At 41.8% G+C, this 117,289-nt stretch overlaps 3 protein-coding genes across 5 annotated transcripts; 2 read left to right on the top strand and 1 right to left on the bottom strand.

Annotated features, from left to right (window-relative positions):
• The first annotated feature begins 4,978 nt into the window (after nt 1–4,978).
• Nucleotides 4,979–18,224, top strand: faim2a (Fas apoptotic inhibitory molecule 2a). 3 transcript variants are annotated; one of them, XM_024402198.2, is made up of 12 exons: nt 4,979–5,163; nt 5,985–6,189; nt 6,954–7,078; nt 8,403–8,467; nt 9,372–9,425; nt 10,936–10,986; nt 11,302–11,341; nt 11,525–11,562; nt 11,713–11,800; nt 12,282–12,377; nt 13,223–13,272; nt 14,830–18,224. In XM_024402198.2, exons 2-12 carry the CDS (start codon nt 6,018–6,020, stop codon nt 14,855–14,857), a joined length of 807 nt encoding a protein of 268 aa, XP_024257966.2. In that variant the 5' UTR covers nt 4,979–5,163; nt 5,985–6,017; the 3' UTR covers nt 14,858–18,224. The 3 variants fall into 3 exon arrangements, with proteins under 3 accessions (XP_024257966.2, XP_024257964.2, XP_024257965.2); XM_024402196.2 differs by having other exon boundaries at nt 13,223–13,276; XM_024402197.2 differs by having other exon boundaries at nt 5,067–5,163; nt 6,001–6,189; nt 13,223–13,276.
• Nucleotides 18,225–23,856: 5,632 nt separating this feature from the next.
• LOC112246802 (E3 ubiquitin-protein ligase rnf213-alpha-like) lies at nt 23,857–84,315 on the top strand. Its single transcript, XM_042308171.1, has 67 exons — nt 23,857–23,915; nt 24,397–24,505; nt 29,584–29,729; nt 30,199–31,407; nt 31,499–31,689; nt 32,985–33,149; nt 33,363–33,580; nt 35,692–35,984; nt 37,933–38,195; nt 38,288–38,488; nt 38,675–38,867; nt 39,082–39,137; nt 39,315–39,471; nt 40,054–40,188; nt 40,337–40,435; nt 40,888–41,010; nt 41,161–41,344; nt 41,512–41,685; nt 41,821–41,973; nt 43,781–44,403; nt 44,703–44,862; nt 44,969–45,186; nt 45,545–45,682; nt 45,985–46,146; nt 49,804–51,094; nt 51,363–51,547; nt 51,639–51,794; nt 52,476–56,075; nt 56,169–56,299; nt 56,580–56,675; nt 56,797–56,918; nt 57,306–57,428; nt 57,639–57,688; nt 57,823–57,967; nt 61,405–61,540; nt 61,669–61,854; nt 62,014–62,144; nt 62,341–62,486; nt 62,643–62,852; nt 64,145–64,332; nt 66,219–66,339; nt 66,756–66,856; nt 66,987–67,166; nt 67,267–67,433; nt 67,614–67,716; nt 69,078–69,192; nt 69,338–69,545; nt 69,733–69,932; nt 70,133–70,255; nt 70,447–70,557; nt 71,372–71,614; nt 71,711–71,804; nt 72,060–72,094; nt 72,184–72,287; nt 72,683–72,839; nt 76,110–76,284; nt 76,603–76,697; nt 76,811–77,059; nt 77,269–77,398; nt 77,562–77,642; nt 77,790–77,970; nt 78,496–78,697; nt 78,844–78,921; nt 79,031–79,228; nt 79,620–79,712; nt 79,967–80,145; nt 83,471–84,315. The coding sequence occupies exons 2-67, from the start codon at nt 24,412–24,414 to the stop codon at nt 83,619–83,621; spliced, it is 16,125 nt and encodes a 5,374-aa protein (XP_042164105.1). The 5' UTR covers nt 23,857–23,915; nt 24,397–24,411; the 3' UTR covers nt 83,622–84,315.
• Nucleotides 84,316–85,793: 1,478 nt separating this feature from the next.
• LOC112234181 (AFG3-like protein 2) lies at nt 85,794–107,908 on the bottom strand. The gene is made up of 17 exons (XM_024402200.2): nt 107,640–107,908; nt 104,356–104,455; nt 104,114–104,194; nt 101,623–101,756; nt 100,686–100,838; nt 100,423–100,497; nt 100,181–100,305; nt 99,601–99,877; nt 99,177–99,314; nt 97,247–97,400; nt 95,910–96,017; nt 95,442–95,567; nt 92,842–92,952; nt 91,657–91,772; nt 90,329–90,529; nt 89,295–89,489; nt 85,794–89,174 (listed from the first exon to the last, which is right to left on the bottom strand). The coding sequence occupies exons 1-17, from the start codon at nt 107,739–107,741 to the stop codon at nt 88,938–88,940; spliced, it is 2,433 nt and encodes an 810-aa protein (XP_024257968.1). The 5' UTR covers nt 107,742–107,908; the 3' UTR covers nt 85,794–88,937.
• Nucleotides 107,909–117,289: the final 9,381 nt, after the last annotated feature.

Genomic DNA, 117,289 nt, shown 5'->3' with positions numbered 1-117,289 from the left:
CTCAAAATAGTTAACTAGGATAAATCAAAAAATATCAAATTGACGTTTTTGCCAAATAGGTCTGTCATGCAATTTTACATCTAAGGTGTTTGGTACAGTATTTGTCAAGTGAAATGAAAACTAGTTTCTTGTTGAATGAAACACTTCATTGAAGAATCCTGTCTACTTGCCACTCCTATTAGTAGTACTGTTGACCTTCACACATTTAGGGCTAGAGGGATCTATCTTTTGTCAAATATGGGCAGAGATTTCCTCAGTTATATGATTCCAATGTACGGCCATTGTGTACGTTGCCTGTGTGTCAATTGCATTCTGGGGAAAAAAGCACTCCCAAGTAGTGAATGGGAATCAATTGGGCACAACAAATTAATTTTGCGAACTACAGATTTTGTGATCTTTTACTTGTTCTCTGTAATAACTTGTTTTTAACTTTCAATTAAGACCTAAGCTGTGTTCGAATACTCATACTAACCGTACTATTTGATGTAAATTGAGTATGTAGTATGCCTATTGACTTTTCAAATTAAGTAACTTATTTGAAAAGTCACGACTTACATTGCTCAACATTTGTCATATATGCAATTTTTATTTATTTAACCGTTATTTAACTAGGCAAGTCAGTTAAGAACAAATTCTTATTTTCAATGACAGCCTAGGAACAGTGGGTTAACTGCCTGTTCAGGGGCAGAACGACAGATTTGTACCTTGTCAGCTCGGGGGTTTGAACTTGCAACCTGAATTTGTATCCGCTCTTGTCGGACTTCGGCTGCATATTTTCTGCCATTTTCTTCAAATCTTAATGTTGTGGAAGCTACGCCCATTTTCTAAAGAATTGAATTATGGGCCCTAAAACCATGGAAATAGTGTCCACTGCTTGTATACTTCGTATTTTGGCAAATGTTGTACGACATCCGGGAACTTTTGGCATACTAACAGTATGGACCAATAAGCATACTACATACTCAATTTATGTCACAAATAGTGCAGTTTAGTATGAGTATTCAAACACAGCTTAGGTCTTAATTGAAAGGCAAAAACAAAACCCCACAGAAGCTAGGGTAGGCCCTACGTGGAATGAGTTTGACACCCCTGGCCTATGGCCAATCAGGGGTGTCAAACTCAATCCATGGAGGGCCAAGGGGCTGCGGGTTTTGTTTGTTCCCTTTCCAATTAAGACCTAGACAACCAGGTGAAGGGAGTACGTTACTAATTACAGTGGTGGGAAAAGTACCCAATTGTCATACTTGAGTAAAAGTAAAGATACCTTTAATAGGAAATGACTCAAATGAAAGTCACCCAGTAAAATACTACTTGAGTAAAAGTCAAAGTATTTGGTTTTAAATATACTTATTTATCAAAAGTAAATCCAAAATGCAAAAATGTACTTGTTAAGTATCAAAAGTAAAAATATAAATAATTTTAAATTCTTTGTATTAAGATAACCATACGGCTCAATTGTTTGTTTCTTTAATTTATGGATAGCCAGGGACACACTCCAACACTCAGACGTCATTCAGAAACAAAGCATTTGTGTTTAGTGGGTCCGCCAGGTCAGAGGCAGGAGCTATGACCAGGGATGTTCTCTTGATAAGTGTCTGAATTGGACCATTTCTGTCCTGCTTTCATTCAAAATGTAACAAGTACTATTGGGTGTCAGGGAATGTATAGAGCAAAAGTGTTTTTTCTTTTTAATAGAAATGTAGTGAAGTGAATGTAAAAGTTGTCAAAATATAAATAGTAAAGTACAGATACCCCAAAAAACGACTTAAGTAAAAATACTTTTAAGTACTATTTAAGTACTTTACACCACTGACTAAATAGTGACCTTAATGCATCAAGTACAGAGTGTACGCTACGTGGAATGAGTTTGATACTTGTGCCATCATAGGCTTTCCCCAACCAACGGACCATGTCGGAATTGGTGCCTACAAAAAGACATTACTATCGCTTGCTATTTCAAAACGGGATTCCCATCTCCTTTCTCTGTCTCTGGTGTAGGGGCTTTTATTTTGAAGGCAGAAGCCGGAAAATACTTGTATGTGTTTTCTATTAACGTCCTTGCTACTTGGCATCCTTGGGACGTCCCAACCCCGACGTTACCCCATTGGAGTTGACATTTAACATGGTTACGGTAGGGGATTAATGCCGCGTTCGGAACAACTGGGAACTCGGAAAAAATACGAGGTCAAAACATGACGTCAGATATCTTCAGGTCCGAAAGGAAGAGCTCTAGAAAAAAAAACTAGAAAGAGGCCCGAGTTCTTAAATTGGATGACCGTTCAAAACAATTATTCCAGTCGCTGCTGATATACTGTGTGTGTGTGTGTATGTATGTATATATATATATATATATCTTAGTGGGACAAAAAAAACAACTGTGGGATGCATGCCAGCAAAGCCACTACAAATCACATCACTAAACCAGTTGGGACAGCTTTATATAGGCCCTAACAGTTTGTGGGTACCGTTAGTCACCATTATAGGATAATTAATGTATTGTTTAGTGTTGTGTAGTGGCTTTGCTGGCATGCGTCCCACTTTTTTTTTAAATCCACCAAGATTTACATGCTAAAATCACCAGTGCACTAAACAATACATTAATTGCACTATAATGGTGACAAACGGTGCCCACAAACTGTTAAGGCCTACATAAAGCTGTCCCAACAGCAGTCCCAACATTACCCATTGCTACACCTGGCTATCAGTGGAGCCTTGTCTGGCAGCGAAACAGTTCATTCAGCCTCATTTACTGCTTTAAAAAAAAAAAACATGGCTGACTTGCGAAAACAAATGTGGTTTCCTAATGACAATTGAGATTTAAAAACTATGGCATAAGGGGACAACAAGTGGATAAGAGGCAATCTGAAATGTTTTGCGTTCGAATTGTCTACAGACAGGTCGATAGACAAAGATTTCCAAACTATGGAACAAGGGAGCAACAAGCAGACAAGAGACAATCTGCAATTTCGATTAAGACAATAATGAGGGAGCTAGGATGGACGTAGACAATATAACTATGTGTTCAGCACTTTTGAAATGTACAGCGACATAATTCAGAATATGGGCCGTTCTTACAATATTCTCCCTGTACACAAAGTCAGAATCATAGGATAAATAAAGGGGGCATATAAGCAGACAATGAAAGCTCTTACAATATTCAATGATTATATTTCTCTAAAACAGGTTAAAGGCTTCATGTGCACCACTAAGTCAGAACAGTAGGGGAAATTAAGAGGGGTAAATAGACCAAAGTATTATGGTGAGGCACATTGGCTACTAACATCTTACTACACAACATACACTTCATTTTACTTTCTTAGCTACAGTATACATATCTCCCTGGCATATTACATAATTTATGGAGCAGCATGTAATACATTTTTGGACTCACCTTGTTGTGCTGTGCTCACTTGAACAGGAAGGTGGCACGGTGGTCCTTCGTGGGCAAATTTTGTCACAAGTCTGGCATTCTCTGGAATTATGATGCTTTCAAAACAACTGGGAACTCGGACAAAAACAAGGTTGAATCACGATGGCGTCATTGATCTTCAGGTCATGGCTCTAGAAAGAGGCCAGATTTAAAATTCAGAGTTGGATGACCGTTCAAAACGTATTTTCCCAGTCGGAGCTCATTTATTCCCGACTTCCCAGTTGTCTTGAACTCACTAAAGTCAAGTTTTCGCAGTTCCGAGTTAACAGTTGTTTTGAGCACACCACAAATCATGCTTCATTGACAGCATGGCCAATGTTGAATGTTTTTCATGTTAAACTTGGAAAAGAGCCCCTTAATCCCAGATTTGGGACCACACAGCCACTCCACTGAATAACAGGCTAGTGATTGCTGTGCAATTCTTGCAGTTAGCCACTGTCACCAATTACTTCCAAACCACTTATTGTTGTATTTGCGATTTCCAACTTGTTGTGTAATGTTTATGTCCAATGGCCGATGAGCACTGATACTTTTTATCTATAATTTCTCTTCATTATTTCTCTTCACATGACAAGGATTAAAAAGGATTTGCCAGTATATTGTCAACTTGATTCATGATGATGACTACTAGCTAAGATTTTGAAAGTATGATGTTGACATGATCAGTCCAATCAAAGCTTCTGTACATATCACGTGATTTGACTTAATTTTATATGTGGCCAATAACCTCGATCCTTCTTGGATGGGCACATCTAATGTAACTCTATGGCAGCACCCAAGGGGACATAATTTTCTAGCTCTACCCTTAAGACTTGGCGGTGACGTAGTGTCCCCGTGAGTGACAGAACACTGAGCCAATCACGGCGCAATATGCTGGTTTGCCCCACAGAAAGCACTTAGCTAGGCTGAAACAACTGCATTTTGGAACTGCCTTACTCAAGAAAACAAAAAAGAGACCATGTTTGTATGCAGCTTTATTAACTCAATTATATATATTTTTTTACATGGTTTATAAACTGATATGTGACACGTATTAATGCCACATATCATGCTGCTCTGAATGACGGGTAGCCACTGTTAATGCCAATAAACTCATCCTTTTAAAAACAAATCTAGTAAAGCCAGGCAACTACAATCAACTTTCTAAACAATATTTTGGTTCGTTTCCATCTTGTTAGCTAGCTAGCGGCCTAGCCAGTTCAAATAATGACCAGAGCATAACTGACAACTTCTTAATTAACTTTATATTATTTTTTTAAAAATTATTATAGAAAATAAACTCACAACAAGATAATTGAGAACTTGTCCTGAATGGGAAAAATGGATTTGAATGGTCATCCAACTCGTAATTCCAATTAGGGAACTCGGGCCTCTCTGTAGAGTTCCAAAGCTCCCATTTGTCTTGAACGCAATAATTTTAACCAGGCAGGTAACCACGACAACGGACGCAGCGACAGGGTCAAAGTTGAATTATTATTATTATTATTATTATTATTTTAATCTGTCTGTTTCCCAGGGAAACCGACAGGTCTATAGATATTCTACAGGGGTATAAATTAAAATGTAGTTTTGATCAGCGACACTTGTCCCTTTCGAATCGTCTACAGATATGTCGATAGACAAAGTCTAAACCGGCCTTTATGGTTTAGGGACGTCTCAAGGATCCCGCATTGCATAAGCTTTCTATGCCCGTTATTATTTGGGTCATTGATCGATTGGCAACTGTGTAACAGGTAAAAATCATTGTTTCATTGGCATTTAACTAGTGTACACGACAACTTGATATTATTGGATATCCGCAGTCCAGCAATAACATGTAAAAATAACAGACATAATGTTACCTGGCTAATAGTACAAAAGTGAATGGGATACTCGTTAGCTAGCAAGCTTACAGCTAGCTACAGTAACTAGCTAGCTAATTTAGCTGTTCCTTCTCGTTTTTAGCAACGATGGCAAATAGTGTCAATTGTAACATTACAGATGATGCGTTTTAATGCATTTTTTTTTGTAATGCTAGCTAATATGTTAGACTTCTATAGAGCATCGGCTAATAGCTTGCTAGCTAGAGTTGAGTTAGCCACCTGTTGTGTTGTTACGCGCAGAATCAATATTTTCACATTGTGAGAGCTAGTAAACACTAACGTTAGTAGCTAGCTAACTAGCCAACACATTTTCTCTAAGAACAGCTACCTCTCATGCCATGGTCTCTCATGCAGGATTTTGTACCAGCCCCAGTCTAACATACCCGACTAATCAACTTCTCCTCGATGTTGAATTAAGTGTGTTTATGCAGGGCTGGACCAAAAGCCTGCAGATCCCGCAGTTCTCTGAGAGGAGGATTGGCACCCCTGCCCTAAGTTTACCCCTTCAATGTTTACAGTTCTGAACAGACAGCCAGGAGATGTGTAGCCTTCTAATGGCTATGGAGAGTTTGGTTTCTGACACACTACTCAGGTCTATCCGGTTCCTTCAGATTTGCAAACGTCGAAAGAGTGGAGTTGAGGGGATAGAAGTTAAAGATTGTTTAAGTCTCAACATCCTTTGTCATCCTCAGCTTTTTCCCCACACAGACTGCCTCACCTCACCCATGAGTCTACCGGCCGCCCCGCCCAGTTACGCTGAAGCCATGGCAGGGGACAAGGAGCAGACGTACGGTGGAGTGATGGTGGCAATGCCCCCCTACAGTGACAACCTGCCCCCCATGCCCCCTCCACCGGTGCCCATCCACACCAGCTGGGCCTACGTGCACCCCAGTCCCAGTGAGTCAAGGGGAAACATGGTCTACCTCCTTATCTTATAGAAATGGAATTGCTATGTCCAAACTAACCCCCCCTTTTTTATGCTGTTTTATAATGTTCTCCCTAATCTCCCTGACCTAGATAGTCTGTGTGCATGCATTGATATGCATGTGTGCCTTTATTTTTAAAAAATGTAGTTCTGTCCTTGAGCTGTTCTTGTCTATTGATGTTCTTTATTATGTAATGTTTCATGTTTTGTGTTGGACCCCAGGAAGAGTATCTGCTGCTTTTGTAACAGCTAATGGGGATCCTAAAAAAATACCTAATCTTCTTTTATAACATTCTCCCTCATCCCGTTTTATAACCTTCTACCTAATCCTGTTTTATGGACACAGAGTTTAGCCTTGCTTGTTCATCATAACTGTCTTGGTGTGGTCATTGCGTGACTGCTGTTATTCCCAAGAGTATTGTCCTTTCACCCCCCCCATCCTCTGGGCCCAATTGTATCGCTGCAAAATGATCACGTTAAAAGAGACCAGGTCACTAACTTCAAGTACTTCATTGTACAATGTCCAGAAAATAGATTTTTAGTCTGTACATGTAAAAACGAGTGTGGATTTGCAATACATTCTCCAGATCTGTTGCATCCCAACCTTTTTGTTGTTGCAATAAGTTCTGAGTTGAGTTTTTAATTAGACGGTCTGTTCTGAAATGAGATGAGCGCCACACTTTATTTTGCCCAGTTTTCAACTTCTTTTCTAATTCTCTTTTTCTGCCTCTGTTAGGCCCGGGCTACACCAACCCCTACGCTTCTGACATGTCCTCTCCCTTCTCTGACCCCAGCACCAGCGACAGCTTGGATGGAAGCAACTGGGAGGACAAGAACATCCGACGTATGTTCATTCGCAAAGTGAGAGGCTCTAGTGTCCCTTTTTTTTTGTTTGTTTGTTTTTTTGTCAACATATTTTTATTGACAAAGGCTCACCACCATACCACGTTCAAGAGGTGTTGATGAGGTTTTGGTTCGGTTCATGTAAAAAAATTCTCTGCTGTATGCCAGGTGCACGGTGTTTCCTCCGACACATTGGTGCGGCTGGCTTCCGGGTTGGATGTGCGCTGTGTTAAGAAGCAGTGCGGCTTGGTTGGGTTGTGTATCGGAGGACGCATGACTTTCAACCTTCGTCTCTCCCAAGCCCGTACGTACGGGAGTTGTAGCGATGAGACAAGATAGTAGCTACTAAAACAATTGGATACCATGAAATTGGGGAGAAAACGGGGTAAAAAAAGTAGTCCAAACCCCCATGTCTCTGAATACAAAACTAAATGGGGACTAAATACTGCTCAAAAAAATAAAGGGAATCTGAATGAATGAAATATTCTTATTAACTACTTTTTTCTTTACATAGAATGTGCTGACAACAAAATCACACAAAAATTATCAATGGAAATCAAATTTATCAACCAAAAATGTTACGTTGTTGTCTTAGGTGCTCTTTGTGTAGTGTTGTGTCTCTCGTTGTGATGTGTGTTTTGTCCTATATCTATATTGTATTTCTTAAAAAAAAAAAGTTCTAATCCCAGGCCCGCATCCCCGCAGGAGGCCTTTTGGTAGGCCGTCATTGTAAATAAGAATTTGTTCTTAACTGACTTGCCTTGTTTAAATAAAATAAAAAATAACATTTTGATATGGAATGACCCATTTAGTCTTTCATTAACTCTGATCCTCTCAACCGTCCTCTTCTGACACTGTCCTATCGTTTTTTTTTAACTCTCTTTACATCACTGTCAAAAGACTACCGTCAGAACGTGAAATCATGTGCCCACAGTGAGTGGTATTTCATCAGTACAGCACTAGACGTAACCATAGAAACGTAGATCAATCTTATCTGGTAGATAGTATAGTGTGAAACAATCTTCTATCGTGCCGACCTGAACTAAACTGCGCTGTCACTTTTACATGATTTTCTTCGGCAACTATGTTGGATGGTTACCAGGCCAGTTCAGTGCAGCTTGGTTTGGCTCGGCTCGATTCGCCTCAGTACTGTGTTAAGCTTAATAGTGTCTTCTGTCTCAGTACTGTGTAGTAATCTCAGCTAGCCTCTCAGTACTGTGTAGTTCTCTCAGCTAGCCTCTCAGTACTGTGTAGTAATCTCAGCTAGCCTCTCAGTACTGTGTAGTCCTCTCAGCTGGTCTCTTGTGAGAGACTCTCTAACATGTCTTATTTCTATCCTCAGGTTTTCTCCATCCTCATGGTCCAACTGTTGGTGACCTTTGGTATCGTGGCTCTCTTCACGTTTTGGTGAGGGCCACTAACATGAATCCACACTCCAGAAAACATTTGAGAGCCCAATTTACAAAGTGTTTTTTAAATTTAACATTTTTTTATTTTATTTTTTTGCACTTGCAAACTCTGGTTATTTTCCAAATTGAATAAACCCCAAACACCTTAACATGTGCAAACTTTGCACTTGTACAAACACTTTGTTAGATAATGCTGTCTACATATTGTGATCAAAAATGTATTCTCACCTTCTAATATATACTTAGTGTACAAAACATTAAGAACAGATTCCTAATATTGCATTGCCACCACCTTTGCCTTAAGAAAAGCCTCAATTTGTCTGGGCACGGACTCTACAAAGCGTTCCACAGGGATGCTGGCCCATGTTGACTCCAATGCTTCCCACAGTTGTGTCAAGTGGGCTGGATGTCCTTTGGTTGGTGGACCATTCTCGATACACACGGGAAACTGTTGAGTGTGAAAAAACTCAGCGGCGTTGCAGTTCTTGACACAAACCGGTGCGCCTGGCACCTACTACCATACCCCGCTCAAAGACATAAATGTTTTGTATTGCCCATTCACCCCCTGAATGGCACATATTCTCAATTGTCTCAAGGCTTAAAAATCCTTCTTTAACCTGTCTCCTCCCATTCCTTCATCTACACCGATTTGAAGTGGATTTAACAAGTTACATCAATAAGGGATCATAGCTTTCACCTGGATTCACCTGGTCAGCCTGTCATGGAAAGAGCAGGTGTTCATAATGTTTTGTACACTCAGTACATGCTTTGTGCTTCTCACTGGAATGGTTTGATAAAGATGAGGCTAAGCTATAAAAAATCTGTATATCTGAAGCTGAAAAATGGGTTCCCATCCATTCATAAGTTGTTGAAAACTAATGTATTTTCGCTCAACTTTACAGTGAACCAGTCCGGCAGTTTGTGCAGTACAATCGAATCCTCTACCTTGCCTCATAGTGAGTATCTTCAACTTTATGTGCTGTCTTCCAATGCCAAACTGGTAAAATAGACAATGCATATCATAAAATGACTTAACGGTAAAGGATGATTCATCCCAATGTTCACCTAAGACATTTTCTTACCTTGAAAGCAGCAACTTGTCCATTTATTGTGTAGATCATTGGTCACCAACCGGTCAGTTTTGATCGACGGGTCGATCTTCAAGGCATTCCTACTTGATCTCCAAACATTTCTGTAAACAAAAAAACACAAAAAAATGATAAAGCCTTGAGTTCTTATTTTTTTGTATTCATTTCACTCTGTTGGCAGTAGGTGCACTTGATTCAGCAGCCCTAGCGCCGGGATGCAAAGTGTTTCCATTTTGAACCCTTTCATATGTCTGAAGGTAGAACTCCGCCTACCTGGCAGACTCGGAGAGCAAATCAAGTGCACCTATAGGACTACCGCTGGCCAATCAGATAGCTCAGAGCACCGTGTCTGTACAGTTTCCTAGCGCCATAGACTGTAAAAAAGAAGAATCGGACGCTCAGCAAAGTTGACACTTTGAGATGTAAAAACTATTGAAACCATGACTAGAGAGAGACTCAACGAATACAACAAAGAGCTGCTGTTTTTATGAGTTAGTTCATGTTTAAGTTGTTATTCAGCACTGTCAATACATTGTTCAACACTTTTATGAGACATAAAATACATACAAAATCTCCCTACTTCCACTCATACTACAACCAGCACTGTAGCTGCAATGAATGGATGTAACAAATTGTTCTGTTACACTTGTGTTGTTGTTATTAGTGTTTTGTCTCTTTTTCTTTTTTCTTTTTCTTTTTTTATAAATATCAAGGAATATTTCACTTTCTCTGGTCATTGGAGTAAATATGAATTGGTGCATGAGGCAGAAGTAATGCGACTTAAGTTTCGCCATCAGCTGTAAGACCGTGTCCCCTCTTCTTTAGCGAGGGATGGTGAGATGGGTGAGAGGCAGCCTTTACCACTGCTCCCTCCCCACAGACTGACCATCAGATGCAGACCATCAGTCCAGTAAAAAAAGCTAATTATTACACTCACTCAGCTGTGCCTCACAAGTAATTCAACAAATTATCTATTACCTGAGTGTAAATATAATTTCAAAATGGTCTCAGAAGAACAACATTGGCAGGGCAATTCAAGTATAGCCAATTTGCAGTGATAATGTATTGGGCCTATAGCCTACTGCACAAACCTCATTGCTACAGATCTGTTTTTAATTGGTTAATGTTGCATAGGACGTAATGTTCATGTTTAAAAGAAATCTGAGCAGTAGATCTTGGCTTGCGTTTTGACTCAAAGTAATCTTGACTCAGAAAAGGTTGGCGACCACTGGTGTAGATCCTTCAGGGGAATGTTGTTATTTCGGTAGTTATTCCCCAGCATTTTAGATGTGGTGTTGTCGTCATTGGATTTAGGCGCACTGATATGGCACTCTGAGCCAACCTTCCTATCTGGTGACCACATAACTTCCTGTTCCAGCATCATCTTCATGGGGGCATACCTGGTGCTAGTCTGCAGCACAAGTGCCCGGTAAGAAGACAACTCTTTAGTCAATACTACCAGCTTTACTTTGACTATTATTTTGTATTTCTACCACTTTCTTTGTCTTTTATTCTTCTTCTTTACAACATTCTCAATTTATACTTTCATAACTAAGAGATGGGGGCACTTGACTTTAACATGATCCATTTTTCTTTGATGTCTATTAGATTCTTTTTTTTTAAAGATTTTTTTTAAATTAAAGTTTTGTGAAAAGGTTTTATCTGGCTATGCTTCCCAAGTTTTAACTCCTGGTGCTCTCTTCATACTAAAATGTTGTCATTGTATCCCGTTGTCTTTTTACAGGCGACAGTATCCCACCAACCTCATTCTCTTGGGGATATTTGTAAGTATCAGCCAGAGGTACAGCATCTCTTCTTGACAGTTAGTGATATGCTTAGTTAGTGCCTCGCTGATATTATGACCATTCTATTGACGTTGTGGTACTCCAAATGATGTGAGGTGCAATTCATACTATACATACTACTCTGTAATATTTGTGTGTTTGTGATCCTCTTCTTGTCTCCAGACTTTGGCAATGTCTTACATGGCAGGAATGCTGGCTAGGTAAATTGTGTGTGTGAATGTAGACTGTCCACTCCTTTTCTATATGTGAGGCAATGCTGTCTAACGACTATTTTTGACCGTCTGTGACGGTCACTTTGTGTGTGTATCAGAGGTGGTAGTAACTTGATTATCCTTCCTCTGTGTCCATAGCTACCACAACACTAAAGTGGTGATGCTGTGTGTGGGCATTACCGCCATGGTGTGTCTGTTCATCACACTCTTCTGTTTCCAGACCAAGGTGAGCTTTTACAAGCAGATGGCCAACAGCACAGTCTGTGTTTCTCTTGTCAAGTTAAATCATTCTGTTTTGTGAAAGCAGTGGCATTGCGATTATTTAGCTCGGTTGACTTGACGTCATTTTGATCATTTAACTAGGTTGACTTGACGTCATTTTGATCATTTAACTAGGTTGACTTGATGTCATTTTGATCATTTAACTAGGTTGACTTGACGTCATTTTGATCATTTAACTAGGTTGACTTGATGTCATTTTGATCATTTAACTAGGTTGACTTGACGTCATTTTGATCATTTAACTAGGTTGACTTGACGTCATGTCATGCTTAGTCATGTTCAGCAGAGCAAAAACGTTCAGATGCCTCTCTGACATGTAAAATAATGAATAATTTCTGTTCTCTTTCAGTACATTTCTATTTGCTATGTTTCCCTGCTGAACGTGGCCCCCTGGTTTTCGGTCTTGTCTTGACGTTGTGTTCCAGGTGGATTTTACGTCGTGTCACGGTCTGCTCTTCTCTCTCATGATGGTGCTGATGGTGACGGGACTGTTGCTCCTCTTCACCGCACCCTTCGGATATGTAAGCAACATGCCTCTTAAAGCTACAGTCTGTGATTGGTATATTCATTTTTTTTAAACTTTAAATTAATGATATATATATATATATATATATATATATTGATTGATTTGTATTTGTCAATAAAATAAAATAAACATTTAAAAGGAAATGGATTGCACAGTATAGTCAGAGACTTCTACTCATTGAACATTCTAAATTGAACATCATTGAACATCATTGAACATTCTAAATTGAACATCATTGAACATCATTGAACATCATTGAACATTCTAAATTGAACATCATTGAACATCATTGAACATTCCAAGTCCTAAATGCTTGATGAGCTTCCTTCAGGGTAGACACGTTCATTAAAGGAAGCACGAGGGTAAAGAACTTTACTGTTTGACCAAATCATGTTTGACCAAATTGACATTCTGGGGTGGGGTGACGATGTAGAAGGTGCTCTTTTCTAAGTTTATCGACTCCCAACTTTCCGTTTTTTACGATCTATGATCTTGGCTGTGTCTATCTGATGACAGAGTCGGGGCAAGTCAATTTGCTGATGCCTTGTTTGACTTTGAACGCGAGTTTAAATGACCTCGGCTCAGCCTATCAGACAACCGTGCCGGCCCATCTTGGTGGGGGGGGGGGGCTCATACGTCTCTGTGTGTCCACAGCCTATCCGGAGTAATAATCACGAACCTGGAACTTTCTCACAACTCTACCACTGACCTTTTTGTGATTTTACCTGAAAGGTCGACTAGAGTTTGTACCTTGTTGGACAGGACCGTCTCCTCTCATTTGTGACTGGCTGTCCTGTCTCTCTTTATGCTGCGTTTTCTGAACTCGTTTGTCTTTCACAGATACCTTGGTTGCAGACAGCGTACGCTGGACTGGGTGCCCTTGTCTTCACGTTGGTACTTAATCATCTATCATTGAAAATCACCACTTAATGAGTGTATGATTGCTGCGGTGTTGGGACAGGTGTCTCTTCTCTTGTAAAATAGATTTCTGATCTAAATGCAATGAATCACCTGTATAAATAGAAGGCTGAATGTGTGTATGTATATATATATATATATACACACACACACACACAAAAACACATACACACACACACACACACACACACACACACACACACACACACATACACACACACACACAAAAAGTATGTGGACACCCCTTCAAATGAGTGGGTTAGGCCATTTCAGCCACACCCGTTGCCAACAGGTGTATAAAATCGAGCACACAGCCATGCAATCTCCATAAATCAAATCAAATTGTATTGGTCACATACACATGGTTAACAGATGTTAATGCGAGTGTAGCGAAAATGCTTGTGCTTCTAGTTCCGACAGTGCAGTAATATCTAACAAGTAATCGAACAAATTCACAACAACTACCTTAAACACACAATGTAAGGGGATGTAATAATAATATGTATATATTTAGAAAAACATTGGCAGTAGAATGGCCTTACTGAAGAGATCAGTGACTTTCAACGTGGCACCATCATAGGATGCCACCTTTCCAACAAGCCAGTTCATCAAATTTCTTCCCTGCTAGAGCTGCCCCGGTCAACTGTAAATGCTGGAAAACGTCTAGGTGCAACAACGGCTCAGCCGTGAAGTGGTATAGACCCCAAACGAGCTCACAGAACAGGAACTTAGAGTGCTGAAGTGTGCAGTGCGTAAAAAAAATCATCTGTCCTCGGTTGCAAAACTCACTACCGAGTTCCAAACTGCCTCTAGAAGCAACGTCAGCACAAGAACTGTCCGTCGGGAGCTTCATGAAATGGGTTACCATGGCCGAGCAGCCTATGATCACCATGCGCAATGCCAAGCTTCGACTGGTGTGGTGTAAAGCTCGCCGCCATTGGACTCTGGAGCAGTGGAAACGTGTTCTCTGGAGTGATGAATCACGATTCATCATCTGGGTTTGGCAGATGCCAGGATAACGCTACCTGCCCCAATGCATAATACCAACTGTAAAGTTTGGTGAAGGATAAATAATGGTCTGGGGCTGTTTTTTAATGGTTCGGTCTAGGTCCCTTAGTTCCAACTCCATATTCCCCCTTTGTTTTCTACTGTGTTATTGACTTGTTAATTTGTTTATTCCATGTGTAACTCTGTGTTGTCTGCTCACACTGCTATGCTTTATCTTGGCCAGGTCGCAGTTGTAAATGAGAACTTGTTCTCAACTAGCCTACCTGGTTAAATAAAGGTGAAATAAAAAATAAATAAATAAAAATATTAATGCCCATGATTTTGGAATGAGATGTTTGACGAGAAAGGTGTCTACATACTTTTGGTCATGTGGTGTATTTCTAAAAAGCCCCAAATGTTAATGTTAGTGACGACTTAGTTTTCTAGGACCTTGAGTAATGGTCTCTTCTCCTTTCTCCCCCATCCCTTGTTCTTTCTCTCTCCTTCTCGCTCTCCCTCTCTACTCCCCCTCTCTTCTGTAGTTCTTGGCCTTTGACGTGCAGCTACTGATGGGCAACCGGCGGTACTCCCTGAGTCCTGAGGAGCACGTGTTCGGAGCGATGTGCCTTTACATGGACGTGGTCTACATCTTCTTCTTCCTCCTACAGCTGTTTGGGAGTCAGGAGTGAAGTCACACCACCTTGTAGTCACGTTCAATAGCCCTCCCACCCTCTCCCCCTCGCTGAGTTTACTTTATTAGGATCTCGTTTAGCGACTGCACATGCAGCAGCTACTATTCCTGGGGTCCACATAAAACGTACAAATACATTACAAAGTACAGAGCAGTAATAGACAAGAATATAAGATATTACATTAAATTCAAAATAACAATGAAGTAAGTGTGTGTGTGTGAGAAAGACAACAGATGTACACACGCACGTCATATATTCATATTCTTATATACAGTAAAGTTAGATTAGCTCTATAGAAAGAGGAGAGGTGATGTTTTTTGCCTGAGAAACCTCTGGTGGCAGAGTATTCCGCAATGCCATGGCTCTTTACAGAACAGGATAGCCACACCACCTTGTCACGTTCAATAGCTCCCCCTGACTCTCTCTGCCTCCTCAAGTGTATACATCTACTCTGATATCCTTATGCACGTACTTCTGTTTGATTACGCTCGTACAAGCGCACGCACATTTGAGAATGGATACAAATACATACCGGCACATATTTGTAATCTGACGCAAATACACACCCACACACCCGCAGTACACTAGCACACCCGCAGTACACTCAGCACACCTGCAGTACACTCACACACCCGCAGTACACTCACACACCCGCAGTACACTATCACACCCGCAGTACACTCGCACACCCGCAGTACACTATCACACCCGCAGTATACTATCACACCCGCAGTACTCTCGCACACCCGCAGTACACTATCACACCCGCAGTACACTCGCACACCCGCAGTACACTATCACACCCGCAGTACACTATCACACCCACCATAAACTAACACATCCACTCTATCTTATAAAAGCATAGTTTGCGTATATTTTTCCTCTCCCTGAATGTTGACACACAACTTAATTCAGTTTAAAAAATATATATATAACATTTGAAGTGTGTGCGTGTGTGTGCAACTGCTGGGATTTCAGTTCTGTCTGCACAGGCAAGCTCCTACCTCTAGGGGGCACTTCAGCCCTTGCCAATCTCTGGAGTGTTGCTAGCTGTGGGCCTGTGTAAGGGTTAGAACCAATCTAGGGGAGTGTTGTTGTTCGGCAGTTTAAGGTAAACTGATCTTCAGGGCTGGGGTCAATTTGAATTGAAGGCGGGTCAATTCAGAAAGTAAAGTTGAATAATAATTTTAAACATTTTTCTATTTATTTCCTGAATTGACTGCCTTCAATTAAAATTGACCACAGCCCTGTTGGATGTTAGATCAGCACAGAGGCAGTGTTGGAAGGTAAGCTGATCTCAGATCTGCCCTACGTCTCCCAATTTACTCTTAGGACGTGACCAGGCAGTTGACGAATCACAATGAGACTGCAAAAGAATAAGCTGACAGTGTGCTGTTGGTGGACAATCAGTTTGCTGGGACAGATATGAGAACGGGTTAATTGCAACCACATTTATTCGGGGTGACTTGTGGTTGACCAGTTAAATGGACACTGGCTGATTCCCCTGGTAGTACTTCAACTTTTCTTGTCTTTGTTATATTGGAATATATATATATATATTACAGTTGACAAATCAGAGTCATTGCTTTTGTTTAAACAATTACTTTAAACAGTTTCAGTCACTGTCTGGTGAGTCGAAAAGTATTTCAAGATTACATTTATGCCCTTAAAATCACATTTATAGACATTGACTTAACCAAGCCAAAATTTGACCCCGATTTTGGCACATCTGGATTTTCTCATCTGGGTCTGTGAAATGTCATCAAGCCAAATGAAGTTGATGGATAAAAGTGACGCTTGCAAGTCCTTGGTGCAATCATTTGTCTTTGGCTAGGTTGCGATTCTCTAGCCTCGTATTACCAAGCTGATTACTGCCGCGGAATTCGTGAAGCGAAACAGAATGTAAGCTTGCGAGACTTCTGGATGGTTGTACGAGGTTACCGATTCTCTACCCTTCTGTTGTACAACCTTCTGGTGTTCGAGGTTACCCTTTTCCAGAATTTTGCACTCGTTCATCCCGCCTCATACAATTTAAGAGTATTGGATTGGTGCAACAAAGCTGGAGGGTGTTTTCACCGTATTTCTAACACCAGTCCATCCTTTTAAAATAGGGGGGGTTGCACACTTTGGAAGAAGGTTAAAGAAAAATAATGTAGCTCTTGACTAAGGAATGCTTTTTAGGGGGCACGTTTCGTTTCTTACATTTAACTCACTTCCTCTACTTTGAAGTTACGTGCCTGTGTTACGAGGTTGTCAAGGCAGATTTCAAGTTATACTATGCCTTGGACTGAACTGACAGGTATTTTTTTTGCTATCAAAGGTGTTTTTAATTAGAGTAGTCGTGTGTCTCTTCAAATATGTATGAACCGAACTCTGATGTAGAACTTGTATAGAGGCATGTTTTGAGGTTGTTTTAGTTCAATTGTGAAGTAAGAGATCTTCGGGAGGTGGGGTCAGTGTGACGTCAGTTGTCATTAGCTGACATTTGACATGTTATACATATGTCAGGGGTGTTCGACATAGGCTTAAACCGAGTTAGACACGCTTAGAACATTCCACTTTTGAATATATATTTTTTTTATTGTTGTTGTTGCATTTATTACCTAGAATAAACAAACATTTCCTTTTTTAGATGCCCTGTAAGTACACTTTAATTATGGCAAAGGCTGGGCTCGTTCTGTTAGGCTGTATAGGTGCACTGTTTAGTGTGGTCTCTTTTTCACAATGAAACTGCCTAGTGCATACAATATAATTTGCACGAAGTGATCGCTATAGAATCTCCATAACATTTGTTAGCACTTTGTGTATTTTAAAAGCCAATTATTTTTGGTGAAAAGTGAAAATCTGGCACATTAACTTTGTAATACTGAACAAAAATATAAACCGGTCCATTTCTATGATTTTACTGATTGTACAGTTCAAATAACTAAATCAGTCAATTGTAATAAATAAATTAGGCCCTAATCTATGGATTTCACATGACTGGGCAGGGGTGGGCCTGGGAGGGCATAGACTCACCCACTTGGGAGCCAGGCCCAGCCAATCAGAAATTAGTTTTTCCCCATAAGGGATTTATTATAGACAGAAATAGCCCTCAATTTCATCAACTGTCCGGGTGGCTGATCTCAGACGATCCCGCTGGTGAAGAAGCTGGATGTGGAGGTCCTGGGCTGGCATGGTTACACGAGGTCTGCGTTTGGCAGGCCGGTTAGACGTACTGCCAAATTGTCTTATGGTAGGGAAATGTACATAACATTTTCTGTCAACAGCTCTGGTGGACATTACTGCAGTCAGCATGCCAATTGCACACTCCCTCAACTTGAGACATCTGTGGCATTGTGTTGTTTGACTAAACTGCACATCTTAGAGTGGCCTTTTATTGTCCCCAGCACAAGTTGCACCTGTGTAATGATTATGCTGTTTAATCAGCTTCTTGATATGTCAGGTGGATGGAATATCTTAGCAAAGGAGAAATGCTCACTAACAGGGATGTAATCACATTTGTGCACACAATTTGAGAGAAATAAGCTTTTTGTGTGTATGGAAAATGTCTGGGATCTTTTATTTCAGCTCATGAAACATGGGACCAACACTTTACATGTTGTGTTTATATTTCCGTTCAGTATAATTAAAGTTGGATCACACCTTAAATTAATTGCACGTCAAAAAGCCTGCCGGATCATTCGATAAAGCCTTCACAAACATGGCACACATACACATACAGGTTTATAAATGATTTACGAACTTGTTTAAAACGTGTGTGTGTGTGTGTGACTGAAACTCTTCACAAGGTGTAATGCCACCTAATAGTAGTTTATGAATGATTCATAAAGCCTTCATGTCTTCTGACCAAAACGGTGTGACTAGACTTTTGGGTGATCCAAACTTGTAACATTCAGGTTTAAGCTTTTTTTTTTAATTTTTTTTTTAGCAAACATTTCTGGGTGGTTGATACCTACAACAATAAATCCTTGATTTTTTTGTTGTTGTTAATATTGACAAAATAAGGAAAGTGTTTTCTAAAAAAAAAAAATGTGTAAATACTTTCTTAATTATGTGAAATAGATATTTATGTGAGTAGTTAAAAGTAATTTATTATTTAGCCTACCCTTGTTAAAGAGGAGTTGTATTATCTTATCCTTGTTCACCAGCCAGTCTAGAGGCCTGGTAAGCATGCCTTTTTAAAACGTCATAGGTAAATGTTTATGTACATGTCTAAGTACTACTCCTGTTCCTACTTATTCTTGTACATTACTTGGATTTTTTTTTTTTTTCCGTAGATGTCACCAGATTGAGGAAACAAGTTTGAACCATTAATCAAGAGAATGGCGGTAGACTCTCTGTCTGAGTCAATGCTCCTGTAAGTTGCTCTGCATCGGAAGCATCTGCTAAATGACTAAAATCTAAATCTATGTATTCTGTATGGTAATAGCCGTTTGACGCTTTTGATATAATTTTGAATTTTACTTCATTCACTCTGGGTCATAACTCTGATAGATCAATGCTGTTCTTACTACATTCCCCCTCTAAATCAGTATTATTTTATAAAGAAAATGAAGGACAATGTTTGACATTAGTGTAATGCACCAATACTCAATTAGAGTGGGCTGAAATGAACCAACAGAACAATGTTGATACATTGTAAAATACTCAACATACTACAACTATTGTTATTATTATGTCCACCAATAGTTAGATTCTGTATGGTACATTTAACCTTTTGACCTTATATTACACTTAAATCATGCACATTTCTAGCCTACCTATTAAACTGACCACTGCTTTCACGTGCAAGGACGGATAATATTGTGGATTTTTCTGTTCCTGTTCACGGAACAAATCTTCTCAATGGTGTATGCTCCTCCCTTTTCTACTGTAACTAGAAATATGGTTCGACCCACAATGTCTTCGGGATCATCATCTTCTATTAAAACTTAAGTGGTGTGATGTACTTGATGTGTGTGTGTAATTTGGTCCCATATTTTGTTTGCTTCTTGAGTTCGAACCCGAACTCTTGACTAGCCTGCATGCAGTGACAGTGGTTAAGTAGAGCATGACTCTCTTAAATACCTACCGTAAGTTGAAACTAAACCATTTTGATGACAGCTCAATTAGTTTGGAAACCTTCCCTGTTTGTTGAAGTAAAATATGTTGTTTGAAAGATTTGTGTTGTGGGTTTTTTTCTTGCTCATGTCCATTATTAATTTTTTTAACAAACTATATCTTGAATTTTCTGTGGACCATTTATGCTAATTAGAATTTATATGGACACTTACACAATTTTAAAAGTTTGCATGGTACCTGAGCAGCTAGCTAGCTAAAGTTAAATTTGAATGAGCTTCATATAGCCAATATAGTAGCCTTTATAGGTCTGTTTAAGAACCACCAGATTCTCTGCGATAACAAGCACGATCAACGATGCTGCTTCAACTGAATCTGGCCAGCCACTTACTGGAAACTAGCCCGGGCTCTACCTCAAAGCTGTCACCACTGCAAGCTAGTTTACATGCTACTGCTTGCACCACCAGCTAGCTGTACGTTTGGACCCGGCGCATCAACCAACCAACACGGTACCGGAGGATCTTGGCTGTGATAAACCCAATCGGATGATACTGGACAAATACCCATGTCGCCTTTACAATGGGGGAGATAAAAACCCGACTTGTTTTCTTAAGAGTGATGTTCGAATACTCAAAGGCTGATGTGGCTTTTTGTTTCCCCTAGTAGGACGTTTCCTTCGTCATCTGCCACTGTTCACTCATTCTATGATGAAGCAGTATTGCAATTGGAAACATGCCATTGCGGTGAAACAAGGGCTTAATTTTCTTTAAAAGTCTAATGCAGCTGTTTTTTTGTGTCAATATCAAATCATTTATGGGTAATGTAGAGAAATGCTATTTCTTATGCAGGTGACCAACCTATTACTAATACAGGGATACAACTTAAAGTAAAGCCTGTGGGGTCCCCTACAGGATAGCTCCCGCATTACACTAATTGCCAAAACCAGCGCACACACACATAATCTCCTTTGTAGCTGAACATTGTGTGCCCGAAGAGGATTCTACGATGACGGGCAGACAACTGAGCCAATGGCGGAAGACTACAGACTACACCCCAGCTGAACCAATCCAAAGATCCGATCTTCCAGAATCAACCTACTTTCTGTTCTATATATAAGTGGTGTATTGATTGTAACGGTCTCTTTGCCTGCAGTTCCGTACGAACCAGCGCAGGAGCCGTAATTACGCTGTTCTAGATATCTTCACTCTGAATAAACTGTCGCTTGTCATACAATTTACCACCTTGTCTGAATCGATCCTTGACCGACTCGCCCGTCTACATATCTAATTTCTAACAGTAACAATTTAGTGGTCAAATAAAAATAAAAATGGCTTCGTAGCAAAAGAGGAATTTCTCAAGCAAGAATTTTGCTAGGACTGTCTGGGACTGAATGAATGAGTAACATTTTATTTTCGTGTCGTCAGTTGGCAACCCATCCCTTACAGGATTAATTTACACATTACACTGTGATAATTCAGTAATAATTCTTCCTGTGTTCTGAGCAGTGCGCACCGCGTAAAGAGTGAAACATAAATCAATACATTATAATAAATGTTATCCAAGCAATAATTATAACCCTAGAGGCATAAAAATAATAAATACAGAAAATGGAAGGAAAGGCGTTTGAACCCAGTCTGGCACAAAGAGAAGGGGTTTAAGTGGGGAGGGAAACATTGAAAACTAGCTTTTATTGGCAGAGAGGTTAATAACCATTTCTTATTGATCCATTGACTAATTTAACGTCTGGTGGTGTCACCAGTTCGCCTCGTACGAACCAATGATAGTGGCCAAAAGGTCGTATTTGCATGGGCGGCATCATTGAGGGCGTCCACCATTTTAATGTAGTCAACTGGGTGGTACTTCCAACTTCATTGGCTAGCATGTTCTCGCCTGCCTTCAGCCCTTGTGGACATGTATGTCACGTGTGCCAATGGTTCTTTTTGAGTCCTTTTCCTTTAGTGTTTTATTTTGAATCGATTTACTTACTTAGAAGTGCTTTAATATCTATTTATTCCTCTGCTCTGTGTTTTAGTTTACATCTTATTTCTTATTTAAGTGACGTCCTTTCCTTTGAATTGGGTAACCCCTTTTGAGTGCTTGTCTCCCTGTGTGAATGAGGGAATGAGTGTGTTCATTAGGGACCTGAGCCACTACCCCCACACCTGAGGCGTTTTTGGGGATAATGAGCTGCCCCTGCACCAAGGCAGCTCTCAGACATGTTCAGCAGATTCAAGCAACGGGAGAGGCCAGGTGCCGTAGGCTATGCTCGGCCACACCACTACCTCCGTGTCTGGGGAGAGGAGACCGGATGAGTGTGATGAGCTGACCGGAAACAACCCTATTTGGGATGAAGAGCCGAACAAAGTTTTAGTGTGTATCGATGGTTTCCAATATGATGACCTTACTGATGATGCTTTCTCCAGATGTGGTCTGTGACGACGAGACTGCAGAGGCCGTGTCAACAGCATCGGAACCCCGTGATGCCGGCAACGAATGTTCCATGCCAAACAACTATGGCCTCTAGCGTGTATGTGGTGTGGGACTGTCCTTGTCCTGTTGCTTTTCGCCTGTAACACCCTTTTTTCTACATATTAAAGAACCTTAAACACTGTCTGTGGTATTGGGATTGAAATAACTTTGTTTTTGGACATGTATTTCCCATTGTTAGAGCTGTCAGTTGACTATATTGTCAACATAATACATCTTAATACATCATTTGAACACTAATTGGGCATTCCACGTGCTAGTCAGAAGTGGAATAACTTCCCCATAAGTCCAACATGATTGTGTTAAAGTGCTTTAGAAGTCTGAGCAGTACTTCAACCAGTACTACTTGAGGTGGCTAACAGGTTAGCTTGCTTAACATTGACAATATGGTGAAACTAGCTACATTATCCACAATAAGTTTGTAATTGTAAAAAAAAAAAACAGACCTTATGGTTCAAAGGTCAGTGGTGAAACTGTCAACCGCCATAACATTTTCTCAGTTTCCAACTTGAAGGTTCGTTAAAGTGAAACTTCCCAGTCGGTCACTACAAACTGCCATTAATGTAAATGCATCTGAGAAGTTGAATATCATTTTGGTCATTTTGAACTGAAGGTTTGTAGACAATGACTCCAATATCTACCATATTGAAACTAAATATAACATTTGAATATTCAAATTAATATTGAACTCAATGAAATACATAGTCAATTTGTGCATGACAAATTCAAGGTTATGGAATTCAAATTCAATTTCTGTTGGCACTGAAATCACTCCTATGCAACCGCCTGCCAACCACAAACATGCATCAAATGATGGCTATCAGTAAATCTGTCAAATAAAATTGGATGGTGCCTTAAAGTAGGCAGAGTCAGTGGTTCCCAACCTGTTCCATTCCTGGCACCACCAAATCACTGACAAAACCTCTTGACAGCTTTTCGCGGAGTCGCGGAATGTTTTTAGCAGGAAAACTTGGCGATCAAATTTGGTCAATTTTAGCAGTGAATATAAGACATAAAAGGCGTATTATTAATAATAATTTGTACTGTGCAACGTAATGTAAAATGTATTTAATACCATTAATTAAAATCCCCAACTGTTATTAATTTTGGAAGAAAAAAAAAAGCGGACGGTCCACAGGTTGAAAACCATTAATTAGGCAAACGTGAAAAGTTAAATGACAAAACATGTTTATAAGTAGGCCTACCAGCCTATTATTCCACTTTGTCAAAAAAATAATGCACCGTGTGGATAATCTATATTTATACAAGGGAAGGAACGTTTCCACCCTTTCTCAGGAAAACGAAAGTTATCAGAATGTACAATCTTCGATAGACTTTCAGTATTGACAGACAGAGATTTGACTGCGCGAAGAAGAGTCGACAAAACGGTAAGACGATGCTTATTGGGTAACAATCGATCAAATTAACATGTAAAAGGTTGAATGTATGTTTCAATATTATTGGGCAAAATATTTAAATTGTTTTGTCGAAATTATGTTAAAGTTGTGGCGCAGCAGGTGTTAACATGACTCGTTGATTATTATCTTGGGGGTAAAACTGATGATCAAAAACAAATCCTTGTTCACAAGTAGTCTAGTTTGGTCAAATCCTCGTTGTCTCGATAGAAAAGTGAGAAACTGTTTTATACAGTTTTGCAGGTCATAGAAATGAATTCCAAATCAGTTACCTCAATATTCATTGTAAGTAGTTTTTCATAGGCTAACTAGAGCGGTAGCCTACTTTGGAAAGCCATGAGCCCAACCATAACTTTCGATGAGGCGTTGGCTAATTGAAAGTGAAAGTATGCTGATCAGGCTGCTGAATCATATGAATGGTTTGTAATGATGGCGTGTTTTTGATTGCAAACAGATCGGCTACATCAAGATGAAGTGTCCTGGCTGTGGTCACCAAGTGGAAAAATCGTCAAAATTTTGCAGTGAATGCGGGTTGAGGTTAGCTGCTCAAATTTGCACCACAGGTAATATGATATATTTGATTTATTTATTACTATTTTCAAGTATGTAATATATGAATAAAGCTATCATATTTGGATGCTTACACTTAGCCCAAGATGTCCGTTGCTCATTAAGGTCCAAGGACTATATGTTATTTTCAGGGGTAGACTGGCTCTGGCAGCCAAATAGAGCACCACAGTATGAGTCATAATACCCATAAAACCTAGCGGTCAAACAGGGAAATGGCTCCAATCATTTTCCACCATTCATTTTTCCCAAGAGGGATTTTAGAAACACCAAACATAAGGGCTGTTTTTCATGAAGGCATACCCTGGTGTGACTATTTGATAAGATGACTTTTATCAATATATTTGCCTGTATTTAGCCCCAACAAATGAAATGCTAATTAGCTGCTAATGTGGCTATCATAAAGAACTACAAATGCCATGATGATCTGGACGAGACTGTCAAATTGAGGTAAAGGTAAGAATGTCTGGATTAACTATCTAATGTTTGCTAAATGTAATAATGAAGAAATTGGCTACATTTATTTACATTTACAATTCTGTGAACTGTCTTGGGATATATTGATAAACGTCACTGTTTCCGAAAGAGATTTACATGTTTATCAAAACGTCATGCCAATGTTAGCCTACATGAAACAGAGCCCTTTTAAGTGTTATCAAAATCCAACATGGGGAAAAGTGAATGGTGTAAAAAACGATTGGAACCATTTCGCTGTTTATATGCTCACTGTTTGCGTCTGCATTTTTTTTCCTATGACAACTGAGAAATGAGAGATGAGAAACATTATTCCTTAGTTGTTCATTTTCTCAAAATCTTAAGGTCTTATTTTAAGTAGTCGAACATGTTATTACTCCAACCTCATGAAAGTGACAAAATGACACATTTTAATTTGAGTCAAAAACTAATTTATATCGAGTGCCTTTGATTTGACGGCATGTACAATTTCTCTGCCAAATGACACAACCTAAAGAATTGCAGGAAATTAGCTTGAAAACTACCTAATTTTCTCTCCAATGCCAAGAGGCGGGGCTTTAAAATGTTCTTTCCCAAATCCCTGAGACATGGTTCATCCGGCTAAGCACTGCAGAAGTCATAGTAAAACTCCTTGTAGGCAATATTTATCTCACTTGAGTTTTGTTCCTATTATGAGAGGGAGTTAATTTCCTATCACAAAAAAAGGGTCCCGGCCCCACAAGTTTGAGCAGGTCCTGCGCCAGAGCAAATCAGTTGGTCAGGCATTTAAACTCCATGGTCGGGCCCCAGCCTCCTTTAAGGAGATGTAAAAATACAATTCATACAAATGGGTGGGGTTGGAATTCAAATTTCAATTGTTATAGAGCATTTAAAACATGTAATCACATAATACATAACCAGGACCATGTTTCACGTGTTGACGATCACTAGGCTTCCTCATTAACCCTACATTGATCTCTTAACTCCAGCGCCGTGATATTTGTATCATGCATGGCCTACTGCATGAAATAGCGAAATACAGAAAGATTTCAATTAAATTTGAATGCTTTTTACTAACAACACTCCTCTAAGCTGTTCATATTGATATCTCTTTATAATAGGCTAATGCACATCTTTGTTCGCATTTGCAGACCAAGGCTAGATCAAATCAAATCAAATCAAATTTATTTATATAGCCCTTCGTACATCAGCTGATATCTCAAAGTGCTGTACAGAAACCCAGCCTTAAACCCCAAACAGCAAGCAATGCAGGTGTAGAAGCACGGTGGCTAGGAAAAACTCCCTAGAAAAGCCAGAACCTAGGAAGAAACCTAGAGAGGAACCAGGCTATGTGGGGTGGCCAGTCCTCTTCTGGCTGTGCCGGGTGGAGATTATAACAGAACATGGCCAAGATGTTCAAATGTTCATAAATGACCAGCATGGTCGTATAATAATAAGGCAGAACAGTTGAAACTGGAGCAGCAGCACGGTCAGGTGGACTGGGGACAGCAAGGAGTCATCATGTCAGGTAGTCCTGGGGCATGGTCCTAGGGCTCAGGTCCTCCGAGAGAGAGAGAGAAAGAGAGAATTAGAGAGAGCATATGTGGGGTGGCCAGTCCTCTTCTGGCTATGCCGGGTGGAGATTATAACAGAACCTGGCCAAGATGTTCAAATGTTCATAAATGACCAGCATGGTCGAATAATAATAATAAGGCAGAACAGTTGAAACTGGAGCAGCAGCACGGTCAGGTGGACTGGGAACAGCAAGGAGTCATCATGTCAGGTAGTCCTGGGGCATGGTCCTAGGGCTCAGGTCCTCCGAGAGAGAGAGAAAGAGAGAATTAGAGAACGCACACTTAGATTCACACAGGACACCGAATAGGACAGGAGAGGTACTCCAGATATAACAAACTGACCCTAGCCCCCCGACACATAAACTACTGCAGCATAAATACTGGAGGCTGAGACAGGAGGGGTCAGGAGACACTGTGGCCCCATCCGAGGACACCCCCAGACAGGGCCAAACAGGAAGGATATAACCCCACCCACTTTGCCAAAGCACAGCCCCCACACCACTAGATTAATTCAGACAGTAATTAAATAGATTGGGTTTCCCGTCCAATATAGAATTGCCTCTATACATCTTCCTACTTCACAAAATGTAAAAAAAAAAAAATAACAGGCCCGTTTTTACCACATTCTTGCTGACTGTCGAGTCTACTTCCTCTCCCCCTCTGGCGCTTGTTATCACCAGTTTACTTATTATTACACCCATTATTAGTTCAGTTTGTGTTTCATGTTTATACGCTACTCATGTTTGTTATATTGTTCGATGTTCCGTTTATTATTGAACTCAACACCTGCACTTGCTTTCCAACTCCCAGCGGATACATTATAGAATACTGCCTCAACAAATGGAAGCAACAGGGATTTATTTGAATTTCATAATTTTTTTCTGGTGACGTCGGGTCCAAGGGCCACTATCGCAGCACCGGGGATGCCTCAGCTGGCTCGTCAGGCTTCCCGTACCTCAGCTGGCTCGTCAGACTTCCCGTACCTCAGCAGGCTCGTCAGACTTCCCGTACCTCAGCTGGCTCGTCAGACTTTCCGTACCTCAGCAGGCTCGTCAGACTTTCCGTACCTCAGCTGGCTCGTCAGACTTTCCCATACCTCAGCAGGCTCCCGCGCCTCAGCCGGCTCGTCAGGTTCTCAGGCCTTGGTTGGCTCATCAGGCTTCCATTGTCGAAGCTACCGGAAATGCCTCAGCAGGCTTCCGCGCCTCAGCCGACTCAACAGGCTCCCACGTCTCTGCCTGCTCGACAGGCTCCCGCGTCTCTGCCTGCTCGACAGGCTCCCGCGTCTCTGCCTGCTCGAGGCGACCTGCCTGGTCCTCGGGACTGTTCCCCTGGTCGGCGCCCTGCGGCTGGAGCCGTGCGTCAGAGAGGGGGTACTGTCACGTCTACTCCCTACTCCCGCTCCCCCTCTCCGCTGGTCGACGTCACCAGTTTAATCATTATTACGCACTCCTGCCACCATCGTTACGCGCACCTGCGCCACATGAGACTCACCTGGACTCTAATCACTTCTATGATTACCTCTCCTATATCTGTCACTCCTTTTGGTTCCTTCCCCAGGCAGTATTAGTTCAGTTTTATGTTTCATGTTTATACTCTACTCGTGTTTTGTTATATTGTTCGATGTTCCCTTTATTAAACTCACCATCTGCACTCGCTTTCCGACTCCCAGTGTATACGTTACACCGACATGAGCCTTTTATACCTCCCATGTGCATGTGTGCGATGTAGATGGGCGTCTATTTTAATAAATCCATATATATATTTTTACACACTATATCACAAAGAAACCTATTCTTTAGTTTAGGCAGGTCCTAAGAAACATAAGACTTAATATAAAATAAAAATGGGGAATATTTTGAGTTCAACTATGTTGCTTGTCTGTGCAGCCTAGGCTGCGCCATGGAAATTAAATCAAAAGTTCTTATTTTGTTCATTAAACTGACTATACACACTTACATTCCCCTGCGCTGATCACAGGCAACACACCCATATAGTTATAGTAATATTTAATATAATGTAATACAATCATATAGCGGAATAACAACAGAATAACATAGAAATAACTTGTGGAACCGCTGTCAAAAAAGTGTTATTTATCACACCGTGCGCTTACCAGTTATTTTAATAAATCCATTGAATATACGCAATCACAAAGAAATCCGTTATTAATTTGTCCTAAGAAACATTATAGTACTAATAAAATGAACTCTGAGGGCTAGCCGCATTGCCATGATCAGCAGCAACTAAGTATTGTTTTTGACGAGTGGAGTTTCAGCGCCCCTCGTTGCAGAAGATGAGGCATTCTTTTTAAACCAATGTCTAATATCCATTTTGAAGGTAGCCATGGTTACTGATCACCGAGGCACACTGTTGTGTTTAACTAACCCACCCGCTGCTAATTTGAACTGGCAGTAAAAAGAGACGTGACTTCATGATGGATATCATAGATCTCAAACCCTGTCAGTCATAATTACCTGAGCCATATTTAATTTAACAATACAATAATTTTTTTGAGGTAATTTAAACATTAAATGTCCTATACCATACATAAATCCGTGTTATGGTTAAACATATATCTCATTACTATTATTATACATTTTTTGGGATGGGCCAGGAGGTAGATAGGGCAGGGCAGGCCCCCTAAGGCCCACCCATAATGCCGGCCACTGCTGCCAGGAGTATGCATCCCGTATCCTTGGGATGTCCCTACCCTAAACCCTAACCTTAACCCCTACCCTTAACCTTACCCTAAACTTGTTTTTAAATTACTCACAAATGCTGCCATTAAGTCAGAATATCACCTTAACCTTTTTGCATTTCAACTTTAATGGGGTGATGTCCGAATTGGAAGCCACCAAGGATCCCGTTTCAGCATGCACACCCATGCAGGAGCTGCTTCTGATCACGTGACCTTACCCAGAAAGGCCCTATGTATACAGCATTGTCCAGAACAAGGAAGCAAATCAGTAAAAGGTCAGAATGGTTTGCATGTCTCTATCACAGGTAGTTAATGTGGATCTAAATGACTTTACCCTCCATGTCAGGTGGGACCACTTCAGAGCATCAAACATCTGTGGTCCGTGAAGCAGAGCCCCAGAAGGAGGCTGCGCCACTGACGTGGGCAGGGAACAAGACCGACGCGCCTACGAAACACTCCAGTGAAGAACCAGGGGGCAATGTCAAGAAAAAGGTCCCAAATCTCCACTAGAATATAGAGCATATGCAGAGTCAGGATTGTTTTACACACCGGTAGTTCAAAATTCGGTAACACTTTACTTAAAGCAGATGGGTAATGTTGTTTCATTTCCTGTTATGAGCATTCATACGCCTTTTTATAATGTCATCTTATTAAAAAGGCTTCTAATATTTAGGTTTTTTGTAAACACTTTTTAAATGACTCAACATCTGTCGTTAAAGTCAGAGTATCATTATTATGAGACGATAAGAGATTTACAATTATATATTTGTTTAAACAGAACCAGTCACACTTTCAATTTGTGACGTTAGGATGTGACCAGACGTGGGTTTTAAGTCAAGGGAACCCAGTGAAATTAGCATGGAATGGGAACGCTTTAATGGGCAGGGCTTATGAATCAGAAATGCTGATCCTTAATGATTTATGTGTTAAAAGGCCTCATTTTTGTATACATTGTTCATAGAGTGGAGGCTCTTCCAGCGCTATTGAGCTGAGCACTGACACACGTCAAGAGAAAGATGAGTTGTCTGTCAGTGAGAGCTCTACTTCAGTGGTGGATGACCCTCCTGTCAACACCACTACACCTACTGGCCCTCCTGTTAACACTGCCACACGTACTGGCCCTCCTGTCAACACTGCCACACCTACTGGTCCTCCTGTCAACACCACCACACCTACTGGCCCTCCTGTCAACACCGCCACACCTGCTGGCCCTCCTGTCAACACTGCCACACCTACTGGCCCTCCTGTCAACACCGCCACACCTACTGGCCCTCCTGTCAACACTGCCACACCTACTGGCCCTCCTGTCAACACCACCACACCTGCTGGCCCTCCTGTCAACACCACCACACCTACTGGCCCTCCTGTCAACACCACCACACCTACTGGCCCTCCTGTCAACATTGCCACACCTACTGGCCCTCCTGTCATCACCGCCACACCTACTGGCCCTCCAACCATACCTATAGCCTCTCCAAACCCATCCCCACACCAGACACTGCCAGAAGACCAGGCCAAGGGTCCATCGAAGGCAAACGTAGACGCACCAGTGAATGAGCCAAACCAACCTAGTCCTACATCAGTCACACAGGCCTCATCCACACCCGAGACAGCTGATCAGAACACAGGAGGACGTGCCTCAGACCCAACTCAACCAGCCAGTAAACTCTTGGATGAGGAAGACCTGAAGGGGACGTCACACGGGTCAACGGAGCCATCAAAAAGCCTTGATGGTGAAGGCAACACAGAGGTTAGAGTTCTGAATGAACTGAAGACCTCTAGTAACCAGACCGACGAGAATATAACAAATGAAGCAAACTCAAAGAAGTGTGTTGACCAATCCCAAGTATCCCTTGGTGATCAGAGGGGTTCTGACCCAACAGATGAGCCAAACACTAGTCAAAAACAATCTACTAGTCCAGCTCCCTCAGTAACACAGGAGGTGCCTGAGAAGACATCTAAGAGAAAAGATCAGAACAGAACAGAACCTGCCTCAGGTCCAAGTCAATCAGTAGGGCAGTTGTCATATAAAGACGTTCTGGTGGGGACCTCTCAGGAGACGGGAGATCTGTCCAGGAGGCAAGGGGTTGGCGACAGTAACTACAGAGACCAGAGCAGGAAAAATGAAGCAAACTCACAGAACTTTGTTTTTGGATCCCACAAGGCAGAGGTAATACATATATTTATATTCTGTTATTATTCAGCATGTGGAATGAACTGTGTTTTTGTTGTACTGTAACATTCTTGAACTTAATAATTAGGCTGGTGACAAGCCTCAAGAATCAAGGCAAGCGACTTCCAAGCCAAACAAGGAACCAGAGAAGCTGAGTTATATGGGTGGTGGAGATGCATCCAAGTCATCTACTATTGACGCCACAGTTGCAGGGAAAGATCTGCCTCTGAACCAACGTAATGAAGACTGCTTCCAACATCAGCCACTGCCACCTCAGCTGTAAGTTCAGTATAGTGAATCAGTTCCTTCTTATGTTTAAGTGTATGTTTCCTGTTACATTTTAATCTTCACCAACCAGTAGTCCCAGTGCCAATTGTAACATGTTTGCATTTGAAGAATTTTGTCATTTTATGTCTTCTTTGGCCATGGGTTATGCAACATTGGGAAGGACAAGTGCAACTTTCCTGGACCCAGTGTTGGGAGGGAACAACCATCTAAGACTAGTGTAACTATCTTGGACCCAGTGTTGGGAGGGAACAACCATCTAAGACTAGTGTAACTATCTTGGACCCAGTGTTGGGAGGGAACAACCATCTAAGACTAGTGTAACTATCTTGGACCCAGTGTTGGGAGGGAACAACCATCTAAGACTAGTGTAACTATCTTGGACCCAGTGTTGGGAGGGAACAACCATCTAAGACTAGTGTAACTGTCTTGGACCCAGTGTTGGGAGGGAACAACCATCTAAGACGAGTGTAACTGTCTTGGACCCAGTGTTGGGAGGGAACAACCATCTAAGACTAGTGTAACTATCTTGGACCCAGTGTTGGGAGGGAACAACCATCTAAGACTAGTGTAACTATCTTGGACCCAGTGTTGGGAGGGAACAACCATCTAAGACTAGTGTAACTATCTTGGACCCAGTGTTGGGAGGGAACAACCATCTAAGACTAGTGTAACTATCTTGGACCCAGGGTTGGGAGGGAACAACCATCTAAGACTAGTGTAACTATCTTGGACCCAGTGTTGAGAGGGAACAACCATCTAACACTAGTGTAACTATCTTGGACCCAGTGTTGGGAGTGAACAACCATCTAACACTAGTGTAACTATCTTGGACCCAGTGTTGGGAGGGAACAACCATCTAACACTAGTGTAACTATCTTGGACCCAGTGTTGGGAGGGAACAACCATCTAACACTAGTGTAACTATCTTGGACCCAGTGTTGGGAGGGAACAACCATCTAACACTAGTGTAACTATCTTGGACCCAGTGTTGGGAGGGAACAACCATCTAACACTAGTGTAACTATCTTGGACCCAGTGTTGGGAGTGAACAACCATCTAACACTAGTGTAACTATCTTGGACCCAGTGTTGGGAGGGAACAACCATCTAACACTAGTGTAACTATCTTGGACCCAGTATGTTTTGGGTGCCAGAATATCATAACATTTAACAGCAGAAAAAGTTGATCATGTAAATTGAAATAATTTAATGTTGAATGTTATCATGATCAATTAGATTTTGGAAATGAAATTAAACGTTTTCTCTTGTTACTTTTCTTCCAAAAAGTCCACCAAGAACACAACATGTCCCTAGGAGTGATGACCTCACCGTCTATTTCCATGCTGTCATTTCCAAAGACTTCAAACTGAACTCAACTGACCGGATATTCTTAAGATCTGGAAGTCTTTTTGGATCTTGGGACATAGATGGCCCAGAAATGTTTGTCACCCGGTATGGTCTTTAATTCAAATAATGTAATTGTGTGTAGAAGGATATTAGTATACCCTGGATACATTACTGAAATACCTCACTGTCATTGATCAAAATTATAATCTTTTTAACTGATAACAATTTCAAGATGGATGTTTAGACCAGTTGTACATTATCTTCATTCAACTTATATCAACATGATATTTAGTCACATATTTTCTGTTGTTTACACAGAGTTTTGGGGAAAGATAGCGTCCTTGTGGCAGGACGAATGGTGATTCCCGACAGGAGTAAGATTGAAATTCGCTCCATACCCTATAAATATTTTGTTTATAGTAAGTGGAATGGGAAGCACTATGATCACGGTACATATGAGCACATCTACCAGACAAACTCCAGGTATATTGTCAACAGGTGCCTGTCCATCAATCAAGATCTTTTGACACATGAAGGTACAGTTGAGTGTCTAATTCCAAATACTGCACTTGCAATTCCAACACATTTTGTTGAGATAAGGTTAGACCAGGGGTGGGCAACTGCTGGCCTGCGGCCCCTTTTGAAGTCCCTTGGATACATATCCTAAACTTATTTGGGGGGGAATTCAGTCGGGGTCTCAATTTACTGTTGCAAGTGAAAATAGTAGAATACACAAGGTGCAATTTTGAAATGTGGTTGTGTATCAGCAGTTTTTCTCTTATGGCCGTCACTGATAGTCAGTCAATTAGCCAATGTCAGCAAAAACAAATGTCTTGCTAAGTTAGTTTAGCGTCCATCTATCATGGTCGAATTGATTTAGTGGCAAAATGAGTAGAATTGCATGAAATTTGTTAGAAAATTGCAAAATCTGTTATTTTCTACAGGGTTTTTCTTGACTATTTTCTACATTGTAGAATAATAGTGAAGACATCAAAACTATGAAATAACACATATCGGATCATGTAGTAACCAAAAAAGTGTTCAAAGTAGCCACCCTTTGCCTTGATGACAGCTTTGCACACTCTTGGCATTCTCTCAACCAGCTTCATGAGATAGTCACCTGGAATGCATTTCAATTAACAGTTTTGCCTTGTTTAAAAGTTCATTTGTGGAATTTCTTTCCTCAATGCGTTTGAGCAAATCTGTTGAGAAAAGGTAGGGTTGGTACACAGAAGATAGTCCTATTTGGTAAAATACCAAGTCCATATTATGGCAAGAACAGCTCAATAGTTTTTTAATTTAACCTTTATTTAACTAGGCAAGTCAGTTAAGAACAAATTCTTATTTACAATGACGGCCTAACCCGGACGACGCTGGGCCAATTGTACGCCGCCCTATGGGACTCCCAATCTCGGCCGGTTGTGATACAGCCTGGAATCGAACCAGGGTCGTTAGTGACAACTCTAGCACTGAGATGCAGTGCCTTAGAACGCCTCGCCACTCGGGATCAAAGAGAAACGACTGTCCATCATTTTTTTAATGACATGAATGTCAGTCAATCCGGAGAATTCATGTGCAGTCGCTCTCATGAGGCCTGCCACAGGAACTGCACCTCAGATTGCAGCCCAAATAAATGCTTCACAGAGTTCAAGTAACAGACACACCTCAACATCAACTGTTCAGAGGAGGCTGCTTGAATCAGGCCTTTATGGTCGATTTGCTACAATGAAACCACTACTAGAGGACACCAATAGGAAGATACTTTCTTGGGCCAAGAAACACGAGCAATGGACATTAGATCGGTGGAAATCTGTCCTTTGGTCTGATGAGTTTCCAACACGTGTGGTTCCCACCGTGAAGCATGGGTAGGAAGTGTGGAGTGGAGTGCTTTGCTGGTGACACTGTGATTTATTTAGAATTCAAGGCACACTTTTAACCAGCATGGCTACCACAGCATTCTGCAGCGATACACCATCCCATCTGGTTTGTGCTTAGTGGGACTATTATTTGTTTTTCAACAGGACAATGACCCAACACACCTCCAGGCTGTGTAAAGGCTATTTGACCAAGAAGGAGAGTGATGGAGTGCTGCATCAAATGACCTGGCCTCCACAATCACCCAACCTCAATCCAATTGAGATGGTTTGGGGTGAGTTCAACAGCAGAGTGAAGGAAAAGCAGCCAACATGTGCTCAGCATATGTGGGAACTCCTTCAAGACTGTTGGAAAAGTATTCCTCATGAAGCTGGTTGAGAGAATGCAAAGCTGTCATCAAGGCAAAGTGTAGCTATTTTGAAGAATCTAAAATATATTTTGATTTTGTTAACTTTTTTGGTTACTACATGATTCGATATGTGTTATTTCATAGTTTTGATGTCTTCACTATTATTCTACAATGTAGAAAATAGTAAAAATAAATATATATAATAATAAAGAAAAACCCTTGAATTAGTAGGTGTGTCCAATCTTTTGACTGGTACTGGTAAATAAATAAAGGTGACATTCTGTACTGTCGCCTCATATATAAAACATTTGGCCTCATATCCAAAATGCTGGAATATAGAGCCAAATTCAACTTTTTAGCTAGTGTCCAAATAAAATAAGTTGGTGTATATTTTAACAAAACTGTGATATTCTTTCTCTTAAGGGGAATGGCACCAGTATGACGATGTCATATATCCAGAACCAAAACAAGACGTTTTGTCACGTGTTACAAACTTGTTTCAGTGGTGGGATAACATCAATAGCAACTTAGTAAAGGGAAGACAGCTGGCTGGAAAGGTGATGTTGGAAGGCATATTTGATCTTCTGAGAACCTGGACTGAAGTGAATGTGAGGAGTTTCTTTTCCCAGCTTCAGCAATTCTTCACCACATACAGCTATCCCTGTGTCTATGACGGTGGAAAGACACCATGGCAATTATCGTTTGGAGAAGAACAGGTATATTTAAATTGGACATCGATAGAATGCTGCATTGCATGTATAGTGCTTATAGAAAGTCTATACTCCCTGAACTTTTTTCACATTTTGTTGCGTTACAAAGTGGGATTGAAATAGATTGAATTGTATTTTTTTTTATTGATCTACACAAAATACTTGATAATGTCAAAGTGAAAATAACATTTTACATATTCATTTAACTACACTATCTGGTGTGAGCCCTATTTGCCTCGTGCAGCGTGACATCTCCTTCGCATAGAGTTGATCAGGCTGTTGATTGTGGCCTGTGGAATGTTGTCCCACTCCCCTTCAATGTATGTGCAAAGTTGCTGGATATTGGCGGGAACTGGAGCACGCTGTTGTACATGTCGATCCAGAGCATCGGAAAAATGCTCAAAGAGTGACATGTCTGGTGAGTACGCAGGCCATGGAAGAACGGGGACATTTTCAGCTTCCAGAAATTGGTAGATCCTTGCGACATGGGGCCGTGCATTATCATGCTGAAACATGAGGCGATGGCGGTATCTCTGCATCGAAATGGCCATCGATAAAATGCAATTGTGTTCGTTGCCCGTTGCTTATGCCTGCCCTTAACATAACCCCACCGCCACTCTGTTCACAACAGCAAACTGTTGAAATCGGGAAGAGCACACTTCTCCAGCGTGGCCATTGAAGGGCAGCATTTGTCCACTGAAGTCGGTTATGACACCAAACTGCAGTTACGTCAAGACCCTGGTGAGGACAAAGAGTATGCAGATGAGCTTCGCTGAGACCGTTTCTGGCAGTTTGTGCAGAAATTCTTTATTTGTGCAACATCAACATGAACTCCACTCTGGTGGACATTCCTGGAGTCAGCATGCCAATTGCATGCTCTTAAAACTTAAGACATCTGTGGCGTTGTTCTGTGACATTGTGTTGTGACACAACTGCACATTTTATAGTGGCCTTTTATTGTCCCCAGCACAAGGTGCACCTGTGTAATGGTCATGCTGTTTAATCAGCTTCTTGATATGCCACACCTGTCAGGTGGATGGATAATCTTGGCAAAGGAGAAATGCTCACTAACAGAGATGTAACCAAATTTGTGCCATTTTTTGGGGGGGTTGATAAACAAGATTTTTGAGCATATGGAATATTTCCGGGATAATTTATTTCAGCTCATGAAAAATGGGACCAACACTTCACATTTTTGTTCAGTGTAGAGCATAGAGCGTTGGACTAGTAACCGGAAGGTTGCAAGTTCAAATCCCCTAGCTGACAAGGTACAAATCTGTCGTTCTGCCCCTGAACAAGCAGTTTAACCCCCTGTTCCTAGGCTGTCATTGAAAAATAAGAATTTGTTCTTAACTGACTTGCCTAGTTAAATAAAGGTAAAATAAAATATAAATAAAATGTAAATCTGCTTGAAAATGTAATGCAATTGACTTGAAAATTGCTGGCTAGCCACGATCCCCAACACCTTGACAAAGCAATACAGGTGTGAGACTTAGCTAATAAGGTGTTTCTAACGTGTTGACTTGGGGGGGAAGAATACTTATCTAATCAAGGTATATTAGTGTTTTATTTTCATTAATTCTTTAAAAGATGTAAGAATTTTTCTTCCAGTTTGAAATTACAAAGTGTTTTGTGTAGATCGTTAACTGAAATAATTAAGTCAATTTGAATCGGGGGGGGTGGGTGGGACTAGTAGACTTTCTATAGGCATTGTAGATATACATGTAATTGAATTAATGAAACCGCCCAGGACTTTAAATCTATAGTTGTCATATTCGTGTGTACAGTCAACTAAATGAAACATGCGTACGCACACACAAACACAAAATAGTTTCCCCGTTGTAAAATGTAAGTCTGTCTTTTTTTTTTTTTAAATGTGAGGCCATAGAAAGTAATTATGTTTCAACTGCGAAGTAATATGTTGAGGGATTTCTATTTCCACTTATTCCCTCAGGTGAGAAAACTCATGAAAGACTTCATGGAGGAGAACCTAGATCCTCAGTCCCAAAAGGGCAGAGAAAAGCATGAGGTTTTTCTCTCAGACCCACTGAAAGCAGGAATTATTATCCTGATTGTGTACAACAAGTACCGATTAAAAGAGGACAACGGAAGTCAACTCTCTCATCTTTGTCAGCTGCTATGCCTGCCAAAAAAGCCAAGAGACGATTTCCTTGCTTACTGGACAGACTTCACCCAAGGCCTACCCAAGCATATTAGGTATATGTTCATTGTCTTTTAGTCAGTTAACCTTGAAATCCGGAGGTTATTATGAATGTCAAGCTAATATGTGGTTATTTGTATACACATAGTGTTGCAGAGGAAGTTAAGTCGCTATGCAACGTTGCAAGAGAGGGGAGTGTTGTGAGCTGGATCTTGGTCATCCCTCTCCTGCATCTGCTTCGAGGGGACAGCAAGCCCTTTGAGCCCGTTCCACCCACCATGGATCCACCGTTTGCCACCTGGGCAGGGCTTAAAGAGATCCGAACAAAAGACTCCTACAGAGACACAAGGTATGAATCTGTGAAATGTCGACTGAGATTGGTTCCAAAGCTGGAGTTTAAATGGAACTTAAAACTACAACAGTTTTTTGATAAGCTGCATTTCAAACTTGTATCAGAAAACCATTTCCTTCCCACTGTAGAATATTTTATTGGTCATGTTTAATATCTTAATGAGACTCTTGACTGTGAATCCAGGGGCCTGATGAAGGTCATGACAGAACACAAACACCTGGTGGAGGTGGATCATCTACTTGTGCGCTCCTGGATGTGTCTGCTACAGTTGGAAAACTTGATGAGCTTTATATCAGCCATCCATGTGGGTGTCTTGGACACTCTTCAGCAACTCCAGTTCAGTCTCAAGTCTGTAACGTCTTACTACACCTATGGGGTATGTGTCCTTGGTTGAAAAGTTATTTCTTGCAACAGTGAGGCAAAATTATGATGTTATGGACTGAGATTGAATTCTGGATGCAGTCCATAACTTTGTGAGTTCATAGTCTGCTTTGATTGAGAATTGCAGCATGTAATCATATCAAGGTAGTACAATGTCCAGGATTTAGTGGCGATATACTGTACTAAACAACGATATGTCATTTATCTAGCAACCAGTGAAAGCGATTTTGTCATATCTTATTGAAATTACTGGACAACACTTCAGGTATGATAAATATGTATACATGATATTTTTACTATGTTATATCTAGAGAAAATATCCAACAATTAAAAGTGACATTCCTTTAAAATATTGTATTATAAATAATTTGAGCTTCATGCAGTTACAGAACATCCTGTAGTGTTCCTTGACCCTCAAGTTATTTGTTGTTGTTGTTATCAGTGATAACAGATATGGAGAATGTTGCTTGAAAACAGCTGTGAGTGTTCTGGGGACAATCTGTAAAGATACTGCTGATTCAGACCGCTGTGAGCTTCCACTGGACTGCCTGCATCTGGTCAGTCTGATTGCAGAAACTGCCGGAAGCTCTCATCCACAGGTACGCCATATGTGAAGGGAAAGTATTTTGTATTTTGTATTGGTCACATACACGTGTTTAGCAGATGTTATTGCGGGTGTAGCTAAATGCTTGTGCTTATAGCTCCCGGCGGTGCAGTAATATCTAACAGTTTCACAACGTATACCCGAAAATACACGTAAATCTAAGTAAGGAATGGATTAAGAATATATATGCATATATCAGAGCAGCATTGGACTAAGATACAGTGACATAGTACAGAACACAGTATATACATATGAGATGGGTGATGCAATATTTACACATGGCGGTTGTGAATGTCTTTTGCTGTTCAATTCCATGCAACGTAATAGTTCTGACAGACTAAGTCAAATGCCATAATGGGAGATATTTCGGTACTTCTCAACATGTTCATTTTCTAATATTTTTGTATTGCTTTATTTGAGCACAATTCTTGGTAAAAGTGATTTGAAAGCAAACTCATTTTAAATGAGGAATCTGATAAAAAAAAATGAGTGTTATTCTTCATAATTATAATATGATCATTATAGTATAATATTATTAATAATAATATCTCAATGTGATCAATGGCTTGGTTCCCAGTCTGTGAAAAGTAAGGAAAACGAAGTTCTGGAGGAGACACTTCGAACAATGAGGGACTGGCGGCGAAAAGCATTCCCAAGCAAATCGGTTAACCATGGGTCCCATTTTACCTCAAAGATTGAGCCTGAAATGAAGGTAGGAATGTTAGACTTAAAGTCAAAGCAATGATAACTGTGCAGTTTTAAATCCTTATCAGAAGAATCAGTCAAAATAATTGTACATTAGCATAGCATTTTGATGTGTACAGTGATTGTTTCACATTCACAGAGATTATTTTCTCTAGGTCTGGAAAAGGTTGATCCCAGTCACTTTTGGGAATGAAGAATTCACTGAACTATGGAGAAGTACTTTCTTGAATGATTTTGAAGGAAAACTAAAAAAGGTATTTATTATGCTTTAAATCAATTGTAAAATATATTTAAATTCACTGTAAACATATAATACATTTAACGGGGCAATCTGGAATTGGTACATATATTTTTTTTTTACTTTTAAAAGAATCAATGTCTAATCATATGCTTAGTTGAACTGTCATTCCCCATCAGAAACAAAAAGCTTGTTTGTAAACAAGGTCATTGTAAATAATTGTATAGATTCACAACATAGTTAAAACTATCATTTTGATCTCATTGATGGCCCTTGCATTCATAGCTCTGTCTATGAAATTTAAAGTGGTTACATTTCTCTAGCCCCATACCCTCAGCTGTTTATCAAAACACGTGGCGGGTTGACCGCTTTGCAGTTTTTGATTTCCGGATTGCCCATCTAACAAAAAAAAAATAGCCATTTGTACTACTGTGAAACTAAAAACTGTTGATCGTGTGTGTCCTTCAGGAGAAGCCCATGCATCAGATTCAAATCTACTGTGACAAGATCGAGGAAGTGGGCAAGACAAGTCCCTATTTGTGTAACTCTCTGGAGAAATGTGCCTTGGAGGCAGTCACTGCCATTTGCCAGGCAAGATGACATTTTTTTATGATACTGTATGTACCTCGAATGATAAAATGTATTTGAAGTGCGTATGTATGACAGTAAATGCTTCATCCTATTTTAAAAAGTTGGAATGGTTTCGATGTTGGATTGTGTCTTACCACTTTTCATTATCAGGACAAATCTAATCTTCGTGAGCTGTTGAAGAAACATGACTTCAGCAAGTTTGAGAAGCTGATGTCTGTGATAGTCCTGAAGTCCTGGCCCAAAAATGGCGATGGACAGTACGTCGAGGGCGAGGAGTTGGTTATGAAGCACCTTCTCAGCTGGCCTATGGCCATAAGCATATTCCAAGTACAAGGTGCATATAGTATACATGCATTGCATTGCAACATATACAAAAAATTAAAAAACACATACCTTTATTGCATTCAGAGCCTTTGCATCCAGAGCCTTGTGTTTGTGTAAGATCATATTTCCCCCCCCATTTTCTTTCTACCCACAATTGACACTTTTGTCTACTTTCAGGTGCAAATGGAGCGTTGATTAACCGGTTGACAGATGAAGCTAAAGAGCGGATGGGAGTGGCAAGCTCTGCGTTCTGTTCTGTCGCAAAGAAATTCATCAATGGGAAAATCCAGATCCAGACTCTCAATCAAATCCTTGAAAGAAAAACAGAATTCACTCAGTTGCTGAAGATAGGTGATTGTTCTGGGAAATAGTCAACAATAAAACAAATATATATATATATATAGTTAATATTGTTTCACTCCAGATGGAAAAAGAACATCTCAAACTGTAGGATGTGTGTTGACGTCAGTATTTTTTCAAAAACAGATGACCTGTGTGATGACGGTCGTTGTCAGGACGGGGACGCCATGAAACGATTACTGAGATGGAGAGAGGAGGAAGTGGAGGCTATCGTCAATGACAAGAAGATGGTTGAAGGCCTTCTCATATTTTGCCACAAACTCCAGGAACATCTCAAAAGTGAGTTCAATGTTTTCAACCCTATATATTTCTTATTAAGAGCTTATAATATTTGTTTAAGTATTTGCAACATTTTCCTCACGCAAAACATTCTTGAAAAATTCTTGAAAAACTTTCTTTCCACAAATATTTGTCTTAATTAATATGAACAACATTTGAAATATATATTTGATAGGCCAAAGTATCAACTAATACACCATGTAAAGGAACAACCTATTTATATACTGTATATTTATTTCATAAAATGCAGCTAAACTGGATTTATGTCAACTATTGTCAGGCATTACATTTTTATAATTATTGTCCAGCAAGTGTTTAAAGGCCTTGATTGTTTAATTCTAACATTAGATGTAAAAAAAATTCAATACAAATCTCCAAACTTATTTTGGTTTTGTTTTATAGCACTATATAATGCTCCAGGGCTCGTTTTGTTAGCATTTTGTCATGTTTTTTAATTTAGAACATAAAGCAAACATTTCCCTTTACGTCTAGCACAGCAAATACTTCAATTGTTTCAGCATATGTTGCAGAACAGTGATTACAATGGTTTATTTTTCAGAATATTGACAAAGAAATCTTTAGGGGAGTTGACAACAGATGCTCTAAATCGACATATTCTTGCCTCTAAAAAGAAAAGTTCAATACAAATCATTTGTAAAATATGGAAAAACCATTCTATCAGATCTTTCAGCACCGAGTTGAAGTTAGACCAAAATCTGACTGAGTTAATGTTTCATGGAGTTGACAAATGTTAAATTTTTCTTTTTCATTCACAGTAAAAAAAAAAAAAAGCCTCCGGAGGCACGCAGAGGCCAAATTGCATGCCCTGACTTTATACAGAGGACATAACCGTAAATGCTGCACGGCCAACACAGATGTCGCATTGACCATGCAGTGACTTTTTAAGAAGCGGTAGATCTGTTCTATGTACGCTATTTCTATGCTTCCCGTTCTTAACTTTAGTTTTTGCGTGTTTTACTTCTGGTTTTCTACACCAGCTTCAAACAGATGAAAATATAATATTTTTGGTTATGGAGAAGATATCTCAAAGCGGTTTAGATGGTATAATGATTCTCTACACCAGGGGTTCCCAAACTTTTTCACTCTGGGCCCCCCTGCAGCTGTTTTTATTTGATTTCAAACACTGTTTTTAGAGAGTTTGAAATTGGGATCCTTTGCTTCGGATCAGGGCATTTCCAGGCATAGAGCTGACATGGAAATGTAATAAATAATATTGAAAATATTTTGAATATTCCCCCAAATAAATATTTTCCCTTACATAATTTCCCCAAGATGTAAAGCTCAAATAATGCAACAAAGCATTTTTTTTTCAACAATAAAAATAAGGATTGACCTCGACCTCGACTTTCAAGAATCCCTGAGCTAATTTCCTGCCAATCTACACATTTTGCCATGAGGTTGAGAAAATTATGCAATTTTAAAAGCTTATTTCTTGTAATATATATATTTTTTTAATGTCATGACTTATGACGTGTTCATATGCTATCTGGGCAACCTCCGGGGCCCCCCAAAGCTCGTGGCCCCCCCTGCCTTGTGGGGGCTGTGTGCTACGCCAGTGACCGATATGTGCAAATTATTTCCCTGAGAAGGAGACGATTATATTTAACCACAGTTTAAGAAAACTGTGTGATTCAGTTATAGAATGCACAACTCACCATTAATTTTGGATTGTTATAGTTATTTTGTTCATTGCGTGCATTTCTTTTGCTTGAGGAAATTGTAGCCCTATGACTTGACATAACACTCATGGTTAAGGTTCTCAATAAATGCCATATTAAATCCACAGTCGATGTGAGAGAGCTGCAGAGCAAAAACCAAGAGAACATAGATCAGATGACGCTGGATGATTTCATGGAAGTTCACAGACTTGACCATGACTCCTCTAATGTAACTGGGGTGGTCACATACTTCAACCTGTGTGATGACACCAGGCAGATGGCATCTAGCCTACGTGCTATCAGGGACAGCTACATTTTCACTATGTGTTGGGAGAAACAAGCCAAAGAGCTTTCACAAAACCAACTTGACACAGATGAGACAGAACCAAAGCCTGAGAGGGAGACAGAAGTGTACACTCTCGATCTGATCCACAGCGAAATATTCCAGAGTTGCAACGATAATTACAGGGGCATCTATGAGAGTTTAAGATCTGGTACGATATCATTGGAGGAGGTGGATAGTATCTTTGAAGCCTACAAAGACAAGTACAAAGACATGGAAAAAGATCTGAAGATAATGTGCAGGATCAACTCAGCTGATGATGGAAGATGGATCAAGAGCAGGGTCCAGCAAATCCAACAATACCATGACCTTCATCTAGCATTGGAATCGGCCAAGGTCATTATGGATGTCAGAGAGACTATCTGTCCTCAAGGGGACTTCAATGTACTACAGACACTGCTAGATATGGTGAGTTGGAAAAATGATCACTTCACAAAAGTGATCTTGGTTCAATATATTAAGCATTTCTACACTCTTAGAAAAAAAATAGCTATCTAGAACCTTAAAGGGTTATTCGGCTTTTCCCATATGATAACCCTTTACAGAACCCTTTTGGGTTTAATGTAGAACCCTTTCCACAGAGGGTTCTACCTGGAACCCAAAAATGGTTCTCCTATGGGGACAGCGAAGAACCATTTTGGAAGCCTGTTTTCTAAGAGTGTAGCATTGCTATAGTCTATTCATATAAATTATTATGATGTTTCCAGAACACGGAGGACTTTAAGGAAGAAAGTCTGAATCGCATTGATAACAATTTGCTGGAGATCAAAAAGGATCTTGAGGACATCACAGAACCTCGCAGACGGTGTCTTCGAGAGCTCGGACTGAGGATAAACTTTGTCAAATGGGTCAAAGAAGCTCTTGAAGGTGAGGTCATACCAGAAGACAAGGCAGAAAAAGAGCATCACCAGTAGTAGCCAACTAGTTAGGGTTTCCCATAACGAACTTAAACAGTTTTTGTTTGCTGTTGCAGATATCAACGAGCTGAAAGTGTTTGTTGACCTGGCCTCCATCTCCGCCGGAGAGAACGACTTGGATGTGGACCGTGTAGCCTGTTTCCATGATGCTGTTCTTGGTTATTCCTCCATGCTCTATGGCCTTCCACCAGATGCCGACTTTCATGCCTTCAAGGAGGCTTTGACAAAACTGTGGAAGGCGCTTGGAAATGACAGCAACATACCAAATAAGCTGGTTAGATGTTATGATAATTATGACATATTTAACATTCTGGGAAAAGCTTGTCAAACCTGAAGGACTGAGGCCTGTATTTCAACATTGTAAATAATGGCTCTTCAGCACTACACTTTCAGAATTGTGTTTTTTTTTGCAGAGCACCATTTACTGGACATGATATAATATGTAATGTAATATAGCAGATAGCTTTTATCCAAAGCGACTCAGTCGTGCGTCCATTCATTTTTTTACTTACGGGTGGACCACGGGAATCAAACCCACAAATCCCGTTATTGCAAGCGCCATGCTCTACAGACTGAGCTACAGAAATAATGCTTGAAAACGATATTCACAATTATTTCCTCCCTGATTGCAGCGGGACACTGCACGTCATTTGGAGTGGCTGAAAACTGTGAAGGACAGCCATGGTTCTGTGGAACTCTCTTCTCTATCATTGGCCACATCCATCAACACAAGAGGCATCTACATTATCAGTGCACAAAACCAGAAGAAGGTATGTTCAATAAAATTAGGAAGGTTACTGTGTTTATTAACAATTGAAAGATTTGTTTATATTAGTTTGTTGGAAGATTTATCTTCGTTATTAAGGAGTTACTGTCTAGTAGTGTTGAGCGATTACCGACCTCAGAAGGCACTAATCGCTCAGCACTGCTGTCTATGTTTGTACTCGTACAAGGTTTTCAATTTCTTTCTGCTATTGTTTAACAAGTATCTGTAAGCTCTTTCCTGAATACCCGCATAAGTAGATTGATGCTTCTTATATTGGATCTTGCCCATGGTTGTTTTCTTCAATAGCTGTGTTTAGACACTGCTCTGAAGCTGCAGATCCCAGAGCACCAGGAGGAAGATCAGATGCGCAACTACTCCTTAGAAGACCTGAGAGATCTGCAGAACAAGCTAATGCTGATGTCTGGAAAGGGGGAACCAAGCCAGATTGAGGTGGATCACTTTACTGAGGTAATGTGATTGGGGACCTTGAGGATCATCACACACCTGAAATAATAATGACTGAAAATATCATGCTATCACAGGATCTTTAAATGAATTTACCTGAGATTATATATTTTATTTGTAATATATGGTTTTATGTACAGAAACTGAAGTTTTAAACAATAACTTGGCTTTATCTTCTCAGGTTTTTGACAGTGTCCAGAGGCTAGCTGTAGCCTTTGTAGATCTTTATGCTGCTGGGAACCCACTTTTTAGGTGTTGGGAGGCCAAGATTCACTGTAATACTCAAAGTGATACTGGTATCGTAATGGAATTCAACCTTGGCAACATTCTACAAAACATAATGGTGGAGGGCAATGCAATGGACCATCTTACAGACCTGTGCAGGAAGATAGAGGTGTGTTTGGATGACTGGAACAGATTCATGGACAAACAGAGCAAATCTGTTGAGAAAAGGTAGGGTTGGTACACAGAAGATAGTCCTATTTGGTAAAATACCAAGTCCATATTATGGCAAGAACAGCTCAATAGTTTTTAATTTAACCTTTATTTAACTAGGCAAGTCAGTTAAGAACAAATTCTTATTTACAATGACGGCCTAACCCGGACGACGCTGGGCCAATTGTACGCCGCCCTATGGGACTCCCAATCTCGGCCGGTTGTGATACAGCCTGGAATCGAACCAGGGTCGTTAGTGACAACTCTAGCACTGAGATGCAGTGCCTTAGAACGCCTCGCCACTCGGGATCAAAGAGAAACGACTGTCCATCATTTTTTTAATGACATGAATGTCAGTCAATCCGGAGAATTCATGTGCAGTCGCTCTCATGAGGCCTGCCACAGGAACTGCACCTCAGATTGCAGCCCAAATAAATGCTTCACAGAGTTCAAGTAACAGACACACCTCAACATCAACTGTTCAGAGGAGGCTGCTTGAATCAGGCCTTTATGGTCGATTTGCTACAATGAAACCACTACTAGAGGACACCAATAGGAAGATACTTTCTTGGGCCAAGAAACACGAGCAATGGACATTAGATCGGTGGAAATCTGTCCTTTGGTCTGATGAGTTTCAACACGTGTGGTTCCCACCGTGAAGCATGGGTAGGAAGTGTGGAGTGGAGTGCTTTGCTGGTGACACTGTGATTTATTTAGAATTCAAGGCACACTTTTAACCAGCATGGCTACCACAGCATTCTGCAGCGATACACCATCCCATCTGGTTTGTGCTTAGTGGGACTATTATTTGTTTTTCAACAGGACAATGACCCAACACACCTCCAGGCTGTGTAAAGGCTATTTGACCAAGAAGGAGAGTGATGGAGTGCTGCATCAAATGACCTGGCCTCCACAATCACCCAACCTCAATCCAATTGAGATGGTTTGGGGTGAGTTCAACAGCAGAGTGAAGGAAAAGCAGCCAACATGTGCTCAGCATATGTGGGAACTCCTTCAAGACTGTTGGAAAAGTATTCCTCATGAAGCTGGTTGAGAGAATGCAAAGCTGTCATCAAGGCAAAGTGTAGCTATTTTGAAGAATCTAAAATATATTTTGATTTTGTTAACTTTTTGGTTACTACATGATTCGATATGTGTTATTTCATAGTTTTGATGTCTTCACTATTATTCTACAATGTAGAAAATAGTAAAAATAAATATATATAATAATAAAGAAAAACCCTTGAATTAGTAGGTGTGTCCAATCTTTTGACTGGTACTGGTAAATAAATAAAGGTGACATTCTGTACTGTCGCCTCATATATAAAACATTTGGCCTCATATCCAAAATGCTGGAATATAGAGCCAAATTCAACTTTTTAGCTAGTGTCCAAATAAAATAAGTTGGTGTATATTTTAACAAAACTGTGATATTCTTTCTCTTAAGGGGAATGGCACCAGTATGACGATGTCATATATCCAGAACCAAAACAAGACGTTTTGTCACGTGTTACAAACTTGTTTCAGTGGTGGGATAACATCAATAGCAACTTAGTAAAGGGAAGACAGCTGGCTGGAAAGGTGATGTTGGAAGGCATATTTGATCTTCTGAGAACCTGGACTGAAGTGAATGTGAGGAGTTTCTTTTCCCAGCTTCAGCAATTCTTCACCACATACAGCTATCCCTGTGTCTATGACGGTGGAAAGACACCATGGCAATTATCGTTTGGAGAAGAACAGGTATATTTAAATTGGACATCGATAGAATGCTGCATTGCATGTATAGTGCTTATAGAAAGTCTATACTCCCTGAACTTTTTCACATTTTGTTGCGTTACAAAGTGGGATTGAAATAGATTGAATTGTATTTTTTTTATTGATCTACACAAAATACTTGATAATGTCAAAGTGAAAATAACATTTTACATATTCATTTAACTACACTATCTGGTGTGAGCCCTATTTGCCTCGTGCAGCGTGACATCTCCTTCGCATAGAGTTGATCAGGCTGTTGATTGTGGCCTGTGGAATGTTGTCCCACTCCCCTTCAATGTATGTGCAAAGTTGCTGGATATTGGCGGGAACTGGAGCACGCTGTTGTACATGTCGATCCAGAGCATCGGAAAAATGCTCAAAGAGTGACATGTCTGGTGAGTACGCAGGCCATGGAAGAACGGGGACATTTTCAGCTTCCAGAAATTGGTAGATCCTTGCGACATGGGGCCGTGCATTATCATGCTGAAACATGAGGCGATGGCGGTATCTCTGCATCGAAATGGCCATCGATAAAATGCAATTGTGTTCGTTGCCCGTTGCTTATGCCTGCCCTTAACATAACCCCACCGCCACTCTGTTCACAACAGCAAACTGTTGAAATCGGGAAGAGCACACTTCTCCAGCGTGGCCATTGAAGGGCAGCATTTGTCCACTGAAGTCGGTTATGACACCAAACTGCAGTTACGTCAAGACCCTGGTGAGGACAAAGAGTATGCAGATGAGCTTCGCTGAGACCGTTTCTGGCAGTTTGTGCAGAAATTCTTTATTTGTGCAACATCAACATGAACTCCACTCTGGTGGACATTCCTGGAGTCAGCATGCCAATTGCATGCTCTTAAAACTTAAGACATCTGTGGCGTTGTTCTGTGACATTGTGTTGTGACACAACTGCACATTTTATAGTGGCCTTTTATTGTCCCCAGCACAAGGTGCACCTGTGTAATGGTCATGCTGTTTAATCAGCTTCTTGATATGCCACACCTGTCAGGTGGATGGATAATCTTGGCAAAGGAGAAATGCTCACTAACAGAGATGTAACCAAATTTGTGCCATTTTTTGGGGGGTTGATAAACAAGATTTTTGAGCATATGGAATATTTGCTGTGTTTAGCTGTGTTTAGACACTGCTCTGAAGCTGCAGATCCCAGAGCACCAGGAGGAAGATCAGATGCGCAACTACTCCTTAGAAGACCTGAGAGATCTGCAGAACAAGCTAATGCTGATGTCTGGAAAGGGGAACCAAGCCAGATTGAGGTGGATCACTTTACTGAGGTAATGTGATTGGGGACCTTGAGGATCATCACACACCTGAAATAATAATGACTGAAAATATCATGCTATCACAGGATCTTTAAATGAATTTACCTGAGATTATATATTTTATTTGTAATATATGGTTTTATGTACAGAAACTGAAGTTTTAAACAATAACTTGGCTTTATCTTCTCAGGTTTTTGACAGTGTCCAGAGGCTAGCTGTAGCCTTTGTAGATCTTTATGCTGCTGGGAACCCACTTTTTAGGTGTTGGGAGGCCAAGATTCACTGTAATACTCAAAGTGATACTGGTATCGTAATGGAATTCAACCTTGGCAACATTCTACAAAACATAATGGTGGAGGGCAATGCAATGGACCATCTTACAGACCTGTGCAGGAAGATAGAGGTGTGTTTGGATGACTGGAACAGATTCATGGACAAACAGAGATCTCAGCACTATTACCTCAACTATTACACCGCAGAGCAGATAGTCTACCTTTGTAATGTTTTGACAGAGAAGAATTTGGACACTAAGTTGGATGAAAAGGTGTTGATGATGCTCTCTTTCATCAAACCTGACTGCTCCGTGTCAGATGTGTGGGAGACATGGATGACTTTTCAGAACAACATGTCAGAAACTGAGCAAGATGAAGACCCCAGATTTCAGACATTCATTGACCTTCATAATGACTTGGGAGACTTTGATTCTTCTTTTGCTGATGAGGACAAATGTGCCATTGATGTTCTGCAGAGCCTTCTGGATCAGTCTGTTGGTTTACGAAAACTGGATCTGGTCTGGGATGCTTACATGAAAGATATGAGGAGCATTCTCCAGGACTCCTTAGACACCAGAAGCTTTGGTAGATTGCTAGAGATGTTGGCCAACAAAGAGAACCAGGAAGAAGATGATGAAGAACCCATGCTTTTAGAACCAAGTGAGAATACAGTCTGGAGAAAGCTCCCAAAAGGCCTCTTCAATTGTCAACCTAATCTCATAATCTGCCCACAAGATGAAATCTTGACTTCAAGCATCTGCTTGTATATGACCAGTGACTATGAGCAGCTGCCTACCTATGATGAAGTCCTCCTGTGTACCCCTGCCACGTCCTATGAGCAGGTGGAGCTTTTCTTCCGGCGATGTCTCACACCAGGCTACTTGGGTGAGAAGATCTATACCCTGCTCTTCGCAGACCAGCTGAGCTATGAGGTGAGCTACGCAGTGGAGAAGTTATTTCAGAAACTGAGTTCATATTCCAGGAGCAACTACAGGCTGGTGATCATCTGCAGCGCAGAAGGAGAGCACACCTACATCCCCACTGCCTTCAATCAGTTCAAACGGAACATGGTGCCACAGGAGTCTCTTGAGAGGATTCAGAGATACCTGTCCAGGCATTACACTGTCCCCTCACACCAGACCAGTGCGGCATCTGTTTTCAAAGGTCGACACTTTGTTGGGATTGTGTCTTCCCAGAGGGCTGGAGTTGGTAAGTCACACCATACGGAATGTGTTTCACTTCGTATAGTCCCACAGAGCCAAACATGGGTTTTCAAATGTAACCCTGGTATATTTAATATTATGAAGGTGTTTTTTTTTAAACGTGCGTTTTTAATTTCAGTTGCAAGTCTTGAGTTTCAGAAATACTAATAGTTTATACTCTCAACACATGAGTTATTTAAGTAGAAATGATTCAAAGCCCATACATTTGACCTAGGACTTTGTAGAGCTGAATCAAATGTGTTATTTATTTGTAGGAAAATCTCTGTACATACAGAGGTTGTATGAAAAACTGGAGGGGACTGTGACAATGGGAACCACATTCCGTAAATGCATTCGCTTAATTGAGCCCAAGGTCGATGAGCATATCATTCTTCAGTCCTTGTTTGAAACGCCAGAGAGCAAGGAACACAAAGTATTTCATTTTGATGTCACATCCTCGGTAAATATTCCTAGTATTAATAAGATATTGAAAATAGTTGATGTTTTTCTGTGACAGGAGATTTTACATACGTGCTTTTGATGTGCTCCAGGTACAGAAAGGCCTGCATGAATTTCTATTCAAACTGTTCTTCCTGCGTTACCTGACGGATTCCGACGGACTGATGTGGAAATGCAGCAACAAGCACTTGTATGTGATTGAGACACTACAATCCACCAATGAACCGCTCAGACATGCTTCAAGATCTGTAAGTGTCAATCTTTTTCCTTTTTTTTTTTTTGGTCATGTGACGTGAAACGGTTTGAAGTATTCTGTTAAATAGCCCTACCAAACGCAGACCAGTGGCTAGCTGCTAGCCTGTTCAATTAGCGTATTAGCGTGTTAAAAAGATAGAGGAAGATCAATGTTCTCCGATGTCATTATCTGAAAACACTGATGAAATCATCTCGTGTGCATCATGTAATTTTAACCAACTATGAGCAGGAAAAGGTTTCTTTACTACATTTTAGGATAACTATATATATATATATATTTATATTATATTATATTATATTATATTATTAAAGGGGATAGACCTTTTCACATGAAAAACATGACCTTTTCTTTACCTTGAAAGTAGTCCGTGGGGTGGAGTCAGCAACCCAAGATTTGACTTTGTTTACTAGGCTACAGTGATTTACGGTTAGCATTGCGTTTAGCTTCATATGATGCATTTTTCATCATCACACTTTTTGCTTTGTCCAGAAAATGCTTTTATCTTGTTGACATGCATACTTTTTTGGGATCATATGAACAGTGGACTAATGAACAAAATACAACAATATTTAATAAATATATCTTTAAATACTTTTTCTGTTAGACAACCCATTTTAGTCATGGAGGTAGTGTTTGTCAAAATACTTAATATGACATGTATTTGTCTGTTTAGGATCCAAAGGGACACTTTCCTCTCTTTGAGGTCTTTCCTAAGGTCTTCTGCCGTCCACCAAAAGAGGTTATGGGGTTGGAAGCGAGAATTGGAGACGATCCAGTACTGGACACTGAGGACCCACTCATGGATGACCAGTGTTTCAGGAGTGAGACCTTTCAAAGACCATACCAGTATCTAACACGGTTCCATAGGGGTGAAAATCTCGACAGCTTCCACTACCAAAGAGTTGAAGGAACTCATGCAGAGTGTCTTCAAATGCTCTTCATCTACTGTGGTATAATGGATCCATCCTGGGCAGAGTTGAAGAACTTTGCTGGATTTCTCAATCTTCAGTTGCTAGACTGTGAGACATCGGATTTCTGCAACTTTGAGTTTGTTGGAGACACTCTTAGGGGATTCAGAAACTTTGTGGTTGACTTCATGATCTTGATGGCCAAGGACTTTGCCACTCCGTCTCTCTGCATCGCCGACCAGAGCCATGGGAGGCAGCCGATGGACACTGGACTCGACGAAAGAGATCTAGCCCCGTTCCTCATCAGGAAGAGATGGGAATCAGAACCGCATCCATACATCTTCTTCAATGATGACCATGTGTCCATGACCTTCATTGGATTTCACCTACGGCTGAACGAGCAAAATGGGGTTGACGCCATCAATCCATCAACAAATGCGGTAATCAAGAGAAACATTATGACCAAAAACCTGTACAATGGCCTCAGACATCAAAGAGTTCCCTTTAACATCGACTTTGACCAACTTTCTCGAGCAGATAAGATTGAGCGTCTATGTAGTGTGCTGGGGAACAAGTGGCCAACAGACCCTGATGAAACGTATGAGCTCACCACCGACAACATACTTAAAATGATGGCCATTCACATGAGGTTCAGGTGTGGCATTCCAGTCATCATAATGGGGGAGACTGGCTGTGGGAAGACACGGCTCATCAAGTTCCTGTGCGAGTTGAGAAGGAGTGGGGCGCCCACGGAGAACATGAAACTCGTCAAAGTTCACGGTGGAACTACATCTGACATGATCTACAACAAGGTGCGGGAGGCAGAGAAGATTGCGGTTGCCAATAAAGAGAAACACGATTTTGATTCTGTTCTTTTCTTCGATGAAGCTAATACCACTGAAGCAATAAGCAGCATTAAGGAGATCTTATGTGACAACACTGTGCAAGGACAACAACTCAGCTCCCAAACTGGCCTGCAAATCATTGCTGCGTGCAATCCTTACAGGAAACACACAGATGACATGATCAAGAGGCTGGAGGCAGCTGGTTTAGGGTACAGGGTCCGAGCTGAAGAGACTGAAGAAAGACTTGGATCAATCCCTCTTCGTCAGCTGGTGTATAGGGTCCAAGTGTTGCCCCCGAGCATGATCCCTCTGGTGTGGGACTTTGGGCAACTCAGTGATCACACAGAGAAAATGTACATCCAGCAGATTGTACAGAGAGTTGTGGAAACAAATTCAATCAACAGAGAATCCATCAGGATGATCACTGATGTGCTGTCGTCATCGCAGGGATTTATGAGAGAGAGGAAAGACGAATGCAGCTTTGTCAGTCTCAGGGATGTGGAGCGCTGCATGCAAGTGTTTGTGTGGTTCTACAACAACCACTCACTGTTTCAGAATGAGTTAAAAGCATTCCTCCAGAAACAACCCCAGGAGGAAAGGAGCAGGAGTGACCAACTACACTCACCTGCCAGTGATCCAGTTGTTTGGTCACTGTTGATGGCTGTTGGTGTATGTTATCAAGCCTGTCTAGAAAAAAAAGGTGAATACCAGACCACAATCTGCAAATTCCTTCCCCAAGTCACCCCAAAGCAGATGAAGCAGGAAATCTCAGTCATGCAGGACCTTCTCCTAAGCGGTGTCCCAATGGGAGAGACAATAGCAAGAAACAAGGCTTTGAAAGAGAATGTCTTCATGATGGTGATCTGTATCGAGTTACGAATCCCCCTGTTTTTGGTTGGAAAGCCTGGGAGCTCCAAATCTCTGTCTAAAACTCTGGTTGCAGATGCCATGCAGGGCCAAGCTGCACATTCTGAACTGTACAAAAGGCTGAAACAGGTTCACCTGGTGTCCTTCCAGTGCAGCCCTCATTCCACGCCAGAGGGAATCATCAACACATTCAGACAATGTGCCCGCTTCCAAGAGAGCAAGAATTTGGAGGAGTACATCTCTGTTGTTGTGCTAGATGAGATTGGATTGGCAGAGGACTCTCCAAAAATGCCTCTGAAAACACTGCACCCCTTACTGGAGGAAGGCTGCATTGATGACGAGCCACTGCCTCATAAGAGAGTTGGATTCATTGGCATCTCCAATTGGGCCTTGGACCCTGCCAAGATGAACAGAGGCCTCTTTGTGTCCCGTGGTGACCCAGACCAAAATGAGCTACTTGAGAGTGCGAAAGGCATATGCTCATCTGACAAGATGATTCTGGAGAAGGTTAAGCACCTCTTCACACCTTTCTCCCAAGCATATATGACGACTTGCAAGAAAGGCAAAGGGTTTTTCGGTCTACGAGATTACTATAGTCTGGTGAAGATGATGTTCGCCATCACCAAGGCCTCTAAGCAGAGCCCCAGTACAGGTAAAATCATTGAAGCAGTCCTAAGGAACTTCAGTGGAAGGGATGATGTGGACGCAGTGCGTATATTCACCAAAGAGCTGCCCGGCCAATTCATTCAACCTGATTTGGATGGCATCAGCACTATTGATCTGGTGAAACAAAACATTGTTTCCATTTACCAAGATGAGGAGTGCCGATATCTCCTTGTCCTCACCAAAAACTATGCAGCCCTCCAGATTCTCCAGCAGACATTTTTCTCAGACCACAACCATCCAGAGATCATCTTTGGATCCAGCTTCCCAAAGGATCAAGAGTACACTCAGATCTGCAGAAATATCAACCGAGTGAAGATCTGCATGGAAACTGGCCAGACTGTTGTGCTTCTGAACCTTCAGAATCTGTACGAAAGTCTCTACGACGCTCTCAACCAGTACTATGTTTCACTTGGGGGCCAGAAGTATGTCGATCTTGGATTGGGAACCCATCGTGTGAAGTGCAGAGTTCACAAAGACTTCCGGCTAATTGTCATTGAAGAGAAAGAGGTGGTCTACAAGCAGTTCCCAATTCCCCTGATAAACCGTCTGGAAAAGCACTACCTGGACATCAACACTGTTCTCAAGAAGGACCAGACGGTGATTGTCGAACAACTAAAGGAATGGGTCAAACACTTTGTCTCCTTGAAAAGTCAGCAGTCCAAGACAGACCGCTACAAGCCACATGATGTCTTCATTGGCTATCACTCAGACACATGCTCCTCTGTGGTCCTGCAAGTGACTGAGAAGATGAAAACTGAGTCTGACGAATCTGACACTCAGAGGAGAGTCCTGGATGAAGCCAAGCTTATCATGCTGAACTGTGCAACTCCAGATTCTGTCATTCGACTTGACGGGACTAAATTATCTGCTGATGAGACCGAGTCCCTGACGCAAATCTATTTTGAGGAGCAGAATCATCATTCCCTGGCAGACTTCATTGCCTCTCACACACAAGAGGAGGAATGGTTGCATTACCACTTTACAGAGGTAATTCACTTGAATCTTATTTTTTTAAGAATATACCTTTTGAATAGAATGCATCTTATATTGGTCATAAATCGTTTTTTGCTCTTTTTGAAGGTCACAACATTTTCCCGGCTATTGACAGCAGCAGATATCTATCAGCTGCAGAACATCACAGAGCTTTGCAACGTCAAGCTTCTCTCGCTGCAACAGTTTGACACAGAGCATTCCTTCCTCAAAGAAATCAGGTCTGCTTAAAAGTTTGAAGAGAAGCTCAGTATATAGGGTTGTACAATTCCAATTACTTTCCCAAAATGTTTTCCAGAATTCCTGGTTGGAAGATTCCTGGATTTCCTGCTTATTCCGTTCTGATTCCAGGCGTTTTCCAATCAGGATTTCTGAAAAACCTGGGAATTCTGGGAAAGTTACCAGAATTTTGCAACCCTAATTGTATCAGTTGTGTGTGTAACCTTGTAGATCATTCATAAGAATGGTACAGGATTAGGAACATAACTGTGTTCTCTCTAGGCAATTTCTTGACTCCACATCTGCCGACAAAGTCCTCATCATCCAAACAGACTATGATGAGGACTCCCAGAGCATGAACATTCTGGCATCTGCCAAGTGAGTGATTGTCATTTAGATTTTGTCGTCACAACTATTGGAGAGAACTAAACTGAAGTATTAGGTGACACTTGTTGTATTTTTTTTTCCATTTAAATGTTTGATCTTTGAATCTCCTCAGATATTCATCCATAAATGAAATAAACAAATCAAAGGAAGATGACAATGGAAGGGTGTTTGTTTACTTTGTAACCAAACTGCCCCGAATTAAAGGTGGAACCTCCTATGTTGGATTTCATGGAGGTGAGTTCGTGTTAAAAGCTATACAACAGGCTTTATTTAATAGTATGATCTAGCATCCCACCAAAGAAATGATCTGTTCTGAAATGCTTTCAATATTTACGGGAATTCAAAAGACAAAAAAAGACACTTGCACATGTGAGCGATCTTTCTTTTTTTGTAGGTGCACGGTAACAATTGGATAACGTGAAAGAAAAGATAGAGCTGCATACAGCTCTTGCTAGCGTCACTGTTCTTTATCAAGCTTTACGTATCGTCAGAGCTTTGACAAAGGCCTTGAGGCCGATGCGCAAAGTTTAATAAAGAACAGCGATACTAGCAAGAGCAGTATGCCGGTTTCTCTTTAATATTTACCTTTATGCAATTTCCATCCTCTTTTTCTTCGCAAAGGACCCTGGAAATCAGTTCACATTGACGACCTTAGAAAATCCAAGGAGTTTGTATCAGACGTCCAGTCCTTGAGAAAGCTACCCATCAGCCAACTTTTTGAGAAAATTGAAGAGCTGTCCGAGGGTACATTTTACTTGAATTATAAATGATAAATATCCCAAATTACTTAAATACAATTTATTTTATGGGCAGCCCCAGTGGGAAGAGAACCCATGACCCTTTCATTGCAAGTGCCATGCTTTACCAACTGTTATTATGCACAGTAGCACAAATGCCATAGTTGGGAATTGACTGTAAATAATCCTAGATAATTTGTTTTCTTTCTTGTTCCAGCAATGCAAACAGATGACACATACATCGAGGCACATGGGCTAGAGCACTCTGTAAGTATTGTATACTACATATTGTATACAAGTTTGTATTGCAGTTCTTAATTATAATATGCATGTGCTTCTGGTTTCTGTAAACCTAACAAGGTCAGGGTGTCTTATTCATGTGAGCATGTTGTTGTTTTTAGGCTGAGTTTGATGCCACAGATCTGATGCGAAGCTGTGTGCAGAGTGCAGTGAGCATGCTCAGAGATCAGGAGGACAGTGGAGCTCTCAGCACCAGGAGGGTCGAGATCCTGCTGACACTTCTGGACGATAGCGAGGACCTGAAAGGTTACTGACCCACAATATTTCCAGTGTTTTACCGTAATTTCAGTGATAACGAGGACATGAAAGGTTAATAACCCACAATATTTCCAGTGTGATACCGTAATTTCAGTGATAACGAGGACATGAAAGGTTAATAACCCACAATATTTCCAGTGTGATACCGTAATTTCAGTGATAACGAGGACATGAAAAGTTAATAACCAACAATATTTCCTGTTTTTTACCGTAATTTCAGTGATAACGAGGACATGAAAGTTACGGAACCACAATATTCCCAGTGTTTTAGCGTAATTTCAGTGATAACGAGGACATGAAAGGTTACGGAACCACAATATTTCCAGTGTGTTACTGTAGTTGCAGTGGTTAAAGACAAGACCTAGAACCTTCTCACTTGAAAAAAAAAGATACTTGAAAAAAAAAGATACTACAGTTCACTAAAATATTACAGTACTTGCTGTAGAATTCTGTAATAAACTAGAACAGTACACTACACACTGTAGTATCCCTCGATCGTGTAGTGCTTACTATAGAATGTTGTATTATGTGTAAGGGATAAACGCCAACGTTCTGTACATTACCTTGGAAATAATGGACGAGGCAGCGGCAATGGAGCGGCACAAGGCAGCGGCACAAGGCAGCGGCACAAGGCAGAGGCACAAGGCAGCGGCACTCTTGGCACAAGGCAGCGGCACAAGGCAGCGGCACAAGGCAGAGCCGAGTTCTCTTGCGGAGTTCGTTTTTCCAATGTAATGCACAGAAGGGAAGCGTTTATCCCGCTAATACCACAGTTGCCAAAGAAAATAATATTAAAGCACACATTTAACGGTAGAACAAAAAAAAGTTGATATTTAAATGTTTATAAAAACAAATTCGTACTTTCTCATCTTTTGGTTGCTTAGCGACGCGACCAAGTCGTTTGTTCGATTAGTTTGATATTGATGGTTCTATGTGTGTTTCTTCTATATTTTCACTGGCAACGTTCTTATCCTTTTTTTGCTAACTAGCCAAATAGCTAGGGCTAACACAGTTACGAACTCTGCAGCCAGAATAACAGCGAAGTAGCTGCGTTTGCGTTTGTTTAAGCTGTTTTCTGTTGACATTCATTTGGATACATCCATAACGATCTGATGATGCCTGATTTTGCCTGGCATAGCTAAAAATGTTTGCCTTCTTGTCTGGACACTTGACACTGTTCTTTATAAGGAGATTGCATTACATATCAAACACTAGGCTAGAACCTAGCTAAATCATTTGTTCAACCTGTAAATAAAAAATATATAAATTGCTGAAAACAGCTGGTCAAACTACAGGATTTGACAGCATAGCACCACTAAACTAGAAACATGGGAGGATTTGACAGCATAGCACCACTAAACTAGAAACGTGGGAGGATTTGACAGCATAGCACCACTAAACTAAACTAGAAACATGAGAGGATTTGACAGCATAGCACCACTAAACTAAACTAGAAACATGAGAGGATTTGACAGCATAGCACCACTAAACTAAACTAGAAACATGAGAGGATTTGACAGCATAGCACCACTAAACTAAAACTAGAAACATGACCACTAAACTAGAAACATGAGAGGATTTGACAGCATAGCACCACTAAACTAAACTAGAAACATGAGAGGATTCATCAGCATAGCACCACTAAACTAGAAACATGAAACATAGCGCCACTAAACTAGAAACATGGAGGATTCATCAGCATAGCACCACTAAACTAGAAACATATGGGAGGATTCATCAGCATAGCACCACTAAACTAGAAACATATGGGAGGATTTGACAGCATAGCACCACTAAACTAGAAACATATGGGAGGATTTGACAGCATAGCACCACTAAACTAGAAACATGGGAGGATTTGACAGCATAGTGCCACTAAACTAGAAACATGAGAGGATTTGACAGCATAGCACCACTAAACTAGAAACATGAGAGGATTTGACAGCATAGCACCACTAAACTAGAAACATGAGAGGATTCATCAGCATAGCACCACTAAACTAGAAACATATGGGAGGATTCATCAGCATAGCACCACTAAACTAGAAACATATGGGAGGATTCATCAGCATAGCACCACTAAACTAGAAACATATGGGAGGATTTGACAGCATAGCACCACTAAACTAGAAACATATGGGAGGATTTGACAGCATAGCACCACTAAACTAGAAACATGGGAGGATTTGACAGCATAGTGCCACTTGCGTCATGACTGCAACAGTAGGGACGAGATAAATAAATGTTCATCACTCATCATGTTTGGTCATCAGATGCTCCAAAAAAAGTAGCTAACTAGGTGAGTTTTTCCTTGTTGGACCTGTGTTTACAATGTATCCTATTTTGGTTTGTGTGGTGGTTAGTTTAGCTTTCTGTAACTTTGTAGCAAGTACGGTCTGCATGTGTAGGTGTCCGGATGTATATTTTACCGTTACTACTATTTTACTGTATATATAACTGTCCGTTATCTGGTTTTAATGCCCATTCTAGAATGCCCTTCTAGCCAATCAGAAACAAGTATTCAACAATGCTGTAGTATAATGTAGAATAACTGTACTGCACACTGTAGTATCCCTCGATCATGTGTAGTACTAACTATCAAATGTTGTAGTATACTGTAGAAAACTATAGTTAATACTACAGTATTTTCCACACAAACACTGTAGTAAAATAGTACAGTCATGTCTGCAAAAACACAACACTTTAAAAAAAATCTATAGTAAATACTACTGTATTTCATTTGCATATTACCCTGCCCATTCCCCTCCCCATATCCCAATTTGTGCCACCCATAAGTTGGAAACCTGCATGCCAAGTATAGACCATATATGGTGTTCCTTACAGGTTATACAAAAGAGCAGAAACTCTGAACTATCCGTTCAGACCCCAGTCCTACTTACCTACAGGTTATGGAAAATGTAGTCTTTTAGTATTTCTCCAGTAGGTTTCCTCAAGGAGAAAGCCTGCACCTCTATGTCAATAGATAGTAAAACAAAAACACTATTGTAAATACTACCGTAATATTTGCAAAAAACACTACAGAATATTAGTCTGCAAAAGCACTACAGTAAATACTACAGTATACTACAATCCACAAAAATGCTACATTCATTACTATAGTATTTACTACAGTTTTTCTTTTACTACAGTAATGTATACTATAGTTAGCTGAAAATACTGCGGTATACTACAGTCAAATCTGTAAAAACACTACAGTGAATACTATAGTATTTATACCATATAGTACTATACTATAGTATTTATACCACTATAGTACTTTTCATTATAAATGGGCCCAAAATCTAAATATAGAACGTCTGAGAGGAACAATTATCTCAGATCGTAACAGCAAACAAATACTGTAACTAAAGGTAACTGGCTTTACCATGAATGTTTATGCTTGATCTCTGTATTGTGCCCTAAAGCTATGTTCCTGACAACCCTGAGAAGCCGCCTTCACTCTCTACTGGAGAACCGTGAGCGAAATATCCCTTCCCCCAAGTTCTGGGTGTTAACGGAGGCATCCAACATCGATGCTCTTCAGGAGGGGGGAACCTTCACGTATGTTAATCAATGATACTGCACTACTCTGCAAATGAAAAGTCGATAATTTCATTCATTTTCAAATGGTTATTTTGTCTTGTCATTGTTCAGAAGTATAGTCAGTTCATACTGTATTTGTTCCACAGACAAACTCTATGGAAGAGAATCCAAGCAGTGGTCACACCCCTCTTGGCACAGTTGGTCTCAGTCATCGACCGGGACCGTAATCTTGACCTCCTGGTGGACAGCAACAGTGGGGAGGAAGTCCGGAACCTGTGGCTGAAGATATTCGGCAGTAACGAGATGCTTGATATTCCTAATGTTGATCTCAAGTGAGTGATTTATGTGTGATGATACACAGACCGGATTAAGAAACCGACTGGACTGCCTGGAGTCCTTGTATGACAGTGTAAAGTTTTATGTAGCCTGTGTTGTGTCTCAGTGGAACAGGTAGATCAGGTCACTGCTCACAAACTCCCCATTTCCCACAGTTCTGAGTCTAAGACCATCCTGGTGCAGAGCCATGTCACAGCTGAGAGGACCATGTGCTGCACAATGCCCTTTAGCTGGAGGATCAGAGATATCCTGGACGAACTATTGATTCAAACTCAGCAGACCAGAGGTAAATAATTGAATGCCTTAATTCAGACTTAAAAAAAAAAAAAATACATTTGAACGATACATTTAGATAACAATTGTATAGCTTATGCAAATGTAATACATTATTCTTAAAGGTGTATTTCTTATCTCTCATGTGCACTACTTACACTATTTGGTTGTATAAACTCAATCTTTTACAAATGTTTTTTTCTTGGGAGGACGTGTCGAGGTGTTCTTTGAGAAAATCCCCCTTGGTCAGTATCTGGCTACATTGGGTGAGAAACTGCAGAGGGAATTTTTCCAAAGGTACCTGCAGGACTTCATTGCCATGACGATGAAAGTGGCTTCGGAGGCGGAGTTAAAGGTATGCCTTTGCAACATCATCATGTTTTCAATACATACAAATAGTAAAACAATAGGTTCCATTTATAGAAAGGTCCTTTCTATTTACTGTCAAATATGATAATAATATGGCTACCCATCAATTAGGTGATCCTAATGAATATATGTATTTTCCCAGCATCTGTGTGAAGCCCTAAGCTGCTGTGTGAATGAGCTCCAGAGGCGACGAAAAGCTCCAAGTGAAGAGATTCCCTCCCTGCCCCTGATCCACACTGCCTACAAAATGTACCGTACCCGTCTGCACAACCTCACCAGGATGATGTCGTTGCAACCACAGGTGGTTCCTCACCTGCAGAGAATCCCACTAATGAAGGATAGCCCAGAGATGGTAAGAATCACACTAGTGAAGGACAGCCCAGAGATGGTAAGAATCAAACTAGTGAAGGACAGCCCAGAGATGGTAAGAATCACGCTAGTGAAGTACAGACCAGAGTAAGAATCACGCTAGTGAAGTACAGACCAGAGTAAGAATCACACTAGTGAAGAACAGCCCAGAGATAGTAAGAATCACACTAATGAAGGACAGCCCAGAGATAGTAAGAATCACGCTAGTGAAGGACAGCCCAGAGTAAGAATCAAACTAGTGAAAGACAGCCCAGAGATGGTAAGAATCAAACTAGTGAAGGACAGCCCAGAGATGGTAAGAATCAAACTAGTGAAGGACAGCCCCAGAGATGGTAAGAATCACACTAGTGAAGGACAGCCCAGAGATGGTAAGAATCACACTAGTGAAGGACAGCCCAGAGATGGTTAGAATCAAACTAGTGAAGGACAGCCCCAGAGATGGTAAGAATCACACTAGTGAAGGACAGCCCAGAGATGGTAAGAATCACACTAGTGAAGAACAGCCCAGAGATGGTAAGAATCACACTAGTGAAGGACAGCCCAGAGATGGTAAGAATCACACTAGTGAAGGACAGCCCAGAGATGGTAAGAATCAAACTAGTGAAGGACAGCCCAGAGATGCTAAGTGCATATATTTTCCACACACTGCCACATTTAGTTTTGAGAAATCAGGTTTTTTATGTGCCAAATGTTTGTATAGAGTATATATGAATGTATGATAGTAGTTGAACACACAGTATATAGTAGTAGGTTATCTACAGTATGTACTGTCAAAAAAGGGAGTACCCCCGTGACGGAGGCCTTGCAGCCGAAACGCATCAGATTTTTAAAACCTTGTTTCTATTGAACATGCCATACAAATTAAGCCATTTTCATTAATTATATGAAGAGCACCGTGGTCCTCCTTTCTTTTTGATGAACAATTCACCCCTTTTACCAAAGAGCACCTTCTGTACCAAAATGTACTCTACCTTAGTAGAGCTTCCCTTCTTCCTCTTCCTACTAGTACAGTATATACTGTACTGCCAACATACTGATAGAAATGTCATAGTAAACATGTCAGTAACTATACCACTCCTCTGCCAGGTTTTTAATATTTTTTGTACCTTTATTTAAAGTCAGTTAAGAACAAATTCTTATTTTCAATGATGTCTTAGGAACAGTGTAACTGCCTGTTCAGGAGCAGAACAACCCTTGTCAGCTTGGGGATTTGAGCTTGTAACCTTCCGGTTGCTAGTCCACCGCTCTAACCACTAGGCTACCCTGCCCCCACAGGTTCTGGATGTCTATGCAGCAGTTGCCTGTGTTGAGCTCCTGGAACCCCCTGCATTGGACTCTGATGCCCAGTGCCAGGACTGGCTGAAGCAGGTGAAAAGACTGAAGGGGTCTATGGAGCTGGTCTGCTCCCAGAGAAGCCTGAAGCAGTATGGAGAGAGGAGCCGGGAACTGTTTGACTACATCTGGTGAGGGAAATGTCTCTTTGAAAGACTACAGAGGGCCATTTGACTTTCTTTATTCCATTTTTTTTTTTAAGAAAGTCAATATGCGAAAGAGGTGAAGACCTTCACTGTATAAAGTTCTGAATTCAAGGTGCTAGTCCATCCACACATGTTGGAATGAAGTAGTAAAGCAAGCATATCCATGATATTCAAAAAGCAATAACAAAAAATATACAGTATCAGTCAAAAATTTGGACACCTACTCATTGAAGGGTTTTTCTTTTCTTTTTACTATTTTCTACATTGTAGAATAGTAGTGAAGACATCAAAACTATGAAATAACACATATGGAATAATTTAGTAACCAAATGAGTGTTAAACAAATCAAAATATATTTTAGATTCTTCAAAGTAGCCACCCTTTGCCTTGATGACAGCTTTGTACACTCTTGGCATTCCCTCAACCAGCTTCACCTGGAATGCTTTTCCAACAATCTTGAAGGAGTTCCCATATATGCTGAGCACTTGTTGGCTGCTTTTCCTTCACTCTGCGGTCCAACTCATCCCAAACCATCTCAATTGGGTTGAGGTCGGGTGATTGTGGAGGCCAAGTCATTTGATAAAGTACTCCATCACTCTCCTTCTTGGTCAAATAACCCTTACACAGCCTGGAGGTGTGTTGGTTCATTGTCATGTTGAAAAACAAATGATAGTCCCACTAAGCACAAACCAGATGGGATGGCATATTGCTGCAGAATGCTGTGGTAGCCATGCTGGTTAAGTGTGCCTTGAATTCTAAATAAATCACTGACAGTGTTACCAGAAATGCACCCCCACACCTTCACACCTCCTCCTCCATGCTTCACAGTGGGAACCATACACCCGGAGATCATCTGTTCACCTACTCTGCGTCAAACAAAGACAAGGACAGATTTCCACCTGTCTAATGAACATTGCTCATGTTTCTTGGTCCAAGCAAGTCTCTTCATCTTGTTGGTGTCTTCCTGTAGTGGTTTCTTTGCAGAAAGTCAACCATAAAGGCCTGATTCACGCTGTATCCTCTGAACAGTTGATGTTGAGATGTGTCTCTTGAACTCTGTGAAGCATTTATTTGGGCTGCAATCTGAAGTGTGGTTAACTATAATGAACGTATCCTCTGTAACGAGGTAACTCTGGGTCTTCCTTTCCTGTGGCGGTCCTCATGAGAGCCAGTTTCATCATAGCGCTTGATGGTTTTTGCGACTGCACTTGAAGAAACCTTAATGTCTTAAAGTAATGCTGGACTCTCGCTTCTCTTTGCTTATTTGAGCTGTTCTTGCCATAATATGGACTTGGTCTTTTACCAAATAGGGCTAACTTCTGTATACCCCCCTACCTTGTCACAACACAACTGGTTGGCTCAAACACATTAAGAAAGAAAGAAATTACACAAATTAACTTTTAACAAGGCACACATGTTAAATGAAATACATTCCAGGTGACTACCTCATTAAGTTGGTTGAGGGAATGCCAAGAGTGTGCAAAGCTGTCATCAAGGCAAAGGGTGGCTACTTTGAAGAATCTCAAATATAAAATATATTTTGAATTAACACTTTTTTTTGGTTACTACATGATTCCATATGTGTTGTTTCATAGTTTTGATGTCTGTGTTTTTGTTTGTGTTTTTTGATATCTGTGTTTTTGTGTTTTGATACAATGTAGAAAATAGTCAAACAAATATATATGTATGTATGTGTGTGTGTGTGTGTGTGTGTGTGTGTGTGTGAGTGTGTGTGTGTGTGTGTGTGTGTGTGTGTGTGTGTGAGTGTGTGAGTGAGTGAGTAATTGTTTGTCTGAATTAACTTTCTCCCAGATATGGCTAATTCTTCCAGAATAAGTAAAGATTTGTCCTTGTTTGTTTTGTGTTTCTAGTAATCATTGGAACCGTATCTGCATCGTCTTTCTGTTTGTGGAACACATGCTGCTAGGCTTTGAGTCTGAGGAGAGGGCGCTCAAGTCTCTGGTCCTTGATCACACTCATACCTTAGGCAAAGTGAGTTCACATAATATATTTTTTGTTATTTAAGTCAACATGCCACCGTTTTACATTTGGTGCTTTGTTTATACTTATATATTTATTTCCATCCCATATTTCAGGTTTAGCACCCATCACTTAAACTATGTCTATGTGAACCTGAGCTCTTGAACTATGTTAACGTATTGCAATTTTCTCATTACATTGAACGTTGTGCTTAAAGGATAAATTCAGTATTTTACAAGTGAATGTTTAAACTGTTCCTAACTCTGGAACTTCAGCTAACTTTTGACACCACTAGCTAAAAACCAATGGGAGTCATGGGCGACAACTGTGTAATTTACATTTTAAAAAAATTTAAAAAACTGAAATCAACTCAATTGGTTGGATGTCATTTTAACTAATATGTGACTGCTAATTATCTCGTGTGGCAGATTCTGGCAAAAAACTCAGACGTAAAGTCGGAGGAACCATTTGCGGCCATCATTACAATACTGAAGACTTGCAAGCAAAAAGCAAGTGATCTGATTTGCAAGTAAGTCTATTTGATATAATTTATTTAGTGTAAAAAGCTATTCAAATTATATGTCTACATTATTCGCTGTGGCTGATAAGCTGTATACAGAATTTGATGTTTAATGACGCCAGCTATTTTTTTTCCTTAGGTTTGGTTTCCAGTGCCGTGTGTGCATGGGGGAACCACAAGACCCGGTGGATCTGCCCTGTCACCACATCTTCTGTCTGACCTGTGTCAGAGGATGTCTCAACACAGGCCAAATGTACTGCCCCATGTGCAAACACGAACTCCCAGATGACTTCCAGGTCAAAGTGTCTGAGGACATAAGGTGGGTGTGTTTTACCCTTAAAAAGAAAAAACTGGATAGCCAATGATAAAGGACATGTCTTTCCCTGTAACCGTCTTATCTGTCTATTATGGTTTTGCAGAGCTTGCATCACCCTAAACGCCCAGTTCAGGCAGAGTTGCAATGCGTTTTTCATAGACCTGGTCACTACTGTGTGCTTCAAGGACAACATCCCCCCATCAAAAGGTGTCATCCTGCACCTGTTGTCCTTCCTCATGGTCGAGACAGAACCCATCCCACTCATCAGAGGTACCCTCAACACACACATGCAATAACACACAAACACACTAGTCAAAAATATAGAGTTTAGATTCCGTTTGTTCCTGTATTCTTTTTGACATTTTAAGCATTTAAACAGACCGGAGGGAAGATTGTGGCTCAGTAAAATGTTTTTAATCTTTGTTCTGATTTGTATTATATTTGTTCCAGCACAAAGTCAGATACACACCAAAGATTTCTCACCATTTGATGAGTCTATGGACAAGAATCCTGTGGTGCGATCAGTGATACTCAAGCTTCTGCTCAAGTACACGTGAGTGAACCAGAAAATAAAGTGTTGTTTAAACACTATATATTTCCACAAAAGTATGTGGACACCCATTCAAATGAGTGTATTTGGCTATTTCAGCCACACCCGTTGCTGACAGGTATATAAAATCGAGCACACAGCAATGCGATCTCCATAGACAAACATTGACAGTAGAATGGCCTTACTGAAGAGCTCAGTGACTTTCAACGTGGCACCGTAATAGGATACCACCTTTCCAACAAGTGAGTTCGTAAAATGTTTGCCTTGCTGGAGCTGCCCCGGTCAACTGTAAGTGCTATCATTGTGTAGTGGAAACGTCTAGGAGCAACAACGGCTCAGCTGCGAAGTGGTACGCCACAAAAGCTAACAGAACGGGACCGTTGAGTGCTGAAGCGCGTACCATGTAAAAATCATTTGTCCTTGTTTGCAACACTCCACTACCGAGTTCCAAACTGCCTCTGGAAGCAACGTCAGCACAAGGACTGTTTGTCGGGAGCTTCATGAAATGGGTTTCCATGGCCGAGCATTCCGCACACAAGCCTAAGATCACCATGCACAATGCCAAGCGTCGGCTGGAGTGGTGTAAAACTTGGACTCTGGAGCAGTGGAAACGTGTTCTCTGGAGTGATGAATCATGCTTCATCATCTGGCAGTCTGACCGACGAATCTGGGTTTGGCGGATGCCAAGAGAACGCTACCTGCCCCAATGTTTAGTGCCAACTGTAAAGTTTGGTGGAAGCGGAATAATGGTCTGGGGCTGTTTTTCATGGTTCGGGCTTGGCTCCTTAGTTCCAGTGAAGGGAAATCGTAACGCTATAGCATACAATGACATTATAGACGATTCTGTGCTTCCAACTTTGTGGCAACAGTTTAGGGAAGGCCCTTTCCTGTTTCAGCATGACAATGCCTCTGTGCACAAAACGATGTCCATACAGAAATTATTTGTCTATCGGTGTGGAAGAACTTGACTGGCCTGCACAGAGCCCTGACCTCAACCCCATCGAACACCTTTGGGATGAATTTGAATGCCGACTGCGAGCCAAGCCTCATCGCCCAACATCAGTACCCAATCTCACTAATGCTCTTCTGGCTGAATGGAAGTCCCCGCAGCAATGTTCTGACATTTTGTGGAAATCCTTCCCAGAAGAGTGGAGGCTGTTATAGCAGCAAAGGGGGGACCAACTCCATATTAATGCCCATGATTTTGGAATGAGATGTTTGACGAGCAGGTGTCCACATACTTTTCATCATGTAGTGTATCACTGCAATGCTGCTGTAACCAGCAACGCAATTCAGTTTGTTTCAGATGTTATCAAACGTTTGACTGAAAATTAACATTTTTTTTTGTTGTTTTGTGTTTTTAGCTTTGATGAAGTCAAAGAATATCTGCAGCAGTATTTGACATTGATAGAAGAGAGCAACATTCTAGAGGCTGAGGATAAAAATGAACTTTATGCGCTCTACATCAACTGCCTTGAGGTAGGATCTGACAGGATTTCACCCTAAATCAATGGAGTGCTATCACTATTCTATTTGTAAAAGAGGTCTTCTAACCTCAACGGAACTTTCTGGATAAATAAAGGTTAAATAAATAGAATAGATGTTTAAAACGGTTTTTCTGCAGGACTCCATGTTCGACAGAAAGCCACATGAATGCCAGAAGCCTGCAGACCAGCAGGCCTACCTGCAGAAAGAGGCTGAGTTCTTGAGTCACTTCCTGGACTCTGTCACTGCGTCGGCTGAGACTGTCACAATAGAGTACCTGCAACAGATCGCGAGGGTCCGTCTATGCCTGGACACGGCTGCACACTTGCTCCATAGCACACAGTCTGGTAAAAACACTCAGTCAATATGGCGTCACAAATTCTGATCCTTGTTGCTTTACAAATTGTGCTTGTTGGTGTGAATTAATTATAGTTAAAAAAAAAAATATTAGACGGAATGTTTTATAAGGAATACTTGCAATCACTTTGACTGACTGATCCAAGATCTGTCCTCGGTTCCTCACATTGTGTGCAGGGGAATGTGAAAATCGTCAGGATGCGGTCGAGGAGTTCCTGTGTGCTGTTAGGAGCCTGTGTAAGGAGAGTAAGAATGACTGGTACAGGGTTTACCTGATCCGCAACATTAGCAGCCAGCAGGGTGTAGAGTATGTCCAGAGAATGCTGAGGGATACAGAGACGTACAGGTGGCTTTTTCCTGAAGAGGTGCAGCAACAGGTACATCACAGTGTTTCATGAAACGTTCATACAACCCCATAAAACCCCCCATTGATCCTGTTTTCTGTCCTCTAGTGTTTACAAACATGTTTCTAAAGTGGGACCTGAGTGGGTTAGATACAACGATGTGTATTTCCTAGCTAGTACTGTGAAGGACGATGTTATAGATATCAGGGTCTCTTCCATCGTCTTGCATGCAGAATGAAGATGTTGGCCAGATGGACCAGTATCTCGTCTATGGAGACGACTACCAGGTTATCCGCGAGGCTGTTGCCAAAGCAGTACTAGAGGACAGTGTGCAGGAGATTGAGGATACCTGTCAGGTATTAGTTTAACTCCACTAAACGTAATACCACTGTATGTAATGTGTGTGTGTGTGTATTAGTTTTATTAAAGTGTGTGTGTGTGTGTGTGTGTGTGTGTGTGTATTCATTTTATTAAAACTATTTCTAACCTAAGATTTAATGGATGTTTGGTGAATTAGTCCTCAGCTTTGTGTGTTGTTTTGTTGTAGAGATGTACTGCACCTGCAAGGAGGCGGACCTTGTATATCCTGCTGGCTCTTTTCAGAGAAGTCACCAGTCTGTACCGAGCAGCCAACACAGGCCTCCACCCCACCCCTAAGGTAGGATCACAGGCCTCTAAGGTAGGAACACGCCCTACTCCGCCCCTAGGTAGGAACACAGGCCTCCACCCTAAGGTAGGAACACAGGTCTCTACTCCGCCCCTAAGGTAGGAACACAGGCCTCTACTCCGCCCCTAAGGTAGGAACACAGGCCTCTACCCCGCCCCTAAGGTAGGAACACAGGCCTCTACTCCGCCCCTAAGGTAGGAACACAGGCCTCTACTCCGCCCCTAAGGTAGGAACACAGGCTTCTACTCCGCCCCTAAGGTAGGAACACAGGCCTCTACTCCGCCCCTAAGGTAGGAACACAGGCCTCTACCCCCCCTAAGCCCCTAAGGTAGGAACACAGGCCTCTACCCCGCCCCTAAGGTAGGAACACAGGCCTCTACTCTGCCCCCAAGGTAGGAACACAGGCCTCTACCCCGCCCCTAAGGTAGGAACACAGGCCTCTACTCCGCCCCTAAGGTAGGAACACAGGCCTCTACTCCGCCCCTAAGGTAGGAACACAGGCCTCTACTCCGCCCCTAAAGTAGGAACACAGGCCTCCACCCTAAGGTAGGAACACAGGCCTCTACTCCGCCCCTAAGGTAGTTACACAGGCCTCCACCCCGCCCCTAAGCTATACATATTGGACCACCTCCTTCAACTCAACATCAGAGGGAAAACTGTTAGCCCACAACTAACGATAGAGTTGGCAAACTATTCCGATTTTGAAGTTCCAATAGTTATACTTTGAATTCTATTTATATTTGTAGACTTCAGAAAATCCCAATTACACTTATCCAAAATGTCTGACTTTGTTTTACTCCTCCAGCAATGCAAAGCACTTGAGGACTTCATCGAGGGATCAAGGTACCTACATCGCAGGGAAGTGAGGGACTTTGCCAAAGAATTGGTTCACAACAGGATGGGAGGACTGAGTGTCCTGGCAGACCGGTCCAGTGTGGAGCACACCCTTATAGAACTGGCTGTCCACATGTCTGCTGTGCTGCTCACTGGGACAGAAGGGCTGCTCACACCTCTACAGCAGCTTGGCCTGTCTCCCAACAATATGCTGGTATGATTCTCATCAGCACCTGTCAATATCTTACATTGACTTTCTCCTTGTTGACTGTGGGAGTTGTCTTTTATCTGCTTATGTCTACCCCAACAGAGTGCCTTTCTACCCACAATGCCTGAGGACATGCTGGCTGTCGCTCAAAGGCTTATAACACAGAATAAAGTGGATTATGGACTCTCCTGGTACTGTAAGTACAGACATTTTGAATCCTAACCTGATAAACTCTTGTACTGTAACTTGAACTTTGAGTTAATCATGGGAGGTACACCTTTGTATTTGTATTTGTTTTAACATGGTGCTACAGGAACCGTATAGACAGTAACTGTGTTGTGGATATCTACCGTTGGAAATGTATTGTTATTTTCAGATTCAGCTAATATAATTTTGGGTCAAAAACAATAACATTTCTGTATAAGCTCAGTTTTGACTCAAATCTCAACAGCTTGTCCGAATGGTCACCCCTGTGTTGTGGATAAGGTAAGCAAAGCTCTTTGTGTTAAATTGTGTTAGTTTAATATTTTATGTTCGTTAGCAAACAGCCCACTGATTTACCCACTCTATTGCAGTGTGGTCAACCCACCCATAAGGCAAAATGTCTCGAGTGTGAGGCGGAGATTGGAGGGGAGAACCATGTTCCCTTGACTGGTTTCCAGAAGATGGAGCTACAGCAGTAAGTCAGCTCTCTAAGGGCCCGATATTGATATTACTGCCAAAGCATCAGAGTAGGAGTGGTGATCTAAGATCAGTTTGGCCTTTAAAATTATACTAAACAAAAGACAGGAGGGACCTGATCCTAGATCAGCACTCCCACACTCTTAGAAAAATGGTTTTTCATCTATCCCCATAGGATAACTCTTCGAATAAACCTTTTTGGTTCCAGGTAGAACCCTTTTGGTTCCATGTACAACTCTTTCCACCCCAAAGGGTCCAACCTGGAACCAAAAAGGGTTCCTATGAAGACAAGAACCCTTTTGGAACCCTTTTTATCTTAGAGTGTTTTCTGATACGTTTGATACATGGCTCCAGATCTCATGTCACGACCAAAAACTGAACGTGTCCTCTTAGGGGAGATCTCACAAGGACTGGCCACATCCTGGGAGACCCTCAGAGGAGGGACAACCCAGACACCCTGGACACCAAAAACATGTCCCTCACCCCCTTCATCCTGGTCAGACTACTCACCCACCTGGCCATGCTGAGAGGGGCCTCAGAGCAGCCACAGGTAGGCCATCTTGTCTGCCAAAAGCTGCCAACTCTTTCTAGCTTTATGGGTCCAGTGTGTGAAAGAACAGTACCTTAATTAAGTAGGGAGTCCACCCACACTGCCAAGAGTGATTGCTTTGGTGATGAAATTCCACTTCCTTGTAATATAAAATACATTTTACCAATAGAAATATGATAATTCATGTTATTAATTGTTCAGTGGGTTCTTTCTTGGACATATCAGCATTAAAGTCGGATTTCATAACATTATACATCTAATTTATAAGCATCGAGCTCTATTGACATAGCGGTGCAGGTTTCTAGTAACAACTTTTGAGGATTTTATATATTTGGGGTATTAGCCTTCAAAGTTGTTTCTGCGGTTTGCTAAAAGCAAAATTTGCATGACGAGCTGAATGAAATGTAAAAGGCTTTGAAAATAAAAAGCTTGGTATACGCTCAGTGCTCAGTAGACATTTCAGAGAGACGCTAGTTTTTGTGAGAAATATTTGAAAAAGAAGATGAAATAATTTAGTCTCAAAATCGATATCTATCTTACTTCTCAATTTTTTTATGTCCTGTGGGTTCGAGAAGAAAGAACGAGTTCAACAGGAAAGTTTGCTTGTCAGGTAGCCTTAATTCTTGCACAGAATCCAGTTTAGCTGACGCAATACCATTTTTTTTTTTTTTACCTTTATTTAACTAGGCAAGTCAGTTAAGAACAAATTCTTATTTTCAATGACGGCCTAGGAACAGTGGGTTAACTGCCTGTTCAGGGGCAGAACGACAGATTTGTACCTTGTCAGCTTGGGGGTTTGAACTTGCAACCTTCCGGTTACTAGTCCAACGCTCTAACCATTAGGCTACCCTGCCACTCCACAATGTCCAATATTTCTGAACTCTTTTTTTCTCTCTGGACCCATTTGATTTAGTCCCTAGTTCTGACCATCCAACGAGGGTAAAAACTCTGTTAACTTCTTAACAGATCGAGACATGAGGCTTGGACCACTGGCTTTCTTAGAGGATTATCTATACCAGAGCATGAAAGGGAGGACCATCTTCAGTGAATTCCATAAAAAAATAGTGAAACAGTAAAAAAAGTTATCCTTTAGATAAAACCATACTAAACATTTTTACGTCTCCAAGTCATTTATTAAAACACACTGTTTTGCAATGAAGGTCTACAGTAGTCTCAACAGCACTCTGGAGGGTAGCACCATGGTGCAGCCGGAGAACAGGTACGGTTCTCACCCCCTTCCATAGATTTAGACTGTAATTATGGCAACTTCCGGAGGACATCCTCCAACCTATCAGAGCTCTTGCAGCATGAACTGTCCACCCAATCAAAGGATCAGAAAATTAATTGAGTACTGAAAGCATAAGCTACAGCTAGCTAGCACTGCAGTGCATAAAATGTGGTGAGTAGTTGACTCAAAGAGCGATAAAGACAATAGTTGAACAGTTTTGAACAAATTAATTTCTTCAAAAATGAAGGAGAGAGAGAGATTTCGTTGTTTTTTTTCTTCTTCCAATTACTTAGCTAGCTAGTTTAGCCTACTCAAACACCTGGCTCAAACTTTTCCAAGTCAAGGTAAGCTTTTGGTTTTAAATATGTATTGCCACCAGGGCCCGCCGGTGTACCTGCTAAACTGCTTGCTGACTGTACACTGTACAGCAAGATTGTAGCGGGTTTACTCACACTTTAGTTCTAGTAGCTATGTTGACTATGACGTTAGCTAATATGGTGACAACGATGTAGGCTGTGTTTAGCAGTTGGATTGTAAAGGTCCCAGACAGCTGATGTGTTGTGCACTGAAGTCCACAAGCGAATGGGAAAAGGTGAGGGGAGGAGAGTGCGTCGATGCGAGAAGGAATTATGCTGTTTGTATGTGCCTGCTATGAAAGTGAACTGTGTTTGCGTGTGATCAGGGGTGTATTCATTCAACCGATTCTGTTGAAAAACATTTCTTAAACGGAAGCATAAGGAACAAAATGGGGATAAACATACCTAAATTTGTTGGACTAATGATTACTCTAGATTAGCTAGATGCAGGCAAGAGTGCAAGGTGGTATTGAATGTGTCACTGACTGTCACCTTCATTACTCAAATTGTTTCTCTCGACCTGTGCACCTACGTTGTAAAATTTAATTCATAGGCTAGGTTGTAGCAACCTCATGATGGGTATAGGGAAAATCGAGTATCATGTAGTAACCTAAACCTACCGATGTAACATTTAGCTGGGTGAATGGAATATGAATGACAGTCATCCAATATGCTGTAATAGAATAAGGCCATGGTCATCGTCCTCCTCATCTTGAACAGCACCGATCCACACAATTAACATATTATTTTACACATTGGTCAAAATATGCGTTTTTGATTGGACAAACTACCTTAAGTAAATTGAAATTGTGTACCATTGTTTACTCAATTATATAGCTCACAATAAGACCTGTATAGATGTAGCATCAGTCAGCTTGTTAGTTTATTTTTTACTAATTTCAAATGTTCTATTGCAAATGAAATCCAAAGAAGTTTATAGAAGGCAGTATCTCACAATTAATATTCTCCGAAAGTCAGTATGACGGTTTGCGCTCAGGCTAGAATGAAAGGTGGCTGGTGCGTAGGAGAAAAAATATCTATAGAGCTCAAAAGGTAGTTGCACTTTAAAACCACGAAAAGGAATAACCCAACGAGGTTGAGATGCAAGATAAATATATTTCATTAGTGGTAAAGGACATATATGTCACGTTTTATAAACCTCATTCGTTATCTCCAGCACCTAACCAACGTTTTACAATATGTGAAAATAGCACCATTTCTATGATTCGCGGTTCAAAAGATAAGGAGGTCCTAAAAGAATACTTCTCTGTGACATCACAGGGTAGGATTAAAAGTTTTTAAAAAACAACAGTGATTTTCAAAACCTGCAACAAGTGTCTAGCCAGAGGCAGGGTGTTTTCTTGCTCCCCACGTCACCGCAAATCTCATAGTGTTTGGGGAAAAAAAAAAAAACATTTTCAAAAACAGTGATTTTAACTTTTGATGATGTCGTCGGGGAGAACTTTTTAACTAAAAGGCTGAAACGTATGCTCCTTATTTTGTTTTTAATGAAAATAAAAAGAATGTTAAAATTTGACATACAGCGTCAAGTTCAACGGCCTTATCTTTTAAACATTTCATATCAAGAGACACTGAAACAGGAGCCCTATCCTTCTCTATACCTTGAACTTTCACCCTCGAGTGAAAGTTTCCTGCAATTAATCTCCCCGTTTTCTTTCTTTCTAGTCCATCCAGCAGATCATCCAGCCTCCAGTCCAGGACGCCTGCCAATTTCTGATTTGTCACCTGCTGAAAGACATGGATCACCTGACCAAAGCCCTGGGGAAGGGAAATGATGACACGGTCACCACCGTCCACCTGATAGTCAGATCCATTCTGGAACCATCACCGACCAATCAATGTAAGGACGTTCATTTCAAAGGGAATTGTTTGAGTTTGGCAGGTACTCACACTCAAGCTATAAAAAGGAGGGAAAAAACAAGAAGGCCGAGATGTAAAAGATACATTATTTAATTTCACGCTGGAAAGAATACAAAGTGCCATTGTAAAGTAAAAAAAGATAGCTTTACTTTTATATTTTAGTATATATTTTGTTCCTTTTTATGGCTTAAGTGCAAGTACCTGCTGAACTCTGCTGGTTACAATTATGAAAGCTAAAAATGCTTGGAGACTGTATAGCACACCAGTAGCCCCATCATTGACTAGTCTTTGTTTCTAGTGCCATCTGGCAATGATCCCCAACTCTCAACTAAAGAGGCCAGAAATACCTGGGAGACAACTGTTGCTACTGACATCATCACTCCTCAGTTGAAGGTGAATCCTTTTGGATAATATTTTCAGTTGGCTAGTACTGTACAGCATGATTAAAGATATTCTATTCCAGCTTTGACAAGAACAATGACAACCATTTGTGTGTGTCATCACAGAACCTTGACCAGCAGCTGAGGGAGGTGAACGCCACCATCAGAGACGACTCCCGTGTCTCCTCTAACTTCGTCATGAGGGTGACATTTGGGGACGAGTGTCCGTTGTCCTCCCTGTCTCAGGGCTCCCAGGTCCACTGTTCAGGGGTTTGGAGCTGCAGAGAGAGGGTGTCCCTACTCAGTCTCACCCACATCGTAGAACAGAATGACGGAAAGGACAAGCTGCCATTACTCTGGAGGTTCCTACAGAAGGTAAACCGTCATGAACTGTCTTTTGGGGTTTTTCGTAAACGCTCTGTAAGTATGTATACTGTAACTATGTATTATTATGAAATATGTGCTCTTTCTTGCTATATTGTATGTGGTAAAATGTCAACAGCATACTTTAATGGTTTCTTTGTGATTCTGGGACATTTTTAAATCACACGATCGGCTGCGTTATTCATTTGGTGATTGAACAGGAGGCGGAGTTCCGGCTGGTCAAGTTCCTTCCAGATATCCTGGCTCTACAGAAGAGTCTGGTGAAAAAGTTCCAGAACTCATCAGACCTGACGGATGTCTCCATCAGAGAGTTCATCCAACGACAGCCAGGTAACTGCATCGTAACCATCCATCCTTGGTACTATGCAACAGAGTTACCAGCCGAGTTATTGACGATTTGCCCAATTTCATATAGATTTCCTTAAAAACAGAATTTTGTGATTTTTTTTTTCTCAATTTTTTTTGTTCTCAATAAATGTTTATCTTCTAACAGGACCAATGAGAGTGTGGTATGAGAAGCAAGTCCAGATATTTCTGAACACGTGGAACCTGCTCAGAGTATCTGTAGCCACCAGTGAGTTACCCTGTCCTCTATAAAACATGGCAGGTTGCCCTTACGACCAGAATGAATTGTCAAAAACAAGAATCTATTGTTTAGTGTGTGGTTTTGACAGCCCCTGTCTGTGAATCATGAACGTTTTCATTGTGTGTGTGTGTGTAGATGAGATAAAGATCCCAGAGGACTTCTGGAAGGATGATTTGGACCTGGACAGTGACCTCCAGTACCTCCTGCCGCGGCGTCAGGGTCCAGGCTTGTGTTCCACGGCTCTGCTAAGCTACCTGGTGGCCCTTCACAATGAGCTGCTGCACTCTGTGGACCGCCACACTGGGGAAGACACCAGGTACAATAATGGCGAATGAGAGAGAGTTCCACCGAAAGCTTACTTAAAGAGACATTTTTAAATGGCCATGTACTGTTATAATCTCCACCCGGCACAGCCAGAAGAGGACTGGCCACCCCTCAGCCTGGTTCCTCTCTAGGTTTCTTCCTAGCTTCTCGCCTTTCTAGGGAGTTTTTTCCTAGCCACCGTGCTTCTACATCTGCATTGCTTGCTGTTTTGGGTTTTAGGCTGGGTTTCTGTATAAGCACTGCATCTGCTGATGTAAAAAGGGCTTTATAAATACATTTGATTTCAATTAGATTGTTTACTCAGAACGATATGTTAGGATTTTGTTAATTTGTTCAAATGACCATTTGCATCATCACCACAGTTTTTTGCTCTACTGAAAAGTGCTCAATATTGAAGAATTGGGGATTGTGGACAAATGATCAAAACATGGGCAGCAATGAATAAAGCAATGCACAGTATAAAATAAATAGGTTAAAGCCCGTTGACTGAATAGGGGGTGACATTCTGTATCAACAGCTACAAGGTGAGCCTGTCAGAGCTGACAGAGCTGCATGTGATCCGCTATGAACTGGAGAAGGACCTGCTGCCCCTGGTGCTGTCTAACTGCCAGTACAGCCTGGAGCGTGGCAAGGAGACCCTGTCTGAGTACGACCTGCCCAAGATCCAGCAGCAGGTTCTCACCCGCTTCCTGCAGGGCAAGCCACTCATCACACTGACTGTAAGTTCAGGGCCTGGTTCCATTTCAGTCCCTGGTCACGTTCCATAGTTCCTACCCCTTCAGTGTTCACAGATCTGAGTGGAATATTGGACTATAGTTGAAGGTAATATGGCACTCACTGACTGAACCAATGTGTTGACTTTCAGGGAATCCCCACTCTGGTCACCAGACACGAGAGAGATTATGACATCATTTTCAAAATGGTGAAAGGAAACGTGTCTCAGGCAAGTCGTTCTTCATCATCAAACTTGTTTTTGTTTATACTCTTAATATGGCATGTGATTATTCACTTCACTTTACAAAAAAAAAATATTGAAATGTTGTTTCTTTTAGGAGCATCTGCCGTCCCTGACCCTCACAGCCCTGTCCAGGGATCTGCAGTCGTACAGTGAGGTGTGTGAAGCCCTGAAGGCTGTGGAGCTGGCTCTGGGCTTCCTGTCCATGACTGGGGGAGTTTCCCAGATGCCCCTGGACTGCTACCTGGAGGACATGCTGAAGATGGGCGAGCAGATGGACCCTCACATCTTAAAGGTGACACAGCCCCACCATTTATAATATTACATGAAACACATGACTTGGTTGATCAATATCAACTTAAACTGAGACTAGGCAACAGGATGTTGTCACAAACAGCACTGCAGACATTGAGATGAACGTGATGCAATACTTCTCTCTCTCTCTCTCACACAGTCACACAGAGAGTATCTGTGCATGTGCACGGCTGTGCCATTCACTCTGCTACAACGTGAACCAAAACAGCAGAGAGGTTTAGCCTCGCACTTCAACGCTCTTAGTTGTTTAGAAATCAACCAGATATTGCAGTTCTTTTTTATTTTGTGCATCGCTAATTCTACCTTAAATGCAAGTGGTGAATTGTTGTCAATGTTCGTAACATCTGTTCTACGCGGTGCCGTTTCTGTAGGCTCTGGGCAGGTGCAGTCTGAAGCACTGTGTGGCTCTGTGGCAGCTCCTGTCTTCCCTCAAATCAGAGAACATGCTGAAGAGTCTGAAGAGGGTAAGACACGTTCAGACCAACCAACGAGATACAGAACATGACACAATCATCCACAAAACATGACACAATCATCCACAAAACATGACACAATTATCCCTAAAACAACGTGACTGTGTCAATTGTGTGTGTCAATTGTGTCAATTGTGTGAGCTCTTCTGAGAGCAATGTTTTAAACCCAAAATTATTACATTGTAAAATTTTAAGTTAGTATTTGCACAGCTGAGAGAGTTCCCCCCCCCTCTCTCCTCTTCAAGGACCCTTTCTCTGGGGTGTCTGCAGAGTACCAGCAGCCCCTGGAGGAGGAACAGAAGAGGCTGCTCCAGGGATTCATCTCCAAGGGTCACGTTGACACCTGGCTGCTGGAGATGCACGAGTTCCTCCTGCTGAATCTGGGGAAACCACGTGTATCAGACACCTACAGACCAGACTGGAGGTGAGGTCAAATGGCAACCATGGAGGAACTCTGGGTCAAATCATAGGTTCCAAACCATGCAACGATATTCACTCATTCTAACTTTTTAAAGGGAAAGTTCACTTTTTTGTCGCTAACATTTTTTGGGAGTATGTAGCAATCATAGAAATAAGAATGAACAGAATGGGCTTGGAAGATTTAACCCTGGAAATTGATTGGTTAACTCATGGGTACACTCACAATGGCTGCCTGGTATTGTGATGCAATCATTTTGGTATTTTGGAATGTTCTATCAAATGATGCTAACGGATGTGGCTCATGCAATGGAATGTCTTTTTTTGTAATTTAAGCAATAAGGAACAAGTGGCAGTGCTGTATCATGAATACAGTCACGGGTAAATGGCGGCGTTCGACCCGGCGCGCGATAAATCACATTTATTTATGAAGCCCTTCTTACATTAGCTGATATATCAAAGTGCTGCACAGAAACCCAGCCTAAAACCCCAAACAGCAAGCAATGCAGGTGTAGAAGCACGGTGGCTAGGAAAAACTCCCTAGAAAGGCCAAAACCTAGGAAGAAACCTAGAGAGGAACCAGGCTCTGAGGGGTGGCCAGTCCTCTTCTGGCTGTGCCGGGTGGAGATTATAACAGAACATGGCCAAGATGTTCAAATGTTCATAGTTGACCAGCTGGGTCAAATAATAATAATCACAGTGGTTGTCGAGGGTGCAACAGGTCAGCACCTCAGGAGTAAATGTCAGTTGGCTTTTCATAGCCGATCATTCAGAGTATCTCTACCGCTCCTGCTGTCTCTAGAGAGTTGAAATCAGCAGGCCTGTGACAGGTAGCACGTCCGGTGAACAGGTCAGGGTTCCATAGCCGCAGGCAGAACAGTTGAAACTGGATCAGCAGCACGGCCAGGTGGACTGGGGACAGCAAGGAGTCATCAGGCCAGGTAGTCCTGAGGCATGGTCCTAGGGCTCAGGTCCTCTGAGAGAGAGAGAGGAAGAAAGAAAAAAATAATTAGAGAGAGTATACTTAAATTCACACAGGACACCGGATAAGACAGGAGAAATACTCCAGATATAACAGACTGACCCTAGCCCCTGACACATAAATTACTGCAGCATAAATACTGAAGGCTGAGACAGGAGGGATCGGGAGACACTGTGGCCCCATCCAACGATACCCCGGACAGGGCCAAACAGGCAGGATATAACCCCACCCACTTTGCTAAAGCACAGCCCCCACACCACTAGAGGGATATCTTCAACCACCAACTTACCATCCTGAGACAAGACCGAGTATAGCCCACAAAGATCTTAGCCACGGCACGTTAGCTCTTATAAAACTGTGACCATCATATTCAAATAACAATGAATTACATATTTTCATACATTTTATTTGGATAAGTCAAGTCATACAATTTCATTCTTTCACCAGAAGATAAAGTCTGGACAAAAATCTGGTTGTTAGTTATTTTAGCCATGTTGCTACAGATGCGACCCAGTCGTTAATTATTTTTGCGTAGTTGCTATACAAAAAGACTGGTCGTCCGTTCTAAACAAAATGGTTACTATGCAGTCTGGACAACGTTCTTGTCACTTGCTTGCTAGCTATGTATGGTACTACAGAGATCGAAAATCAAATGTGAAACATTGTTTCCGAGGTTGGACAGGCAGACAGCGAGGCTTATATTAAATCCTTAAGGGAGTCTATCGACGCACTGGTGCATCAATCTAAGTAACATAATAAAAAAATCCCCATCAAAAAAATTGCAAAATTTGCAAAATCCCCATCAAAAAATTTGCTTGAGATACCTGATTTGCATGGGCTGTGTCTCAATCCACTGTATCCTCCTATGTCGGCCTTCTGCATCTTTAGTGGAAGGTGGTCGAGATACAGCTGTGTTTGTCAGACCATGAGACATCCCGTAAATTGGTTTTCTCACGAAAACGTCTGTACGCTCAGAATGGTTATGACCACTCATTGAAAAGGGGAGATTCTCATGAACACGATGTTGTTTTCCATTTAGCTCTATGACCCCCATAAGTGTCACAGGACTCGTCTCAAGGTAACCCATACAAACAAATGGAAGTTAGTTTTGTGCCGACAAAAATAAGGAGTTAAATATGTGTCCAAAAATGTTTTCGAATTCCTGAGCTTTCTTATATATGGGAATGGTTAAAGTGACTATGCATATATGATGAACAGAGAGTATCAGAAGCGTAAAAAGAGGGGTTGGCGGGCGGTGGGACACAATGCAGATAGCCCGGTTAGCCAATGTGCGGGAGCACTGGTTAGTTGGCCCAATTGAGGTAGTATGTACATGAATGTAAAGTTAAAGTGACTATGCATATAAGATTAACAGAGAGTAGCAGCAGCGTAAAATAGGCATTGGGGGGACACACACAATGCAAATAGTCCGGGTAACTATTTGGTTACCTGTTCAGGAGTCTTATGGCTTAGGGGTAAAAACTGTTCCAATACTCTACTTAGCAAACTGGATGTAGTCTATCATAGTGCCATCCGTTTTGTTATCAAAGCCCCTTATATCACCCAACCACTGCGACCTGTATGCTCTCGTCGGCTGGCCCTCACTACATATTTGTCGCCAGACCCACTGGCTCCAGGTCATCTATAAGGCTATGCTAGGTAAAGCTCCGCCTTATCTCAGCTCACTGGTCACGATAACAACAACCACCCGTAGCACATGCTCCAGCAGGTAAATCTCAGTGGTCATCCACAAAGCCAACACCCCCTTTGGCCGCCTTTCCTTCCAGTTCTCTGCTGCCAGTGACTGGAACGAATTGCAAAAATCAATGAAGCTGGAGACTTACATTTCCCTCACTAACTTTGAACATCAGCTATCTGAGCAGCTAACCGATCGCTGCAGCTGTACATAGTCCATCTGTAAATAGCCCACCCAATTTACCTACCTCATCCCCATATTGTTTTATTTACTTTGCTGCTCTTTTGCACACCTTCATCTGCTCATCATCATATGTTCATCTATCACTCCAGTGTTAATCTGCTAAATTGTAATTACTCTGTTACTATGGCCTATTTATTGCCTTACCTCCTCACGCCATTTGCACACACTCTATATAGACTTTCTTTTTTTCTGTTGTGTTATTGACTGTACGTTTGTTTATTCCATGTGTAACTCCGTGTTGTTGTTTATGTCACACTGCTTTGCTTTACCTTGGCCAGGTCGCAGTTGTAAATGAGAACTTGTTCCCAACTAGCTTACCTGGTTAAATAAAGGTGAAATATTTTTTTTTTTAAATAGTCTGAGGTCTGAAATCACAAGACTTTTCCTCTCTCTCTCATTCTACCTTGTTAGTGTCAAAGAGACGTTGGCTGGATACATGGACCGCAAAGGAGTAGAAGTCCTGCCTGACGTGGAGGCCTCCTTCCCAGACGAGATACTCCTCTCACAGATTGTAGAGACCTGGAAATTCACTGTGACTCACCAACAGGAATGGATGACGTAATTGATCAACTGTCCATTCGAATGTAAATGGCTACTATAAACAATCAGGGAAATGTTAGAATAGATAACAGGAGTAGCCTGTCATAAACACGATTTGTTATTAGCCATTAAGTGATAGCACAGTACAGTATGTGCACCACTGACACTCCAGATGCATATGTAAATGGTAAATATGAAGAATCATGCCTTCCTCCATGCAAAAAAAACTGCTTTGAATGTGATTTTCCTTGACTGTTTAAAAGTAATAGTTTTTAGTGAATCTTTTTTTATGTTCATTTTTGGGGGAGTTGACTTTGAGATTCTATTCAAACTTTTCTATTTTTTTTGATGCAGTGTAAAATTGTTTATATTTTTATGTTATGCTCTCGTTTTTACCTCGTTTTTAAAAAAATAGGTTCGCAATCTTCAGACTGTTGTTATTTGGCGTTTCTTCCAAGAGAATATATCCTGACACCATTGACTTTAGATCAGTGGGAGCTATGGGTCCATTTTGTCTAATTTGCAGCCTTGTTAGTGAAATGCATGACATTAGAATTGTATCTGGTTGAGAATTCAGTATAGCCCTCATCTCCATTAGTTTTTTGTTCTGATTGAATATGAGTAGATTATTTGCTTTGTCTTAAATCATTTGTCCAATCATGACCTCCTGAAATAAAGGGGCTGGAGCCATCATCTCACTTTGAGATGCAATTATATCATGGCTGTCCTTCACTGTTTTCCACCACAGAGAGAAAGCTATTTCAAAACTTAGTTAAAATGTCAAATCAAGTTCAAATTAAATAAATCATTTGCACTCATTTTTATAGGGTTTTCACTTTGTTTTTAAAAGGGTAAGTTCTTAAAATTGATGTTTGGGTCAAAATTAAGTTAATCTTAAATGAATGAACATTTACCCTTTAAATTTGGTCAGTCCAGTTTAGATCATAAAAGCATATTATGGATACATTCATCCAAAACACAATCAAGATTGCTTTCACTTTAGGGCCTAATGAATTTATTTCAATTAACTGATTTCCTTATATGAACTGTAACTCTGTATACTCTTTGAAATTGTTGCGTTTTAAATATACTGAAAGCAATCTTGATTGTGTTTTGGATGAAGTTGTGTCCCATGATGTGCTTTTATGATCTAAACCGGACACGTTAAGGGTAATTGTTCAATTGTATATCCATTTTTATATGATCATAATCATTTGCACAGGGTTTCCATTTAATTTGAACTTGATAAAATGGCACGGTTCTTCCATGGCCTGCACACTCAGACATGTCACCCATTGAGCATGTTCGGGATGCTCTGGATTGACGTGTACGACAGTGTGTTGCAGTTCCCGCCAATATCCAGCAACTTCGGACAGCAATTGAAGACGAGTGGGACAACATTACACAGGCCACGATCAACTCTATAAATTCATTAGTGCCTAATCTATGGATTTCACATGACTGGGAATACAGATACCTTTAAAAAAAAGTAGGGGCGTGGATCAGAAAACCAGTCAGTATCAGATGTGACCACCATTTGCCTCATGCAGCGCGACACATAACCCCCTGAAGTCAGGTCAAAACAACCCTGGTGAAGACGTGCACACTGATGAGCGTCCCTCAGACAGTTTGTGTAGAAATTCGGTTGTTGAAACCTACAGTTTCATCATCTGTCGGTGGTGGCTGGTCTCAGATGATCCCTCAGGTGAAGAAGCCGGATGTGGAGGTCCTGGGCTGGCATGGTTACACGTGGTCTGCGGTTGTGCAGCCGATTACACATACTGCCAAATTCTCTAAAACAATGTTGGTGGCTTATGGAAGAGAAATTAATATTAAAATTATCTGGCAACAGCTCTGGTTGACATTCCTGCAGTCAACATGCCAATTGCACACTCCCTCAAAACTTCATCTGTGGCATTGTGTTGTGTAACAAAACTGCACATTTTAGAGTGGCCTTTTGTCTCCAAAACAAGGTTGCACCTCTTATGATCATGCCATTTAAATCAGCTTCTTGATATGCTACACCTGTCAGGCGGGATGGATTATCTTGGCAAAAGGAGAAATGCTCACTAATAGGGGGACGTAAACAACATGAGAGAAATAAGATGTGCGTCAAGAACTTTTCTGGGATCTTTTATTTCAGCTCATGAATCATGGGACCAACACTTTACATGTTGCATTTATATTTTTGCTCAGTATATAAATTGTCATGTTCACACTGCATCAAACTTTTTTTTTTTTTTTAAACAATAGAGCAAAATAAAAAAATGTACACATTAGATAACCCTTACAGTGAGAGTTTGAGCGACAATAACAAGGCTGTCTTGGCTGATCATTGATAATATTCCGTATGTCCAACGGCACACACCAATAACAACAAAAACAGAACAACGACAGACACGACTACGTAGCATTGCACTGCGGTGGCATAAATATGGATAGCTTTTGGCGTTCATGAACATTGCTGGAGAAGTGTTCACCAATATTTGTATTACTTTTAAAGCTCTGAATATTTTTTTTTTTTTTGCATTTGATGATTACAAGCAGCACTGAGGTACGTAATGATGTGATGCAGACCTGCCAACCTTCATTTGTAGGAGTACCACTCCAGCGCAGCGGTAGCACCCCCGGCGGCCTTGTAGACCCCACAACAGCGTACATGCGACACCCCCGTGATTGTTTTGCAGAAGACTGCCTCAGTAGGAATGGTATGCTACAGACTTTTTTTTGAGTACATGGTAATTGGCTGCTCTTCAGTAGCTAACTAGAAATATGTTTCAAATGTACAATCATGCTCTCCCTAGGATTTTCTGACAATGTGGTGTTGCTGTAGGCCTAAGGTTGGGTGGAGAGGGGGTCCGGGAGGGGGCAGTCAACTTCCCCCTCAAGAAGTTGACTACTAATGGCCACTTCCTGAAACTTAAGAGTCTTAAATTATATCAAACAATGTACCCAACATCGTTTGATCCTAAATTAAATGGAGGTGGTCTCAACGACAATGTAATCACTGCCAAAGGGGATTCTAACATGTATTGACTCAGGGGTGTGAATACTTACGTAATTAGATATTTCTGTATTTCATTTGCTAACATTCAAAAAAATATCTATATTAAAAAAAAAAAAATATTGTGCCAACCAACTAGAAGCATATGTTAGGGTTAATTTTCAAACCAGCGTACTTCTACCTCAGATTGCGTGCATGGTACGCAAAATGCGTGCAGGTTGGCAGGTCTCAGTGATGCATAACTTTGTTTGTTTCCCCCCAGTGTGTACAGTGAGTACAGTATGCCGTGTGTGTATGAGGTATCTTTCTGTCGTCTTTATTCAGTGCGTTTACTTTTTCATTTTCCTGTTCTAACCTTGGTTTCAGTTGCATGTTTTTAAAATCACTCACCCATCGCCCTGGTCAGTTTTTTCGGTAAGAATACAAATTGGATAGACATGTGATCCTCACATATTTCAATCAGTTTGAGTTTGACTCCACTTCACAGAAGTAAAGATTAATGGGGGGGGGGGTTGCAAGCATCATTTCTTTATTTCCTGAACATAATTTGTTCTTCTACATTTCATGTTACTACTAGAGTATTTCAGTCATTTTGTCATCTACTCAAAATCTACACAGCAACCTTGGCTTTGACATCTCATGTACAATCCTCTTGTCCAAACCAGGAAACAACCCCAAGCTACACTTCTGTGAACGTTCTTTGCAAAGCCAGACCGATTCTACATGTATTTTTTTCCGGTCATTGAAGTAATCCATAGTTAAACACTGGCCGGGTTGTAACACTGGCCGGGTTGTAACACTGGCCGGGTTGTAACACTGGCTGTGGGTTGTGAAGTATACAAAAACTTAAGTCTCCCCCTCCCACTCTTCTAAAGACCCACTCATCATGCCTTATACTCAAGGGGGCTTTAAGGCATGAAGATCAAGGGCAGTGCTCCCATCCAACCCCTGGAAAAGAGCACTGTAGTCAGTCTCTCTGGGGCGTGTTCAGGCTGGGTGGAGGTATAGAACATCTAGACAGAAATGTACTTTGTAAAAGGATGTGAGCAGAGTGGAGGAAGGAGGAGAACGTGCGTAATTTGGCTGGAGCGAACAGAGGATCTAAAAACAAATATATATTTTTTTAAATGGCCGGGGCCTTCTCTCTCTCTCCCCAATTTTGCTCCGGTACCACTCAGCCACGAGCTCTGGGCAACATTTAAATGTCCTTCACCACTTTTATTTTAAATTAGGCCTATTCTTGTGTATTTATTTAGCCTCCCTCCACTACTAATCCTCGGAGATGTTGATATGAGTCGACTAAGAAATAGTTCACAGCCTGTGTAATTGATGGCAAGACAACGAATGAGCTCACGTAGCAGCAACAGAGACGTTTAGATATCCATTTAAGTGTTAAAAGTTGTCCATCAACTGTAAAATGTGAGCACTACAGAGCCACAGTTACAACTGAAGTAGCCTACCTGACCATCAAGAGATGAGAGAAACACATTTTTTTTAACACAGTGGTCTCGCATATCATCAGGTCGGTCCTTGTTCAGTATCCTTTGCCCTGTTGTTGAAAAGTTGAAGCTTCTTGAAGTCTACTTCAAAACAAAAATGGTACATAGTCACAAAAGTAGATGGGGTTGTAACTTAAAATATTGTTTTAAACTAAACAAATGCAGCGAATTTGGAGCGTCAATTTTTTGGGGGGGGGTGGAGTGGGAGAACGTATAATGATCGCCAGAGTGGTGACCCCGCTCTGTGAGCGATGAGTGGGATTTCCAACTGCTCAAATATTCTGGTGGTGAACAGATATGCTTATTCCTCCATGTTGAATAGGGAATACATAGCTTTATTAATGACAGGTTAAATCACACACACAAGATTTGGCGGCAAAACTTTTTGGCTCAGATTTATTTTTATTATGACGGATTTGTTTGTCAAAATCAATTTTGAGGGCCAGAAACAGGTAAGTTATATAAAATAAAATAAATTGGTCTATTATATTTTCTACATAGTTTTTAGTTTTAGATGTGTGTCCTAGTGTCTTCTTTATCCAAAATAATAACCCCCCCCTCAACAGAATGTGATATATTTTGTTTATACTCTAACCATGACAGAACTTTTAACTTTTATGACATTTTTATCTGCAACATTCAGAATGTTTCATCTCGCTGAATACACCCCAGACCATTGCAAAGGATGCAACTGACCAATCAGAGGGATCCTGGGCATGGTTCAGTCAGGTAACGTTTAGGTGGGGTTTTTACTGACATCCTTCCACCAACCTGTTCTAATCTCAGTACAGCCTCATACTAAAAACGACCATCGGTGAGGTTAAGCAGTCCCCGTTTAGAAGGGCATCCCTCCGGAGATCTGTCGGGCCACCTGTTCCTCTGTGCTTTCCTCCTTGTCTCGCTCCTTGTTCCAGTCCTTGAGGCCCTCAGGCAGGGATGTGTCCTCATCCATGCCCCCCGTGCCCTCCACAAACTCCTCGTAGGTGGACTTCTCAGCGAACGGCCGCAGCCCCAGGAGCTCCACCATGTCCTTCTTGTCCAGCACCTCCTTCTCCAGCAGACGCTGCGCCACCTGACCAGGTAACCGTTGAAGGTAAATTTATTATCACATTTGGCTTAAGTTTTACTTGTGTGTCTGTGTGAGAGACAGTGTAAGCCTACGAGTGTTTTTATGTCCTACCACCACACGTACCTTCTCCACATCGCCTTTCTTCTCAGCCAGTAGGGTGTGGGTACGCTCGTACGCCTCTCGGATGAGATTGCGTACCTCCGTGTCGATGAGGCGCGCCGTGGCCTCGCTGTAGGGCTTCTCAAGGGTCATCTCGCCCTGCCGGGGCAAGTCGAAGGACACCTGTCCCACCTTGTCATTCATGCCAAACTGCACGATCTGTAAAAAATAATTTTCAATATATTCAATTAATTAAACATATATCTATATCTATATCTATATCTATATCTAATATTATTGGAATGTCCTAATACAACAGACTGAGATTTTCAATATATTCAATTATATCTATATATATATCTATTAAACATATATCTATATATATATCTATATAAAATGTGTGCAGGCACCATGGTCTGGGTTCATGTTCACAACCCAAAAGACCAGGGTTGGTGGACCATTCTTGACACACACATGGAAACTGTTGAGCGTGAAAACCCCAGTAACGTTGCAGTTCTTCCCACTCTCAAACCGGTGCACCTGACACCTACTACCATACCCTGTTCAAAGGCACTTCAATATATTGTCTTGCCCAGTCACCCTCTGAATGGCACACATACACATATAATCCTTCTTTAACCGGTCTCCCCCTCTTCATCTACACTGATTGAAGTGGATTTAACAAGTGACGTCAATAAGAGATCCCAGCTTTTCACCTGGTCAGTCTATATCATGGAAAGACCAGGTGTTCCTAATATTTTGTACACTCAGTGTATGCTTCTCCCCACCGGAAACTTGAGGTCCATCCTCATGTCCTCCCCTCTCACAGACTCTCCCACTTGAATGTATCTCTCTCATTACCGCCTCAATAAAATGCAAAATGTCACATGATAATCCAGTCTACTTCAACAAAAATAACTGGAATGTGACACACACCTTCATGAGATTAGTACAACCGTCTTACCCAATCATAAACCCATTGTGCCCTGTGAAACACAAAGAAAAACACCAATAAAAATGCTAATAAATCTGGTGGGGACGAACGGGGACGGACAGACCTGGGCGTATGCACTCTGGGTGACCTTCCGGAGGTCGTCCTGGGCCCCCGTGGTGATGCGACCGAAGAAGATCTCCTCAGACACGCGGCCACCCAGCGTCATGCACATCCTGTCCAGCAGCTGCTCCTTGGTGTATAGGTACTGCTCCTTTGGTAGGTACTGGGCATAGCCTAACCCTTTGCCTCTGGGGATGATAGATACCTGGAGAGAGGACAAAATGTCAGTAGTAAGTTGGGCCTGGCAGTTATTGGTCACCCAGTATTAAATCTGGCTGATACAGGCTTATTTTTTTTATACATTTTTAAGTGAACTATCCCTTTAATATCTTGCAAAGTATGCATATATTCTCTAGAGCTAGTCAGACTGACGGCTTTACAAAGCCGTCAATATTAACATAACACATTTTCTAAGGATTGCATGGTAAAAACCATCCAATTCAGCAAAGCCAGCCGGTGTAGCGTAAACTATTAGTGTTTGGATCCTGGATGTCGATTGGTTGGACAACAACTCCTGCAAAATACCATGACCATGGTATTAAATGTCATAATTCCACTGTCTCGCAGCCCAGGCAGGGAATTCATCTATCTATCTACACATTATTTGGCCATACCACCATTTGGTTTGCAACAGTTGGCGGTTGTATGTAGATCTCCCTACAACCTGTGCAACAATGTACCATTTTACAAATGCAATATCTCCCATGTCAGTAGCCCAAGAAAGAACGTAAAACGAATAACCGTAAACACACAGAACTCCATTAATTAATTAACCAGCACAGTGCGGCCTATTTTATATTTATTAAATCATTATTTATTCAAGTTCTTGTCGCTCATCCTCATTGAATCTCTGCTAGCTAGGTACATGATAATGATTTGTTTAGTATAGTAACATCGCATGAATAGAATGATTAGCATTTAACGACTGGGTCAAAAGACTAGTAACCGGAAGGTTGCAAGTTCAAACCCCCGAGCTGACAAGGTACAAATCTGTCGTTCTGCTCCTGAACAGGCAGTTAACCCACTGTTCCTAGGCCGTCATTGAAAATAAGAATTTGTTCTTAACTGACTTGCCTAGTTAAATAAAAGGTTAAAAAAATAATTTAAAAAAATAGATGGGCAGGTAGAATGTTGGTAGTGACTAGGATCTACCAGTATAGATGGGCAGGTAGAATGTTGGTAGTGACTAGGATCTACCAGTATAGATGGGCAGGTAGAATGTTGGTAGTGACTAGGATCTACCAGTATAGATGGGCAGGTAGAATGTTGGTAGTGACTAGGATCTACCAGTATAGATGGGCAGGTAGAATGTTGGTAGTGACTAGGATCTACCTTGAGCAGAGGGTCAGCGTGCTCCAGGTACCAGCCTGCCACAGCGTGCCCTGCCTCGTGGTAAGCTACAGTCTTTTTCTCCTCAGGTTGCAGGACCTGAGTCTTCTTCTCCAGACCTGTACATTCAACAACAGAAAGTAGTTGACATACCTGTGTGACCATCGAAACAATCTGCATGACAAAGAAGGTACCAAATTCATATGGAAAGGTTGAATGAAGGAGGTAGAACAGAAGGGGTGAGTAATCAATGATGTTTGATCTTTGTTGCTGTGGAAAAAGTCCAGTCGATGTATCAAGCCACACTAGTTCAATTAGATCATATAGATTAGAATACATTATACTTTCAGTTGAATACATTTCAGGTGAAATGTAATAAATCACATTACAATTGACAGAGAAGTCAAATTAGAGCACCTTGCATCTCTATGGTTTGCTGGTCATGACAACACAGCTTGTAAGTAGCCAATACATGTTACACATTTTTATTTGAATTAACTTAGCAAGTCAGGCCTCCCGAGTGACGCAGTGGTCTAAGGCACTGCTTCACAGTGCTAGCTGTGCCACAAGAGATCCTGGTTCGAGTCCAGGCTCTGTTGCAGCCGGCCGCAACCGGGAGACCCACACGGCGGCACACAATTGGCCCTGCGTAGTTAGGGGAGGGTTTGGCCGGCAGGGATGTTCTTGTCCCATCGCGCTCTAGCGACTCCTGTGGTGGGCCTGGCGCACGCTGACACGGTCTAGTTGTACGGTGTTTCCTCTGACACATTGGTGCGGCTGGCTTCCGGGTTAAGTGGGCATTGTGTCAAGAAGCAGTGCGGCTTGGCTGGGTTGTGCTTCGGAAACACGCACGGCTCTTGACCTTCACCTCTCCCGAGTCCGTATGGGACTACCAATTGGATACCACAAAAAAGGGGTAAAAGTAAAAAATGATAATGCCTAGTTTAAAGAAAAAAAAAGTCAGTCAGTTAAGAACATATTCTTATTTACAATGACGGCCTAACCCCGGACGAAGCTGGGCCAATTGTGCGCCTCCCTACGGGACTCCCGATCACGGACGGTTGTGATACAGCCTGGGATCGAACCAGGGTCTGTAGTGACCCCTCTAGCACTGAGATTCAGTGGCTTAATACGGTATGTAGCAAAATCAGGATGTGTTCATTTGTGTGTGTGTCTGCTTGTGCTCACCTCCGATCACACGTTCGATGGCCTGCTCAAAGTGCTTCTGGTTGATCGAGTCCGCGAGGTGGCGAGCAGCAATCAGCGCGGCTTCATTGCACACATTGGCAATATCAGCACCTTACAAAACAGAATTAAAATTGATATTTTTTTTTTTATAGTTAAGCCTCATCCAGAGCAGTTTTCAACAAGCATATTAAAATTGAAAGGCAAAAAAATATATCTATATGAGCATTGTAAGAAAGATCTCACAAATTCATATTTTATTTTTGTATACAAATATCAATATGAAAATGTACAGGGAAAATGCAACATTATACAGTACAGTATGTATGTATGTAAGCAGCAGGGTTTTCACCAGACAAGTGAACAGGATTTAATTTTATTTATTTAACTGACATTTGAGCACTTTACTGGGCATCCATAAGCGTTGGATCTGTAATGCACGATCTAGGGCGTCCACCCACGCAGCCAGCGCAAAACAATAAACAGATAATTACCTGTCCTTAAAAACAGCCATTTTCAAAAAAACACTATTCCTTGTGTTTCAATGTGCAGCATTACAAAATGTACAGCCTATTGTGTTATTGTTTTTTACTTTCCTAAAATAACAGTTGTCCACCTCACGGTTCAGCTGTGGGCTATTTGAGCGCTAAATGCAGCAGGGCATTGCATATACAGACTGTAGGATATTCATATTTAACAAATAAATATTAAAAAAAGGAAGAGAAGCTTAGGCCTAGCGCCAGAGAGAGAGAGAGATATGTCTGCGGCATGCTATGACACCAACATACATTTCATTATCCTCGTCAGACTACCGCGCCTGTTATACACATATCGGTGTACAGGAAGCTACTTCGCAAATGTTCAAAATCTGATTATTATTATTATTTTTTTAAATTATGAAGATAAGCATTATATTTTAAGATTTGGTGTAACTAAAACATTCTTCCTCACCTCAAGTTCCAACTGTCGGGGGTCAATTGGTGCGACGGTGTGCAATGCCTTCATATCATAGGACTGCAGTATAACAGGCTAATAGCCACACCTTCACAAAAGGTTCTAAACTTTATTAGGGTGAGTCAAGCCATTGTGTATAAGGAAAAATACGAGTAGGATATTATATTGCGGCGAACATTACAGTTGGAACTTAAATTTGTCCAAAGAAAATGGCTCAGATTGAAACAAAACATTTACGAACTGGTTTAATAAACCTTCACATTACCTTCAAATTATTGAACAGGCTGTACTGCAGCAATTACCAAGAAAGGCTAGTGCCTACCGTACCCAACAAATGACAGTAATATGCTAATATTCATTTTACAGCAGGCCTACTTACAGCCCATCTTAAACTAAATACGGAGCACAAAATAAAGAAAAAAACAGACTAAACTTAATTTAGCCAAGGAAAATGTCTCAACAGAATGAAACAAAACACATTGTGCATATTTAAAGACTGGTTTTAATGAATAAATAGGTCTACAATAATAAAAATGATATACAGTAATAGTAATACAAAATTAGAAATACAAAAAAAAGTTAAATTGCATCCTACCTGAATAGCGAGTTGCACGGTAGCCGTGCCAACATTCTTCCCATCAGTATTAAAAACGTATCTTTAAGGAAATTCCCCTTGTAGGCTTTTCACTGTAGGCATACTCTAATTTTCGTTTTACTTCAATGAAAAGGGCATCACATCCTCTTACATCAACAGAAGCCCAAGACTCCAATCTTGCTCTCTCAGCAGCATGCCCCTAAGTCAGCGCGCAAGGAGTGAGAGGAAAGTGCTCAAGCGAGCAATAGGGATGCATGATTGGGGCGGCAGGGTAGCCTAGTGGTTAGAGACTAGTGGGACTAGTAACCGAAAGGTTGCAAGTTCGAATCCCCGAGCTGACAAGGTACAAATCTGTCGTTCTGCCCCTGAACAAGCAGTTAACCCACTGTTCCTAGGCAGTCATTGAAAATAAGAATTTGTTCTTAACTGACTTGCCTAGTAAAATAAAAGGTCAAATAAAAAATAAAATAAATGATATGCAACATTTCGCCTGCTACAATTTCATTTATCGGCTTTTAAAAGATGTACCGTGCAGAAATCGCTTCGCCATTTCCTGGTTGCTAAAATTCTAATAGTTCACCTAATTTCAGTTCAAGTTTTAAACAATAATAAAAGCAACTACAGTGTAGAGAATCATTGTACCCCTGTGAAAAATATTTTCCATAACCAAAAATATTGTATTTTCAGCTAGTGCACAAATCCGAAAGTTTAAAAAAAAATAAACTTAAGCACAGTAATAGTGCACATAGAACAGATCTACCACTTCTTAGACTTGATTTCAATGAGAATGACAGATCTACAAGTCAAATTTCTATGTGGATTTGATCAGGTCACCCAAAAAGTGACATATTGTAGCTTTAAATATTTTTTTTAATGGGCAAACGTTAGCTTACCAGTTAACTTAAACCCTGGTATGCAGTATATGACATAATGAATATGGTTTGTCAACAATATGTTAACAGTTTGATCATTGTAACTAGGCCTATAAACCCAATGATGGCAGTTCTGACACCATTGTCTAGGATGGCATCCCCAGTGTGCCTCAAAAACCTACCTGAGAAGCCTGGGGTGAGGGCAGCCATTTTCCTGGCGAGAGCTTCTTTGTCCATCTCTGCATCCATTTTCAAAGGCCTCAAGTGCACTTTAAATATGGACGATCGGCCTTTAATGTCCGGATGACCTGCGAAAAACAATGACAAGGAAAATGTTTAAAAGCTTTTCCACAGTTTCCTATCTTGGTCAGTCATTCCTTTTAGCATCAACTATTGGTTGACCAATTACTACTTAAAACGAAACAAATTTCAGGCTTCTGAATAGGTATGTGACATGTTGTGGTAATAGCTTCACTATTACATGGTGGTTCATGAACAGATAACCATAGTACAACTTTAATTTTCCTTTATTACAGTGGATTCATATTTTCTTTTCTTTTTTACCATATCCAACAACTACATTAAACCAGAACAGGACGAAACCCAAGCAGTACGGGGGCATATGATGAAATAAAAATATGGGCTCGTACCAATGTAAATCTGTCTGTCAAAGCGTCCGGGCCTCATCAGTGCAGGGTCCAGGATGTCAGGTCTATTAGTACCTGCTAGCACTACTACATTGGTTGCCGTGTTGAACCCTGGAAAGAGAGAAAAATGGTAGGTGACAGTGTCATATGGATTCTGTTTATATCAAGTGTTTCTTATTCCTGGTCGACCCCCAAAAGGGGGGGTGCATATTTTATTTTTTAACCCTAGCGACACACAAACCTGATTCCATTAGCAGTGTTTCCCCTATATTCATATAGCAATAGCGGGCCTAGCTCTTGTCAGTAGCTAGGTTCCCATCCAACTGGTGACAGAATATTCTAAAAATCATTAAGAAAATTTCAATTTTCCCACCAGTGGTGTGCTTCCAAACAGACACCAATCTGTAGATGTACATAAAAGTATGTAGGATAAACCTATATATTTATTTTTTACAAGATCTTAGAGAACTAACAAAAATACTTTGAGAGTGAATCAAATAATTTGGCAAGGGGGCCCCCAGTTATTTCGTTATAATGTTTGAGTCACGCGTATGAACAAAGATAATTGCAGGAAAGTAGCTTTAAAAATGCCATTACATTCTCCCAGCCCCATGAAAAGATGTGTTGAATTGCAGGAAATCAGCATTAAACCGCAAAATGTCTCTGTGGCCAAGAAGGTGGCCAATAAAAACATAGGTTGGAGAATGTGCAATTGGCCACGCCCAATACCAGGGGAAACACCGAATCAACTATCAAACCTTTGATTAGTGGAATCGGGTGTGTAAGTGCTAGGGCAAAAACTAAAAACAATGTGGACCCCTTTGGGTCTACAGGACCAGGATTAAGAAACACTCATCTAAATTATAATTTCAATCAGTAGCCAGCCAGCCAAGTTAGCCAGTCAGCCAGCTCAGGTAGCCAGCTCAGGTAGCATGGTTTGATGCCATTTTACTGCGCTCCCTGTCCAATGTCTACAACTCCATTCATATGAAACAACAGCCTACATGTTGGTTGATCATTGTAGCCAACTTAATTCCGTCATTTTAATTCCATTCTTGCATTGAATAAAATCTCCCCACTTCACTTCCTATTTTCTCTTTCAGAAAAAATTAATACTCTCCCAAGTAATTGAATACTAAAGTATGTTTGGATATTCGAATAACCGTGTCCATCCCTACTGCGGTGGCCTGTGTAGAGACAGACCTCGCAAAATGAGTGGACTACGTATTTTGCTGGGGCATTCATTGCCCCATTCATTGCAAAATATTGGCTGGATTTGATGAACTACACTTTTTTTTTTGCCTCGAGCCTTCGTTAATTTGACCCTGAGCGATACACACCATCCATCTCGACCAGCAGCTGATTGAGGGTGTTTTCCTGCTCGCTCTGGCCACCAAAGTTCCCTCTGCCTCGCTTGCGCCCTACTGCGTCAATCTCGTCAATGAAGAGGATACAAGGGGCATTCTTACGGGCCATGACAAACAGATCTCGAACCTGGAAAGCACAAAGCAGGGAGAGAATAAAACCCAGAGTACATTAGGCTTGGATGGTACACCGTATACCGAGGTATTTGGAATTAGCCACAGGATGGTTTTTCAATACTGCTGAAACTATTTCTATAAAGTTTAATAAATCTCAATATTTGGAGCTACTTTTTTATTAGGTAAATACCTGCAGTCAACTTGTGCAATACGTTAGGAGATAATAATAAAAAAATTAAAAAATATTTAAAAAATCTGCTTCTTTTATTTTATTTTTTACCTTTATTTAACTAGGCAAGTCAGTTAAGAACAAATTCTTATTTTCAATGACGGCCTAGGAACAGTGGGTGAACTGCCTGTTCAGGGGCAGAACGACAGATTTGTACCTTGTCAGCTCGGGGGTTTGAACTTGCAACCTTCCGGTTACTAGTCCAACACTCTAACCACTAGGATACCCTGCCGCCCCTGCTGCTTTCTTCATTTCACCTGCCACATTATGAAGCTGACCGGTTGTCCCCAGTCACTTGTTTGCAAGTACACCACGACGAGAGACCAGAGTCTTGGAAGTCCCTCACCATTGTGCAGCACGCACTAAGTTATCTAGTTACAGAATAGAATTCACAACTAAATGTTTGCCAGCTAGATACATCTTAGAACTAATAAGTTAAACTTTCTAAAAATGTGCTAGATGCTCTGCAGTTGTGCATTTGGTTTGCCAACTTAATACCTAGTTATCTAGCTAAGCGTTTAGCTTCCTGCAATCAAGCTCCTCTATTGGTAACAGCAGAGAAACCCCTCCTGAATCAAGAGCCATACTGTCTAATATTTGTTTTGTGCATGCAGAAAAACGTTTAAAAAAAATGTTGTTACTTGTTTAACTTTATGAGCTGGGATGTCTGTCCTGCAAATAGTTTGCAAGACACTATATGAAATGTTCACATGCGTTTGTTAGCATTTAACTAGCATTCGCTATGGTATTTTACATGTACTTGTTTGCATTGCTAACCTTCGGATAAAAAAAATATAAAAAGATTGCCCCTTGTGTTCAGTGCCGGTATCACCCAATACTGGGACGGTATAAAGGTCGGTATGCAGGTATGACAATCTGGATACCGCGTAAGCCCATCACTGATATTGCTTTGAAACTGGAGTCCTGCTTCAGAAATCTTCCAATCGAGAGCAAGACGCAACTGTCAAGAATTGTGAGTATGAACATTAGGACATGGCTCCCCTTGGCACTACCGGGCGGGGTGAGGCACTACCGGGCAGGGTGAGGCACTACCGGGCAGTGTGAGGCACTACCGGGCAGTGTGAGGCACTACCGGGCAGGGTGAGGCACTGGGCAGGGTGAGGCACTACCGGGCAGTGTGAGGCACTACCGGGCAGGGTGAGGCACTACCGGGCAGGGTGAGGCACTACCGGGCAGGGTGAGGCACTACCGGGCAGGGCAGGGTGAGGCACTACCGGGCAGGGCAGGGGGCACTACACTACCGGGCAGTGGGCACTACCGGGCAGTGTGAGGCACTACCGGGCAGGGTGAGGCACTACCGGGCAGGGTGAGGCACTACTGGGCGGGGCTCGACAGGTAGATGTGAAAGAATTGGATGTCTGTTCTTTCCCTTTGTCAGGTGGACATTCAAATGAAAGAGCGTTGGAACACAGTTAAGCTTTGATGAAAAAAAAAATAATAAGTTGACATGGTGAAATGAACAATACATTATGCAATCAATCAGAAATGTACATGAACCTAAAGTATACTGACACCAATATCCACAGTGTTGTCACTCACCCTGGCGGGGCCCACGCCCACAAACATTTCCAGGAACTCTGAGCCATTTACGGTGATAAAGGGGACGTCGGCCTCTCCGGCGGTGGCCTTGGCCAGCAGGGTCTTCCCTGTGCCAGGGGGTCCCGTCAGGATGGCCCCCTGTGACATAGAAGAGTATGACTTTGGTGGTGTTCCAGGATGTCGGTTTTGCAGTCATGCTGTGCATCCCAGAAGACTGCTATAACATATCGACCCTCTGGAACATGCTCATTGCTTACTTACTCCTAGAAATAACCCCCTGCCCCTATCCCCTGATGATATCAAAAACTTATTTTTAATATGTATAGGCAATATGGTGGTAGCTCCACCTTGCCCTATGATAGGCTAAGTGGAATTTTCACATATTGTTTATCCTTATAAGCAAAGTTCTCTCCTGCTGGCTCACCTTGGGGATCTTGGCACCCAGGTCCTGGTACTGCTTGGGGTTCTTGAGGAAGTTGACAAACTCCATGATCTCCAGCTTGGCCTCCTCACAGCCTGCCACGTCCTTGAACTTCACGTCGATCTCATCGCGCAACACCTTGGCCGTTGTCTCGCTGACACTGAATAGTCCTCCCATGCCCCGGCCGCCCGGTCGGCCAGCTCCTGCTGGCCCCCGTCGCAGCATGAAGAGCAGGAAGCCGATGATGAGCACGGTGGGCAGCATGCTGAGCAGGAACGACCTGAGGGGAGAAGAGAGATGTGCTACTGGGATTAGAGCTGGGCCGTGTTCCTAACGGAAGCTTTAAAAGCTCTGACGAAGGCCGTGAGGCCGAAACGTAAGCTCATTAAATATCAGCGATACTATCAAGAGCAGTGTGCGGTTTCCTTTTTCCTTCATCTTGTTCAATTGTTGCCATGCACCTGCAAATTAGATTGCTCAGATGTGCGAATGCCTTTTGAATTTTCCCGACGGTAAAGGAAAAAGGAGCATTTCTTATTAAGGTGATCTCTTCCCATTTCAGTCCATTTGGTGTCCAACTTACCCGTCGCTTTCAGCGGAGTACACCACTGGCAGACGGTTCTCCCCCTCGATACCCATCTCATACTGAGCTGTCTCTAGGTTCCGCTCAAACGTGTCCACGCTGCCGATGTTGAACCACACGTATTGCTGGGTACCAAAATATAAACCACTCATTACTACCTTTGTTCTAACAAGTGAGGAAGAAAACGCATGCATAAAATAAAAAAATAAAAATATATATATATACACAAATATGTAACTTACTCCATCAACTGGAGTCTTTCCGGGTGTAAATACCACTTTCACATAGCGCTTGTTTATTACTTCCAATCTGTCAACCTAGAGAAAAAAAGAAAGATCCAAATTCAAGTCCCCGAATGTGAGATGGTCAACAGCAGTGGACAAATCATCAGATTCACACCATACATCAAGCAAACGAACATCTAACCTCGAGCCTTAACACACGATTTTATATTGTTAAAAATTACACACCATTTTCCTATCAATGATACTAATAGAATACTTACGACGTCTTTCGAGAGGTAGTTATTGACAAAGTCTTTCCAAGTGACCTCTCTCCCGCCTTCCCGTAAAAAAAAGAAATATGTAACCATGGTCCAAAATGCAGCCCCACTCAGGAAGTACATACGGAACTCCTTATCGTCCCATGGCACGTCACCCTAAGGATAAACACGTTGCGGAAGAATTTGAAATAACAACCGATTTCATTGTATCATTTTTTCTCATTTGCTCTGTTTGTACTGTGCACTATATTGTTGTTATGGGATTTTTATGAATAATGACTAAATGATGTATACATTTAACCTATAACTAATCAGAACACTACTATGTTACTGTATGGATGTATGAATCTTATTATAATCATAATACAGAATATAATGTGTGCAGTTTTAGTCAAGAATTAGAACAAGGACTTTCTGTTCCGTGTTAGAAACTAATGGAGCTATCGTCAGACCAGCTGGAATGCTGTGTTCCTTACAGGACATTCTGTCTCTACCCGTTGAGGGGAGAGACCATGGGCTTGTCGTAGACTGTTTAACAGGTGGCAGACAATGTGCGAAGGCTTGTGAACTGTATTGCCATTTTGTCCGAGAGGAGGAGAGACATATGACGAAATGTGAGGTATATAAACTAATGTACATGGTATTATGAGGAGAGCTCTCGGAAAATAAACGCTACTGATTAATTTTCAGACTCGTCTCTGTCCATTTTATGCAAATAAGTATCTTACAAATTCTTAGAAACGGACAGAGTGTTTTAATTGAATTGGTTAATGAACATATCGGAGTTAAATTCCTCTAACAATTGTCTTGTTGGGTTTTGTTTACAACAGTTTAGCATTGACATGATGCTAACAGTAGTGCAAAAATAATGGTATGGTTAGCTCCAAATACCCAGATCATTAAGTGAACTTCCGACCAGGTTTCAGGTGTCGATTCTCACCTTTTGTAGCCGGCTATACCAATGGGACTCATCCTTCCTGCCTCCCCTTTTTCCTCCTCCGCCTGAGGCACCACCTCCTCCTCCTCCACTAGATCTACCAGTGGCCTTCTGTGCATTGGTAGTTGGCTTGGCCTCTGAGAAGGCAGATAGACACATCAGTTTTCAGCCTAAAACCGAAGTCAACCCTCTGTTTAGAACATGGAATTGGTGTAGTGCAGAAGTAAACAGAGGCTTCCATAGGTATCATTTACATGATGACATACCTCATCTAAATACTGGAAAAGTGAACATTTTGTTAATCAACACATACAGTGCATTTGGGAAAGAATTCAGACCCCCTTGACTTTTTCACCATCTTGTTACGTTACAGCCTTATTCTAAAATGGATTCAATTGTTTTTTCCCCCCACAATCTACACACAATACCACATAATGACAAAGCAAAAATAGGTGTTTAGAAAATGTATAACAATTCAATAAAAAAATATCACTTTGACATGATGTCATTTACAAAATAGCCTCCAATACCCTACTCAACAAATTGGATGCAGTCTATCACAGTGCAATCCGTTTTGTCACCAAAGCCCCATATACTACCCACCATTGCGACCTGTACGTTCTCGTTGGCTGGCCCTCGCTTCATACTCGTCGCCAAACCCACTGGCTCCATGTCATCTACAAGACCCTGCTAGGTAAAGTCCCCCCTTATCTCAGCTCGCTGGTCACCATAGCATCTCCCACCTGTAGCACACGCTCCAGCAGGTATATCTCTCTAGTCACCCCCAAAACCAATTCTTTCTTTGGCCGCCTCTCCTTCCAGTTCTCTGCTGCCAATGACTGGAACGAACTACAAAAATCTCTGAAACTGGAAACACTTATCTCCCTCACTAGCTTTAAGCACCAACTGTCAGAGCAGCTCACAGATTACTGCACCTGTACATAGCCCACTTGCTTACCTGGTTAAATAAAGGTGATCTGGCCTACCTGGTTAAATAAAGGTGAACTGGCCTACCTGGTTAAATAAAGGTGATCAGCGATTACACCCTTGAGTTTCTCCCATTCTTCTCTGCAGATCCTCTCAAGCTCTGTCAGGTTGGAGGGGGAGTGTCGCTGCACAGCTATTTTCAGGTCTCTCCAGAGATGTTTTGATCGGGCTCTCGATGGGCCACTCAAGGACAGACTTGTCCGGAAGCCACTCCTGCATTGTCTTGGCTGTATGCTTAGGGTCGTTGTTCTGTTGGAAAGTGAACCTTCGCCCCCAGTCTGTGGTCCTGAACACTCCGGAGCAGGTTTTCATAAAGGACCTCTCTGTACTTTCCCTCGACCTTGACTAGTCTCCCAGTCCCTGCCGCTGAAAAACATTCCCACAGCGTGATGCTGCCGTAAGGATGCTTCACCGTAGGGATGGTGCCATGTTTCCTCCAGATGTGACGCTTGGCATTCAGGCCAAAGACTTTAATCTTGATTTCATCAGACCAGAGAATCTTGTTTCTCATGGTCTGAGAGTCTTTAGGTGCCATTTGGCAAACTCCAAGCGGACTGTCATGTGCCTTTTACTGAGGAGTGACTTCCGTCTGGCCACTCTACCATAAAGGCCTGATTGGTGGAGTGCTGCAGAGATGGTTGTCCTTCTGGAAGGTTCTCCCATCTCCACAGAGGAACTCTGGAGCTCTGTCAGAGTGACCATTGGGTTCTTGGTCACCTCCCGGAACTCTGGAGCTCTGTCAGAGTGACCATCAGGTTCTTGGTCAACAGCCTGATCAAGGCCCTTCTCCCCAAATTGCTCAGTTTGGCCAGGCAGCCAGCTCTAAGAAGAGTGTTGGTGGTTCCAAACTTTCATTTAAGAATGGAGGACACTGTTCTTGGGGACCTTCAATGCTGCAGAAATGTTTAGATAAACCACCCCCAGATTTGCTCTGACATTCACTGTCAACTGTGGAACTTTATACAGACAGGTGTGCCTTTCCAAATCATGTCCAATCAATTGAATGTACCACAGGAGGAGTCCAATGAAGTTGTAGAAACATCTCAAGGATGATCAATGCAAACAGGATGCACCAGAGCTCAATTGAGTCTCATAGCAAAGGGTCTGAATACATTAATACATGTGCAAAAAGGTCTAAAAACCTGTTTTCGCTTTGTCATTATGGGATATTGTGATGTCATTATGGGGTCTTGTGACGTCATTATGGGGTATTGTGACGTCATTATGGGGTATTGTGACATCATTATGGGGTATTGTGACATCATTATGGGGTATTGTGACATCATTCTGGGGTATTGTGACATCATTATGGGGCACTCCTCGTTTAGTGGATTTTTATGAGGATTGTTTTTTATTTAATAGATTTTAATATAAGGCTGTAACGTAACAAAATGTGGAAAAAGGGAAGGGGTCTGAATACTTTCCGAATGCACTGTAGTGTTCAGTAGGTCTTAGCCAGCTAACAACATAGGACGAGAAAGTATATTTTGTCAGTGGTTTAAATGACCTTTGGCTTCTCCACTGGTTGGGTTGGATTCACTGCTCTTCGGCGCAGTCTTCGGACCATTGGGGAAATATTTTTCAAATCCTGAAGTAAGAACACCAAACTTTAGAGCGCACAAAATCATAAATGAGCATGAAAAACTTCTCTCATTTTAATGACCCATAAATATATTATGCTTCGTTTTATAAATAATCAGAAAGAATGGGAATCTGCTAGATGAATACAGTGAACATTGAGGTACATACCTTTTGGTGGTTTGGAGCAGAGTCTTTGATAGGCACCTAACACATGTTCAAACAGAGTCCTCCTTTCAAGTACTATCTGGCTGTCTGCTTGGCTGGAGACCTTGAAAATGAAAGATGACAATCAACATAACATATGCCATTTAGCAGACGCTTTTATCCAAAGCTACTTAGTCATGTATGCATTCATTTTATGTATGGACGATCCAGGGCTTCGAACCCACAACACTGGTGTTGCAAGCGCCATGCCCCATCAACTGAGCCATACAGAACCAGAATGCTTGGGAAAAGTAATGTTGCACTAAATAAATGCACTTTTTCCTCAACTCCATCCGTGGGCACCACCGATCGATTCAAACAGCAGCACACCTTCAACTGAGTCTAGTTTTTAAGCCATTGGCGTATTTAAGTAGTAGTGTTAGAATAGTTAGAATTGAGAAACACGGGCCTCCCGAGTGGCACAGTTGTCTAAAGCACTGAATCGCAGTTGCTAGCTGTGCCACTAGAGAACCTGGTTCGATTCCAGGCTCTGTCGCAGCCGGCTGCGAGTACAAACCTCTCCCGAGTCCGTATGGGAGTTGCAGCGATGGGACAGGAATAGAGGTCGACCGATTAATCGGAATGGCTGACTAATTAGGGCCGATTTCAAGTTTTCATAACAATCGGAAATCTGTATTTTTGAGTGCTGATTTCCGATTATTATTATTTTTCTTATATATATTTTTTTTATACCTTTTATTTAACTAGGCAAGTCAGTTAAGAACACATTCTTATTTTCAATGACTGCCTAGGAACAGTGGGTTAACTGCCTTGTTCAGGGGTAGAACGACAGATTTTCACCTTGTCAGCTCAGAGGTTCCAATCTTGCAACCGCACAGTAAACTAGTCCAACGCTCTAACCATTGCACTCCACGAGTAGCCTGCCTGTTACGCGAATGTAGTAGAAGCCAAGGTAAATTGCTAGCTAGCATTTAACTTATCTTATGAAAAACAAAGGTTGTGCAATGTAACAAGAATATTTAGACTTAGGGATGCCACCCGTTAGATAAAATACCGAACGGTTCCGTATTTCACTGAAATAATAAACGTTTTGTTTTCGAAATGATAGTTTCCGGATTCGATCATATTAATGACCAAAGGCCCGTATTTCTGTGTGTTATTATGTTATAATTAAGTCTGATTTGATTGAGCAGTCTGACTGAGCAGCAGCAGGTCCGTAAGCATTCATTCAAACAGCACTTTTGGGTGTTTTGCCAGCAGCTCTTCGCAAGCACAGCGCTGTTTATGACTTCAAGCCTATCAGCCTAATGGCTGGTGTAACCAATATGAAATGGCTAGCTAGTTAGCTGGGTGTACGCTAATACTGTTTCAAACGTCACTCGCTTTTAGATTTGGAGTAGTTATTCCCCTTGTGCTGCAAGGGACACGGCTTTTGTGGAGCGATGGGTAACGATGCTTTGAGTGTGGCTGTTGTCTATGTGTTCCTGGTTCGAGCCCAGGTAGGGGCAAGGAGGGGGACGGAAGCTATACTGTTACACTGGCAATACTATAGTGCCTATAAGAACATCCAATAGTCAAAAGGTATATGAAATACAAATGGTATAGAGAGAAAAAGTCCTATAAATACTATATTAACTACAGCCTAAAACCTCTTAACTTGCAATATTGAAGTCTCATGTTAAAAGGAACCACCAACTTTCATATGTTCTCATGTTCTGAGCAAGGAACTTAAACGTTAGCTTTTTTACATGGCACATATTACTTTCTTCTCCAACACTTTGTTTTTGCATTATTTAAACCAAATTGAACATGTTTCATTATTTATTTGAAGCTAAATTGATTTTATTGATGTTTTATATTAAGTTAAAATAAGTGTTAATTCAGTATTGTTGTAATTGTCATTATTACAAATAAAGAATAGTTTTTTTTAAATCGGCTTTTTTGGTCCTCCAATAATCGGTAGACCTCTAGACAGGACTGTAACTACCAATTGGATACCATGAAATAAAATATTGCATATTTGAGAAACACTTGTCTTTACTTGAGTACTACGTATAGAAACCAAGTGCATGTGAAAACGTCATGGAATACACTTCAGAAATATTGCACCATTACATTATGTTGTTGGTGCGCCTACTGTCATTTCTCAGAGTAACACTACAACAAAAAAATAGGTAGAGATTTAAAAAACTGAAGCATCATTAGCTAGTTAAACGATAGCTCTGAAATCTTAAAAATTCCCTAAACTGTCATTTAGTTGAACAACATTCTGACTGGCTGTATTGCGTGTGCAAGCATTGCAAAATAAACGTACACATACATCTTATTCAATAATTTCATCCAAATTGCTTGCGAGCGTCTGCATAGCCAGGCGCTAAAATAAACATTGGTTTTATCAACTTGGTTCTATTTTAGACGCTCGATGCGCTGCAAGTCCTTCCTCCTCATTGTTTTTTAGGAGCATAAACCCGCTTAGGTGATTTAATTAAAGATGAACGAGGTCCAGACTCCAGTCCAGCAGGTTGCAAACACCACATAAAATAGAAAGAAGACCTTACTTGGAGAGATCACTTTTTAACTAACTGGGTTTTCCCCTTTCATCTGTGGATTAACTGTAGGAGTAGAGAACACACGATTTTGTGTGACTCAAAATGGGTTGATATTCTACAAAAGATTCAGCAAGAAAAAGGACAGTGTACATGTCAAGTAAAATAACAAGCCAATGTATATATATATATATCCCATGACAAATTAGCTAGTTAAATGTCCATGAATGTTTCATATGCTTTTCGACCTGTCCCCAAATTAAATGAATTCGTTCAGAGGTCTTTGTGATCTTTCCACCTGCGTGTCCTGATCTCATCTGGTGTGGAAGGACACAAATCACCACGCATAGTCCGTATTTTAACATTGGCGAATGCAAATAGTCACTAAACGTGTATACATAACGTTACCTAAAATAGCTAGACATGTTGTAACGTTAGTTTAACACGCGATAGTTGACTAGCTAACGTTAAATAACAATTTAATTCATCATGTAATCTCGCCCTGTGTTATCCAACCACGGCAATGTCATTCGCAGGCCTGTTACGCTAGCTAGAATGACAGGTTGTTTTGTTGGGCAAAATAAATGTTGGATTAGGACCGTATCTAGATTTTCTACAAACAAACGACATGTAAAGACTACCTATTGCCAAAACAAACTCGTAATGCCTTGTCATGCAATGAGAATCGACTGGCGCTGTTTGTTTTGATGTTGTAACGTCGTTAGCTAGATTGCAACTCACCAGTCGTGCACCGTTAACGTGAGTTGTTCTGACGTTTGGAGGCAGCAACATTTTGAATAGATTCCTGCCACCTCTTGACAAGCGGAGGTATCGGTGAGCCATTCTGACTTGTTACGTTGACACCTTGGTTATTCTAACGGATTAATTTTTTTTCATAAAGATTTATCACAAAAAAAAAAAAATAATGTTTTGAAGACTTATCTCATACATGCACTATCCCATCCGTTTACAAGAGCCGCCATTATTTTTTTCCTTCAACATGACGTAATGACGCAGCGCTTCTCTTGTTCTTTTACGGCAGACTACACCTATTTGGTTTATAGCCGCCACCTACTGTACTGGTAGTGAACGGAAGAAAAATAAAATCCATTGCGGGAAAGGAGGGTTATAATATCACCATCATATACAATACAAAAATAACATTTATTAAAAAAAAAAAAAGCCCCACCCCACTCCTTCAGTGATAAAACAAATCACATCCCTACACAGGCTCAGGGGCCTGTGTAGACAGAGCATTCATAGACAAGATTCCTTGTAATACCTCTGCTGTAAAATAAATTTAAAAAACATTCAGCCGCACTCACAATGCCTGTTTTCTCAGATTTCTTATTTGTTTGCGCTGTACAGTTTAAAACCAATGCAATAAACAATACAAAGTCCACCTTTTTTTTAACATGCATTGTGTCAGGATCCGTTTGGCGAGCAACATCTACTGAGGTCTTGCAGGAGAAAATTCACGACTATGGGTGATTTTCCAGTATCTAGACTGTTCTCCCAGAAGTAGTAAGCAGAATCAACATAAGGTTCATTAATAGACATGTCCAAGCAGAATAAAGGCTGCACTCAGTTGAACAGAGCTGGGTCAACATGGAGTTAATCACTAGACATGTAAAAACAGAACGTAAGCAGAACATGTATGCCTGTGCTGTTGTAGGCCTGAGGGAAGTCAATGCCTGGTCCTGTGACTAGCTTTAAGGCATATGATTGTATTATATATGTATGTCTGTGCCATTACAGACTAAGGGAAGCCGTTATGTAATCCTATGAGTATCATTAGACAGACACCTGCATTACGTGTGTCTTGTTTTTTGTGTGTGTCGTTGCTATGGTTACGCCACCACTATAATCTGTAAACAAGCATGAATTGAGACAGAAAGATAATGGTGGCAAGAGGCCAAGGGGTGTTAATCATCTACATAGAGGGGAGTGACCATGTGTGTTATCTGTAAGTGGAAGTGATTCAAGATTTCCACGACAGTCTCTGATTCAACTACCATGGTTTTTTCAACATTACTCCCTTCTTCCACTCTTCTGACCACCTCCGGATAGGAGACACGCTGGACTAATTCTTGCCACCTCGGTCTCCTTCAATCTAACAGGGCACTTCATGAATTCTGGTGCATGCTCCTCCCATCTACATACACTTGACATGTCCAAACAGTTTACATTTATCACACTGCAGGGGGTTTGGGCACGAAGGCTCTTACAGGATATCTCACATAACCCAAATATACGCATGTTCTTCAAAAAACAAAAGTACTGGATGGACTGGGCTTCCTCACGCCATCCACCATACGGGTCAGTCAGCCTGCACCAACCACTGGGCTTCCTCATTCCATCCACCATACATACGGGTCAGTTGTCGTGCAAAACAACCACTGCATCTATTTCTTCAGTTACATCCTTTGCACTCACTTCTAGCGCCACTCCAGAAATAACCCACTTGATAGGTGCCCTGCATCGCAGATCCACACCTGACACATTCAAATTCAATATCTTTTTCAGGTGCAAAGCACGCTCCTTCTGCTCCTTGGACATACAAAAATAAACCAAATAAACCAATTTCTTGTTATTTTCACTGACGCCACCTCATCTAACGCATCTATGATTTTCGTTGAGACTTTGAAACGGATCTCCCGGGTTTCTCTTTCGATCCAAAACTCAGACTAAAGAAGAGTCAGAACTAGGCTTGGATTTACTAGACTCCACGACCACTTTCCTTCTCTTGTTTCCTTTTTTATTTGCCACTGTAATCCATTCCTTCTCACCTGTCTCCACTCAACGCGCCAGAGAACTCCACCTCCACAACCACCACACCAGCTACTGATATAAACAAATGTATGTATGCAATCTTGTCAGGTTGATCCATGAATATATCTCAGTACACTTACAGGTACATTTTTCCTGGAGTTGCAGAGGCTTGGGGAGAAAAAAAAAATATATGTGCTGTTGTCTAGGATCAGGCCATATAACATCTTTTATCAGGATCTCCACAGAACTGGTCCAAATATGGAGCTGGAAAGTGAGGTAAGACTGTGTTGCACATACAGTATATCCAAACTATGTTATTTATCTGTTGTTTTACCAGGTAAGTTGACTGAGAACACATTCTCATTTGCAGCAACAACCTGGGGAATAGTTACAGAGGAGAGAAGGGGGATGAATGAGCCAATTGTATACTGGGGATTATTAGGTGACCATGATGGTTTGAGTGCCAGATTGGGAATTTAGCCAGGACACCAGGGTTAACACCCCTACTCTTACAATAAGTGCCATGGATCGTTAATGACCTGAGAGAGTCAGGACACCCGTTTAACGTCCCAACCGAAAGACAGCACCCTACACAGCATTGTCCCCAATCACTGCCTTGGGGAATTGGGATAATTTTTTTTAGACCAGAGGAAAGAGAGCCTCCTACTGGCCAACACCACTTCCAGCAGCATCTGGTCTCCCATCCAGGAACTGCAAGCCAGCAGTGGTATGCAGGGTGGTATGCTGCTGGCACACACTGCATGTGTGTGATTAATCTGTGTATTTATAAGGAAAACCTAAATTGTTGTTTTTTCCATGTAACAGGTAAAACATTTTTACAATGGAATTAATAAAGTCTTTGAAATGCTATACTGTTATTAACCTCTATATTGTAATCAAGAAAAGTGTTTCAAAATAATATACTTTTATTAACATATATGTCCAGATCATTCCTGAGAGAGAAGGGGTGTAGTATCTCCAGATGGGCGAGTGGTACCCTTCCTCACCCATGTCAACAAGATGTGAGGTCTTTGCCTTGAAAGTAAGTATGAGAGTATAAGTAATGCACAATTAACCTACTGAAAGTATACTGACTAAAGGCAAAACAGAACTGTCAAATTATATTATAGCTGTGTCGTTGTATACTTGTGAATTAGAATCTTAAGTGGAAAATAATTTTGTTGGGGAAAACTGAAATGCCCCCCCCAGTTTGCTGAATGTCTTCTGAAGGAGGAGTCGATTGACTTTTCAAATACGGACAACGATGTTATCATGAGAGAAGAAATTGCAGTCACTCTCCTCCAAAACATTGAATGTTCAATTTCTAATTTAATATAATTGTAGATAAAAAAACATTTATATGGATCTTTCAAGGTTATCTTTGATCCAACTTCTGACTAGATAGCCACTAAAACACATGTATTTAAATAATTATGTTACAAGAAACCTATACTATTCCCTTGTTCCCTGTTTGCTCAAAAAATACATGTAAAGATCTATAGACTACTTGACATTATGTTTTGCTAGATGACCTAAGCCACTTCTGTGGGGATGTGGACAATAATGGAGGAAGGCACTAACTGTGTAATTGCTTGTTCACTTCTAAAAAGGCACATTTTTAGGAGTACGAATTTGTAAGCAGGAATATTTCTAGAGGTAGTATCATCTGCTTTGTCTGTTAATGAAATAATTGTAATTTAAGAAAATGTATTTAATGTTTTAAATATATTCACATTTTTTATCATACATTTCAGATTGGTTGTGACCGCTGCCCACGATGGTTCCACCAGTCCTGTATGAAAACCATCCCATCATTGGAGGATTATGTCTGCGCTGCCTGTCAGGACAAGGTTAGACTTGAGTTCCAGGCGACGGTATCACCGAGAAAACTTTCCATAAAAAGTGAACTAAATGTTCAGTCGAGCTGTTATAGCTTTCCAATATTTGTTTGTTATTTATTGTCTTTTTAAATTTTGTTTATTGTCAATTCATATCTTATTGTACAAAGATCAAAATTTGTATTGCTTATTTAATGTTTGTTAACAAACTTAACCTTCTGTGATGGGATTGTATTATTGTGTGATATTTGTGTATTATCTTTATTTTCTTAAACATGACAAAATATTTCTAAAATAAATGTTTATGTTTCTTGATACTCTAATTGTGCTTTCTGTGGCAACATACATGAGCTACCAAAATTATTCTGAAGTGTGCCAGGCCTTGCAGTCCCAAAATAGAAGGGGGGGGTATTTCAGGGGCAAGAAAATAGCCTTGCCGAAGTCCTCCCTGTAAAGATCCGTGTGTCGTGGGTGTGGAGTCAGACGCAGGAAACAGAGAGTTCAATACTGTGCTATTTAATGCACTCACGAAACACTGTGTGCTCAAAAACAAATGCCCCAAACACGGGGGACAAAAACAGTACAGCAGAATACATGACCAGGAACAAACACGTTCGTCTACTTCATACACGAAGGTTACAATAATTAATCCCGCACAAAGAAACAGGCGGGGCCGGCAGTCTAATAAAGCCCAACTAATTACTAACTAACAGGTGCTAACAATAAACATACAAGGAGGGGGAGGAAAGAAAATCAGTGGCAGCTAATAGGCCGGTGACGACGACCGCTGAGCGCCACCCGAACGGGAAGGGGAGCCACCCTCGGTCGGACTCGTGACAGTACTCCCCCTGACGCGCGCTGCTGCCGACACCGGCCTCGAGGTCGACCCGGAGGACGAGGTGCAGGGCAATCCGGATGGAGGCGAAGGACATCTCTCAACATTGATGGATCCAAGATGTCCCCCACCGGTACCCAGCACCTCTCCTCCATACCGTACCCCTCCCAGTCCATGAGGTACTGCAGGCCCCTCACCCAGCGTCTTGAGTCCAGAATGGCCCGTATTGTATACGCCAGGGACCCCTCGATGTCCAGAGGGGGGGAGGGACCTCCGGCACCTCACTGTCCTGCAGGGGACCAGCTACCAGTGGCCTGAGGAGAGACACATGAAACGAGGGGTTAATATGATAATAGGAAGGGAGTTGTAATCGATAACACACCTTGTTTATTCTCAAAGGACTTTAAAGGGCCCTACACACTGCAGACCCAGCTACCGGCAGGGCAAGCGGAGGGGCAGGTTTCGGGTCGAGAGCCAGACCCTGTCCCCCGGTACAAACACGGGGGCCTCACTGCGGTGGCGGTCAGCACTCCTCTTCTGCCGTCCACTCGCTTGTTGGAGAGATTCCTGGACGGCCCTTCAGGTCTCTTTGGAGCGCTGTACCCATTCCTCCACCGCAGGAGACTCGGTCTGGCTCGGATGCCATGGTGCCAGGACCGGCTGGTACCCCAACACACACTGAAAAAGGCAACACGTGAGTAGAGGAGTGGCGTAGTGAGTTCTGGGCCATTTAAGCCCAGGGAATGTATCTCGCCCACTCCCCTGGCTGATCCTGGCAATACGACCGCAGAAACCTACCCACCTCCTGGTTCACTCTCTCCACCTGCCCATTACTCTCGGGTGATAACCGGAGGTCAGGCTGACCGAGACCGCCAAACGCTCCATGAACGCCCTCCATACTCGGGAAGTGAATTGGGGGCCCCGATCAGAAACGTTGTCCTCCGGCACCCTGTAGTGCCGAAAGACGTGGGTGAATAATGCCTCCGCAGTCTGTAGGGCTGTAGGGATACCGGGCAACGGGAGGAGACGGCAGAAATTAGAGAACCGATCCACAATCACCAGAACCGTGGTGTTCCCCTGAGACAGGGGAAGATCCGTCAGGAAATCTACGGATAGATGCGACCATGGCCATTGTGGAACGGGGTGCCTAGGAAGGTGCCTCGGAGTCTTACTCTGGGCGCACACCGAACAGCAGGAGACATAAACCTTAACGTCCCTAGCCAAGGTGGGCCATCAATACCTCCCCCGAAGGCTCCCCACTGTCCTCACCATCCCAGGGTGACCCGAGGAGGGTAGGACGTGAGCCCACCGAATCAGTTGGTCCCGAACACCAAGCGGCACGTATTTTTGCCCCGCCGGACACTGAGGAGGCGCGGGTTCCGCCCGTAACGCCCGCTCGATGTCCGAGTCCACCTCCCATACCACTGGTGCTATCAGCCTCGAGGCGGGAAGGATGGGAGTAGGTTCGGTGGACCTATCCTCCATGTCGTAAAGGCGGGACAGTGCGTCAGCCTTTACGTTCTGGGAGCCCGGTCTATAAGACAATGTAAACCGGAACCGGGTGAAGAACATGGCCCAACTTCCCTGACATAGGTTCAGTCTCCTAGCTGCCCGAATATACTCCAGATTCTGGTGGTCGGTCCAGATGAGAAAGGGGTGGTTAGCCCCCTCAAGCCAGTGTCTCCACATCTTCAGAGCCCTGACCACCGCTAGTAACTCCCGGTCCCCCACATCATAGTTACGCTCCGCTGGGCTGAGCTTCCTTGAGAAGAAAGCGCAGGGGCAGAGTTTTGGTGGCGTACCCGAGCGCTGTGATAGCACGGCACCCACCCCAGCCTCGGAGTCGTCCACCTCCACTATGAACGCTAGAGAGGGGTCCAGATGCGCCAACACGGGTGCATCCGTGAACAGGGCCTTCAACCTGTTGAAAGCTCCGTCCGCCTTTGCTGACCACTGTAACCGCACCGGGCCCCCCTTCAGCAGTGGGGTAATGGGAGCCGCTACCTGGCCAAAACCCCGGATAAACCTCCGGTAGTAGTTGGCAAAACCCAAAAACCGCTGCACCTCTTTTACCGTGGTCGGAGTTGGCCAATTACGCACGGCTCTAATGCGGTCACACTCCATCACCACCCCCGAGGTGGAAATGCGATAACCCAGGAAGGAGACGGCTCGTTTAGAGTACACGCATTTCTCAGCCTTGACGTATAGGTCATGCTCCAGCAGTCTACCAAGCACCTTGCGTACCAGAGACACATGTGCGGTGTGAGTGGCTGAGTAGATCAGAATGTCATCGATATAAACAACCACTCCCTGCCCGCACAGGTCCCTGAGAATCTCGTCTACAAAGGTTTGAAAAACAGCTGGAGCATTCTTTAACCCATACGGCATGACGAGGTACTCATAGTGGCCCGATGTGGTACTAAATGCGGTTTTCCACTCGTCTCCCTTCCGAATACGCACCAGACTATATGCGCTCCTGAGATCCAGTTTTGTGAAGAACTGCGCGCCGTGAAATGATTCCACCACCGTAGCGATGAGAGGTAGTGGGTAACTATACCCCACTGTGATGGCGTTTAGACCTCTATAATCAACACATGGACGCAAACCTCCCTCCTTTTTCTTCACAAAAAAAAACTTGAGGAGACTGGTGAGATGGAGGGCCGAATGTACCCCTGTCCCAGCGACTCCGTGACATATGTCTCCATCGCCAACGTCTCCTCCTGGGACAATGGGTACACGTGACTCTTGGGAAGTGCAGCGTTTACCTAGAGATCTATCGTACAATCCCTTCCCGGTCGATAAGGTGGTAATTTAGTTGCTTTCTTTTTACTGAAAGCGATTGCCAAATCGGCATACTCGGGGGGAATGCACACCGTGGAACCCTGGTCTGGACTCTCCACCGACGTGGCACCGATGGAAACTCCCAGACACCTTCCAGAACACTCCTCTGACCACCCCTGGAGAACCCCCTGTCTCCACAAAATTTTAGGATTGTGCCGGGCCAGCCAGGGAATCCCTAGCACCACTGGAAACGCAGACGAATCAATAATATAAAGACTGATATGCTCCCTATGATTCCCCTGCGTCACCATGTCCAGTGGAACCGTGGTCTCCCTGACCATCCCTGACCCTAATGGCCGGCTATCTAGGGAGTGCACGGGAAAGGGAGAATCTATCGGCACCAGCGGAACCCCTAACTTAAGGGCGAGTCCGCGATCCATAAAGTTCCCAGCTGCGCCTGAATCGACTAGCGCCCTATGCTGGGAAGAGTGAAAAAAGTTAAGACAAACATGTGGCCAACATGTGTTCTGGGTGAGTTTGATGCTGACTCACCTGGGGTGATCGACAAGCGTTCCGCCTGCCATCTCTACTCCCAGACGGACCCCCCCAGCACCGATCGGCCGTGTGTCCTCTCCGACCACAGCTGGTGCAGGGGGGGCCTCCTCCGGTATCCCTCGGCACAGCCCCTCACAACTCCATCGGAATGGGAGCGGAGGGGCTGGGTGGTGGAACACACAGGACCCTCTCCGAACGCCCGCGGGCAGCCAGTAGATTGTCCAATCAGATAGACATCTCGATTAGCTCATCCAGGGAAAGAGCGGTGTCCCGACATGCTAGCTCCCTGCGGACATCCTCCCGGAGACTACACCTGTAGTGGTCGATAAGGGCCCTGTCGTTCCACCCAGATCCTGCTGCCAAGATCCGGAACTCCAGCTCGTAATCCTGGGCGCTCCTCTTCTCCTGCCTGAGATGAAATAGTCGTTCTCCCGCTCTGCCCTCTGGGGGGTGATCAAACATGGCACAGAAGCGGTGGGAAAACTCTGGGTAGTGCTCCTTCGCTGAGTTTGGGCAATTCCAGACATCGTTCGCCCACTACAGAGCACGACCCGTGCGGCAGGAGATGACAACACTCACCCTCTCCGCTCCCGAGGGAGTGGGTCTGACGGTGGCCAGGTATAGCTCCAGTTGGAGTAAAAACCCCTGGCACCCCGCCACCGCTCCATCATATGCCCTCGGGAGAGTGCTGGAGTCGGGCAATGGGGAGTCCGGAGCCGGGGGTGCCGAAGGTGGAGAGAGGAGACCACTCCTCTCCCATCGGTCCATTCTATCCATCATTTGATCCATAGCCGATCCGATGGAGGACGGTGGTATGGTGGAGAACCCGTTCCTCCATCGATGGGAGAGGGTTGGCCGCTGCTCCTGCTGACTCCATTTTCAGGTGCGGGATTCTGTAACGCTCGGGGTGTCGTGGGTGTGGAGTCAGACGCAGGAAACAGAGAGTTCAATACTGTGCTATTTAATGCACTCACGAAACACTGGGTGCTCAAAAACAAATGCCCCAAACACGGGGGACGAAAACAGTACAGCAGAATACACGACCAGGAACAAACACGTTCGTCTACTGCATACACGAAGGTTACAATAATTAATCCCGCACAAAGAAACAGGCGGGGCCGGCTGTCTAATAAAGCCCAACTAATTACTAACTAACAGGTGCTAACAATAAACATACAAGGAGGGGGAGGAAAGATAATCAGTAGCCGCTAATAGGCCGGCGATGATGACCACCGAGTGCCACCCGAACGGGAAGGGGAGCCACCCTCGGTCAGACTCATGACACTCCCCCTTCTAATTTCCTTAATTTTGTGGCTAGATCAAATACTTTCTGTGGCACACATCCGAGTCAAATACTTTCTATAGAACAAACTTCACATCAGGATAGGCAACCGAAATGAATCATTAATGTACAGTTGGAAGTTTACATACACCTCAGCCAAATACATTTAAACTCAGTTTTTCACAATTCCTGACATTTAATCCTGGTAAAAATTCCCTGTCTTTAGGTCAGTTAGGATCACCAGTTTATTTTAAGAATGTGAAATTTCAGAATAATAGTAGACTGAATTATTTATTTCAGATTTAATTATTTTCATCACATTCCCAGT

The sequence above is a fragment of the Oncorhynchus tshawytscha genome, linkage group LG28, assembly GCF_018296145.1.
Source record: "Oncorhynchus tshawytscha isolate Ot180627B linkage group LG28, Otsh_v2.0, whole genome shotgun sequence".
In the NCBI taxonomy this organism is placed as follows: domain Eukaryota; kingdom Metazoa; phylum Chordata; class Actinopteri; order Salmoniformes; family Salmonidae; genus Oncorhynchus; species Oncorhynchus tshawytscha.
The sequence above is the reverse complement of the archived record's forward strand: the minus strand, read 5'-3'. Positions and strand labels throughout refer to the sequence as shown.

What these genes read in the sequence shown, in the direction of transcription:
- faim2a (XM_024402196.2), top strand. Translation starts at nt 6,018, where the DNA reads ATGAGTCTACCGGCCGCCCCGCCCAGTTACGCTGAAGCCATGGCAGGG. An exon ending in TCATTCTCTTGGGGATATTT is followed by an intron (nt 11,342 to 11,524) that starts GTAAGTATCAGC and finishes TCTTGTCTCCAG; the next exon opens with ACTTTGGCAATGTCTTACAT. An exon ending in GTGCCCTTGTCTTCACGTTG is followed by an intron (nt 13,277 to 14,829) that starts GTACTTAATCAT and finishes TCTCTTCTGTAG; the next exon opens with TTCTTGGCCTTTGACGTGCA.
- LOC112246802 (XM_042308171.1), top strand. Translation starts at nt 24,412, where the DNA reads ATGAAGTGTCCTGGCTGTGGTCACCAAGTGGAAAAATCGTCAAAATTT. An exon ending in CTTCGGAGGCGGAGTTAAAG is followed by an intron (nt 62,487 to 62,642) that starts GTATGCCTTTGC and finishes GTATTTTCCCAG; the next exon opens with CATCTGTGTGAAGCCCTAAG. An exon ending in TCTGGAGGTTCCTACAGAAG is followed by an intron (nt 77,060 to 77,268) that starts GTAAACCGTCAT and finishes GTGATTGAACAG; the next exon opens with GAGGCGGAGTTCCGGCTGGT.
- LOC112234181 (XM_024402200.2), bottom strand. Translation starts at nt 107,741, where the DNA reads ATGGCTCACCGATACCTCCGCTTGTCAAGAGGTGGCAGGAATCTATTC. An exon ending in CTGCTCCAAACCACCAAAAG is followed by an intron (nt 104,195 to 104,355) that starts GTATGTACCTCA and finishes TTCTTACTTCAG; the next exon opens with GATTTGAAAAATATTTCCCC. An exon ending in TGACAGACAGATTTACATTG is followed by an intron (nt 95,568 to 95,909) that starts GTACGAGCCCAT and finishes TGTTTTTCGCAG; the next exon opens with GTCATCCGGACATTAAAGGC.